The 144,179-nt window shown below is 36.0% G+C and overlaps 1 long non-coding RNA gene across 1 annotated transcript; it reads left to right on the plus strand.

Annotated features, from left to right (window-relative positions):
• Window positions 1-32,746: 32,746 nt before the first annotated feature.
• On the plus strand, window positions 32,747-33,409 carry LOC131072261 (uncharacterized). Its single transcript, XR_009112678.2, has 2 exons — window positions 32,747-33,010; window positions 33,154-33,409. It is a non-coding gene; the product is annotated as an uncharacterized LOC131072261 (long non-coding RNA).
• Window positions 33,410-144,179: the final 110,770 nt, after the last annotated feature.

Genomic DNA, 144,179 nt, shown 5'->3' on the forward strand with positions numbered 1-144,179 from the left:
GCCCTTTCTACCCAACCCTTCTCACTGAGCTGTGACAAAATCGAGTGCTGTAGATATTGTTTGTGGTCACCAAAATAATGTGGAGCTGTGTCGCCCTTAGCAACTGTACCAATCCTATCTGTTTCAAGGAAGCTGCATCACAGTATTTTTGCCCTCTAACGGCAAGATCACCATGCCGAGCCAAGAGTGATTGGGGTTTTCGTCCCTACGAGTTTGCTATTCCAGGGGTTTCATCCCAGAGAGAGAAGCCTTTGACGGAAAATATTCATTCACGATGATGTTAATTTTTTTAACATCGGTCGTGCCATTTCATTCCGATGGATTAATCTGTTTGCATATTAAGATATACACTATAGATTAAACCGTTAGTATATACATTAATGAGTAATAAATAAAACAAGATTAAAGTTTTACATTTAACCAACGGTCATACCGTTCTTGCTATCGGGTTGATTAGCGATTCTATAACAATTGCTCTCCTTCGGATCGGGTAAATTGATAGTAGTTAATGTGCTGTGGATGAGGGGTTATGTAGGGAAGAGATGTGTCTTCCCACGTGGGAAGACACATCTCTTCACTACGTAACCCCTCATCCACTTATATAACAAGCATACATTGAGAAGGATGTAGACATCGAAATCGATAAGTGTAGTGCATCTTTCGAATCACACTTTAGCAGATAAAATACAACCTTCAGATCATATCTGTGGGAAGACACATCTCTTCCCTACGTAACCCCTCATCCACTTATATAACAAGCATACATTGAGAAGGATGCAGACATCGAAATCGATAAGTGTAGTGCATCTTTCGAATCACACTTTAGCAGATAAAATACAACCTTCAGATCATATCTGATATTACAGATCGTATATTGCAGATAGTGCCATATAAACATATTGCATATCGTGGCACAGTCATACAACAGATTGGTGACATATACTACAAGTAGTTTGAATTAGTCAAATCTGATCAGAACTTAACATGGTATTAGAGCGAAGTTAAGGAAGATCATATTAAAATTCTGTAACAATCTCATAGACTTTCACCCAGCTCATACTAGTTCACATTCCTATAATCCTAATGGCAACCGGAGTTAGGTTTGAAAACCGATTAGATGGAGCATCAAATTTTGTATCTTGGAAATTCAGGATCATGCTTGTTTTGAAAGAAAATAAAATTGACTCCCATGTCAAAAAGTGAAATTCCTGAACCCTCTGATGATACAAAGAAAATTTAGTGGAGCAAGGACAATGAGAAAGCTCTTAAGATAATTGTGGATTCACTGAGAGACCACATTGTGCCAGTGATCTCTAAATATGAGACGGCCTTTTAGATGTTCAAAGCACTAACTGACATTTATGAAATCAACAACAATAGCAGGGCTCTCACCCTAAAGAATCAACTACACCATATAAAGATGATTAAAGGAGAAACAGTTACATCCTATTTCTTGAGGATCACTGAGCTTAGGGATCAACTATCCACTATTGGACATCTAGTAGACAACAAAGAACTTGCTATGATCGCCCTAAATGGACTACCTACCTCATGGGAATCGTTCATTCAAGGAATCAGTGCTCGTTCTAAATTTCCTAAGTTTGATAGATTGAAAACTGATTGCATTCAAGAGGAATCTCGGCTTGTCACAAGAGGAATAAAACAAAACAATGGTTATGAAGACATTCAAGTTCTAAACTCTAATTCCCACAAGAAAGGAAAGAAAAGAACTTTAAGAGAAAGAGGGATAACAACTCAAATGGAAAGAGGTCTTCAAAGAAGAAGAGAGACATCTCTGAAGTACAATTGAAGTACAATGTTTTAGATGTGACCAATATGGGTACTATGCAATGAAGTGCCCAGACAGGATCAAGCAACAAGCTTCAATGGCAGAAATTAAGAAAGGGAGTGATTCCGAGAAGTTAGTTTTTTATTCAGCCCTCTCTAGTCAAGTCACCTCTAGTTCCAACACATGGGTGATTGACAACGGAGCATCTCGACACATCACTGGAGTTTGTGAGCACCTAGATACACTTGTGGAAAAGTCAAATGAAGAAGTTACAATTGGTGATGACTCAAATTATCCAGTTATGCGAATAGGAACCTACAATATCAACCTAAAGTCAGGCATGTCCCTACAGTTGACTGGAGTTCTGTTTGTACTTGGTATAAAGAGAAACCATGTGTGTTTGTGGTTTTTGTTGTTTGTCACCTCGAAAGTCCGGAACCCCAGACTCCCGAGATCATGTTTAAGGTAATTGTATGGACGTCTTATCTTATTACATGTGCATTTTTATTAAAAGATGAATACTTGTAATTTCTTTTAAATTTCTCCTTTATTGTTTTTATTATTTTTGTTGTTTTAGGGATTTTTTGGTTAAGTTACAAGTAAACTTATTTACAAGTATACCAAATAATCTAGAATGATCAATCTGAGGATGCCTTATCTCTAATCTCAATCTGAGGATGCCTTATCTCTAATCCATCCTAAACTTATTTATTGGGAAAATGAAAGACATATTGTCATTGATACCTTTCCTAATGACCATGCCATATCCTTATATCTTAATGCAATCGAACCCGCAACAACTTTCACCAGGGAAAACCCTAAACCCTAAACCCTAAACCCTATCTGCACTTGAAGATAAGGGCTACAGATTAACCTTTATGGAAGGAAAGCCACTTGCTTGACCAAAGAACTCCACCATCAAGAAAGCCCACACCATTGGAGTAAGATAGGGGAGCCTCTACAAATTTTGCACCACTACACCTCTAGCCTTGATTCATGAGACTCCAGGTTTGAATGAACTCTAGCACAGAAGATTAGGGCACCTTCATTTCCATGCCCTACCTAAGATAGAGAAGATGGTGATTGGCTTACCCAATCTAAGTCATAATTTTGAAGGAGCTTGCAAAGGGTGTGCCTTGGGAAAGAATACTAAAGGGTCTTTTAATTCTAGCAACAATAAATACAAAAATGTATTAGAATTAGTTCATTCTGATTTATGTGGACCCATGTCTGTACCCTCCTTAGGGGGATTTCTATATTATGTAATATTTGTAGATGATTATTCTAGGAAGATTTGGATATATTTTCTGAGGTACAAAGAGTCTGAATAAATCCTTTCTAAATTTAAGGAATTCAAAGCTCTTGCAGAAAATATGACAGGTAAGAAAATCATAACCTTAAGAACAGACAATGGGGGGGAATACACTTCTGATATGTTTAAAGATTATTGTATAAATGCTGGGATTAAGAGGGAGTTAACTGTACCTTATAACCCACAACAAAATGGGGTAGCTGAAAGAAAGAATAGGAATATAGTAGAAGCTGCTAGGGCTATGTTGTTTGACCAAAATATAGAAACCTAAGCTGAAGCATCTAGGACAGCTGTGTACATTCAAAATAGATGTCCTCATTCTCTTCTTGATAATAAAACCCCTGAAGAAGCCTTTATTGGTAACAAACCTGACATAAGTCATCTCCGGATCTTTGGGTGTGCACTCTATATTCATGTCCCCAAAGAAAAGAGGTCAAAGTTAGAACCTTCTGGAAAGAAAGGAATATTTGTTGGGTACAGTGAAACCTCTAAAGCTTACAGAGTATACATACCTGGTCAAAGGCAAATTGAACTAAGCAGAGATGTCATCTTTGAGGAAGACGTAGCATTCAGGAGATCCAAAAGCTCTAATGAATTACAACACCAAGATCCTCCTACAAGCTTGGATGAGGATTCCACCCCTGAGATTCAAAGGGAGACCCCTGAAAACGTTGAACATGAAGTTCAAAGCTTACCCTTAGAAGAACATTATCTCGAAACGAGGAAGAGACCATTTTGGGCTAAAAAGATGCTTCAAGAAGCTGAAAATTATGCTGCTCCAAAAGGGACTTTCAGAGAAAGTAAGAGACCTAATCTATTTTCTACTTATATTGCCTTGATGAGTGAGATCATTGATGCAAAACCTTCCTGTGTTGGAGATGCGCTCAAGCATCAATTTTGGAAAGATGCTATGTCTGAAGAGTATCGGTCAATTCTGAAAAATGATATCTGGGATATTGTGCCTAGGCCTAAAGGCAAATCTGTGGTATCTTCTAAATGGCTCTTCAAAATCAAACATGTAGCAGATGGCAGCATTGAGAAGCACAAAGCAAGATTTGTTGCCAGAGGTTTCTCTTAGAAAGAAGGTATTGACTATGAAGAGACATTTGCTCCTGTTGCCAGATACACTTCTGTCCGAGCAGTTTTGGCTATTGCAGCATCTAAAGGATGGAAAGTCCATCAAATGGACGTTAAGATTGCTTTTCTGAATGGTAAGATTGAAGAAGTTTATTTGGAGCAACCCGAAGGTTTTGTGATTTACAAGGCTGAATCACATGTCTGCAAATTAAAGAAAGCTCTATATGGATTGAAATAGGCCCCCAGAGCATGGTATGAAAGAATTGATCACTATATCTTGAAATTAGGGTTTTCCAAGAATGAAGCAGATCCAAATCTCTACTACAAGGTAATCAATGGTGAATTATTAATCCTTATTCTTTATGTTGATGATCTACTAATCACAGGAGAGGATAATTGTATTTCTCAATGTAAGAAAGAATTAGCCTCTGAGTTTGATATGCAAGATTTAGGAATTCTTCATTACTTTCTTAGATTGGAAGTTTGGCAGTAGGCAGATGGTATAATCCTCAGTCAAGGAAAATACACCATTGATATACTCAAGAGATTTAGAATGATGGATTGTAGATCCATGACCACACCTATGGAGACAAATCTGCACAAGTTAAAGGAAATAGTTGCATAATCAGAGTTTGCATATCCTACCCTCTACAGACAAATTATTGGATCTCTGATGTATTTGGTAGACACAAGGCTTGATATATGCTATGCTGTTTATGCACTAAGTCAATTCTCGTGTGAACCTAGGGAAATACATCTTCTTGCTGCAAAGCATATTTTGAGATATCTTCGAGGAAGTATTGGTTTTGGTCTGAAATATAAACATGTAGACCTTGACCTACATGGATTCACTGATTCTAATTGGGCTGGAAGCATAGTTGACAGGAAAAGCACATCAAGATGTTGCTTCAGTTTAGGATCAGGAATGATCTCATGGATATGTCGAAAACAGTCTTCAGTTGCTTAGAGTTCTACAGAAGCTGAATACATCGTAGACTCCATGGGAGGAAGATAAGCTGTATGGCTCCGGAAATTGCTTGTAGGACTGTTTGGTCAGCCCTTGAATCCTACTGTCATCTATTGTGACAATCAGAGTTGCATCAAGCTTTCAATGAATCTAGTATTTCATGACAGGTCTAAACACATTGAGATTCCTTATCACTATGTTCAAGATATGGTGGAAAGGAATGTCATCCGACTGAATTATATTAGTACAGGTGATCAGATTGCAGACATTCTTACCAAGCCTCTTTCCAGGATCAAGATCGAACAATTTAGAGATAAACTTGGTATGGTTGAAAATGTTATTTAATTTTGAGATCAAGTCTTATTTATTCTGATATACTAATATATTTAAAGATGTTTAATGTGTAAACTCTTTTATTTGTCATGTGTGTGACTCCATGACTTCATGGGCCTTCTGTGAACATTATTGAAGGGTGACAACTTTTCAATAATGAACACTTGTTTCAAATTGATATTGTAAGGTGACGATTTTACAAATATCAACTTATCTATCTTGATGGATATCATGTGACTTGATATCTGTGGACATGTCATGATAGTATTTATATCTCTGAGACATTATGGTAGATATCTATTGGATGATATCATTAAATAAACCATAATTATGATAGAGATCTTCATGGTGAATATTATGGACATAATATTCGTGGACATGCCATGAAATCATTATCAGTATGGTAGGCATCATGTGACTTGATGCCAGTGCACATACCTTACTTGATAACTATGAGTTATGGTGAGTATCATTAGACTTGATATTCATTGTTAAACCATATCTCTGAATATCACTATGGTGTGATATCTCTACTCTTCACAATCAATGGATGAATTGTGATTTTTCTAACATGAAATGTATCCTCCCTAGTTAAGAGGGAGTGTTAATTTTTGTAACATCAGTCGTGCCATTTCATTCCGATGCATTAATTTGTTTGCATATTAACATATACACTAATAGATTAAACCGTTAGTATATACGTTAATGAGTAATAAATAAAACAAGATTAAAGTGTTACATTTAACCAACGGTCATACCGTTCTTGCTATCGGGTTGATTAGCGATTGCATAACAATTGCTCTCCTTCCCATCGGGTAAATTGATAGTAGTTAATGCGCTGTGGTGAAGAGGTACGTAGGGAAGAGATGTGTCTTCCCACGTGGGAAGACATATCTCTTCACTATGTAACCCCTCATCCACTTATATAACTAGCATACATTGAGAAGGATGCAGACACCGAAATCGATACGTGTAGTGCATCTTTCAAATCACACTTTAGCAGATAAAATATAAACCTTCAAATCATATATGATATTACAGATCGTATATTGTAAATAGTGCCTTATAAACATATTGCATATCGTGGCACACTCATACAACAAATTGGTGACATATACTACGAGTAGTTTGAATTATTTAAATCTGATCAGAACTTAACAGACAATGCCCAAAAATGAGCTCCGAAAATTATAAAGTTGCGATAGCTCTAAATTTTTTATAAAGGCCAAACTCAAAATTTGATAAGGGAAAAATATCATTCGATCGCCCAAACCAAAGGCAGGGGCAAAAATCTCAATAATTTGACTTTAGCGAATTACCCCTTCACTTATAATATAGACTTTGTTTTATAAAGTTAGTTTATAAAGTTTGGGCTTAGTAAATAAAGTGACTTATAAAATTAAGTTATCCATAGACAATTAAAAATAATCTTCAAAATATCCACTCGAGCCAAAAAAACATATTCCCTAATGACACATAACCCACGTGAATGTGGAAATGGGTTAATCTCGCCCGTCAAGTCATCACGAAAGAGAAGGGGACATTACACTCCTCCCTTCTTGGAATTGCTTGCCTTCAAGCAATTGCAATGCTGGATGGTGCAAGATGTCCTCACCTTTCCAAGTGGCATCCTCTAAAGGTAAATCTTTCCAACGAATAAAGTATTCCTTGATCACACGACTTCTCAACTTCCTTTGTCTCACCTCCAAAACCTCTGCTGGAACCAACACGAGTTTCCCCTCCTCATCCAAGTGTGATAGACTGGGAGTAGGAACAACATGCTATCCAAATGCCTTCTTGAGCCAAGATACATGAAAAACATTGTGAATCTTGCTTTCTAGCGGCAACTCAAACTCATATGTCACCTCCCCAACTCTCCTCAGAATCCTATAGGGTCCATAGAACCTTGGCTCAAGTTTTTTTGCACCACTCTTTTTCAATGAGCTTTGCCTATATGGCTGAAGACATAAAAAAACCATATTATTAACCTCAAAAGTTCTCTTTGTCCTGTGGCGGTCAGCATATAACTTTTGCTGATTTTGTGCATGTTGGATATTATCTCTGAGAGTCTTGAGAATATCTTGATGATCTTTGTAACCAATGTTGGGCTCGGGGGTGTCCTTGCTATCATCGAAAGCTAGATCAATGGAAGACAAAGGATCATGACCATAGAAAGCCGAAAATGGTGACATTCCATTGGACATATGGTATGTGGTATTGTAGCAATGCTCTTCAAGATATAACCATTTGACTCATGCCTTTTGTTGGCCCGCAACATAATTGCCAAGATAACCCTCCACCCACTTATTTATGACTTCCGTTTAACAATCCGTCTGCGAATGATAGCTAGTGGTGGGTGTTAGCTCCGTACCTACAAGTTTAAATAGTTCTTGCTAGAAAATGCTAAAAAATTTATTGTCCCAGTCACTGATAATGGTTTTGGGTAGACCATGTAATCTAAATACCTCTCTACAAAATAATTCTGCCACCTAGGAGGCTGTTCAATCAGTTGTGATGGCATAAAAGTGAGCATATTTAGTCAACCGATCAACCACCACAAATATACTGTCCTTACACAAGACTCTCGGAAGACCTGTGATGAAATGCATAGATACACTTGTTATCAATAAAGCCTGCACCCTCTGCTGAAGCTGTGAACTTCAGCTGCCTATTGAAACATGGGAACACTTCGAGGTTGTGGGTAACCTGAAGACTGAAGTGGACCTCCAAAGTAAGTTGGTTCTTGGGGCAATTTTACTAGCCTGTATAAGACTGTTCTCAGCTCTAATGGCTATAGAATATGCCTGGGGTAAAGAAATGCCTCCCATCGATTGCACCATTACTGAAATATTGCTATTCAAAGCTCTTAAATAATACAAGAAAGCATGGTCAGCAATAGGTCTTACTGTTTGTGGGATTCTATCCCAAGTCTTTTGAAAACGGTGGCTGAAATTTGACATGACTTCATGAGGAGCTCTCTTTCTTGTAGACAGCTGCTCCATTAGAGACAAGTGGTCTGATTTGTCTTCAAAGAACTTGCATAGCTCTTCCCCCAAACGATCCCAAGTGTCAATGGAGTTAACTGCAAGGCTCTTGAACCACTGCAAAGCCTTCCCTTTGAGGGAAGCTGCCAAGAGTCTGATCGCCACATTTTCCTCTGTCACATGGTTGATAGCACACAAATTCGCCACATCTTTTATATGCTCCACTGGAGTGGTTTGATCCTCACCGTTAAAATATGGCAAACTCTTCAAAGCAGCAACAACAATAGGATCGTGCTGAGTTAAATTAAGTGGGCTACCTTGGTTAAATGCCACGAATGGCTGATTTCTTGCAGGAATCATCGCTGATGGGACTCTTGGAGCAGTATGAACTCCAACGGTAGGTGGAGTAGATTTGGCTCTCCTGGAATAAACACGATTTTCTTTCCGTTTTGCAGCTACTACTCCTCTTCTTCTAGGTGGGGATAACTGTAAATATTCAAAATCTGAGGAACTGCTTCTGGTTTGAATCCTTCTCATGCGCAAAATCTACTGGTTTTTCTAAACCAGAGCTCAGAGTCGCCAGGTATGTTGTAGAGATGTCTTCAAAAACCGAAAATTACTGCTGCACACACTAGAACAACAACATAAAACATCTGATAAAGACTGAATATTACACTTCCAGTCCCATCGAGCGTGCCAAAAACTGTTATCAATAAAGCCTGCACCCTCTGCTGAAGCTATGAACTTCAGCTGCCTTTTGAAACATGGGAACACTTCGAGGTTGTGGGTAACTTGAAGACTGCAGTGGACCTCCAGAGTAAGCTGGTTCTTTTCAAATTCTTCAACTAAACTAACAATTTCTTCAGGGAAAAGAGTGAGGAGGAAGACATATGAAATTAAAATTTAACCCTAAGGTGATGCACCAAAAAGATAATCTGATATTCACAGCCAATAACACACAATAAGGCCAGCAATGAAAGACTCTCCTACACAACCCAATAATTATAATCTTTGCATCAACAATTCATAAGAAGGTTAAAATTTACAGTCTCAAGAGGAAAAAACACTCTTTCTCACAACCTAAGACTGCTATTTCAGACACAAAGCTTATAACCTGCAAAATTATACTTCTGCATGAGATCCCCACATAAAAACACAGTTTTAAGGACAAAGAATGTCACAAAGAGCCTGTACTAACATTAAGGACACAATACCAGAAGAAATTGGGAAGGTATGAACTGATTATTACTGTAAAAAGGTGTTACAACGCTGTCAAACTCTCTAAAACTGAGTTACAAACTCCTTCCTTTCCGCAGAGAGAATTCTAAAATTACAGTCTGCAAGAAGCAAAAGGTAAGAACCCTTGAAAAAAAAAGTCCTACAATATATATGCTTTTACAAAAGGTAGTCAAAAGGACTCCACCTCCTCCTTGGGTCGAGCAGGCTCAAAAAGCCTACTTTTTAGGGGTCTAAACATGTCTAGAAGGGGATGGGTTTGAGCGAAAAGTCAAGCCAGCCCATGTCTTGCAATAAAAGCTATTAAATGCATCATAAATGACTCTGAAATATCCCTGACAGGCCTACAAGCCTTCATAAATGCAAAAATATCCCCTTGACCTCTAAAAAATAAAAATACGTCTCATAAAGTGACCTTTTAAAATTTATTATTTAATTAGATATTTTGTTTTATTTTATTTTTATTTTTTAAAGGCAAAATGCTAATAAATGAAATAGTGATAAAAATATTAACAAAGTGACCAATTTCACTTTAATAACATTTTATTACTATTTTATTTGTTAGTAGTTTGATTTTAATTATAAAAATAAAGTAAAATAAATTATTTAATTAATATAATAAATTTTTTTGAAAATCACTATAATTAAATGTATTGAATTTTAATGCTTATAGAAGTCATTATAAAAGACATACTTATTAAGTGATTTATAATATCACTTAATAAGATATTTAGATTGAAATAAAATATTAAGTGATATTATAAATCACTTAATAAGTATTAACAATGCAAATATTACATTTAATCGACCCCCTTAGGCATTTCACGGGGAGAAAGAGAGGGGAAATAAAATAGAACAAAGGCAAAAAATGCCAATGTAATGATCGATGGATATTTTTTAGGAAAAGAAGAATAACCCTAACACCTCTTTATTTCGCTCCTCATTTCTCACGATACTTTTACTTTACCGGAAGCTTCACCTGGAAGCTCTGTTGCTAGAAAACTTTGTCGAGAGGGTTTGGAGGAGCCGCCATGAGAGTCTCCTCTCCTTTGCCGGTTCTGGGCACATACTGGGCTATTGTGGCTTGATTTTTGCATACCTTTTTCCGAAAAATAACAAGCTGGGCACTATTCTTTTGGGTTCTCTTGCCGTTGGATGCCATCAAGGGTTTTATGGAAGGCATTTTGAGAGATTTCCATCTTTGCTGTAGTGTGATTTTTCTCTGGCTGGGCGTGACTTTTTGCTGGCCGCCATGGGATTTTAGAAGAAATTGCAGGAATTCCTCGCCATTAATGACTGCTTCAGGCTACTCTCTGCTTTTATTTTCACTTACTCTCCCTTCTTCTTTAACTTGTATTTGAGGGTTTGGGTGAAACTTCTAAAAGCCATCTGGTTTGAAACAGACATCATAGCGTGATATGTAAATTGGTCCAATTTGAGTTCCAAGCCTTGCAATAAATCGCTCCAATCTGCCACTCGCTAGATCTAACAGTTGGTTACTTAATTTCCAAAGACCAACGTTGTCTAATGCCTTTTCACACAAATCTATTTTTGTACAATGGATCATTGACTCCCTTTCAGGAAAAGGCCTTTGCTCTCCTTATCTGAAAGTTGTTTTTCTAAAAAAAAAGTTATCTGTTATGACTGAAATGTATTCTGATTTTCTGCATGCCATAATTCTGAAATCATTCTATAGCTGTATTTGGCCTTCATTTGTATACTGCTGTTCATAATTTTTTGTAAATTGCCTGACCGCCATGCAAAATGCATATCTGCTGTTGTTGACTGTCAAATTGACTGCTGTAGCTTTAATTTCTTTTGGTAATACTGCTCTTTTTGCTCAATTTGTAATAACCTCTATGACTAATGAGGCAAGGTAAAACAAAAGTCTGATTCTTCAGGCATATATTGCTATATCTTTGACACTGACATGTAATTTCATAGTGAACCTGTGAAATACACTTGGTCTTTGCTGCTGCTACTTTTGCTTTGAATATAACAGCAACTTGCTCATTTACTGTTCTTCTGCATCCTGAAGTCTTTAACATGAGATTAGAAAAATGTACACTTCCTTGTGATGCTTGTGATGCTTTCATGATAGCCATAATGTTATGTGATGGCTGAGATGTTCCTTTCTGTTACTTATATTGCAAGACATTCTTTTCACGATTGTAAAATGACTATGACTATGCACTTGTGGTTTATAAAAAAAATCTGACCTTGCGCATTGTAGTATTTGCCAGACTTCTGACAGTATAATCTCCACTATGTTTTACTGAAATATTCATTCCTTTGAAGGCATGACAACACTCCTCATGCGTGAAAGCATTGTCATCATGTTGTGCTACACTACTCTGCTCTATTCACTACATAATGGAGATTACTCTGACATGTATACATCCTTGCATACATCTTCTAAGACACGTGACATGTGGCGTGAATGATTGTTGTCCATACTGATTTTGATTCTTGTCTGTATCATTTTCTAAAATATGATTGCATGCCTTTGAAAATTGATCACTGTGATTGTATCTTTGATTATATGCATCCCTTCTATAATTGTGTTTAATGGTATACTGCATTGTGTTAGAAATTGTCTTCGTTATGATTCTAAAAATGCATTATGTTCCTTACTATTTGTTGCCCACTGAGTCTGAAAAACTGAATGTTGCATTTTCTATACTTAGTGTACAACTTTATGTATGCACTGCATATCTCATTAGTATGCATAAATACCTTGTCCACGTCCTTTAGAAAAGGCAGCCTTATCATGTGATCGCCTACTTGCGTTTTGTTACTCTTTCTCTATCATCAGTTCTGATATAACTTAATTGTATGAGACCTCGTTATTGTGGTTCATACGAGCTGAGCTCAACCCTTGTGGGAGCCTCATTTACCCCCACTCATTTGTGAAGCTTATGACCAGCTAGCTGTTCTTTTCCTAATCTTGCACATGAAGCAAACATGTTAGCAATAATATGCATATGTATGATGATTTCTCTTGATTCTGATAGTTGCTTTTCTGAGACCCCTCTGTGATGCTAGTTATATGCATCTGATGCATGTGGGGATTATATATATATGCATGCATTAGTACACATGTTAGGAATGTAGTCAGCCATTGCTTAGAATGAAATGTTCTAACGCATTGCATATTTTAACTCTTTTGCAGATACTAGAAGGAAAGCAGATACAGACCAGGATGAAGCAGCAAGACAAAGGCAACATCGAGTCTACTCCAACCATTCCAGTAATTCAGGCAATGACTGGTTCCACTCTTAACATGCTCTCTTCATTTTTTGTACTTATGTATACATGTCTGTGTATTTCCTTTCTACACCTGATGCATGTAGCTAGTCCCATGGCTCTTTGTGTGGGACACATGTTTGAATATTAATAAAAATACTTCTCTTTTTGATGAGATGTCTCTCTCTTTTGCAGTTACAAACTAGAAGTATTTAAAAATACAATCTTTAGTTCATTTTTTAGTGCAGTTGGAACACCAAAATAGCAAAAGTAGTACACACTTGTTTCATTTTGTAAAAACAAGCATATCTTAACCTATTTTTCAGCTAGAAGTGAAAAATAGGTAACAACACTCTCCCATTTTTGCTCAGGAATAGGTAAGGGCTGCAATAATCCAGCAAGAAGCACATGCTCTGACTTGTTTAACTGACAAGTCAAACACTCCCGGACATGCTAAAGGACATCATCCTTAAGTCCCTTCCAAGAGAATCTCTCTCTGATTTGCCTGTAGGTTTGAAAGTACCCTGGATGTCTTGCTAATGGCATATCATGAACAACTCTCATGATCTTGTCCTTAAGTCTAGATTTAGGCACCAAATAAATCTTGTTCTTATAATAAATCACATCATCAATCACCTTATACCTCTTATCTTGGACTGTAATGTCCCCTTGTCATTAGTCTGCAGACATTCACACGATTGGCCTATCACTTGACCCTCGTAGGCCAAGAGGATTGATTAGGGGGTCGATTTGCAGTGGTTTACGACTTCACATTTCATATCTACTTGATTTTATGGCGAAATAAGGAGATTACATGTATTGTGAGACGTGTGCACTTTAATTATAATATAATAATATTTTATTATGTAATAAAATAATAAAGTGTACCAACAGGATAAGAAGACAATCTTATAGAAGGAATCACATGATTGGATATGAAAAGAATAAATAGAGGAAGGTGGTTCATTGTTGATCATCAGTTGTTGTGAATATCTTTGTTCTTGTGTAGACTTGTGGAGCCAAGGGTTTCTGCAAACAATCATTTGGGAATGAAAATTTCCCGATGGTTAGCATAACTGAGGAGTTGAGAGATCCTCCGAGGGGTTGTTGTTGAGAGAGAGAGACAAATCAGTCTTCCTAACTGTGCTTATTGAGTTTGTCACATTTCCATGGTGGATGGGTTCATGATATTATCAGATTTTCAGACTGAAGTCCGTAGCATAACGATTTTGTTTGGAGTAGTGAGGAGATTTCTATTGGAGGACATTTTTGAAGAAGATTTGTGAGTTGTTGTAGTAAATTTGCAAGTTTGAGACAAGTTTCGAATTTCACCTCATAACCCACGATTTGGATCAGATCTCCTCGACAAGGCATCAAATCTTCCTACAAAGGACAGTGATATTTTTGGAGGGATTAGGCGATTCATCTTGAGGCAATTTGGATGTGTTTTTGTAGAGGATTCAGTGATATATCAGACTGGCAAAATTGTGGCAGTCAGCCTAAAACCTTCGATTTTGTTCATATCTCACCCTTTCGGCATCAACCACATTAAGGAAGATAGTGCTATAATTGTGAAGGGAAGGCAAACATTTTGGAGAAGAGCATTGAAGACTTGCAGCTGATCCTTCATTCATATTCAGACTTCCATGAACAACAGGGGCGATTTTTGGGAACACTTCAATATGATGATAATGTGGGCTCAACAAATAGGATATTGATTGCTTCTTCATCCTTGCATCAAGGCGTCTCTACTAGGTTCATTTTGGTGTTGTCTTTGAATGAGTATTTGTTGATATTTATGTATGCAATCATGGCTGTCTTTGTACTCAGAAAATTATGAGTCAATAATAAGTTGAGTTTGGGACATTATGTTATCATTGTATGGATTTATTAGAACATCCTTTTCACTGAAAGAAAAGAAATAAGGTTGCATTCATATTACACTTGGGTTTGAGGTCTCACTCCAATTGTTTGTCAAAATAACAGCAAGCTGTTGGTGTATGCAATTGTGTCTAAAGTAGCATAGAACACTATATTTTGGTAGCAAATGCATCTTTTGTGATTGTCCAATTCATTAGGAGTCATTCATTGTTGATTACTCATGAGAAGTAAGTATTTGAAGACTTACATATCAACCTGAAAATTCTGACACACTCTGTCAGCATAACAGGCAAATCCTAAAACAGCATAACACGCAGTTTAGACAGTTAAATATTCCTTGTTTTCAGTCATTTCAGTACAGGGGATCATGGACTTTGCCATCTATGAGCTCACAAGCAAAGGCATTCTTGGAATACTCAACTAAGAGTTGACTCTTCGAATCAGCTGAAATCTCGGACATGGAACATAATGTAGAAGTAGGAGGTCTCCTGGAAAGTGCATCAGCCACAATGTCTCTTTTGCATTTGACATACTCGATGTCAAAGTCATATGCTTGTATTTTGCTGACCCACCTTTGTTGCCGCACATTTAATTCCTTCTGCTCTAGAAAGTACCTGAAACTATTGTGATCTGTTCTCACAAGAAATTTCCCACCTACCAAATGTTGTCTAAACTTTGCCAATGCATGCATAATAGCAAGCATCTCCTTATCATAGGTGGATTATAGTCTCTCGTTATTCCTCAACTTTTTGCTCTCATAAGTGATGGGATGTTTGTTCTGCGTAAGTACTGCACTGATTCCCTCACCTGATGCATCACATTCTAACACAAACGACTGAGAGAAATCAAGAAGAGCTAGCACTGGACAAGTTCTAATGACCTCCTTGAGCCTATCAAATGTGCCATGTGCATCATCTCACCAACTGAATGCACCCTTTCGTGTGAGGTCTGTAAGTGGAGGTGCAAGCTGAGAGAATCCCTTGATGAACCTCCTGTAATAAGAACAAAACTCAAGGAAACCTCTCAAGTTTGAAACATTCCTAGGTGGGGGCCAATCAACTATTGCCTGAATCTTTTCCTGATGCACCTTAACTCCATTAGCCCCTATCACATGTCGTAGATATACAATTTCCGTCTTTCCAAACTCACACTTGGATGCCCTAGCGAACAATGATTGTGCCTCCATGATACCCAAGATCTCATCAAGATGCCGAATGTGCTCCTCCCATGTTCTGCTATATATTAGAATGTTATTATAGAACACCAACACAAATTTCCACAACTGCCTATTGAAGATATGATTCATACACGACTGGAAAGTAGGAGGTGCATTAGTAAGAGCAAAAGGCATCACTAAGAATTCATAGTGTCCGTAATGACATTTGAATGCAGTCTTGTGAATATCCTCCTCACGAACCCATATTTGATGGGATCCTGATCGAAGATCAATCTTTGAAAAGTAAACTGCCCCAAGTAACTCATCAAGCAACTTGTCAATGTGGGGAATGGGATACCCATTTTTTATGGTTCTTTTGTTCAAGGAACGATAATCGATACACGTCCGTAATGTACCATCCTTCTTCTTCACTAAGACCATTGAAGAAGCAAATGGGCTGGAACTCGGTCTAATATGTCCCATGGGAAGTAATTCCTTAATTGTCTTTTCAATCTCTTCCTTGAAGTGCCTCAGATGATGATATGGTGTAGTAATGACGGGCTTTGCGCCCTCTTCTAGCTCTATAACATGCTCAAATCCTTGGTTAGGAGGTCTACCTGGTGGAATGTCTCCAAAAACCCCATTATGCTTGTCAAGCACTGCCTGAATATCTACATGCTGCTGCTGTCCTTACCCTGAAGCCAAATTTGTAGTCACCAAAGATTCAGCTGTGCATGCTAAATAATCATGCCTGAGGATGGTCTCCATCCGGTGGGCTGAAACTACTGTAGGTGCTCCATTTGTCAAGGCCTTCAACTCAACCTTCCATTCTCCACATTCAAATTGCATCTTGTGGTGGTCTAGCGTGTACTTGCCAAGAGACTGTAACCATTGCATGCCTAGAATCACATCAAGCCCCTCTAACTTAACCATATAGAAATCATTGGTCAAAACGTGATCACCCATCCGTATACTAAGCTGGGGAATTATTCCCGTGCAGCTCAAAGTATCACCACCCACAACTTTAACCCCAAAACCCAGAATCTCTTCAGCCTGCAAACCACTCTTCACAACCGTTTGCACATCAATAAAGTTGTGTGTGGCACCAGTATCTAGTAAACAAATAACTTGCTGCCCCTTAAGTACTTCCTTTAATCGAAATGGATGACATATGGGAACTCCTGATAGTGAAGTGTTTGCCACATTAATTTGATCATCTGCCTTATCCTCAATTAACACCTGTGTGGGCTGCTCCTGATGCTCATGATGATCATCATTATTGCTGTCCTCTGAGCTGCTGTCATCAATCTGCTCCTCCTCAACATCTGGAGTGACCTCTATATAATGAATTTTGCCCTTTCCAAGGCATCTATGGTTTGGAGTCCAAGGTTCTTTGCAGGTGAAGCATAACTTCGTCCTCCTCAACTCATTCCTAGACTCAGAGTCTAACCTGTGTGGTATGTTTTTGGTCTGATTAGAAGATTTCAGATTTGGTTTTGAACCTTTGAAGCTCCTTTTGGGCGGTTGATAGGAAGTAGATGCGGTATCAAGATCCAATGCCATTTTAATTGTATCTTGGGGTGAATTAGGCTTGAGCACTTTTACAAGTCCCTTAATCTTATCATTCAGCCCTTCAATAAGCAGCATAATATTTGTATTTTCAGACATATCTGGGACCATAACAGCAATTCTTTGAAATTCATTAGTCTAAGCATCCAAGAATCCAACTTGCCTTAATTGAGCCAACTCTCTGTAATATGCTTCCACATCTTTCTAGTCAAAACGTGCAATCAACTTAGTACTGAACTCTTCATAAGAATGGATTAATCCATGGTCTTGCATCACTAACCCATGGTGCCACCAATTGTAAGCTGCCCCTTCTAAATGCATAGTTGCAAACTTGATTGCATCTATCTCCATCATTGGCTTGAGAGTCAGGAAGGTGTCCAGTTTGTGAATCCAAGCCCTTGCACCTGTCCTTCCACTTCCATCAAATGTGGGTAGAGTTAGTTTATTAGAAGCGTGCTTAAGGTCCTTAGTTTGTTGCCACGGTCTCCATTCTTGTCTTGTCCTACCACTTTCCCTTAGCTGTCCCATGTACTGGATGAAGGTCAAGTCTGATTTGACATGCTGTGGCAGAGTACTTCACTCATCATGCATGGTCATCACATTATCTGGAAAAGTAATGCTCCCATTAGCCTTGTTCACCACCTCTTCTTCTTCATTACCAGTTAGAAACATGGGCATTAAAGGCCTATCCGTAGAATGTGTAGGAGCTCTTTCACCACGAGGGGATCCAATTGTATTGCCACCATCTGCTTGGCTGAGGGGGTCTCTGGGTTGCAGCATTTAACTGCTGGATGGCAATAGTAAGCTGCTGCAACACATTGGCGACCCGCTCTTGCCCCTCTTGAATTCCTCTCATAATGTCTCTTGCTTCCCTGTCTTCAGTATTTTGCGATGTACTATCATTACTCTTGTCCCCCATACTCTCTACAAGATTGGAGGATGACCCCAGTTTGACCCCTAAGATCTCTGATACTGTTTTACCTTCAGGTTTTTAAGGGGTTTCCAAATTCATTTCTTTTTGCCCTCTGATAATACTTCCTTTCACGGTCACTTGGTTGCATGAACCAATTGAACTGAACCCAGAGGATGGCATGATCGGGGGTCTGATACCACTGTAAAGATCCCTTCAAAATCTGTCCTTGAAATTTCAAATTTGTTTCATAGGCATTTTGTCAAACGGTTGGTGTGTAAATTCAGATTTGGTTATTTCTGATGTTTTGTCTGAGATTTGAGTGCTATGTTTTGTAAGCCGAAGATGGTGAAGCATACAAAATGCAAGAATAATGATGCATAAACATACATTACAGCATTTAACGATGATAGTCCATTTCATTGCTTCATATAAAGTTTAATTACATTCATTTTTGTGTCTGATGTAAGCATTTCAGACTTGAAATATCAAAAAGATATTCATTACATGATCAACAATCGAACCTGAGCCATTTTTAACATACCCAGATGGAATGGTGCCCATGTATGATGACCCAGAAGGCTTGTAGAGGATGAATCTCAGGTCTGCCCCTGCTGTAGCATTCTGAACAGCACTGTACCACTATCATTGAGTTATGGAATAATAGAAATTCTTGTTTTGGCGTGTGCACCATTCTTAGCTGGCCACGACTCCAACCCAAGGCATGGCGTGTTCTTTCCTTCTTTTTTTTATATCTTACCTAGACATCTCTACAGTGCGAGCCCAATACTTGTGCGTTGAGGAGACCAAAGCTGCAATTACAAGCAAATTCAAAATTTTTGAAGTAATTCTGTCGATGGCCTATCTATGGCCTTTCTTCTTCTACAGGTATTACTCCCTTTCTACACAAGCCTTCTCATTGAGATTTGACAAAATCGAGTGCTGTAGATATTGTTTGTGGTTGCCAAAATAATGTGGAGTTGTCTTGCCTTTAGTGACTGTACCTACCCTATCTGTTTTGAGGAAGCTGCATCACAAAATTTTTGCCCTCTAATGGCGATATCACCATGCCAAGCCAAGAGTGATTGGGTATTTTGTCCCAACTATTTCGCTATTCTAGGGGTTTCGTCCCAGAGACGAAAATTTTTCATTCACGATAATGCCCAAAAATGAACTGCTTAGAAAATTATAAAGTTGCGATAGCTCTAATTTTTTATAAAGTCCAAACGCAAAATTTGATAAGTGAAAAATATTATTGGATCCCCCAAACCAAAGGCAGGGGCAAAAATCTCAACGATTTGACTTCAGCGAATTCCCCTTTCACTTATAATATAGACTTTGTTTTATAGTGTCACTTTATAAAGTTCGGGCTTAGTAAATAAAGTGACTTATAAAACTAAGTAGTTATCCATAGACAATTGAAAATAATCTTCAAAAAGTCCACTTGAGCCAAAAAAACACGTTTCTTAACGACACATAACCCATAACCCATGGGAATGTGGAAATGGGTTAATCTCGCCCCTCGAGTGATCATGAAAAAGAAGGGGACATTAGAACATGAATACACTGAAGGCATGAATCAGACACTTGAATACATGTAATGCGTGTGAAAGGTCTCATGGAGTAAACATGCTGAAGACACATCAATGGCAAGGTGAACACATAAATACATTTAAGTCACATGGTATACATATAAAACACATATGCTGAAAACATATCAGACCTGAAGCAACACAAGTCATACATGAGAGAAGCATGCATATAAAATACACATGGAGTAAGAGTGCTATTAGACACATAGAAATGCATTGTTGTCATTAGGAGAATGATTGTCAAGGTAGGTTTACACCACAGGCTCACAGAATCATGCTCTGATACGATTTGTGATGCCCCCTAATTGGGAATGCCCTAAATTTGCCATAATTCTCAATTTCCTTATAAATAAGCAGGGTTAGAAAATACCTTTCACTTGATTGAAACCCTGCAAATAGATTAGAAACCATTTACAACAATGATCTCAATAAGCAGATTATCACAATTTATTAAATTCACGGCAGAATTTTCAATTCAATCATAAAGCATTAAATATATTTGGAAGGCTCAACCATAAGAGAGAATGGGCTTCAATGGGGTGTCTTGGATCCTCTACGCTAGGCCCAAGAGTGGATATAACATCCCTCTTGGCATCAAGTAGCCCATGCCATCCATATGAGGTGGTCTACTTGTTGTGACATTTTCACACATTGCCCCATTGTAGAAGGGGACTGCCACTTTTCGCTTTTTTGCTTAGTCATTTTCTTAGTTTGCTTATCTTGGCGGTAGTTCCCAGTCGTTAACCCTTGCTTGTGAGAGGAGGTTGGTTTCATTAGATTGAGTTTGAGAACAAATTGCTGGAGATTGTAGAAAATTGTCAAATTTGTCATGTTGCGAGGTTGTCAAGAAGAGGTCATGGTGAGCGAAAATTTGGAAATTTCCTTATAGGGTTCGATTTTTCACCCGTGGAGAACAAATGGTAAGTGAGAGATTTGAGATTTCCTTATGGAGATCAACTCTCTACTCTTGAGGAAAATTTAAGGGGTCAATTTTGAAGGAAAAAGAATCTTCCCTGTAAATCGAGGACATAGAGTCTCCCTTGTGCATTTTAATTTTCACCCTTTAGAGAGAGCAAAAGTTTAAGGCAATGGAATTAGGTGAACTTCCTTGTAAAACAAGGAAAATTTAAGCATACCTTGAACGAATATGATATTCTTCCTTGAAAATCAAGCAAATTTAAGCTTTCCATATTTTGTGCGCTCCTAATATTAGCAATTTGAAGAACAATTTTGAAGGGTTAAGTTTGGATGAAATCAAGGCTTCTTTATAAAACAAGGAATTTTGATCACTGCTCCTCAAAAAATAAGGAACTTTTTAATTTTTTTGTTAGAGCTTCTTCAAAAAAAAAAAAGAACATTAAAATTCCAACTCATTATCGACTAAGTGTTAAGTAAATCTTCATTAAAAAAGATGGAAGATTTTAAGCATCAACGATCAAAAACTTCCTCAAAAAACAAGGAAGGTTATTTACCTTGCAAATCTTCCTCCACAAACGTGGAAGTCAAAATCTACCTCGAAAAATGTGAAAGTCTTCCTAAAAAAAAGGAACTCTAAGTTGCCTTAATCAATCTTCGTAAAAAAAAAACAGGAAGTGGATATCACAAAAGCAAAAAAGCATGGAATTCTTTTTTGAGCGCACCACATTACACTCTAATTTGATTACAAACTGCATGATGAAGGTTGGCGACTTGATGAAGGAGAGGAGTGCGGAGTTTAATTAATTTCAAGCAAAATATTTAGGGCAAGGTCAGCCAAGAGATGTGAAGGAATAATGCAATATTACCCTCTCAAGTCTGCCATACATAGAACCCATTTTAATGCGCTTCAAGATATGGAAGACAAGGAAGTTCAAAAATGAGGTTGCCTTGATGATGCTGTGCAAGCAATCCTTATAATCCCGCCATGCAAAATGCTGATTCTAATGCTCTCAAGGAAGTTAAAGTTGACATCAAGTCGGCTATGGTGAGATGACAATGAATAAAATGTTTTGTTATATAAGGAGGCTGGCTTGCCTTCCAATCTATGCAACCTTACCTTAGATGTTTGTATGTGAAATATCCCCTTACTTTTTTTTTCATTTATTTCTAGTTACAAACATTACAAGAACCCGTTAGGATTCAGAAAATGATAATCAAAATACAACTGAAAGGTAACCCTTCCACTTTCTGATCACCCAGAGCCCAATGTGGGAAGGTGAGAGCATACGGTGGCAAGAGGATTGTTAGCTTCAATAATCAACTGAAAATTACAATGCTGTGTGGCACGCCAACCCCTTCTCTTTGCCCAACGGGTAATAGAAATTTAACAACAGTTTGGCGGTATGACCAACCAATTACAACGCCAATGAAATTGAAGTAAATAGCAATCACTCAATTGCTTATTTAGTGGGAACACTGAGAATGAAATAACAATCTACTCAACTGCTTATTCAGCGGGAGGATAGTATTACAATAAGATAAGATAGGCGGTGAAGCTAGCCTCTTTCACTTATTCAGTGGGTCATGTGTTACAATCCAGAAAGAAATAGCTGTTAGTACTACTAATCAGCTTTACAATATATAGCATGTTATTTCAGAATAAGAACATCATTGGCCATCACTGCAAATGATAAGATATGCACTCCAAAACCACCAAAGACTAACCATTCCAAAAACACACTACTCACGATCAATCTTCAAAATCTGATATGCAAAGAGCATGCTGGAAATACGCAGACCAGCAACCCCAAAACTCACAAAAATGCTCACAAAGCTAGGAGATAGGCGATTAAGCAAGAACCAAGAAAACACAATAAAAAGACCCAAAACTATTTGTTGGCGGCAATATTGTACACGGAAATAAAACTAGTTAATTAAGTTGTAATTGTGTTGGTTAGTTGGCAACCGAGGGGTGGCAGTTGCGGTTTGATGGTTGGCGCTCGCACCCCCTCGGTATCTTTATATACTTTCGAATGTAACTTGGGAAGAACAATGATTATTAATGGAATAACATCTCTTATATTTGACCCGATATCTATGGAACTATTATTCTGCATTACATGCTTTATCTGTGTACTTTAAGTTATTCACCCGAGAGGGCAAACATTTGGCGCCGTTGTTGGGGATCGAACCTGGGTCACCCGCGTGACAGGTGGGAATACTCACCACTATACTACAATGAAAATAAGTTAATGCCACACCAAAACAAGCAACTGGAACACACAGACACAACACTCCAAAATAAAAAAAACTCGAACACACACTTTGCAATAAATCCATCCATCCTTCTGAGTGAAGAACAGTCCCAAATCTCAACTAGTCGCTATGTTTCAAGCGAGAAGCTAAGCATATAGTCTAGGAGGTAAGCATTTCTCAAAGCATTCTAACATCTTTTCGGCAGTACTTCGTTAAAATATTCATGGATACCCAAAATGAGAGCCCAAGCCCTTTATTTATAATCTTCTCTCCAAATCGAACCTCCTTTCCCTCCAATATGGGATTAAACACTGACATTCAAATTTCTTTTAATTTGCCTTTCATTTCATTTCATTCCATCTCTTTCCCAAATCGCCCAAGTGCATAGATGAGTCACTTTATTAAAATTGCCAATAATATAATAAGTGAGCGCTTAACATGAACTTAGGGAAATGACTTTTAAATATTTTATTTATCAGCAATGTATTTCTCCCTTAAGCAAATATCAAATGTATTGTTAAGTCATAATCCCTTTTAATGAAAAATACCTCCATGGGTGTCTAGACTTAGGCTATAAGTTGATAAATTAAATATCAAATCGACCCCCTTTATGTCATACACCATTTATGCCTAGGCCAAGGGGAAAATAATCTGAACGCTGGAATCCTGAAAAACTGCACTTGCACTGCCTGCCATAGCTTCTGAACTGGACCACAACAACCTGCCAAAAAGATTACTTACTATAAATAACACACTGCTAAAATAGAATGTGTTTCCAAAGTGATTTTTACCACATTCTGAGTAGTCGTTGCAACTTACTAAAATAGTAAGTCCAGAAAAGTCTTTTGATTCATTTGCATGTTACACCATCACAAAGCTCTCTGAAAACCTAGAGAAATAAGTTGCTCTTGCCCCCACTTACTAAAAATAGTAAGTTTGCCAAACTCCGTTGCTTGCTATGCATGTATCATCATTGCGAAGCTTTTCAAAAACCCGGAAGGAATCCAAAACCCAAACTGACAAACTCCAATATGTAGGCCACCAAAAATGCCGAAACATCCTCCCAGAAAAAAAGAAACCCTGATTCTGCCTCCGACTGACCAATGGGTCTCAGAATTGGCCAATAGACCTTGAAACAAAATAGAGCAGAAAATGGGACATTACAGTATGAAGGGGAGGTTCACTATCATTTAAACAACAATTTGAATTGCAAGCAGATAAGACAGAGTGAACTCAGACTTTGGGAGTAGATCTTAGCAATCAACAAGTTGTCCTTGGTGCAAATTTTGGTAGATCTCATTCAATGTTTTAAGGAGTCGTAATCTCCAGCACTTGATTATGTAAACCAGACATGTTTCCAGCCATAACAACGAGCAAATCTACCTAATTAGTGTGAAATTGGTCCAACTTCATCAACTTTTGCACAACTTCATCAGATTTCATGTCATAGAACTTATTTCCAGCCTAGAAAAGCTTTTTTTAGAAGTATAAGTTTTGTGAAATATTATTTTTGGTGTTTTGATTCCTATTAGGTTTGACGGAAGGTGACATGATAAATCAAGCATAGGAAGAAACTCAAGGACGAGGTTGAAGACATACAAGAGGGTGGAAAGGATGGAGTATTGCTCAAGGATCGCTCTATAAGCATCAAGGTCTTCAACATGAGGAGATGTAGTTCGTTTCATAAAGATTCATGAATTGACGAGATGCAACATCAAAGTGATCAACTTTGAGACAAGTACTCAAGCATCATGGAGATAATTCTTCACAAAGCAAGAGATCAAATCATCCAAGAAAGTTGGTATAGTGATCTAGCACCAATCAAAGAATGAAGTTTCCAAGAAAGAATTTCTTCCTAATGCCCAAGGGAAGGGCAAATTTGTGACTTGGGCATGATAGAAAAATCGAGGACTATCAAGAGGAAGGAGTCAAAATATCCAAGTAAAAGGCAAAACATCATAAGGAATTTCAAATCTGAAGAAGGCATCAAAGAAGGAAATATTTCAAGTTTCCCAGCATGACGATGAAAACGTATCATGAAGAAGGATGAAATTCCCAAACAAGAAGATGAAATTGTGCTCAATCACAATGATCACAAGATGAAGAGCTAAGAAAAGTTGGGAAATTTCCTTGATTATAGTTAGATGATACAATTTGAGAATATGCCCCATCAACATCACATCAGTCAGGTAATAGGAAATGCTGAGTATTAAGAAATATTGCTCAAGATGGAAGACTTCTCGGGATAATCTACAAGGCAGATTGAGGTGGATTTCTATTCACTTTTGAACCATTCGTGTTGTGACAAGTTAGCACATCCTTGTGTATTGAACTTGATTCATCTAGACATGGAGATAGTGACGCATAGCATTACATTGGAGTTTGTCTCATATAACTAACCTTTGTTCTAATTGGTTAGAACTCAAGAGGGACACATGTTGTATATTATGTAGTGATTTCATGGCCAGAGTAGAGTTTGTTGTAACAAACTTGTTGCTTGGTATTTTGTGATGACTCCAACATAGAATAAAGTTTCTAACGGCCACCTTATCCTCTCTTGATCAATATCAGTTGTATGCTAAGATTGTAGGAAGGTCATACATTGACTTCAAGCTTAAAACTACGTACTAGCAACTTTACTTTGGATATAGACTCGTTTGGTTGATGTTGTTGGTAATGCAGGGGGACTTACGCACACTTAAAGAAGGCTTAGACAAATTTATAACTTTCAAGGAGATTCTTGTGAATGATTTGGCAATAAAATAACTCTTTTTTGGGTCTTATCGATTAGATAATGGGGAAAATAAAATAGGGAGGCTTTAGGAAAGCTATTCTAAGTCTAAGAACTCAATAGATAACAATGATTTAGATGAGATCAACCACACTTCACCACTAGTAGCCAACTACATAAAGAGGGTGCAATCTTTAGAGGTTGTGTTTTTAGATTTTAAACCATTGATGAACACCATCAAAGAACAATGTTCATCCAACAATTTAGATCAAGCACACATACAAGAGCTCAATCCAACCTTGCACTATGGATAGAAATCATCTATTAACCAGAGGTATGAGCAAGCGATCTCAGCATAAAACATTGCAATCAACTTCATTCATCTAAATGCTTGAAACAAATCTAAACTGAGAGGTGAAACCATGCAAGTTTTGAAAATAACTTAAGTGAACACCAAAAGCCAATGTTTCACTATTATCACTTCAAAAAATTATCGCAACAATGTAATGCAATCTCCCTCCCTTTACAAATGAAGGGGTGAACCCCTTTTATAGGTCTCCAGGAGGAAAATTGACAACCTAGATTACAAAAGAATCAATGGCTAAGATTGACATGCAAAACCCTAGTTAGGGTTTGACCAATAAATTCCCAAATATATGGCACTAAGTAGTGGGAAGAGTCTCGTCCACTTTACATTAATTATCATTTGCTCAAAATGGCATGCATAATCCATTAATTAACCACTACATCCAAACTCACCCATCATGCAATAAATAAACCACTATCTCCTCAAGTATAATGGCTACCATGCATTGAATCAAATGCCAGTTGGTCAAACATTCCTAGCAATAAATGCACCATCATGCCATCATACAGTCAAAAGATTCTCGTCGAAAACTGGACAAGCATTATCCTGTTCGTTTATGGCAAATGCAATGAAATTGGCAATGACGATCTCCAACCCTCCTACTGAGACACTTGGCACCATTTCCATTTTGAATTTTAGCAACGGAATATCTTCTTCACACTTGGAGAAAATCTTCTCCCAACTTGGTGTCGCTTCTTTTATCCTTCTCATTGTGTTAGAGAATAAGGAAACATTTTGTATATGTTCCTTAGAGAAGGATTCCACGAAGAAGAACTCGTGCAACCAGTGCTTTAGGAGGTCAATTGTTAGCTCTTCATTAGTAAACCTTCTTGCAAATAATGCCTCAATTGTATTATGGACTTCTTCCTGAACCTTCTTGACTGATTCTTTCAACGATGCCGACTCGTTGTTGAATCTTTCAAATAATTCCTTCCTAGTGCATACGGTTAAAACCACCAAGGGAAGTCATAAATTTCATTCTCTTGGACAACCTTCCCATCAATCAAAGTCTGCCTTGGAATTCTCATTAGTGCTCTTAAGCGGGGAATTGTCAAGTTATGAAAGATAGGCACATCTTCCCATGAACTATTTGTAGTCTCAAGCCTGTTCAAGATAGCAAGAATTCTGCATTGGAAGTGAGCTAAGTCTTCAATGAATTTTCCAACTGAAGCGAAGACATCCTCATCCTATTCCTTAGAACATTGAGCTCTTCTCCTCATTTCTTCAATGCTATCAATGGATTCCTTGGGAAGAGAAGGGGAAAAAGAAAAGGATGGATCTTCCTCTTTGAGTGGATCCTTCAAGAGCTGCAGATATTCACACAATGCCTTGTTTTCCCTCTTCAGCTTCCTATTCTTCTCATTCATTTTTTTTATTTGCTCTTTCAATGTTAAGGAAGATTCATCAAAGTCTTCCACCACCTGTGCTGTGGAAGCATGTCCTAAGTTGATCTCTCTAATTTCATATTCATTAGATGTGATTTCATTCCTATCCTTGTCCACTCTGGGCACAAATAAGTGTAATGTCTTGGATCCTGATTCCTCTCTTGTGATCTTGGAAAACTTCCTAGTTGCTTTCTTCTATGCTGGCTTATCTTATATACTTTCTGCATTTTGGTTTCTGGTATTGATCTCTATTTTGGGAGATTGTTGGTTTTTGTTTGTTTTTGCATTTTGCTTTGGCACTTAGATGTTTTTCCACCTAGTGTTGCCATCAATGCCAAAGGGGGAGATTGTTGGTATTATGGATGTGTTGCATTAGTTTTGTCATTGATGTCAACACTTATCCTTCTGGAGATCTATGGTTATGTTGAACCGACACATTGTGTTCACCGACAAGGTTAGTGACTTATGCATAGTCACCGATATATGCTCACCAGCAGGTTATATGGTTCACCAACACTGATGAAGACTTGTTATCATCTGGAGATCACTTGATTATGTCGAAGACATGGTTTGGATACTTGGTTTTAGTGTTTTGGTTATTGATCTAATCGGGTTGACATATTTGCTGTTACTGACAGATAGGTCTAGGCTATGGACAGGTACACATTATCTATTTCAGATCAGCACATCACGTTATGGAGATGATTTATTGTATTGAAGCCGACATCTTGTATTGCATCAAGATTTATTTTGTAATTGATTTGAATGTAATATTCTTAGTGAGCCGACCTACACATTTGGTCTTTGGTTTTGTATAAATGTAAGATCTCATTTATGTGATGAATGTAACATGTAAGAATATGGTATGATATTTTGGTATGAGTGAATATTGAAGATCATATGAGCATATCATAGAGAAAATCAAGTAGACATCATTTGAAGGTTAGAGGAAGGTTTGAAGGTGTTTATCAGAGCTTAAACCGGTACTGAATCCAGCATTGGAGATGCTATTTTGAGTAGTACATTATTCTAGGATTTAACCATCATACTGTAGTCATTGCGACTCCCATTTGAGCAGTGTGCTCTAGGCGGTTGGCCTTTCTGCATGTGCAAACCCCATTTGTATACACATACTATCTGCAATAGTATCATCTGATTGTGGGTAAGGTTTCCCACCATGGTTTTTTCCCCTTACAAGGTTTCCACGTCAAAAATCTCCGTGTTATGTGTTGTGGATGTTGTTTCTCTTTTTGTTTCATGCATTAAGTTTCATCGGTATTGATATTCACTGTTAATCTGTTTAACCAGCATTAAGATTGGTTTATTGGTATTAAGTATAAAGTTGAAGTAATTTATATTTGGGTTGAAATTCATTGACAATTGATTCACCCCCCACCCCCCTCTCAGTTGTCCTTCCGGTTCCTAACATCCTACAAGGTGGTACCTTGATAGATCAATTTTGGAAAAATAAATTGCTCCGCAAAGTTCATCCAACAACTCATCTATTTGGGGTATGAGATATTTATTCTTTATAGATTTCTTATTTAAGGCACAATAATTGATGCACATCCTCATCTTGCCATCATTCTCCACTAAGACCACCAAAGATGCAAAAGGAGTGGAATTGGGCCTTATGTGTTCCATCTCTGTCTAATAGTTCTTTAATTCTTTTTACAATTTCATCCTTGAATCTTTTTGGATGACAGAATGGAATTGTAATGCCCAGTTTAGTGCTCTCCTCCAACTTCATCACATGCTCACATCCATGTTCTGGAGGTTTGCGTTGTGGAATATCTCCGAACACAATTCTATGTTTATCGAGAACTGATTGTAGATCCACCAGGTAACACCTTCGTCTTTGGGAGAAGACTTGGAAGGCACAAAACATTTCGCTGCCCATGCAACCTCGTGTTGAAACAATGCCTCCATACATGTAGGTAAAATTACTTTGGGTGCTCCTTCTTCCCATTTGACATGAACTCCAATTCCATTCTTTGAAAATCTTGACTGTACCTATCAAGTGAATGTAACTACTGAACCCCTAGAACCACATCAATGTCACCAATTCCAACTATGTAGAAATCATTTGTAATTGTATTATTCCCCATAAGGATGCTCATTTGTGAAATCTTCTTAGTGAAATTCATATTGAATCCATCAGATACCATGACACCAAAACTAATAAAATCCTCAACTTGTAATCCCCTCTTCGCTATAAGACCCTCTTCAATAAAATTATGGGTGGCCTCACTGTCAACCAAGCAAGTAACTCGCCTAACTTTAAAAGGGCGGTATTTAGGAATTCTTGATAAGGAAGCACTAGCACTTTGTTTAGCATCTCTTGTAGCACCATGCTCATGCTCTACTTGTTGTACTTTAGGTTCACTCTTAGAACTGGTATCCGTTACCTCCTCAATATTAGAAGTGACCTCAATATAATGTGCTTTGCCTTTCCCAAGGCATCTGTGTCCAAGTTCCCATGGTTCCTTGTAGGAGAAACATAATTTTTTCCTGCACAATTCATTCCTTGTTTTAAGTCCATTAGGTAGGGGATGTGCACTTAGGCTGAGTAAAAGTCCTATTGAATGGTTTATTGTTTTTTAAACTCCTCTTTTAGGGTTCTGGACTTGGATGTGAAGTCTCAAGGTCTAATGCCATTTGAATAGCATCCTGTAGAGTATTAGGCTTGAGAGCCTTTGCCAATCATCTCAAATTATGATTCAACCAGGCTTCTATGAACAACATTACAGCTCTCCTCTGTAATATATCAGGAACCATAATTGCCACTTTCTAAAATTCATTGATGTAACTATCCACGTCCCCATGCTGTTTGATCAAGCCCAACTTACAGCAATACTCCTCTATATCTTTCCTGTCAAATGGAGCAGTCAGGTTTGCTGCTGAACTTCTTATAGGACTGAATTGATGCAGGATTTTGTATCCAATTTAGGAAACTTAATTGGTTTTCAGCATTGGTTTCAGATTCAGGGAAGTATCCAATTTATGTATCTCGACTCGAGTTGCACCTTTACCACTACCATCAAAATTAGGAAGAGTGAGTTTTTCCAAAGCATGCTAATATTTCCTTTGTGGGCCACGTGATCTATGTTCCTCTTGTGAACTTCTTTTGTCCCTACGTTGATTCATCATCTAGTTAATTTTTTCAGTTAGGTAGGAAGTTATTACAGCGGCGGGAAAATAGTGGTTCTGTTAAGTATAAGAACCCTGACAGTCTTATGCCAAAATTTTTCCTTATCCAACTACTCAGCTTGACCACATATTGTCCAACAGTTGTATATATGCATATGAAGTTATTTATTTACTGCCTGTATTGGCTTTTTGAGATGTTTGTTGGCAGGTTTGAAAATACACTTTCAGAATTGCAGAGGTTTTGGTGTTTGTTAAGAATGCTGGAAAAGATAACAATTGAAAGAGATATAGAGACCTTATTTAAACTATAACTCATTACAGAAAACGCATTGTAAACTGAATATTGAGAGTACTTGTATTAAACAGCTTATACACACTATTATTAATGCATCAAGCTCAGAAAATATTACAATTTAGTTCACAACAGGCAAAGAAATTGATAATAAGAGAACTTGGTATGATAGTAGCAGCAGTGCGCAGCATGGAGTGGAGGAATAACTTCCCACGCAGTCAGTATGTCCTTGCTAACTGCCAGTGATATGTTGGCTACCAGTTACACGAGAAATCAGGTCTCCTTGCAACGACACAGTCAACCATAATAATGCTTGAACTGTCTTGGATACATTAAGCTTACACTTTTAGAATTAAAAGGGTTAAACACTCAGAGTTGACTGATATTTTCTAGGCTTAATATGTTGTTTAATGTGTGTGGTCACACTAAGAATACATTTCTAGGCTTGAAAATGTTAAACACTCAGAATTGACTAACATTCTCTAGACTTAATATGTTGTTTAATTAATGCTGGCCCCTTGTATATCCTTGCTAGTTTCAAAAAAATCTCATGTTGTTGAGTGTATGTATGCAATTGCTAAAAATACTTCTATCCCAAATATGACTCCCGTCCCAGCCACGTCTTGCAAGTTTATGCTGTTGGCAGTTGTTTGCGCCAGCAAATAAACCATATCCAAGTTTTACTACCTTTTCATTTGATTCTCCTCATACTATTAATCGTCCTGGTTTAATGCTTGATGGCTCGATTAAAGAATTTCCACATATTGATGTCAGGCCACGGGAAGACCTCTGAAGTCTTATGTCACTTTAACCTGGCAAGAAGGCAGCTTTCGATGGTATTTGAAGATTCCAGCAAACCAGATAAGAAGCCACGAATAGTCTCTTCCAAATAATATAAATAATATATGTCCCTAAATCGCAAGGTTTCCTTTTTCTAGGTGACGGCAAAGGCAATTCACATTCCCTTATTTTCAATGTCACAATTACTGGATCGGCTTGCAAATAATCAACCACCCCTCAATGATATTAATACTCTCAGAAATTAGTATTTTATCTCCCAGCATCCACATTACTCAATAATCTGAAAATAAACCTTATTTGCAGATTTGATAAAATAAATACAAACAATCACTGTGACAACTTCCGGAAATTTGTCTAAGTAATGACTTAATAAATTTCAAAAATCAATAACCTGTTCAATGACAACCATTGCAAACGCTGAGACGAATCCGCCTCATGTTGAGTTGAGTTTTCGTCCTACTCACCAACTTGAGGGTTTCCGTCCCCTCCGAATAAATCCTTTTCTCCTCTCCGCTACCTTTTTATATTTCACCACCTTTCTTGTAACTTAATAAAATATTATAATTAGTACGTGACTTTAATAATTAATTAATTAAATATCCAAAAAGAATATCAAGACAATTTAATGTTTAATTAATTAATTAAATTATCTCAAGGCTGACTATATGGAAATAGGGGGCATTAATAAAAAGCTAATGTAATTGATGCCGAATTACTAATAAATTTTCTGTTTATTTTCATTATCTGCAATGTAAACTTTAATATTGCTTTCTGTTTTTATTATTGAACAGTTGCAATCATTCAGGGATCCATGGATCCTCACACGTAGAAGAAGAAACCGAGGATCATTTTCTTGAGTAATCACGGAAACAATGATGATAAGGACCATGTTTATTCGGTAAATAGATTGACGCGGATTGAATCAAGAGTGGTACTTAATACCGTCATGTTTGAAAGACATCCTACAATTCATATTTTGCAGACAATGGCAGTATCTGGGAATGATTTTTTTTCACATTTGGAATGAGATGCAGTTGCAATGAAGATTTGAAAATTTGGTGAGTATAGTGCAGCCTGACGTTACCTCTTTAATGAGATTAGATACTTAGTTTCTTGCTTAAGTATTTGGCAAACTTCCCCATGTTCAATTTTGGCTCCTTACCAAGGATTTTGTTCTTTGTTTTGTTTGCTCTACTAATAGCATAGTACCAGTACTTAGATTTTTTATGGGATGCAAGTGATAGGGGATCAAAACATGGATCCTTCTGCCATGTTTCATGGATGCCAGGAGCCTTTCCATAGTCTTTAGTGCAATACGACTTTCTTCAAGGAAAGTACCTGACAGTGATGAATTGAAACGCTTTATTTTGTCAAGGGATCAAACATGCAACCTTCTACCAGGATTCATGGAATGTTGGTAGCCTTTCAATTCAAGTTTATTCAAGTTAAAACGTTCAGAGATTTCTTTTTTCCTTCTTTTACTAATATAGCCTTAACAACCTCATTAATCAATCTTGGATTAGCCTTTAAATCTATTTTGGGTAGTTTATAACTTTATACAGTTATAAATCCATATATTCTCTTTTGTGAAAATGTTATTCCTCTTTTGGGGGTGTGTTAAAGCTTTGTTGATTGTGGTCTGAAAGATCATTTATATTAGTTAATATTTATTCAAGAGCGCTCTATATCAAGAGGGAGTCAAATTCGGTAGTATGGAAGTCTTTCAAGATTTTGGAGAGCTAAATTACTAGGCAATACTCAGGTTTGTAATAATTAGAAGGGACATACAGCGGACGTATTATTGCTCACAATTTTTATTTATTTTTTGTTCATTTTGGGAAGACAGTTTTGAGGATCAATATTTATTTGTAAGTTAAAAATGCATTTGTCAATATTATTTGTTCAGGTTTGATTTAAGAAATGGGATCCATTTCAAGCTAGAACCACATGACCGTGATCTTGCTTATTTGATTGTAACAATGCAAACCTTCCCTGTGAGAAATTTCAAATATTTTTGGATTTAACACTTTCATATACATAATAATTGATTTGGTATTGCCTTATAATCTATTCCTTGATAATTAATATACTGATTGGAGTAATTAATGTATCACAATGATCCGAGTCATGCTCAATAACAATTGCAATCCGTGCGTTGACAATATCGGAACCTTGGATGCCAATGAACTACATGTTGAAATATACCTTCAGTGTTGTGAACACTACACCCATAACATGTATGAAAATGAGAGATATAAAATCTATAGAGACCATCGCATTGGATCCTTAACGTGTCAATTTCATACGTTAAACAATATTGATGTGATATGAACAAATACTTTCCACCTGGCAAGAAATTTAAAATCAACCAATACTTGAGTGATGCCAATATTGTTGAGAAAACAGAGTAGAAATCAGAGTAATAAAATCACAGCCAACAAAACATTGCATAGAGACCATCAACTATGTGGTTTATCAAAGTTGGCTACATTCAAAAGAAATCCGATTTTATTATGTTTCAATTATTGCAACATTACATCAATCTTCATCAATGACAATTTTATGTTTTATAATGTTTATCAAATTCAACATTGAAAAATGAAGAGTCACAATGATGTGAAATGTGAAAAGTTGGAGGAGCTGAAAGGTTATATCAATTAGACTTCACAACCAATCTCCAACTTGAAGTCCAACCCATGTTGCAAGTAACTAAACTCAGAAAAGTCATCCTCTTTTCTAGGTTTAATATCACATTTTAACCAAACCAAGAGAAGCTCTGTAGAACTCCAGCTTCTCTTTTACAACAACCTTTGTCTATGCATTCGTAAGATTCAAAACAAGTATGAATCTTCTCCAATTTCAGCTTACCTTCTTTAACCACACTTGTGATAAAATTATATTCAATTTTTAAGTTTTGTTCATGAATGAAATGCCGGATTTTTCTCCAGATCAATTACACTTCTGCTGTCACTATATAAAGTGAGATATTGTTGTTTATTTCCCAATTCAAGCAATAGTTGTTGCAACATAAACATTTTCTGAACTCCTTTAGTAAGTCCAATGTATTTTGCTTTCGTAGTGGAAAGAGCAACCGCCTTCTCCAACCTAGAAACCCATATGATTGTTGTCTCTACAAAAGTGAACACATTTCTAGCAGCTGATTATCTTTTATCCAAATCACCAACCATGCCGAAGTCAACAAAACCTTTTAGTTGTGCATTTTTGTAGATGTGACCTTCAAGTATCTTAAAATCCATTTTACAACCTGCCCGTGGAATTTTCCTAGATTACTCATATATCAGCTAATGACTCCCACTACTTGAGCAATGTTGGATCTTGTGCGAACCATTGCATACATAAAACTCCCAACATAAGAGTAAGGCACTCTCTCCATGTGCTCTTTTTCATTTGGTGTCTTCGCACACATCTTAGAAGATAATTTAAGGTGACCAACCAGAGGTGTGCTCACTGCCTTTGCATTTTGCATACTAAACCGATTCAGCAGTTTTTTAACATATTTCTCATGAGATAATATAATTTCCCTTTTTTTCAATTTCTGATTATTTTCGTTCCCAAGATTTGTTTCGCAGCCCCAATCCTTCATTGAAATTTTTTTAATCATTTGTTTTTTAAATTGACTAACTATAACCATGCTAGTTCCTTTCACTATCATACAGTAAGAACAAAACAAATTCACCATTCTCCAAAGTTTTTATAACACACAATGATATGATTTGCATCTATTAAAATTTAGCTTAGACATAAAGATTAAATTTTTAAATAGCATTGTGGAAGAGCTTGTTTTAGCCTACACAAGCTTCGATTGAATTTTCAAACGAAATCTTCTTTACCTTCTTTCTCAAATCCTTCAGATTGTTTTATGTACAATTCTTCTTCTAAAGCATTGTGTAAAAAGTCTCTCTTTGACATCGAGCTGCTCCAATTCAAGATCATACACAACTGCCATTTACAATTCCAACACTGCTCTGATAAAAGTCATTTTCACTAGTGAGAAAATATTTTAAATAAATCAACGCCCTTCTGTTAATGAAATCGTTTAACCACCAATCGGTCCCGATTTCATTTTTTCGCACCTTCTTCCTTCAGCCTGCATCTCCATCTATTTTTTAATCCTTTTCTATTAGGAAGAAGAGACACTAAATCCCATGTTTTATTCATCAGTAAGGACCACCCCATCTCATCTCTCATGGCCTCGATCCATTGTTTACTGTCTTTCTCATAACAAGATTCTCGAAATGTGACTAGTTCAACTACATTCAAAAATAATAAATATAAAATTTTGCAAGAGGCCTACGCTCTCTAGTGGATCTCTTAAACTGAGGAATTCTTTCATGTGAGGTGCCTTGCCCATCATCATCATTATTTTGAGATTGGCAGCAGAGTTGATGGGGGTGATAGAATTCGTCAGTCTTAAATTACACATATTAATACATTAAGTTTAGAAACTGACAGTCAATGCTGAGTGTTGAACACTTTTAAGTTTAAAAAAAAAAATTTAATGTGTGAAATTTAAGTCATCACATAAAACTCTATTAAACAACTAAATTATAATAATAGAACGACAAATTTAATGTTTGGAAAGGTTGCCCAATGTTAGCCATGAAAATAGTATTTGCATCCCCCACAGCTCGTGGCAAACAAGGAGATTTTAGCGCATTGTTTGAAGTCATTTGGGGCGGTGTGGCAGTGCTGGAACGTTGGACAATGTTGGAAGTGCAAAGGAGACGTGATTTCAGAGGTATCTTTAATGCGTTGCGTTTGAATCCCCCTGTACATAGAAGTTGAAGTGCCCTGTGATTTGAACGACATCACTTCTAGTGGCACATACTCATTTACAAGCATTCTCTCACCTTTTCATTAAAAATTACATTTTTGTTGCAAGTGACTTGTTTCAAAATGAGATCCCCCAATCTGTGACCATATTTCTCACCTACATCATTTCATTATGCAAATTATGTTTAATTCTTTTGGGGTTTTGATCTAAAGATTTTCAGAACTTTTTTATTTTTTATTTTTTATTATCATGATTTTATTGAAGTGACATTAAAAGAATATTTGAACACTCAACTTTAATACCATATTAGAGATTTGGGTAGAAATTATAAAAGTTAAATATTAATTTTTTTCTCATATAATATTATTATGTTTCTATATTTTTTTCAATAAATTTACATATTTATAGAAATTGTATATCCTATATTGAAGGAAGCCTCCTATAACAACCCCTCGACACAAATAATTATGAATAACAAATAAGATAAGTTCTAAACATTTGAATTAAAACAACTCAAAATATGAACAAACACTTCTCAATGAATAATTATTGACACAATAACAATCGACTGAAAATGATGTAATATTATAATATAAATTGTTTCATTCTCTATCATATTTGCAATCCCATGAATAAAGCATAGGGTTTGCATGTCTCTAAAAGTTTTGCATAGGACCTAGAAATATATTAGCATAAATTTCATGAGTGGACTCCCTATGAAAAATATCATAATGATTCTATGTTTTGTTTTATTTATGTTTTATTTTTTTAGTAGTGGATAGGTTTTCAACGGTGTCCATCATGGTTATTCACAAGAAAATATTATAATTAAAGACACCAAGTGTTTGTTCTTCATCATGTTTTGGTCTATTTTGTGCTACATCCATTATGTCTAATCATGGCCCTGTTGGCATTATGGATGAATTGATTATGTTTTGCATTGATGTCAACACTAGTTGTTATCGACAGACAGATCTACAGTGGCTATTATGGATGGATATTGACAGATAGGTTACCGGTATAAGATATAGTGTTATTGGCAAAAGAGAGCATCTGTTTGCACTTCCGACATGATTGGATCAGTGAAGTATATTGGATTTCATGTGTTATATGCTCCATGAGCCTGTTTTGGTCAGTTGGTATTGGATTGGTAATTGGATGTTATCGTACACTCTGGTAAACCCTTACTGACACTGGTTTAAGGCTTTACCAACTGTAAAGCGGAAAAATCGAACCCTAGTCGTTCTCCCCTCCCCAACTCCAAGGAGAGAGAAGGGAGAGTCACTAGGGTTGATGGTTTTCACTTGGGAGAGACTTTACATTCAAAAGAGGGGTTGAAACCCACAAGATCCAATCCCATGCAATGCAAGATTGGATTCTAAATGAGTTTCAAGGGTTAAGACATCAAGGATACCCTCTTTTGTAAAGAAATGTAGATAGAATGATTGAACTAGGAATGCATGTAAAGTAGGAAAGATTCGCTTATAAACAGAGATAGGGATATGGGATGAAGCTGCGGACCTGGAATTAGCAGTAAACTGTCGAGACGGTGCTGTTCTGCAAATTTGAGCGAAAGTTGACGGGATGATGGCGCCCGGCGTGCACACGGTCCTCCGAAAAATCCGCGAAACGAAGGTGGATTGTTTTTCTCTGCACAAGGATTCCAGATCTTCAATTACAGCCGCGTACCTGCAACCTACACACAGAAAAGAGAGGACGATTGGGGGGTTAGGGATGAGGGGTTTGCCTTTAGGTCAAACCTCGGTTTTGGAATTAACCAAGAAATGAGAATGCTGTAAATGTAAATGTTTGTAATGTAAACAAGTACTGATACCTTGTTGTAAGAATGTTTGTATTCTTACATGCGAAGGTGTAATGTATGTAGCATGTAATGTGTTGTAAGTGATCTCCTCTTCAATGGTTGAATCCTTGTCTTGAATGCAACACTTGGCCTTGAATGGAGACTTAGAATGATGAATTGCTTGAAGGAATGCTTGAATGCTTGAATGTTTGAATGCTTGAATATCGTTTCCCGCCTTTTTTTTCATCTACCAAAATGGGAGAGGAATTGTAGTTTATATACTTGTCAATTAGGGCTGATAGACTAATTTTCTCGACCTTAGGCCGACCAGGAAATGTTATTTTCCAATTTGCAAACATAAAGACCCGAGACCCAAAAGAGACCGGGCCCAAAATAGGGCTAGGGACCAGGGCGCTGGGCGCCATGGTCCCACCTCCAGGGACAGCGGGGTGCAAGGAGAATCAGGCCAGGGTGCTGAAAAATGCAGTTTTTGGTGTCATGAACAAGTTTCGGGGTCTCCATTCAGGTTCCGTGTTGCATTGCGATCGTGAAGACCCAAATGCAGTCGAAATTGCAAGTGTCCCAATTTTAGGACGCTACACCAAGAAAGCTTTCAATGAGGAATTATGACAGGATGCATAAGTGGTGTTGATGTAGCTTCTTGATGAATTTCAGGATGCTGAAGATGTTTGTTTATCATGCTTCAATTGCTTGAAGATGTTGCTTTGGTGTGGTGGACCCAAAACAGGTTCGGTACTTATCTAGGTTATGGACCAATGTCATGTTAGCGTGTACTCTACACGTTCCCTGGATGTTTCGAGATGTCTTATGGATTTGCTATTATTGTTTTGATTTTAAGCCGATATGGCATATCATTGTAAAAAGGAATTATGTAATGATCTTATTTTAATATCTTTAGGTGGCCGACCTAATTGATTTAAGCCTTAGGGTTTGTATAAATAAGAGGTAGAAACTCTTTGTAAAGTATCATGGTTATTAAAAAGTCATGGTCGAGGAATGTATTGTGCAAATATTTTAATATCACCCCGGCAGAGGAGTTGATCGATCATTGGTGATCGGATTGGATTCGGAAGAGGATTTAGTCCTCTGGCATAGAGCTTAAATTGGATTGTAATCAGGCATGGTATATGCTATTTCTAGCAGTTCACTCTATTGAATTGTTGTCCATTTATCTTGAGAAGGTTGTAGCCTCTTTGTAGTCATTGAGACTCTTTTGTAATGTGCAGTACACTTTAGGCAATGTACCTTCTTGCAATTGTAGGCCCCTCATTGTAACACATACTTTTTGCAGAAGTATCATCTGACTGTGGGTAGGTTTCCCACTGCGGTTTTTCCCTTTCCGGGTTTTCCACGTACAAATCATGGTGTTAGGTGAAATGGTTGCTTTACATTGATTATCTTTTATTGTTTATCGGTATCTATTCCTACCGACATCTGTGTGTGCTTTACAGGTACTTGATCTGTTTAAGGTTATATTGTTGATTAAAAGTTATAATCTGTTCACAACTGATTCACACCCCCCCCCGGGCTCTTAGTTGTTCATCGGTTATCCTAACAATTGGTATCAAAGCTTTAGTCCTCTTTTGCAGAAGCTTAACTGCTTGAGGTAGATCTAATGGGAACTAACACAACTAATCCAACGACAACTATTTTCAGAAGAGAAATCCCTAAGCTTGATGGAACAAATTATGGGATATATGAAAAATTCGAATGGAGACTCATCTTAGATCTCTTGGTAAGGATATTTGGGAGATCATTGAGAAACAGTTACACCGACACAGTCAAAACATTCAACTGTGATTGATGATCAGAGTGTTGAACCTGAAGTTCAAAAGACACCAAGGTATGTAAGATTAAATCATTCTGAAGATCAAATTATTGGAGATAGAAACAAGGGACTTATGACAAGAAGGAAACTGACAAATGAAGAGGTATGTCTTATTTCTCAAGTTGACCCGACAATTGTTATTGAAGCCTGTAAGGATAAACATTGGTTAAAGGCTATGGAAGATGAATTCGATCAGATAAAAAAAAATGAAACTTGGTCTTTAGTTCCCCGACCTAAAAATAGGAATGTTATTGGAACTAAATGGGTTTTTAGGAATAAATTGAATGAGGATGGTCAAGTTATAAGAAACAAGGCTAGATTGGTTTGTAAAGGATATTCTCAAATGGAAGGAATTGATTATGGTGAAACATTTGCACTTGTAGCTAAAATTGAAGTTGTTAGACTATTGCTTGCCTATGTAGCTTATAAGAACTAAAAGGTTTATCAACTAGATGTTAAATGTGCATTTATGAATGGTGAGCTTGAGGAAGAAGTTTACACTCAACAACCTGATGGATTTTCAATGACACATGATAAAGTTATGGTTTGCAGATTGAAGAAAGCTTTATATGGTTTGAAACAGGCTCCTAGAGCTTGGTATGCAAGGTTGGATAAATATCTTTTAAAGCTTGGTTTTACTAAAGGCAGTGCTGATAGTAATCTATACTATAAGATCACTGATAATGATATTCTGCTTATTGAAGTTTTTGTCGATGATATCATTTTTGGAGGAGAAGATAAACTATGCATGAAATTTGCTAACAACATGAAAAATGAATTTGAAATGTCAATGATTGGTGAGATGAAATTTTTCTTAGGTTTGCAGATCATTCAAACTGACAAAGGGATTTTTATCTGTCAAACTAAGTATCTGAGAGAATTTTTGAAGAAGTTTTGTATGGAGAATTCCAAACCGGTAAGTACTCCTATGGCTACAAATGAGAAATTATCTATCAAGGATACTTCTACATTGATAAATCCAACAAGGTATAAATCTATGATTGGTGGTCTATTATATATAACTCAGAGTAGACCTGATATTATGAATGCAGTAAGTACTGTTTCAAGATATCAAAGTAATCCTAAAGAAAATCACGAGTGTGCAGTAAAAAGAATATTCCGGTATTTGCAAGGAACAACAAAATATGGTTTATGGTATTCTGGAGATGATGATTTCACTTTATGTATATATACTGATTCAGATTGGGCAGGTGATACTGATGACAGGAAGAGCACCTCTGGTAGAGCTTTCTTTCTTGGAAAGAAAATGGTTTCATGGATAAGCAAAAAATAGTGATGCATTTCTTTATCTACTGCAGAAGCTGAGTATGTTGGAAGAACAACTAATTGCACTCAAGTTTTGTCGAAGAAGCAAATGTTGAAGGATATCAAAGCAAATTGTAGTGAACCGGTAGTTATCTATTGTGATAACTCTGCAACTATTTATGTGTCTAAGAATCCGATATTTCACTCTAAGATTAAACATATTTCAATAAAGTATAACTTTCTGAAGGACAAGGTAGACGCAAAGGAAGTCAAATTGGTTTATGTGAACACTAAAGAACAAATTGTAGACATATTCACTAAACCGTTGTCTAATGAATCATTTCAATACTTGAGAGACAGGTTAGGGGTTTCTGCCTCTTTGGCAAGGGCTTGATTGCTGAAGTTTGTCATGAATTCGGTATGCATTATCAGGAACATTATTCATTCCGGCACTGATGAATGGTGCTACTACTCAGGGGGAGTAGTCAACTTTGAGATTCAGAAGTTTATATCATAGCTTTGATATTTTTGTCAGGTTTTTGGCACTGATGTTAAAGGGGGAGATATATTGATCTGAAAATTAAAAAAATGTTGTATACATTGGGGAGAGAGATTTGTTCAAAACCTTATAGGGATATCATTATCGGGGGGAGATTTGTTTTGGCACTTCTTGGGGTGATATCAATGCCAAAGGGGGAGATTGTTGGCATTATGGATGAATTGATTATGTGTTACATTGATGTTTTGCCATTGATGTCAACACTAGCTGTTACTGATAGACAAATTTACACTGGCTATTATAGATGGTTACTGACAGATAGGTTATCGGTATAAGTTTCTGTGTTATCGGCATAAGAGAGTATCTGTTGGCACTTCTAACATGATTGGATCAGTGAAGTATATTAGATTTCATGTGTTAATTTGCTCCATGAGCATGTTTTGGTCAGTTGGTATTGGCTTGGTAATTGGAGGTTATCATACACTCTGGTAAACCCTTACCGACGCTGGTTTAAGGCTTTACCGACAGAGCTTTCAATGATGAATTATGAAAGGATGCATAAGTGGTGTGGATGCAGCTTCTTGATGAATTTCAGGATGCTGAAGATGTTTGTTGATCATGCTTCAATTGCTTGAAGATGCTGCTTTGGTGTGGTGGACCCAAAATAGGTCAGGTACCTATCTAGGTTACGGAACAGTATCATGCTAGCGTGTACTCTATGTCATGCCCAAAATTTAGGGCAAGAACGAGATAAATTTTTTTTTAGATCACAACTTAAAACATTAAATTAGCAAAAATGAAATGCTCTAGCATATTTTGTTTTAACTATGTTTGAGTTAACTTAAACACTAACTCAAGTAGAAGAGAATAATTTAGAATTAAATGCGGATTACTAAAAGATTTAATTTATTATCTCATCAACTTTACTCAATAAACTAACTTAATCGATTAATTGACGCAGATAAAATTAATCTCCAATAGCCAATAATTTATTTTAAGAACTAATTAAATTAGTTCTGACACTTAGTTTATAAAAGTCTATGTTTTATTTTAACGTTAATTAAAGTGTTTTAAACCAAAACGTCTAAGAGCTCAATTAAACTCATAATGGAATCTGTCTCATAAGTTAAATCTCAAAATCTATATTTAGGTTAAATTCCAAATTAATAGTAAAATCTAAGACCCCCCTTTTTTATATAACCTTATGTTTGTAAAGAAAACATATTTAAAACAAAATTAAACCACTAGTAAAACAATAGACCTACAACTTGCCATTAATCAACATTATTAATAAATGTTTAAACTAAAATAACATTAATTTAAATAATTAATTATGGAACTCTTTAATATATATAATTAAAAAAAAAATATATATATATATTCTCCTTAAACAGTATTATTATCAAATTACCCAATTTTGTATATGTTATTATAGTTCTCTCTATGTTCACACACACACACACACATAATTATATAAGTATATATATACATAATTTTCCATTTAAAAAGTCCATGAAACCTTAATTTTGTTTATATACAAATAGAGCCCCTTTTTATTTTATTCATTCTATTGTCCACATTTTACCCTAGCCCTAACAAGGCTAGGGTTCTATTCTTCATTTTTTTTTTGTTTCTTTTTCTTCCTTGCACAGGGCCGAATAGGGTCGGGCGGCGGCCATGGCAAAAGGGCGGGGGCAGAGGTTGTGAAGGCTACAGGCGGCGACCTTGGGGAGGCTCCCCTCACTGTGGGTTACCACAGTGGCAACGACCACTGCGGTCGCCCATAGTGGTGGCGCTCGGGCCGTTCACTGTGGACGACTGCAGTGGGGGCGCCCACTGTGGTCGCACACAGTTGCCGCCGTTGGGCCGTCTACTGTGGACGCCCACAGTGACGTCGGCCAAGGTCGCCCATTGTGCCATGCACCGTGTTCGGCCCTTGCAGTACACTGTGCATTGCACAGTGGTTTGGCTCGAGCCGACCCCACCCTATAATGGTTTTTTTAAAAAAAAATTTGTTCTCTTTAATTTTTTTTTTTTTTTGTTGGTTTATTTAAATGGAATAAATTATATATATATATATATATATTTTAAACAAGAAGTCTATTTATTTAACTTTAAGAAATGCATTCATTTATGCATATATGCATGCATATAAAAATTAGTTGAATGTATATATATATATTGAATCTAGGGTAATTTTCTTTACATGCAATTATTTTTATTCTCAACAAATAAAGTAGATTAGCTATTTTTTGCAAATTTGATCGTTTTAATTATTTCCTTTTTAATAATATCCTAGTTGCCAAGTAGAAATAGTTAGGCTATCTAAATATGGCTTTTCTTTCTGCAAAAATAAAGTAATTAATCGAATTAAACAAACTTAACACAACACCTATTTAAATCTAGAAATCTAAAATTTATCTTTAGAGATGACTATAATAAACCTTAGATTTTTTTTTTTCTGCAGGTTAATAAAATGACGGATTAAAAATAAAATTCCAACAACACTTTATTTAACTAGAATCCTTTAACTTTGACCATGCAATTAGGAATTAAACTGAAACATTTATATTCAAAGCAACATGCATGCAATCATTAAATCATTTCTTTATTTCCTTGATTTATTTCATATGCATAAAGGGATAAAATAAATTTAATGCTTTTCCAAAATTTTATATACTCAACAAATATTAAATTCAGAAAAAACTTTAGGAACTAAATCCAGATTTAATCATTTAATTTTTTTCAATATAGCAAATAAAATATTACCTTTCTTTAAATTACATTTAAAATACACTATCGTCATTTTACAAATAAGTCTCTCATTATTGATAATGAGGACTTTTAAAACCAAATATTAAAAGTATTTCCAAACAGATTTTTGCAACAATTAATTCCTTGAATTTTCCACTTGTCCTAATCCTTTCCTTCCAACAACCTGCAAATAAAATCAAGGATATGACCATGGAGTGCTCACCTCCCAGCCTAGGGTAACCAGTAGCCACCCCCGAGCTTGGAGAACTAAACCCTAGACAGGTAACACACATGCAAACACAAAAGACAAGGGAAAAACAATCTCAAACACAATCCCAACCCAGGCTACACTGCACCACACATTGTGATGTTTTTCAAGGGTGGTAGTGGACCAAGTACCCTGAGGAGACTGCCAGTATGGTAAAACATATAGCCACCTCATGGCAACCAAAATACCTCATAAGTATAACAATCCCACATCCTTACGCCCCCCAAGGCATTCATGCCTTATTTCCCTCCTTATGACCCCGAAATGCATAAACAAGCCATGCAGCAAGGGTCACATAAAATCCCTTGTGATCACTCTCATAACGAGAGCCTCTCACTCGAGGGCTGTCACTTTTACCACCCACAAGACCATCCTCTCTCCCAAGAGTAGGAGGCCTTGATTACTCCCAAAGCACATAAAATGCATACAAAAAGTAAAACATAGAACACAATAATTTTCCAAGGAGAAGTATGCAAGAAACTAGCCTTTTTACACAAGCAACCCCTTTCAACAGAACGTGCAAAATAAAACAATACAAGGAGAAAATATGACCAACCTTCAACTGCCCAAAGGTATGCTAGATTGGTTGAAGATGAGCAACCCAATTCCACAAACCGTTGCCTCTCTACACCTAGTGAAATTTTCTAAAACCAAATATGTCTTTCTTTCAAAATCTTGTCTCCAAAAATGGAGAGTGGGTGATTACCCCAAAAATCTCACATTCTACCTTAAGAAGACCCTAGTGAGAGTTCTCACAAGTTTCTAAAACTGAAAGGGAAAGGTAGGAGAGAATGGGAAAGGAATCTCACATTCAAAAGGAAAGTTTACAACTCAGATGATCCTTCTAATATCAATTTTCGCACAATTTAGAAAAGTCACTTTTTAGGGTGTCTAAATGGTCATATGAGTGTTGGTACATGCCTAAAATTACTCCTAACCCCTACGTATACCTAATGGGCTTTAGGAAACACTTTTAAACTACCCCTAGGTGTCCATTTAACCCCTTTTAAACCCATCTAAAGTAAATTTTCGGGTCAAACTTAAGTTGACCATCCCAAAGATTCTTTGCCCTGAAAAAATATAGAGCCATATTAGATTAATTGAAAAAGCTATGGTTAACAACTCCCTCCAAGAGACAATAAAAAAAAACCAAAACATAAATCGATGACATGTGTCAAGCGACACCATAAAAATACTTTTGCCAAATTACCCTTGAAATTTGTCTCTTGTCGGATTTACACCATTTAACAAAATTCGATTTAACATTCATGCAACAATCACTTTCACGAATAAAATACGATACAAACGGGGTGTTGTCTCTCCAAATAGACAAACCCTGGTTTTACGAACGCACATAGGTCTAGGTTTGGTTCTCCATAATATTTCCATGGTCACATGGATAATTTTCCTGCGCATCTCAAGTACACATTAGTAATTTCAAATAACCTCCTATAACATTTAAACACATGAATATGAATAGACGTCAAACACTCTGCATACCATATACATTTAAACAAGTCAATACATCTCACATCCAAATAAATCCACATACGTAGTTATCATAATTATCATAATTTTATTCATTCATAAGATATGCATCATATTTCCAACATCATAATAAAGTTCTACAAATCTAGATATAGCTGACATACGTTAGTTAAAGATTATCCAATCAGTGGATCATTTAGCATTTCAAATTCATAACGCATGAAAATATACACCTCAAGGTGAAATAACTCTATTACTTGGTGTAAAGCGGAAAAATCGAACCCTAGTGGTTCTCCCCTCCCCAACTCCAAGGAGAGAGAAGGGAGAGTCACTAGGGTTGATGGTTTTCACTTAGGAGGGACTTTACATTCAAAAGAGGGGTTGAAACCCACAAGATCCAATCCCACGCAATGCAAGATTGGATTCTATATGAATTTCAAGGGTTAAGACATCAAGGATACCCTCTTTTGTAAAGAAATGTAGATAGAATGATTGAACTAGGAATGCATGTAAAGTAGTAAAGATTCGCTTATAAATAGAGATAGGGATATGGGATGAAGCTGCAGACCTGGAATTAGCAGTAAAATGCCGAGACGGTGCTGTTCTGCAAATTTGAGCGAAAGTTGACGGGACGATGGCGCCCGACGTGCACATGGTCCTTCGAAAAATCCACGAAACGAAGGTGGATCTGTTCGTCTCTGCACAAGGATTCCAGATCTTCAATTACAGCCGCGTACCTGCAACCTACACACAGAAAAGAGAGGACGATTGGGGGGTTAGGGATGAGGGGTTTGCCTTTAGGTCAAACCCCAGTTTTGGAATTAACCAAGAAATGAGAATGTTGTAAATGTAAATGTTTGTAATGTAAACAAGTACTGATACCTTGTTGTAAGAATGTTTGTATTCTTACATGCGAAGGTGTAATGTATGTAGTATGTATTGTGTTGTAAGTGATCTCCTCTTCAATGGTTGAATCCTTGTCTTGAATGCAACACTTAGCCTTGAATGGAGACTTAGAATGATCAATTGCTTGAAGGAATGCTTGAATGCTTGAATGTTTGAATGCTTGAATATCGTTTCCGCCTCTTTTTTCATCCCTTCCCAAAATGGGAGAGGAAATGTAGTTTATATACTTGTCAATTAGGGCTGATAGACTGATTTTCCCGACCTTAGGCCGACCAGGAAATGTTATTTTCCAATTTGCAAACATAAAGACCCGAGACCCAAAAGAGACCGGGCCCAAAAATAGGGCCAGGGACCAGGGCGCTGGGTGCCATGGTCCCACCTCCAGGGACAGCGGGGTGCAAGGAGGATCAGGCCAGGGTGCTGAAAAATGCAGTTTTTGATGTCATGAACAAGTTTTGGGGTCTCCATTCAGGTTTCGTGTTGCATCGCCATCGTGAAGACCCAAATGCAGTCGAAATTGCAAGTGTCGCAATTTTAGGACGCTACATTTAGCCCCCACTTTAGCGGGAGTATAAGCGTACGCTTATACTTCCGGTAAAGTACAAGGAAACAACATTGAAAAAAACTTTCACCACGTCAAGGAGGCAAGATACACCAAGCCCCCAGTGGACTAAGGATCTTACGACTTCGATTGACAAAGTAAAAGGGAAGATCACGAGGGAGAACCATGACTGTCAGTAGTAAGGTTCCCTCACTATGAGTCATGCAAGAAAGATATCAAAAATTTTCAAGGCAAAGCTAAATTTGTCAAGAAATTTTCAAGTATCTTGAAAAGATATAGACGGGATGTATGCCCCCTTACGTTAAAGCGATCACACACGCCTCACCGGGGGTGATTGCTTTAAGGTAGTGATACATATAATAACTGAGAAAGGAAAGGAGCACGTTATCACAAGGATTTAGCCCCCAAGTGTGAGATAAGCCCAAGGATAATAGACACAAAACACAAAGCACAAGGTGACTTCACTTTCCTCGAGGTCAGTATGCTGTATGATAATTCATGTATATCATATGTATGTATGCATAATTGTTCTTCATTCCCCAATCAAGGAAGGTCACCTAGAAGAAGGGAACACATGTGTCTTTTGAGTCAACATAAGAGAGACCAAAAGAGATCTCAATGTTTTGCATCGTCCTCAAGTAGACAACACTAAGGACAACAAATAGAAGAATGAGAATAACACATAGAAGAAGTAACGAAAGAGAGGAGGAGAGAATCTGCTATGCTAATGAAACTAGTCTAGCACGTCATCTACCCCCCAATCTTGCTGATCAATATTTCGGGAAGGTAGGAAACACGCTAGAGGAGGAACATCCAACACAGCAGATGGAACTATCACAAGATCCAAACAAGGGCTATGTTCATATCCCATATTCCTCCAATCTTGGATGTTCCTCCTCTAGCGGTGTTCTTGTCTAGGAGCTAGGATAATTGCTTTAGAAAATGCGTTAGATAAATGGTTATCAACATCAACATATTCATATTCACTATCAGAATGAACAGGAGTAAGATTTTCATCATGAATAACATTTTCATCTATATCATCATCAAGATTTATAAAAATAGGATCTTTAACTCGCACAGGATCAAGACCATCATGCATCTTATGTTTAGGAGATTTCGGCTCAATCGTCGGCTGAGGAGAAAATGGAATAATATTAGTTGAAGGTGTTTTTGGGGATTGCAAAGTTTGAGAAGCTGTTGCCTGAGCTCTAAGACGACGCTTTCGTCGGCGTTCACGTGCAGAACGATTTCGTCTAGTCTTAGTAGGAAGTTGAGAAGATTGAGGAGGACGAATGTTCTCATCCTTATCACTTGAGTGTTTAGGTTGTGGTCTCTTAGGTTGAACAATAGGAGAAGAGGAAGGTCTCTTCTCTCCATAAGAGGAAGGAGGAGGAACTGCTCCATATAAGGGAGGAATATTTGGTTTAGGAAGGAGACCAAGTCCATCATGACGAGGAGGGATAGGTCTACCTTTAGGAAGTTTATTAGATATAGGCATAGTCACATCCATAGGGATGAGTTGGGAATCTTCTTGAGGAAAGGCATTAGTTTTATCTTTCAAAGGAAGAACTTCCTTCTCAAGAACGATAGGAATGTCAAGTTTGGGTGTTCTAGGTTCACTTAGAGATAGGATCATATCTTTTTTCCACTTTTGATAAGATTTAAAAAGATGATCACTTCGCGGAGGAAGAGATTGGAATTGTTTAGGCCAAAAGTAATCAATAGGAATGCTAGAAGTTCTTTCAGCTGGTTTAAAGAGACTATGATTGATAGTAACAACTTCACCATTATGGGGAAATTTCAAACACTTGTGAATAGGAGAAGCAATAGCTTTCATGGAAGACAACCAAGGATAGCCTAGCTTCACACGAAATTGTTTAGATGATGGAATAATAGCAAAGTCCACATCAAGGGATTTGTTATGGACCTCAATAGGTAATGTAATAGAACCAATTGCAGGAGAAGAAAATGCATCAAATAGTTTCACAACCACATTTGTTTCGTCATAGATCACTTGATTCAATTGCAAAGTAAAAAGGAATTCTTCAGTAATGACATTAATCATGCAAGAAGGATCAATAAGCACTCCACGACAAGGTGTATTCTTGACTTTTGCAACTATATATAAAGGACCATCAGGTGCCCTGATAGTTTCACTGGAATCAAATGTGATGGAAGGTTCTTTAGGGATTTTCTGCTGCTCCACAAAGTTAATCACATTAGGAGTCATAGACACAAGAGCATCAGGTGAGACAGAGGAATCAGTTGTATCAATCGCATTAGAGGTATGAGAAGGTAATGGATCAGTAAAAATCTGAAGATTGTGGTTAGGAGGAGCTACAGATGTGTTGCCTTTATCATTCACACCAGAAACAGAGATATTATTATTATCAATCAAATCTTGAATTTTACCCTTTAAAGCAAAACATTTTTCAGTATCATGCCCAGGATGACGATGAAATTGACAAAAAGATTTGTTATCGAAATAGGGTGAATTAATCTTTGCAGGATCTATTTGCCTTATAGGAGGAAGAGTAAGCACATTTTGTTCCAATAACTTATTCATAATACTATGCAATGATTCATTCAAAGGAGTAAACTTTCTTTCTTTCTTGAAAAATTTAGAAATAGGAGGCACACCTGATGCTGCATTCACATTGTTGTTGATGATGTTTTCATTGAATTTAATGTACTCTCTGTTCGGTTTAAACTTCCCAAATGGTTGTTGACTACTATCACCCTTATCACTCGGAGCCATAGGATTTGCTTGTTCCATTTGACTCACAGTCAGTTGATAATGGTGAAGAGTTGCGCACAACTGTTGGAAAGAAGTAAACTCAGAAAACAGGAGTTTTTCTCTAATATCTTTTTGTAAATTAGAAATAAAGATTCTTTGAATATCATTGTCAGGCACTAGAAAAGAAATTTGAGCATACAAATGCTTATATCTACCAATGAAATCAGTCACTTTTTCTTTAACACCTTGTTTGCAATGCATTAAATCAATCAAAGTAACTTTAGGACTTATATTGTTTTGAAATTGTTGAATGAAAGCATTTGCAAGTTGTTCGAAAGAAGAAATAGAATAGGAAGGCAACGAGCAATACCATTGTAGGGCTTTGTCTCTTAATGTTCTAGTGAACAGTTTTGCAAGCAACCTTTGGTCATAAGCAAAATCAGTACATATTGTTTGAAAAGTCTTAACATGTGTTAGAGGATCACCCTTACCATTCTAAAGCTCCAAATGCGGAATTTCAACATGTTTAGGGGGGATAGCTCGAACAATGTCAAGAGAAAGTGGGCTCGCAACATCAAATGTGGGCACACTAAACTTAGATTGATTCATAGAAGCAATTTGTTGTTGTAAAGAAGAGACAGTTTGTGCAAGATTGTTAATGGTCGCTTCAGTCGAAGAGTTCATATTAGACGTGTTAGATTGTGATGGAGGTGTTATGTTATTGAAAGAAGGTAGAGAGTAAGGTGGTGGGACACTATGATAGTTAGTCATAGGAGATGATTGGACAGGGGGAACACTACAAGGAGGAATGGAAAACAAATTGCCCCCTTGCGTCATGTTCATTTGTGGTGATATAATAGGAACACTTATTGAAGGAATGAATGAAGGAAGAGGGTTGATTGAAGAAGAGGGATTGCCCCCATGACTAGTGATCATAGGAGGAATGTCTTGTGTTGAAGTAGTCATTATGTTTGATGTAAAAGTAGGTATACTAGCAATAGGAGTCGTCAAAGGAATAGAATGATTGACTTGAGTAGGAGGTTGTGTATAACCTAAGGTTTCGGCACAACTCTTCATAGGCATCACATTCGAATCCACAATGTGTGCAATACCACGCAAAATATCAATTCCATTCTTATCACTTTGAACCAGACATTTTAGACCCTCAATTAATGAAAGAGCTTGACTATCAAGGTATTCTTGAGACATCCATTGTCGAAAATCATCAAATTGGTTATCCAATTTCGAAAGTTGTTCTACAGAAACCTCATGGAGAGCTTCTTCATCATTAAGAGGATTAGAGGAATTACCCATGTCCTCGTTAAAAAGGCCATTCAAATTAGGTTCCATCTCCTCGGTAATTACACCTTGGAAGGACTTAATTCTAAGGCTTCGTCTAACGGGAATAGTGTAAGTAGGGCTTATCGTTGTAAAACTCATGCACTAAAGAAAGAGAGAAGATTTTGAATTTTAGAGGTAGCAAATTTCAATAAAATCAGCCAATCTCCTAGATTTAAGCTGTTAAATGCAATCAGGACAATCTCCCGAAATTTCAGAAAAAATGTCCGGGACCGTGGCGAACGGAGTGCACACGGTCCTCGCAACTTTTTTCAAAATTTTCAGGGATGAAAGTTATGATGATTTTAAAGCTAATCTGAAAAAATTGAGTGATTTTACGATCTGTAGATAGGCCAAATTAAAGTTGCAATCTCAAAATTGAACCCTACCAAGATTGTTGAAAAATGTAAAATTTGAATTTTGAAAAAGAGGGGGAAATTGAAATTTTGAATTTTATGATTTTAGAGGGAATCCTAAAAGCAATGCAATTTTTGAAATTTAAAAGTTGACTCGATTTCATGCAAAATTTGAATTTGGAAAGTGGAAATCAAAGTTGTTGCAATTAAACACTTAATTTCAAAAGTCACAAACTGCAAAAATTTGAATAAAGCACTGAAATTTCGAATGAATGCCAACACACTTTTCAAATTTAGGACAGTAAGAAACACAATTTCGACAGGAATTTTAATTTCAATGATTTTTGAATGATTAGAAGCCTCAATCCAAGCAATCGCTAAACCAACTTTAATTGTAATTTTGAAAGTGTTAAAATTGATAGAATCGGCCAAAATTCTGGATTTTAGCAAAAAAATACAGTAAGATCTAGCTCCCGAAATTTCGAAAAAAATGTCGGGGACGATGGCGCTCGGGGTGCACACGGTCCTCGCAACTTTTTTCCAAATTTTCAGGGATGAAAGATATTGTGATTTTATTGCGGAATCCAAAGTTACAGCCGATTTGGAGGTGTTTTGATTAGTGAAATTATCAGTCAAAGGTTGAATCAAGAATGTCTTAAAAATTAGGGTTTTGATATTTAACCACTTAATTTTCAGAATTAAAGCACAAATATGAATTGACAATTCGCAATAGAAGGGTAGATCTGAAACAAGCATTAACAATTAAACATTTCACAAGTTTAATTACTAAAAAGAAAATTTTAGGGTTTTTTGTGCAATTAGCCTCTAAAATTTGCAAAAGATCAAACATGGAAATGTAATTAAGGAAACAAAATTTTCAAATCTAACCATGAATAATCAGAATGAGGATGTTCACATCGGGTTCACCAAAATGTAAAGTGGAAAAATCAAACCCTAGTCGTTCTCCCCTCCCCAACTCCAAGGAGAGAGAAGGGAGAGTCACTAGGGTTGATGGTTTTCACTTAGGAGGGACTTTACATTCAAAAGAGGGGTTGAAACCCACAAGATCCAATCCCACGCAATGCAAGATTGGATTCTATATGAATTTCAAGGGTTAAGACATCAAGGATACCCTCTTTTGTAAAGAAATGTAGATAGAATGATTGAACTAGGAATGCATGTAAAGTAGTAAAGATTCGCTTATAAACAGAGATAGGGATATGGGATGAAGCTGCGGACCTGGAATTAGCAGTAAATGCCGAGACGGTGCTGTTCTGCAAATTTGAGCGAAAGTTGACGGGACGATGGCGCCCGGCGTGCACACGGTCCTCGGAAAAATCCACGAAACGAAGGTGGATCTGTTCGTCTCTGCACAAGGATTCCAGATCTTCAATTACAGCTGCGTACCTGCAACCTACACACAGAAAAGAGAGGACGATTGGGGGGTTAGGGATGAGGGGTTTGCCTTTAGGTCACCCCGGTTTTGGAATTAACCAAGAAATGAGAATGCTATAAATGTAAATGTTTGTAATGTAAACAAGTACTGATACCTTGTTGTAAGAATGTTTGTATTCTTACATGCGAAGGTGTAATGTATGAACCAAGGATTTGCCCCCAAAATGCCCCCCACAGGCACCTGAATGTGCCTCTTCAAGAGCAACAGGGATTTCCGACTTGTTAAGACAACGAAGGAGAAGACCATCATAACCCCTCCGGTATAGGACATTAGAAAGAATGATATACCTAGCAGACAGCTTGCGGATTCTAGCCCTAGTGTTCCTATTAGCGGAATCAGGAAAGGTACCATCAGTCAAATATCTTACGATATGCGAGTACCATTCGTCTGAGTCTACAAAGTCACAACATGTTACCAGGCTAGAATCATCTAGAATAGCTGGAGAAATAAGATTGTGAATAACAAATTTAAGATCGACCACAGGGTCCTCTAAAGATACCAGAGAAGCCACACATGCCATTGCATCCGCATGTCGATTATCTTTTCGAGGAACAGGTTCCATAGTATAAGAATCAAAATTTTGTAATAAAGAGACAACAAGGTCTTTATATTGTGATAATTTGTCTTGTTTTGCTTGATATATTCTGGTTACTTGTCTTATAATCAATTGCGAATCTCCATAGATATGTATGTGTTTTATATTCAGAGCTAAGGCTGCTTTTATTCCCTCTATAAGAGCCTCATACTCAGCAATGTTATTGGTACACAGGAAATTTATACGATATGATAAAGGAATGGACTTCTTTGTAGGAGAAATCAGAACAACACCTGCCCCCGATCCCGTACGACACTTAGAGCCATCAAAGTATAACTCCCAAGTTTCATCTTTCTCTATAGAAAGAATGAAGTCGTCAGGAAAGGACTCAGGGTTAGGGAAGGAGAAAGGTGAAGGGGCCTCAACTAAGTGATCGGTCAGCGCTTGTCCTTTAATTGCTCTTTGTGAAACAAATTTAAGGTCAAATTCAGTTAACATCATAACCCACTTAGCTAGACGTCCTGATAAATCAGTTTTAGAGAAAAGATGCTTCAAAGGATCAAACTTTACCATGACATGGACTTCTGAATTCAAAAGATAATGTCTCAATTTCTGAGTCGCAAATACCAAGGCCAAGCATTTTCTTTCTATCGCAGAATATCGGGTCTCATAATCGAGTAAGGTACGACTTATGTAATAAACCGGACATTCCTTACCATCTTTATCATGTTGTGCCAACAATGTTGCGAGAGCATGAGAGGAAGTAGCTATATACAGAAGGAAGGGTTTAGAAGGTTCGGCAGGTTGAAGAATAGGAGGACTAGCCAAATACACTTTTAAATCTTCAAATGCTTGTTGACAATCCTCATTCCATTGAAAAGTGATATCCTTTTTAAGAAGTTGAGTAAAAGGAAAGGTACGATCCGCAAGCTGAGACACGAACCTACGAATAGCTTGAATTCTTCCTTGTAAGCTTTTAAGTTGAGACACATTTCTAGGAGGTGGCATGTTGACAATAGCATCTATTTTCTTAGTATCCACCTCAATCCCACGATGCGAAACTATGAACCCTAATAGTTTTCCACTATCCACACCAAAAACACATTTTCGGGGATTCAAGCGCATGTGATATTTACGAATTCTTTCAAAGATTTGACGAAGGACTTTAACATGATCCATGCGAAGAAAGGATTTGGCCAAAATATCATCAACATAATCCTCTAAAATCTTATGCATATAATCATGAAAGATAAGGGTCATCGCTCGTTGATAAGTCGCACCGGCGTTTTTAAGTCCAAAAGGCATCATTATCCAACAAAACGTACCCCAAGGAGTGGTGAAAGTAGTTTTGAATTGATCTTGATGGTTAATAAAAATTTGATTGTAACTTGAAAAACCATCCATGAAGGATAACAAGGCATGTCCTACCGTAGAATCAACTATCATGTCAATGTTTGGAAGAGGGAAATCATCTTTCAAGGAAGCTTTATTCAAATCTCGAAAGTCAGTACACATTCTTATTTTGTTATCTGGTTTAGCCACAGCGACAATATTTGAAATCCATGGGGAATAGTCAATAGGGTGGATAAATCCAGCCTCCAATAATTTTTCAATCTCAGCCTTAACAAGCAGAGCCACCTTAGGATTCATTTTTCGAATCTTTTGTTTCACGGGCTTAGCATCAGGAACTAAGACAATATTATGAGTAACAATCTTAGGATCTATACCAGGCATGTCAGAATATGTCCAAGCAAAGATCTCAGGGAATTCATGCAATAGTTCTTCATATTGTTTCTGTTCCTCTTCATCCAAACATTTTCCAATTTTAATAACTTTCTCTTTATTGCAAAGGTCTATCTTAACATCAGTGGTATCACTTATGAGAAGATTACTTTGTTGAGGAGTGTCCTTTAACTGAGGGAATTCTTTCACAATCTCATCATTATCAATCTCTTTTCCAAAATAGGCTTCAGTGTTCAAACAATAAGGGAGTCCCCTATTGTGATGATAACGAGGAAGAGTGTCATAGGCTCCCAAGAACTCAGCTAAAGCATCATCGGTAGGGAAGATATCCAAAGCACAGTCACCCGAAGGATCCCCATCAATATACTCAGGGTGCTGCATTGATAGAGATGTAGAAATAGCATTAACACTAATGCATGGTCTTTTAAAAGCTTTAGTACGTCTGCAGGGATTATTGCCAAGTCCAAAGGCATAATTGTGAAAATTAGTCTCTAGAGGAACTCTTATCCCTTGTTCATGAGCACCACAACCTTTTCCATGATACCCATGCTTAGCAAAAATGCGAAAACCACGACCATAACGATCAACCATTTCAGGAAGAGAAGGTGGTTTTTCATAAGACAAAGAATCAAACTCTTCATAATTAGAGGTGTGAGGAGAAGAAGTTTGAGAGGCGGCCACAAAATTATTACTCATAGATTCAGGTAAGGTTGATTGATTTTTAACTTCTTCTTTCTTTTCAACTTTATGATTTTCAGCTTCTTCCTTCTTTTCAATTTTAATTTCTCTAGAAGGAACCTTATATTCACCTACAAAGGTAGGGTTAAAATCAAGAGATCCCCAATCATCCTCTGCGAGAACCTTCTCAGGATCAAAAGCCTTTTTATGTGTAGTTTCAAGTCGAGAAGGATCCTCTTCAGGAGCTCCAGACTCATCCAAAGAATTCAGATCATCGGAGAGCGAGGATTCATCGATAGGTTTCTTGTTTAAAGAGTCATCACTAGATGAGGATGGCTTAGAAGAACTCCCTTTGGAAGTAGATGTTTGTAGACAAGCTTGAAAATTATTATCACCCATCAAAGTGTATGTCTTATTGTTATAAACAAATTTAACTTGTCTATGCAATGTAGAGGGGACAACTTGCATGCTGTGAATCCAAGGCCTCCCTAATAACAAGTTATATGTTAAATTTCCTGGCATAACATGGATAGGAGTAGGCAAAGTAACAGGTCCTACTGTGAGAGGTAAGGTGATGATACCTAATGAAGTCCTAGCCACATTGTCAAAGCCACGAATGGGACGAGAGTCAGGCTCCATAAGAGACGTATCGACATTCATCTTATGCAATAAATGAATGCTACACACATTAAGGCCAAAGCCATTATCTACTAGTGTTCGTCTTATAGCAGTGTCTTTCATGATAACCACAATCATCAAGGGATCATATTGTTGTTGAATTTCACTAGTAGGCAACTCATCTTGGGAAAACACAATTTGAGCTTTAGGATTCATCACAGAGTTAACAAAAGATGCTATATTACTAGATGTATTCGGTGGAGGAACATTCAAATCTTTCAAGGCATCTTATAACATTCCATGATAAGCAGAAGAAGTTTGAATCAAATCCCAAAGGGATATCTTAGTAGGGGTAGCTTTAAGTTGTTCTATGAGATCATATTCCTTACCCATAACTTGCGAAATACGGGGAGCTTGAGGAAGAATTGGTTGAGGATTAGGAAGGGAAACTGGAATAACAGGAGGAGGATTAGGTTGCCTATTATTTCTAGTATGATAAGTATGGGCAACCGCATGATAACTCTCTCTAGTTATTTGTTTAGCATAACTGTAAGGACTTACAGGTTTTCTTCCTTGCACGGTGATGATTGGTTTATTCGGGGTACGAAAGGAATCATGATCATACCTTCCTTGGACAGTAAGGAGAGGTGATTTAAGAACTTGAAAGGTGGGAGAAGGATAAGCACCTTGGACTTCAAAGAGAGGCTTATTATGTTCATTCAAGTTTATCATGTTAACCAATTTAGAGGCCTTGTTCTTGTTTAAAGATTTCGATAAAGCCACAAAGTCATCAAGAGCATCATCCAACAAAGCATGATCATATCGGTTAAAAGGTTTGTCATTTGATTCAAAAGGAGACATCTCCTCATAGAGGGGATTATTGAAAACAACCATGTTACTAGATTCAGGGGAAGAGTTGATAGGAATGTATCCTTGAGAGGAATCATTCGACTTATCTTTCTCATCACACCTAAATGGCATAGTAACAAGGTTTATGAGTTTTTGGTAAAATGAAGGTTTGGCATCTTTAGGGTTTAAAAACTCATCTAAAGCTTCATCTAATTCATCTTGGCTATACTCATAATAATCATCAAAAGCATGAACATTTTGCAAATAAAAATCTAACATTTTGAAAAGATTGCATAAAATTTAAACACACAATGCAAAGAAACACACTTTTTTTTTTTTTTGAAAGTGAAATAAAAACACACTAAATCTAGATCTAGATCTAACAAATGTAATGCAAGAGGAAGCAATGATAGATTCACGTCGGGTTCACCAAAATGTGTGGGGGAAAAAGCGAGACTAGGTTAATCATGCCCTAATCCTACCTTTGACACACATTACGGAATACGAAAGAGCCTAGAGATATCGCACAATTGGCTACTTCTTTTGGTGAAAGAGAGAGTCACGGGATATCTATTAGGATTTCTATTCCCTTGTTGAAATTGTAAGATCAAGTAATGCAAGTTCAAACCCTAATCCCAAAATGCAAGTATGAACTAATAACCAGATTGCAGAATTGAGATTAAACAATGAACAGTTGTAAATACAAGGATGAAATAAGAATGCAGATGTGTACCCGGAGTCAAAATCAGATTGGAAATGTTCGGGACGGGGGCGCGGGCGCCACTGTCCTGAAAACTGCACCGAAAACTGCTGTTCTGCACTCTGTAACACTGTTGGAAAACTGTCTGAAAGCTGTCTGTCCGAAGGACCAGGGCGCCCAGCGCCTCTGTCCCAGGGACCAGGGCGCCCAGCGCCCCTGTCCCAGTCTTCTGCTTTGCAATTTGATACAGAGTGCTGTCTCGACCTTCTTTCTTCAGATCTGTATCTTGCGGCGTCGTCCAAATCCCGAAACCTGCAATGATATCTGAAAAAGGGTGTATGGGCGGCTATATAGGGTTTTGCCTTAGTCAAACCCCCGCTTCGGTGATTTCCACCTCCACGAATAGCCAAGTTGTTTTGTAAAATGTATTGTGTGTGCAGACCTAGTGTGTGTGCAAGGTCCTAAAATGCAAGAAAGCAAACTAGAGCAACCTAGAAAGTAAACCCTAATTGCTTGTAAATGATAGTGTAAATGCTCTAAATCAAGATGCAATGTGATCTTAAGCATGAATAAATGATGTATTAAAGCTTATGTAAAGACATGAAAACAACATGAAATCATACCCAACCCTCAAGGGAGGAGTACAAGCCAATCTTCAGTTGGTAATCTCCTATTGTTCTTCAATGTCTTCCAAGCCCTAAGTGGATGAATGAATTTGATAGATGCTTGATAGAAGGATGTTGTAAGATGTTGAAGTCTTCAAAGATCTGCTCTTTCGCTGCATATGAAGTTCCTGGAAACAAAAATCCGATCCCTTCAAATGAGGAAAGAGAGCTTTTATGTATGAAACCCTAGGTCGTAAATTCGTATTTTGGCCGACCTAGAGATTGAATATCCAGCCAATTTCTTGGGGTTAAGCTTTATTTTATGATTGGATCGCGCTCCTAAAATTTCGGGAAAAATGTCCGGGACCATGTTGCACTCCGGGCGCCACGGTCCCGACAACTTTTCACCAAATTTTCAGGGCCGTCGGATATGATGATTTTAGAGAGAATCCTGAAGTTACAGGTGATTTCGAGATGTTTTGACCTCGAAACCAAGCCCCCAAGTTTGAAATAGGACTTAATTAGGGTTTTTGATTAAGTGGTGTATTGGAGGAATAAAATGTGAAGGGCGCACTTTAGTGAAAAGGGCCCAATTTTATGATGTAGAGATTGATGAAATAGGACCTTAGACCTAATTAATTTGATTAATTAAGTGCTCAAGGAGAAATGCAATGTAGAATGTAAAATGCACTAAGGCGGGTGTTAAACTAGGTGTGAAATTGTACCACCCTAGCAAGTGCGTACAATTTACGACGCTACAGAAACAAGCATTAACAATTAAACATTTCACAAGTTTAATTACTAAAAAAAAAATTTTAGGGTTTTTTGTGCAATTAGCCTCTAAAATTTGCAAAAGATCAAACATGGAAATGTAATTAAGGAAACAAAATTTTCAGATCTAACCATGAATAATCAGAATGAGGATGTTCACGTCGGGTTCACCAAAATGTAAAGCGGAAAAATCGAACCCTAGTCGTTCTCCCCTCCCCAACTCCAAGGAGAGAGAAGGGAGAGTCACTAGGGTTGATGGTTTTCACTTAGGAGGGACTTTACATTCAAAAGAGGGGTTGAAACCCACAAGATCCAATCCCACGCCATGCAAGATTGGATTCTATATGAATTTCAAGGGTTAAGACATCAAGGATACCCTCTTTTGTAAAGAAATGTAGATAGAATGATTGAACTAGGAATGCATGTAAAGTAGTAAAGATTCGCTTATAAACAGAGATAGGGAAATGGGATGAAGCTGCGGACCTGGAATTAGCAGTAAAATGCCGAGACGGTGCTGTTCTGCAAATTTGAGCGAAAGTTGACGGGATGATGGCGCCTGGCGTGCACACGGTCCTCGGAAAAATCCACGAAACGAAGGTGGATCTGTTCGTCTCTGCACAAGGATTCCAGATCTTCAATTACAGCTGCGTACCTGCAACCTACACACAGAAAATAGAGGACGATTGGGGGGTTAGGGATAAGGGGTTTGCCTTTAGGTCAAACCCCGGTTTTGGAATTAACCAAGAAATGAGAATGCTGTAAATGTAAATGTTTGTAATGTAAACAAGTACTGATACCTTGTTGTAAGAATGTTTGTATTCGTACATGCGAAGGTGTAATGTATGTAGTATGTAATGTTGTTTAAGTGATCTCCTCTTCAATGGTTGAATCCTTGTCTTGAATGCAACACTTAGCCTTGAATGGAGACTTAGAATGATCAACTGCTTGAAGGAATGCTTGAATGCTTGAATATCGTTTCTGCCTCTTTTTTCATCCCTTCCCAAAATGGGAGAGGAAATGTAGTTTATATACTTGTCAATTAGGGCTGATAGACTGATTTTCCCAACCTTAGGCCGACCAGGAAATGTTATTTTCCAATTTGCAAACATAAAGACCCGAGACCCAAAAGAGACCGGGCCCAAAAATAGGGCCAGGGACCAGGGCGCTGGGCGCCATGGTCCCACCTCCAGGGACAGCGGGGTGCAAGGAGGATCAGGCCAGGGTGCTGAAAAATGCAGTTTTTGATGTCATGAACAAGTTTCGGGGTCTCCATTCAGGTTCCGTGTTGCATCGCCATCGTGAAGACCCAAATGCTGTTGAAATTGCAAGTGTCGCAATTTTAGGACACTACACTTGGTTCAATTACTTTTCTCACGAATCTATCTATCGAACACAGTCCATTCTATTGAATTATATAGCGTTTATTAATAGGGTCAAACATGGTCAACTAAGTTAATCAAAGCTTGGTTTTGGGAAGGCCTTACATCCTCCTCCCCTGGAGTTCGACTTACTCCTGGAAGTCGCATGAGTAGAATTACAAAGTAGGGACATAACATTTCCCACAATTTCAAAGAGTTACTCAAAATCTTATCTTGCCTACTAGAAGGTTGAAATACCAAAATCAACTTATTTTTGTAATTAATTTACTATCTGCATAAGGTTAAATTCTTAGTATTTTTATTACATTTCCCTTAAATCTTAGGTAGGTGTTTACAAAGTTCTATCTTGCAACAACTTACATTAATGCGCGATCCAAATTATATCAATAACACACATCAATTCCACAATCAAGGTTACACATATTGAATTTCTAGGGGTCCTACTTTGTTTAGGATTTGTTTAAAAGCATGTTTATCCTATTGTATTCTCGTCCAAGCATGTTACTTAAGAAAATGGTCATCACACTCAGCCCAAACGATTCTATTTATTCTTTATCAAGGCACGTCATTAGGGTGTTAATAAAATATTTGCTAACCCGTCCTAGGTGCATAATTTCTTCCATCTTTTCTTTTTAGATAACAAGGCATAATCAAATTTAGGTCCTTCAAATCTGCCCCTATATAGGGTAGTTTTCTACCTCTAAGGATCAAAATGTTTTTATATTTCTAGGCACCAAGGTTCAAGTTTCATAGTGTACATTATTCGCAATTCCCAAATATTATGGTACATAACAATCCCATTCTAAGGGAGTGATGATATTATTAATACTGATTTTTGATATCATCCACGCAATCATCTGTTAGGGTTTCAAGCAGATCCAAAGCAAATATGAACTAACAATTATATGCAGATTTAAATACAAAAGATAAAGGGATAAAATAGGACACAGATAACACAAAGATTTAACGTGGTTCACCCAGAATGGGTTATGTCCACCACACAGAGCCGTCCAATCTTTCTTATTATCCAGCAAAAACAGTACATGAACCTTACAATGCCTTAAGCATCCCAACCACTTATAACATGCATTTTTAGGACAACAAACAAAGTCGGCCTTTTTAGGGTTTAGGGTGTTGTCGCCCCCGAACCCCTGCCCGGGGCTCGGCCTGGCCCCGGACCTGGGCGAGGATACGTGCTGAGTGTACAGTACTTTGCTGATCAGTCGCCACATTTCAACAATCTCCCACTTGGAGACTGATCAGGCTCCACACCGAACAATCTCCCACTTGGAGACTGATACTACACAACACCATTGTACATGCAGCATCCGCTGGATAAAACACTAGGACTCGATTGGTATAAATTCCACAATTATCAATCAAGAAGACCAACAGAAACTGATGAAGAAATCAGATTCTCCCGTGGAATTGCCTTCGTGAACATATCGGCAGGATTCTCACTTGTGTGAATCTTCTAAAGCCATAACTGACCCTCCTCCAAAACAGTCCGGATGAAGTGGTACCTGAGCTAAAAGTGCTTTGTCCTTGAATGAAAAGCAGAGTTCTTCGCAAGATGAATGGCACTCTGGCTATCAGTATACAATGGGCTATCCTCTTGTGTCTGACCCAATTCCTCTAGAAAACATTGCAACCAAATCATCTCTTTGCTAGGTTCTGTAGTAGCAACATACTTAGCTTTTGTGGTTGAAAGTGCAACAACCTTTTGCAACCTAGAAATCCAACTGACTGCAGTTCCCCCTATAGTAAAAACATACCTTGTAGTACTCTTCCGTGAATCAATATCACCCGCTAGATCAGAGTCAACAAATCCACTCAGAGCAGCATTAGATCCTTTGGAACATAATGCCTTCGTAGTAGTTCCTTTCAAATACCGAAGAATCCATTTCACAACATTCCAATGTTGCATACCCGGATTACTCATAAACCCGCTCACAACTCCCACTGCATGTGCAATATCTGGCATTGTGCATACCATTGCATACATCAGACTGCCAACAGCTGATGAATACAGAATGTTAGACATTTTATTAACCTCTTCCTGTGCCTTTGGGCACATCTCCTTAGTCAATTTGAAATGACTAGCCAAAGGTTTATTAACTGCTTTTGCATCCTGCATGTTAAATCTTTTCAACACCTTCTTTATATACTCATTTTGGGACAAATTCAAGGTTCTATTTTTCCTGTCCCGTGTAATCCTCATACCGAGAATTTTCTTGGCTGCACCCAAATCCTTCATAGCAAATGACCTGGCTAATTTCTGTTTAAGATCATTTATATGTTGTGTCATGCCCAAAATTTAGGGCAAAAAGGGAACGATTTAAAAAAAAAAAAACTATTTAATTAACAAGTTCGCTCACACGACAAGCGTTAATAAAATTGCCATAATTATATTCGAGCTAATTCTGAAACGAACCAAGTATCGATTATTCTTTAATTATATTTGCAGAAATCTATCTGGTCTAATTTTATCTCCACGAGATACCTAGTCATTAAATTTTATTAAAACAATCACGTTAAAGAAATTAGGAGAGGAAAATTAATTCAATCCCCAATATGACTATATACTCTAAACATCCCTTTTTAAAAATTTTTTTAATGCTCTAATTAAATTAACTAGGGCATAATTATGTATTTATTACATTAAATACATTTAAAATTATAAAGGCTAGGCTTTCTTCGTAAAATTTATATATTTCACTTTCCTTTTTACTTCCTATGAGTAATCATACGGAGGAATTTAAATATTTAAAACTCTATTTAATACTTTCTTCAATTTATAACCAGAATATATATATATATATATCCATTAAAATTATCTTCCCAAGATAATAGTCACTTTGCCTTCCAACCCTAATTAGGGTTTTAGTTTTTTATTTATTTATATATATTAATAACTTCTAAACTATCATATTAATTTATTTCATTTACCCTAGCCCTACCCGGGCTAGGGTTTAATCCCTTATTTTTGTTTACCACTGCATTTTTTTTATAGGGCCGAAACCCCAAGGCGACGGTACTCATTTTGGGACAAATTCAAGGTTCTATTTTTCCTGTCCCATGTAATCCTCATACCGAGAATTTTCTTGGCTGCACCCAAATCCTTCATAGCAAACGACCTGGCTAATTTCTGTTTAAGATCATTTATATGTTGCATGTTAGACCCAGCAAGAAGCATGTCATCAACATAAAGCAACAAAATAATATAACTGCAATTATCAAATCTCTTAAAATATACACAATGATCAGAATGACATCTATGATAACCGTGTTCAGCCATGAAACTATCAAATTTTAAATACCATTGTCATTGTGCTTACTTTAGGCCATACAGACTTTTCTTGAACCTGCACACCAAGTTCTCCTTGCCTTTGACCTCATATCCCCATGGTTGCAACATGCAAATTTCCTCCTCCAAATCTCCATGGAGAAAAGTTGTTTTGACATCTAATTGTTCAAGATGTAAATCATCTGCAGCCACAAGACTAAGTACAGTTCTAATTGAAGTCATTTTTACAATTGGAGAAAATATTTCATCATAATCTATACCCTTTTTCTATGCAAAACCTTTTACCACAAGTCTGGCCTTATATCTTTTCTGACCTCCTTCCTCCTCCTTTAACTGATAAACCAATTTGTTAGGCAAGATTTTTTTTCTGCAGGTAAAGGGACTAAGTCCCAAGTCTTATTTTTTATCAAGGAGTCCATCTCCTCTTTCATGCCTAGCTCCCACTGTTGTTTGACATCTACCTGCATTGCTTCTTCATATTCTTCTGGTTCACCAGAATCCATTAATAAAATAAAATACAAAGAAGGAGAAAATCTTTCAGAGGATCGAGTTGTCCTCATAGAACGTCTAACACTTACAGGAGTTTGTGGGACAATCTGTTGTTGTTGAGCATCAGGTACCTGTGGCATTTCATTTTCAAGAATCTCATCCAACACCACATATTCTTGTTTGTCCCGTTCATGCTTCTTTTCTTGCATCTATTTTTTATACATAACCTTCTCATTGAATATGTAAAGCGGAAAATCGCGATCGGACCCTAGTTGTTCTCCCCTCTTCCAACTCCGAGGAGAGAGAAGGGAGGTTCGCTAGGATTCGATGGTTTTTACTTAGGGGAGAGACTTTACATTCAAAAGAGGGGTTGAAACCCACTAGATCCAATCCCACGCAATGCAAGATTGGATGCTAAATGTGTTTCAAGGGTTAGGAAAGCAAGGCTACCCTCTTTTGTAAAGAATGTTGTTAAGGAAATTAAGCTAGGAATGCATAGAAAGTCATAAAGATTCGCTTATAAACTGAGTTCGGGTAATAGGATGAAGCTGCGGACCTGGAATTAGCAGTAAAATGTTGATACGGCGCTGTCCTGCAAATTTGAGCAAAAGTTGTCGGGACGATGGCGCCCGGCGCCACGGTCCTCCGAAAAATCCACGAAACGAAGGGGGATCTGTTCGTCTCTGCACAAGGATTCCAGATCTTCAATTTCAGCGGCGTACCTACAACCTACACACAGAAAAGCGAAGACGATTGGGGGGTTAGGGATTAGGGGTTTGCCTTTAGGTCAAACCCCGGTTTTGGAATTAACCAAGAAATGAGCAAGAGCTGTAAATGTAAATGACTGTAAAACAAGTACTAATACCTTGTTCTAAGGATGTGTGTATCCTTATGTGCGAAGGTTTAGATGTTGTATGTTGTATGTTGTAGCATGTAGTATGTGATATGTGATCTCCTCTTTAATGGTTGAATCCTTGTCTTGAATGCAACACTTAGCCTTGAATGGAGACTTGAAATGATCAATTGCTTGAAGGAATGCTTGAATGCTTGAATGCTTGAGTATAGTTTCCATGCCTTTTCCATCATATCGAATGAAAGAGGAAAATGTAGTTTATATACTTGTCATTTAGGGCTGATAGACTGATTTTCCCGACCTTAGGCTGACCAGGGAAAGTTAATTTCCAAATTGCAAACAAAAAGACCCGAGCCCCTTAGGAGACCGGGCCCAAAATAGGACCCAGGGACCAGGGCGCTGGGCGCTCTGGTCCCACCTCCCGGGACAACAGGGTGCAAGGAGGTTCAGGCCAGGGTGCTTGAAAAATGCAGTTTTCAGTGTCGTGAGCAAGTTTCAGGGTCTCCATTCAGGTTGCGTGTTGCGTCGCCATCGTGAAGACCAAAATGCAATCGAAATTGCAAGTGTCACAATTTTAGGACGCTACAGAATATAACATCTCTACTTCTAATTATTTTCTTATTTTCAAAATCTCATAACCGATAGCCATATTCATCTATCCCATATCCAATGAAGGTAAATTTTTGAGATTTAGTATCAAGCTTGGTTATGTTTTCTTTATCAACATGGACAAAAGCTTTGCAACCAAAAGTGTTTAGAAAAGAATAATTTACCTTTTTACCAGTCCATGCCTCCTCTGGAATACCACCATCCAAAGGGGTTGAAGGTCCTCTATTTATCAAATAGACAACAGTATGTACAACATCCGCCTAAAAATGTAAGGGCAATCGAACATGCAATCTCATGCTCCTCGTGCATTCCATGATAGTCCTATTCATTCTCTCTGACACACCATTTTCCTGTGGAGTTCCTGGAACTGTCTTCTGGTTTCAAATTCCATTTAAGGAGCAGTAATCTTCAAATGCTTTGCTGGAATACTCACCTCCATTATCCGATCTGAGACACTTCAACTTTTTTCCTGTCTCATTCTCAACCAAAGCTTTCCATTTCTCAAAGGTTTCAAAAACATCTGATTTTTGTTTTAGGAAATATACCCATGTTTTTCTGGTTGAGTCATCAATAAAAATAACATAATAACAAGAGCCACCAAGAGATGATACCTGAGCCGGTCCCCATACATCTGAATGTACAAGCACTAACTTCTCACTCTTCTTCTCTTTCCCAACCTTGAGAAATCTGACTCTTTTCTGTTTACCATAAACACAGTTTTCACAGAACTCTAAATCAATCTTCTTTAGTTCTGGCAATAGATTTTTGGAGTGAAAGGTTTTCATCCCTTTCTCACTCATGTGCCCAAGCCTATGGTGCCACATTATCAAATCTGTTCTTGCAACATTTATTGTTGTTGTCCCTGCAGTAACTTTATCTGTAGCAGCTAGGGTAGAGTAAGTGTTACCTGTACACAGATATAATGTGCCTACCTTTGCACCTTTAGCTATTACTAATGATCCTTTAGCGACCTTCCACATATTGTCTGAGAGGGTAACTATGCAACCTTCACTACTTAGTTGCTCTGCAGAAATTAAATTTCTTCTTAAATTAGGAACATGTCTTACCTCCTGCAGAAACCAGTCATTTCCATTCTGCAACTTGATCTTTATCTTTCCTTTTCCAACAATTTGACAGTGCTCATCATCACCGAAATATACCTGTCCAAAATCACCTTGAACATAATCTAGAAAATATTTTCTATGGGGTGTAGCATGGAATGAAGCCCTAGAATCTATTACCCAGGAATCATTAACATTATCCAAACATAAGATTAAGGCATCTTGTAAAGTATTACCTGCAATATTAGCTTCCTTACTGTCATTTTCATTTTTGTCTCCTCCTTTGTTTTTCCGAGACCGACAGTCTTTCTTTAGATGACCAGGCTTTCCGCAGTACCAGCAATCTTTCTTTCCTCTAGATTGAGAGCATCCTTTTCTTTGACTTCCCTCGTGACTTCTCATTCCCAGGGCCTTTTCCTCTTTCCTTTGATCTTCCTCTATTCTCCACATTCAAAACACTACCCGATGATGTTGGAGTCTCACCTGTGCTTTTCCTTCGCATTTCCTCGCTTAGGATAACACCAACAATATCATCAAATATCAAAGTATTTTTACCAGAGACACAGTTACTTACAGCCATAACTGAGCTATTCCAACTTTCTGGCAAAGAACATGAAATCAAGAGAGCCCTAACCTCTTCTGCAAAAGTAATTTTTACCGAAGACAAGTGATTGGTAATTGTATTAAATTCATTTAAGTGCTCCGCTACAGATCCTCCCTCACTCATTTTCAAATTAAACAGACGCTTCATAAGAAATACCTTATTCAAAGCCGAGGGTTTCTCATACAACTCAACCAATGTCGCTATCAAATCTACAGTCGTTTTTGCTTCTGTTATATTGAATGCTACAGACGATGCAAGGCACAATCGAATGGGTCCCAGTGCCTTTCTATCTAAAATGTCCCACTCTTCATCTGACATTGTGGTCGCTTTCTTTGCCTTTCCTTCGAATGGCCACCACAAATCCTTTTGATACAGGTAATCCTCCATCTGGATTTTCCATAACTGATAATTCTGGTCGTTAAACTTTTCGACCTTGAATTTGGAATCCTCCATTGCTCCCACTCAAATCTGAAAGTCCTGCCAATTTACAGTAAACCTCGCTCTGATACCAATTGTTAGGGTTTCAAGCAGATTTGAAGCAAATATGAACTAACAATTATATGCAGATTTAAATACAAAAGATAAAGAAATAAAACAGGACACAAATAACACAAAGATTTAACGTTGTTCACCCAGAATGGGTTACGTCCACCATACATAGCCGTCCAATCTTTCTTATTATCCAGCAATAACAGTACATCAACCTTACGATGCCTTAAGCATCCTAGCCGCTTATAACATGCATTTTTAGGGCAACAAACAAAGTCGACCTTTTTAGGGTTTTATTACAATGTCGGTTTTCATCAACAAAAAATGGCAAATTTTTTTTTCTCGGGGGCTCCCTCCCCCGAACCCCTGTTCGGGGCTCTCGGCCGGGCCCAAAACCCCTGTGAGGATACGTGCTGAGTGTACAATACTTTTCTGATCAGTCGCCACATTTCAACATCATCTCCATACACATGCTAAATTTATCAGTCGACAATCATTACTTTCGCAATTCATTAGGTCTAGATCACACTATTGTTATAAATTTTCTTCTTTCAGGTTATTCTCAATTAATTTTATTTAGGAGGATCTTCCTTCCTTTATCTTGATTTTATAAAATATATGTTTTGTTAATTCTTTGTGCCTAATTTCACTCCTTGCGGTAACCTCCCTTGACACACTATCAGTGGTTCGACGAACATGATAAATATTATACAAATCACATCACTAGGGCTAGCTATATTAACCATCAAAATGACCACTTGACACTTTAAAAGGTCAAAATAAAAAAAAAGGTACTTTTACCAAGTCCCCTCAAAAGAAGAAAGAATGCCGGCAATTGAAAGATATTAAAACTAGAAACATGGCAAGTGCCATCGTTCCAATAAAAAGAAACATAAATTTAGTGGTCCTCTCTTCATATAAAAAAAAAATTAAAAAAATAAAAGAAAGTACTAGCCCCTAGGTCACAATATACTTTTCAAAGAAAGTTGAAAATACTGACGAATCAAAACTCGAAACAAGACGACCATACTGGTCATACCTTAGGGAGTAACCGCAACACCTCACCCCAGATCACATGTCCTGAGTGTGTTAGGAAGTGATTGTTAGACTTTTAAGGTTCTTAGATTCTTTATAATCCTTTATTGATTTATGAAATAAATTCTTATACGCAAGAGATCTCATTCGTTTTTATAAATCATGTTCCATTTTAAGCTTCATGTGCTTACTATTTCAAGTGACACTTTCCGATATAATCCACTATCTATTTAGGGTTATTAACATCCTTAATTATATTCTAACAGGTACTTGCACTAACTCTACCATTCTCCGTCCATTCCTCTTGCACTAATTTTTTTTTTTGAACACTTAATTACACATAATCTATGCTTAATTAGAGGTTAAAGCTTAACAAGCTGATCCAACGAAACCTTCGGTCTCGATAAAACTCCTAGGCGATAGGATTAAGAAAATTACTAACATAACAATTACGATAACTCCTATTATCAAGCGGATTGAATAAATTTTATAAGGGCAATAATAATTTCACTGAAAAGTCCCTTTCATTACAGTTGCGTTTAATAGTACTTAATTAGATCATCTTCTTCTAAATAGACATTTATAAAGTTACTTGGTTCAATATCAATTATTAATAAATATCCAGTTTCCTTCGTCCTGTTAATACATCCTACCTTATTAACTTAATTAATATGGCTTCTATTAATTATCTTAATATGCTTAACCTTGATTCAATGTTACGTGTTAGCTCGAGTATCGACACTTGCATGTCTGACACACACAGTTGATAGTTCAGTATAAAATTGACGCTTGTTTACTTAGAACCACTTAGGATTTGTATAATGTAATCATATAATTTTACTAGGGACATCATTTGTTTTCTTAGCACCTTATGCTAGCTCCTTATATTTTCACCTCTAACATTCACTTGCCTTCATTAGGTAGGAGCTTGTTGTCAAATTACTAACACATTTGGGGTGGAATTATTGTCAAGTAAGATCGATAACGGTTGACAACAATTCCTACCCACACATTTCATGACCTATTTCAAACAACTCGGAGAGTGGACTTATTCTCTCTTACTTCGTTTATGCAACTATGAAATCAAGGGGGTGTGCGCTCGAAAAGTGACCAACACCCATCCTTTTAATTAAAATTTAGTAAAAGAGAAGTTATCTCGTTCCGTATTACTTATTTATATTTACTTACTAGCCCATTTCCGGCATATCACAACCTTCGATTTCCTTCAATCCACAAAAAACCACCTTATCATCATAACATCTTGTTACCTAATTACGATATAACTTAAAAGTGGTCCAATAATTACCAATGTCTTAAGACTCCCATAACTTTCCAAGTTCTCCCTTGGCTAACCACAAAATTCGGCTCCTTACCAATGTTCTCATAAAATATTTTACACTGCCAACTAATTCTCATTAAAACTTTGGTATTATATTATTGTTATACTATATTTCCATAAGCCATTTCCATCCCCATGACGCTTCATCCATACTTAATGTTTTTCGCATACTTTTACATTTGAGTGCCATAATTTGCAAAACTTCTCCAATTGTGCCTAGTAGTTAAATTGTGTTACATACTGTTTTGTACATGTACATAGCGACTAACCATGATTGGGTTGCACTTTTCTTCTTAGTTTTCTGAATGAGTATTGGTTACTCATCCCTAGATTATAAGATCCTAATTCTTTTACAGTCCTTGCACTTCAATGGGGATTTTTGTACAATTCCCAAATCAACTCTACTCTCCCTTCTATTATTTAATTTCTCCAAGATTATCTTCTCGTAAAGGAATTAGTTGAGGTTTTACTTGCTTGTTTCCCCAATTATATAACCACAAATGAACTTAGAGTTTATTGTAATTACGTGTTTTCACGCAAGAAGTTCATGCCTCCTTTCTCCATATTTTACTCACCTATAGTATCACTAGGGTTTTCTGATCAAGGGGATTTCCATTCATCATTTTAGTTCTTATCTTCAGGGTTATCCAACTCTAGCTCCACTATATTGCTACAAACATTGTCTAACAAATGCTCTTAATAAGAAATCTAACATGACCACATTCTTAAGGTACCTAGTCATTAGGATAGGTTAATGCTTCTTTCTGAGATTTGCAAGAGTTCCCTTTAACTCTTGTTTATTTATGTCTTCTATGACGGGCTTGATCTTTTTAACCCTCATAATTTCACATTCCTTAAAAACTTAACTTGAACCCTCTCGATCTTATTTATCTTGTTTATGGTGCCTTCATCTAAGGTCTAACTATCTTGCTTGACTTGCCATGTTAAGAACATATCCGATGGATGGCATTCTTTTGGTTACCATCAGAGGTATTTTATTGAAGAATTAACTCCTCATACGTGATTTGATTAGGACAATTATTGCATTTGGGTTCCAATTGAATGGTAACCTTATAAGTACTAATGATTTGAATTTCATTTATTAAATACCGAGAATACTTCATATAAATAAAAAAAATTGAAAATTTTGCAGCCTTTTGGGGTTTTATTTAAGCCATAAATATTATGACTAATAAGTTCCAATTTCAGGGCTTTCAGTGATCCTTGGAACCCCTTGAATTGATATATGTAGATCTATTGATTTACAAGAATTTTCACTTATGTTTCACTTTGTTATTTCATAAGTTTTCCACCTAGGTGTTATACTTCAAGCCATAGTTTGTTTTCAACTAAGTTATGAATGTAGCCCATGTTCACCAGTGTTTGAACCTAGGGCTCTGATACCAAAATGTCATGCCCAAAATTTAGGGCAAGAACGGGATAATTTTTTTTTTAGATCACAACTTAAAACATTAAATTAGCAAAAATGAAATGCTCTAGCATATTTTGTTTTAACTATGTTTGAGTTAACTTAAACACTAACTCAAGTATACGAGAATAATTTAGAAATAAATGCGGATTACTAAAGGATTTGATTTATTATCTCATCGACTTTACTCAATAAACTAACTTAATCAATTAATTGACGCAGATAAAATTAATCTCCAATAACCAATAATTTATTTTAAGAACTAATTAAATTAGTTCTGACACTTAGTTTATAAAAGTCTATGTTTTATTTTAACGTTAATTAAAGTGTTTTAAACCAAAACGTCTAAGAGGTCAATTAAACTCATAATGGAATCTGTATCATAAGTTAAATCTCAAAATCTATATTTAGGTTAAATTCCAAATTAATAGTAAAATCTAAGACCCCTTTTTTTTATATAACCTTATGTTTGTAAAGAAAACATATTTAAAACAAAATTAAACCACTAGTAAAATAATTGACCTACCACTTGCCATTAATCAACATTATTAATAAATGTTTAAACTAAAATAACATTAATTTAAATAATTAATTATGGAACTTTTTAATATATATAATTAAAATATATATATTCTCCTTAAACAGTATTATTATCAAATTACCCAATTTTGTTTATGTTATTTTAGCTCTCTCTCTCTCTCTCTCTCTCTCTCTCTCTCTCTCTCTCTCTCTCTCTCTCTCTCTCTCTTTATATATATATATATATAATTTTCCATTTAAAAAGTCCATGGAACTCTAATTTTATTTATATACAAATAGAGTCCCTTTTTATTTTATTCATTCTATTGTCCACATTTTACCCTAGCCCTAATCGGGCTAGGGTTCTATTCTTCATTTTTTTTTTGTTTCTTTTTCTTCCCTGCACAGAGCCGAACAGGGTCGGGCGGCAACCATGGCAAAAGGGCAGGGGCGGAGGTTGTGAAGGTTGCAGGCGACAACCCCGGGGTGGCTCCGTTCACTGTGGGTTACCATAGTGGCGGCGACCACTGCGGTCGCCCACAGTGGTGGCCATTGAGACGTTCATTGTGGATGGCCGCAGTGGCGGCTCCGACTGTGGTTGCCCACAGTGGTGGCCCTCGGGCTGTTCATTGTGGATGGTCGCATTGGCGGTGCCCACTGTGGTCGCCCACAGTGGCGGCCCTTGGGCCGTCTACTGTGGATGCCCACAGTGGCGCTGACCAAGGCCGCCCATTGTGCCATGCACCGTGTTCGGCCCCCGCCGTCCACTATGCATTGCACAGTGGTTCGGCCCGATCTGACTCCCCCCTATAATGTTTTTTTTTTAAATTTGTTTTATTTAAATTTTTTTTTTTTTTGTTGGTTTATTTAAATGGAATAAATTATATATATATAAGTATTTGTATATATACATTTTAAACAAGTTTATTTATTTAACTTTAAGAAATGAATTCATTTATGCATTTATGCATGCATATAAAAATTAGTTGAATATATATATATATATATATATATATATATATATCTGTGTGTGTGTGTGTGTGTGTGTGTATGTACATGTACATGTACATATACATATACATATACATATACATATACATACACACACACACACACACACACACACACACACACACACACACACACACACACACACACACACACATATATAATGTAGGGCAATTTTCTTTTCATGCAATTATTTTTATTCTGAACAAATAAAACAGATTAGCTATTTTTTGTAATTTGATCATTTTAATTATTTCCTTTTTAATAATATCCTAGTTGCTAAGTAGAAATAGTTAGGCTATCTAAATATGTGTTTTCTTTCTGCAAAAATAAAGTAATTAATTGAATTAAACAAACTTAACACGACACCTATTTAAATCTAGAAATCTAAAATTTATCTTTAGAGACGACTATAATAAACGTTAGATTTTTATTTTCTGCAAGTTAATAAAATGACAGATTAAAAATAAAATTCTAACAACACTTTATTTATCTAGAATCCTTTAACTTTAACCATGCAATTAGGAATTAAACTGAAACATTTATATTCAAAGCAACATGCATGCAATCATTAAATCATTTCTTTATTTCCTTGATTTATTTCATATGCATAAAGGGATAAAATAAATTTATTGCTTTTCCAAAATATTATATACTCAATAAATATTAAATTCAGAAAAAACTTTAGGAACTATATCCAGATGTAATCATTTCATTTTTTTCAATATAGCAAATAAAATATTACCTTTCTTTAAATTACATTTAAAAGACACTATCGTCATTTTACAAATAGGTCTCTCATTATTAATAATGAGGACTTTTAAAACCAAATAATAAAAGTATTTCCAAATAAATTTCTGCAACAATTAACTCCATTGAATTTTCCACTTGTCCTAATCCTTTCCTTCCAACAACCTGCAAATAAAATCAAGGATATGACCATGGAGTGCTCACCTCCCAACCTAGGCTAACTAGTAGCCACCTCGAGCTTGGAGAACCAAGCCCTAGACAGGTAACACACATGCAAACACAAAAGACAAGGGAAAAACAATCTCAAACACAATCCCAACCCAGGCTACACTGCACCACACATTGTGATGTCTTTTCAAGGGTGGTAGTGGACCAAGTACCCCGAGGAGACTGCAAGTATGGTAAAACATATAGCCACCTCATGGCAACCCAAATACCTCATAAGTATAACAACCCCACATGCTTATGCCCCCCAAGACATTCATGCCTTATTTCCCTCCTTATGACCCCCAAATGCATAAACAAGCCATGCAACAAGGGTCACATAAAATCCCTTGTGATCACTCTCATAACGAGAGCCTCTCACTCGAGGGCTGTCACTTCTACCACCCACAAGACCATCCTCTCTCCCAAGAGTAGGAGGCCTTGATTACTCCCAAAGCACATAAAATGCATACAAAAAGTAAAACATAGAACACAATAATTTTCCAAAGAGAAACATGCAAGAAACTAGCCTTTTTACACAAGCAACCCCTTTCAACACAACATGCAAAATAAAACAATACAAGGAGAAAATATGACCAACCTTCAATTGCCAAAAGGTATGCTAGATTGGTTGAAGATGAGGAGCCCAATTCCACAAACCCTTGCCTCTCTACACATAGTGAAATTTTCTAAAACCAAATCTGTGTTTCTTTCAAAATCTTGTCTCCAAAAATGGAGAGTGGGTGATTACCCCCAAAATCTCTCATTCTTGCCTAAGAAGACCCTAGTGAGAGTTCTCACAAGTTTTTCTAAAACTGAAAGGGAAAGGTAGGAGAGAATGGGAAAGGAATCTCACATCCAAAAGGAAAGTTTACAACTCAAATGATCCTTCTAATATCAATTTTCACACAATTTAGAAAAGTAACTTTTTTAGGGTGTCTAAATGGTCACATGAGAGTTGGTACATGCCTAAAATTACTCCTAACCCTTACGTATATCTTATGGGATTTAGGAAACACTTTTAAACTATCCCTAGGTGTCCATTTAACCCCTTTTAAAGCCATCTGAAGTAAATTTTCGGGTCAAACCTAAGTTGACCATCCCAAAGATTCTTTACCTTAGAAAAATATAGAGCCATATTAAATTAATTGAAAAAGCTATGGTTAACAACTCCCTCCAAGAGACAATTAAAAAAAACCAAAACATAAATCGATCACATGTGTCAAGCGACACCATAAAAATACTTTTACCAAATTACCCTTGAAATTTGTCTCTTGTCGGATTTACACCATTTAACAAAATTCGATTGAACATTCATGCAACAATCACTTTCACGAATAAAATACGATACAAACGGGGTGTTGTCTCTCCAAATAGACAAACCCTCGTTTTACGAACGCACATAGGTCTAGGTTTGGTTCTCCATAATATTTCCATGGATACCTCATATAACATTTAAACACATGAATAAGAATACACGTCAAACACTCTGCATAACATATACATTTAAACAAATCATTACATCTTACATCCAAATAAATCCACATACACAGTTATCATAATCCTCATAATTTTATTCATTCATAAGATATGCATCATATTTCAAACATCATTATAAAGTTCTGCAAATCCAGATATAGCTGACATACGTTAGTTCAAGATTATCCAATCAGTGGATCTTTTAGGATTTCAAATTCATAACGCATCAAAATGTACACCTCAAGGTGAAATAACTCTATAACTTGGTTCAATTACTTTTCTCACGAATCTATCTATCGAACACAGTCCATTCTATTGAATTATATAGCATTTATTAATAGGGTCAAACATGGTCAACTAAGTTAATCAAAGCTTGGTTTGGGGAAGGCCTTACACTCTACATGTTACCTGGATGTTTCAAGATGTCTTATGGATTTGCTATTATTGTTTTGATCTTAAGCCGACATGGCATATCATTGTAAAAGGGAATTATGTAATGATTTTATTTTAATATCTTTATGTGGCCGACCTTATTGCTTTAGGCCTTAGGGTTTGTATAAAAAAGATGTAGAAACTCTTTGTAAAGTATCATGGTTATTAAAAAGTCATGGTCGAGGAATGTATTGTGTGAATATTGTAATATCACTTTGGCAGAGAAGTTGATCGATCATTGGTGATCAGATTGGATTGAGAAGAGGATTTAGTCCTCCGACATAGAGCTTAACCGGGACTATAATCAGGCATGGTAGATGCTATTTCTAGTAGTTCAATCTATTGAATTGTTGTCCATTTATCTTGAGAAGGTTGTAGCCTCTCTATAGTCAGTGAGACTCTTTTGTAATGAGCAGTATGCTCTAGGCAGTGTGCCTTCTTGCAAGTGTAGGCCCCTCGTTGTAACACATACTTTCTGCAGAAGTATCATCTGACTGTGGGTACGTTTCCTATCGTGGTTTTTCCCTTTTCGGGTTTTCCACGTACAAATCATGGTGTTATGTGGTATGGTTGCTTTACATTGATTATTTTGTATTGTTTACCGATATCTATTCCTACCGGCATCTGTGTGCGCTTTACCGGTACTTGATATGTTTAAGGTTCTATTGTGGATTAAAAGTTATAATCTTTTAACAACTGAGTCACTCCCCCCCTCTTAGTTGTTTATCGGTTATCCTAACAGGACCAAGATTATTAGTATGTTTTTGTTTTTGATTAAAAAAACAACGTTAACTAGGGTGTTGACCCTTAACAAAAAGCAGCATCAAGAGAGATGATGTTGGAAGAGAACCACAACCCAAAGGCGGAAAGGAACAAACACAATAACCTTACCTACTAGGGAACAAACCCCACTCAAGGGCGGGACGAGCCAACCAAACCCCCACGAGGGGGGGTATGGGGCAGGGAGAAGATTTCCCCTTACGCTTGCGAGCAACCATAGACTAGGCAATGCTAAGATCCACCAGAAGGGCCCTCGCAGGGTCAACAACACGTTTTTGTGAATCCTCGTAGGAGAGAGATAACTAGATAGAGGTGGTCAAATACATACTTTTATGTATATATTTTTTAACATTTTGACACTTGGAGTTAAAATTGATTCTATATTTAACATGCTTGTACAATAGAGATCTTTATAAATCCATAGGATATAGTAATTTATAGAATGTATTGGGTTCTAACTTGTGACACCTTTGGATGTATCCCACCACACCCCACCTAATATAGAGTTACATGACATGAATATGAACCAAATAAAGTAAAAAAATTGTAAACACATTTAGAATGTTCACAATATGTTCAATTGATTCTCTCATGTAATAATAATTGATGTGCAAAGAGTACCATAATGCACATTATGCAACTCGCTGTTTCAAGGGTTTTGATAGAGTCTAGTTGCATCTTCCAAAGAGGTCATTTTGGATTCCACAATAAAACGTGAATCATTTGCACTATGTTCTATAAACCATTCTATGTGTAACTAGTGAGGATGCCTTTATTTTTGATCTCATATAATATCCTAGTTATTTTATCTAGTATTTAGTGTATAGTTCCTTATGCCATGCAATCCTCTTCTTAATTCAACATCAAATCACGATCCTTCAAACATGGATCCTAAGAACTTGCATATAATCACAATAGATGATATTATAGATATAATTAGAATGTGCACTTGCTAAGTTTCACATCATTTGTTCAAAGTGGCTATGGTAGGGTTTTGTGTAGATTAGGCAAACTGGTATAATCTTCAACAACTCATTTAAGATGCTACCAAGGCCATCACTTCTCAATAAAGGGTGAATAATGCATACACAATCATGTAAGAATCAAGGAAACTTGTGTGCACTTTAATTTCCTTTTATGCTTACATGCACTTTTTAATAAAAAATGTGCCTTGTAAAGGTCATTGGGTTATCTTTATTTACCAATATAAACTCATGTAGGTGTTTTTTTTTTCATCACACACTATAGCATATGACTCAACATGTCTTTAGACATCGCTTGACACACTTAAGAATTAGTTACATGTTCTTCAACAAAGTACTTCGATTGTGGAAATGAAATACCAACCATCAATAATTGTAATTATTGAACTATTGAAAGGTTAAGTGATTTAGGAAGATGAATTGTTTCAACATCTTATCTTATCTTGTAACAATATTGTACATATATTTACTCAATCCTTCACAATATTGTACACATATTTTCTCATTCCTTCACATTTATTAATTTGTTGCATGATTAACCTTATTTGATGATAAGAATCTTCATTCATTGCCTTGTTATTTGTATCATCTTACGTATGCTATTTATTTATTCATTTGTATAGAAGTATCAAATTATTTCTACAATACTTTTGCATGTTTAATTGTGAATTGGTTTCTTGTGCATAATCTAGAACCTTAATTCTTCTTTAGGATAAGGTTGTCCCCTAAACATCCTAGAATTTAGATCAAATATATAAAACAATTACATGAATATTGATGCATGATATCAAAATATTTAGACAAAATGGTATGTCTTTTATTAAAGCAAAAACAGGTTTTGAAGGGACTCGGAACCCTTTACAAAAGGAGACAAGGTTGGACTTAACAAGACATTAAGCCAAAATAGACCACAATAACAAAACAAGCCCATAGCTAAAGATATTCAAGAATAACCACTAAACAAAGCTAAACTAAGGCGAGACGAAACAAAACCAAGAAAGGGGATCGAAATAGACTGACCCCTCCAAAATGAGCAACTGCCTTACAAATAAAAACATATGCATGGAAAATCTGCAGGCAGTCCGAGATCCAAAAGGAGATACATCGAGTAGTAAAAAAGAAAAGGCAAAATAAAGTTCCAACTACTCTAAGGGGTTTTAACAACAGGCACCCCCAACTTGGAGGAAACAACCATCATTAGGATTTCCCTTTGGATCCCTTCTTTTGGGATTTAAGGGTCATGTCAAAAGAAAGCGAAGACCTTTTAGAATGTTTGCTTTTAACCAAAATCCAACCTTCTTCAACCTTAGCAGCCTCAACTTGCCAATCCAACAAATCCAAGGTAGGAAACCCAATGCCCAAGGAGAGGCCAACAAACATCGAAGAACCAACATGACCAACAGAGCCAGGGCCATGCACATCCCTGGAAGAAGAAACAAACAATGGGACAACTCCAGTAGACACATCCGATGCAGAAACAGGTATAGGGGCAACTCCAATAGACATACCATCCAGAATCCTGACACATCCAGTAGCAGCAATAGGTAATATATTAGGGCCACAAGATGACTCAGAAGGAGTCAAAGAAGGAACACCATTTGAAACATCAATAGAATGGACAACAACATCCACTGAAGGAGTATCAAATCCCGTCCCAAGGAACAAGAGGGCAGATCCAATAAAATCTACCACAAGTACTTTAGAGCTCTTGAAAATTGTATAATGTTGAGAATAGGCACCTTTCCACCATGAAGAGGGCTTCTTCACTTTAACTTTCTCTAAATCACATTTAGCCGCGACATGCCTAGTCTTGAAGCATCTTCTACATCTGAAGGGAATCCCTTCATAATCCAAAGGTTGAATCCAAAAACCCTTCAGGGTCGAAGGTTTGATATCTGTTGGCAGTCCCTTAGAAGCATCAATATATACCAAAATACGAGCATAGGTGGAATGGAGGATATCAGAGGACTCCACATCCACCATAAGAAAATCTCCCAACGCCTCACCCACTTCCTCAAGGAGCTGGTCCACCCAAAGATGAAGTGGGAGGTTGGGGAGTCTAACCCAAATTGGCATTTTACAGAAGGATTCAGATGAGGGATTAAAATTCTCATGCCGGGGTTTAATCATCAAAGGGAAACAATTCTCCCAAGTTAAAAAATGGTCACATAGAATGATCTTTCTATCTACCACTTTATCAAACTTGGCAATAAAAAAACCTTTGGCCAAAGGGAAAATCTGAATCAAATCCAAAATGAGGGGTTCCCAATGCTTAGAGACCCAATCATGGAGTCCCGGGAGACTGGGCCAAAAACCACTAAAATGACATATAACCATAGAAGACGAAAGATCAGAGGCAACCTAATCAATCTCTTTAACCATCTCTTCTTCCAGATTAATAGCAATAGACTTACAAACATGAAAAGGCTTAGTCTTAGCATGAGAAGGTCCGTTACCCCCACCAAAAGCTAGACGATCCGCATAAGATCCCCTAGAGACCCCAAAAGTTGAGCAATCCACACGATCCTTCCCTGCACCTCCTATGGCAGATCCATCCGCAGCAGTGGGAGTAGAAGCAGACCCCTCATCGTTCAAAGCAGCTGCAATAGGGGCGATCTTGTCCACTCGAGCTGGAGACCTGTAGGACCTGCATTTCAAATTCTAAGACAACAGGTGAGAGTTTTTAGGTTCCTTTTTATGAATTCGTTTTACATGCCACCAACAACAAAAACTAAGATAAACCTACAACAACAAAAAAATAGTTAGATATATATAATTAGGAAGTAGGGGGGTGAAAAGTTAATTAGGACATGGCTTAAGGGGGAATTAAGGGGACATGTCTTAGGGGGATGAAAAGTTAATTAATGAAATTGGTATGTTGATTTCTTAGTATTGCTTAAAATTTTAAGGAGATTTTTCAGAGGTTGACAATTTTTTTTTTGTTCTTATTTTAAATATTACCATATCGTGATATTATAGTAAATACTAATTTGATAAAGTAGAATTTAAAAGAAAATTTTGAAAGGTTGGAAAAATAAAACATTTGTGAGCAAGATAAAAATGTGATTAAGTAGTAACACATAATAGTAACCCCTTCTCTATTTTCAACTCAACTTCCAAATTCTAGACTATGATTATCCCCAAAAATACTTAAACTACCTAACGATTTAAAAATTAAATATATATTTTTTCCATAAAAGTGGACATGCCACTAAACTATTTTTATTAATATATTCAATTTTTGTTTACAACAGGTTCAAAGGGCATACTGGCAAGAAAGAACCTGCAAGAAAACCTCCGGTTGTGGCACGAAAAAGCAAAAAACTTTTATAACCCAAATATCCCATTTACAAAATCAGTCTAAAACCGACCACCCATTACATAGCTATAGAAATATACATATCATGTGTCCAGATGCCATCCAAAAAATGGAGATAACCACAAAGCCCCATAAGGCCAAGATACCACTGAATTTGAAACTGCAGAAGCAACCTCATAGCGAATAACTAGGCCGCATCAAAACCTCTCAAGATCACAAAAAATTTGAACAATTCCTGAGATATAATCCTGCATCAAAAAGAGATATAAACCAAGAAGATAACTGCATAATGTAATCAAGTTAAAAACCAAGAGCTTGAGCTCTCATTAGGAGGTTCCCTGTCCTCTCTCAAAGGAGGGACAATCTGCAAGGGGAATTCCAACCTTAGAGGCGTTGAAGCCAAAAAACCAAGAGAGAGCAGCGAATGTAACACCATAAGCAAAACCAAAGCCTTATCCACAAACTGAGGTGAAACCCAATCTAATAAGTATTCAAATGAGTTCAAAGTATCCCCCAATCTATTAATACTTACATTAGAACATGATATAATTGGAAATCTCCACATACATTAATAAAGCCAGAACAATATATTTTAACAAAATATTTCGAGCCTTTTCGAAAAAGTTAGCTAGCCCCTTCCACAATAACCATTATATTAGCATACATAAACATTTTGAATAATATTTTTATTGCTTGATATTATTTAGTTAAAATATAATTTGATTACATAAAAGATTTATAATGATTGATTGATATACATGATACATAAAAAAAAATATACATAAATAAATAATTAAAAACAATCATTCACTAATTTACTAATCTAAAGCAATCACATTAGAAAGACAATTTATGATTATTTTTTTTAATGGGATTAGCCCACTTAGAAGGCTCCAAAATGAAAGATTAAAAGCCAACTCTCATCCTAAATAGTTTTAATCATAAGAATTATAGATACTCCCTACTCAAGTAGTAAATATCATCTTGAAGTGAAATCAGCCATTAAAAGAGTCAAACTCCACTTAGAAGAGAAAAACAAAAAACAAAAAAACAAAAAGCACACTATATTTTCAATTAAAATTTTAATTCATAATACAAAAGTGCACTAGCCAAAAATCCTATTTGAAAGTGTCCTTGGAATGCTATAAGATATTGCTTGCAACGCAACTAAGTTTTCATTATTCTTTCACTCATAGGTAGAATTGAAGGCAATGATGACATATTCTTTTTATGATAACGAGCATGGAGGCAACCTTCAAAAATCATAATCACAAGGCATCTACCTCACAATCATAAATGAGAAAGAATCATATTTTCTTGAGGTGATGTGAGAGCAAGAATAAAGTGCAATTGCTGTGGTATTTTTTTATTAATTATGAATTGCTAGGGTCATCCATGAGATGGACATTTGATTTGCAAACTTTCTATTGTTGGGGAAAATGTTAACATATCATGTGAAACTGGCATTAGATGGGGCCATCACGTTTATCCAAAAAATCAAAACAAAAACCAATTGGATTCCTAACATAGCTAGATGACATACTATACTTTAGCCCTTGCAAGGATGATGACCCACAACTCATTGTAGACAATTTTCAGCACTCTTTCTTACCATAAGGATGATGCATACTTTTGTTTGTTTCATTCACATAAGATATATATATATATATATATATATATATATATATATATATATATATATATATATATATATATATATATATATATATATATATGATACATAAGCATTACTACCTTTGATAAGAACTAATCATATTACATATCCTTTGATAAGAACTAATCATATTACATATATAAATAAATAATATTATATATATATATATATATATATATATATATATATATATATATATATATATATATATATATATATATATATATATATATATATATATATATATATATATATATATTATTTATATATGTAATATGATTAGTTCTTATCAAAGGTAGTAATGCTTATGTATCATATGCATTCTATTTCTTTTATTAATTTATCAAAACAAAAATAATATGATTTTCTAAATAACTAGAAGATATATTATATTTTAATTTTAGAGTTCAGTGGTGAGAATATATATGTATGGAACATACATTATTTTTTTATATATACAATATTATTAATTCTTATCAAAGGTAGTAATACTTATGTATAGATGCATTCTATTTTTTTTTACTAATTTTTTCAACGAACACATAGAATTAAATTTTTTAAGCAAGAATCATAGAGTTTGTATTTAATTTAATATTTTAGATATTTTGAATCATGAAATTTTCATAGTCCATAATATACACTAATATTTTTTTGGATTTAATTGTGTAGCTTTTTTAACTTACCAACAGTTTGGGTCAAACTCTATTATCCATCATTAGGGCAAGAAAGTATAGAGTTTGATCTAAAACATTGGCACTAAAAAATCTACATAGTTGAATCCATATAAATCTAAGTGTATTTTAGATAATTGTTAAAATGTCATTTATTTGTCTTCATATTAATTGATGTTGGAAATAGTTAGTACAAAAATCATTTTTTTTGTAAATTATATGTCTTCATGCATCTAATTCATTGAATCAAATGTCAACTTTATTAATTGCTTGAATGACATGAGACTAGTTCATATGTCATATATTTTGGTCTTATTATGTAATATTTGATTGATTGATTGATTTTAGAAGCAACCATTGCAAAAATAAATTGTTCAATTTTTTTATTTTATTTTTTCCCCTTACGCATTAATTTTTTTTGGTAACTTGTCAATCCTATTAATGTATTAAATACAATGGATACTATTATAAATATGATAATAATTTGAGGTGGCAAATTAATCAATTTGAATGGATTTCCACCTACAATGAAATATTTGCAATTATTTTGTCAATTTTATTTCTTCAACCTTTTTAAAATAGGGTGTATAAATATTTTCATTGTATTTATAATACATTAATTTTTTGTGGTTGAATTTTAATCATATTAATGTCTTTAATGACATTGAATACTATTGTATGTGTCATCATATTGAAAACACATATAACAAAAAAATGTGTAAATATATGAGTTGAGATATGTTGCCCAACAAATTCAATCAATATTCATTTCATTAGAAGATATATAGAATCTTATCTTAAACAAAATCTAGAAAAATCCTATAAGGGAGCTTCTCAAACAACCTAATAATTGTTTTTAAATAATATGAAGCAATTCTTTGTTTGTAGTGTTTGGTGTAAAGCAAATTTTTGAGAGGCAAAATTGATTTAGTTGCGGACTTCTCTATCTAATAATAACTATAGGCAAGAATTTGGTGCAATGTCTCTCTTATTTATTATTTTTTCATATTTTAAGAACTTGATATTTAATTTAAATATAAATTAGATTTGGGTTTTTCTTTTTTAATGATCTAGATTTAATCTTTAATTTTATTGTTTTTATTTTAGGATCAAGCTTTTTAAGATTCTAATACATATATTATTTATGAATATGTGTTGCATATATCTAATGCTTTAAACCTAACTTTAATGGGCATATATAGGGTTTATGATTCACATGACTATGTTATTATACTTAGTAATGAGAGTGTTCCTTTGTTATATTGTAGATTTCCATTTTTATAATTTTTAATAAAAAAATATATTTGAAATTTAATTAGTAATCTTCACTAAACTATGTCTAAACAACAACAATTAATGACACTTCAACAAAACAAAAACATAGGAAAATTGTACAGATGAATTTGAAACTTTCAAAACTCTTAAATTGATGCAATTTTGATTTCCACAACAAATAAGATTGTTATGACAATCATTATAATATTAGCAAACAACAACTATGAATTTACGACAATGATGTACTCACTGTCAAATTGCTCCAATGCACTCCATGAGTGAGATTTTCCTCAAGAATCAAATGGTTTTCATTATCTAATTCTATTATCCTTTGGGTCTTAATCCAAAGAAGGTTGCTAGAACACCAAATGGCAAGAAGATAAAATAAAATAACATAGATGATTACAATTAAAATGTTTTTCTAGTTTTTTATGCTACTCCAAAAAGATCAAATTAGTTGGCCTAAACCCAAGTTGGCACCAAGATCCTAATTTAAATTTAGATGCTACATAATGTCAACCTTACGGAACCTTTGTACATTACATTGGATGTTGGCCTACAATCCTTACACAATTTTCTTTAGAAGATATATATTTTCTCATTCTTTTTAACATTGCGTGGGTAAGGTACTATCTTTGACCCTTGATTTTCAACAAACTCAATCATAGAAATCTAAAAAATCTTAGGCATGAGTCAAGTTGAAATCCCAATCCTTTTTCTTTGATGTCCCATTAGCATGATTTAAGTGACAATCTCAACCTCAATCTTCAACATCTCATTGTCATTCGCATGCATCAAGAAGCAACCTTAATTTCGATACTTAAATTGTTTTTGCCATGCATCTTGAAACAAATCTAATTTTTTATCTTTCAAAATTGTTGACCATGATTTAAGATGCAATCCCATCTTTGATCTCTAACATCTCCTTGGCATGAGTTAGGTGGTAGTTCCAACCCTCAATCTCCAACATCTTCTTGAGCAAGAAGTCTTTCATTTGAGTATTGGAGAGGGAATATGATAAATCCTCCCATGCCAAGAATTCTTTTTCTCACAAAATAAAAATTAGGATGCTCAAGTATCTCGATGCTAATGATTTAAATCGTGATTTAATATTCATAGAGCCTAGATCCTATACATCTTAGATGATGGATCTTTCGCAACTGAATCCTTTGCAAACTTGAATATTGAAGTGTCTCCACACCAATGTCATGAATATAACTGTAAAGCCCATGTAATCTGCATCTCAATCACCTTTTTGTATTTGACTTGGATCAAGTAGTGAAGACAAAAAACTTATCATGTGCTGGTGATCCACAAACTCCCATAAGAGAAAATACTACTCAATGTATTTGATAATATGTTTCTATTGTGTCCCTCAATATTCCAAATGATTATGATGATAGCTCCCTTGGGTTCCAATGGATCCTACCGTCATACTATACGTTGGGACCCTTATGGTTTGCACCACTCAACTTTAATACAAGGTGTAATTAAGTCGCAACAACCAAATTTTATCTCAAACCTCATCTGAAATACTAGTGTAATAGTTGAAATAATTAATTTCTATAACTCAATTATCCTTAATTTGGAAAAATTGGGGTAATCATACAAATTTTTAACCTATTTATAGCTTATATGCTCTATGCACACTTTTTGAAGTAATTTTTCACTTTCCATGCATGATTTTTCATCTTAGAACCTTCATTTGAAATTTCTTGGCCTTTTGTGCATCTTGTAAATTCTAAGTGTTTAAGTGTAATTCAAGTTTACAAACTTGAATTACACCATTTAGTCTTCCTAGTGCAAATTGGGTTTGCAAACCCAAATCGCACCTCCTTGCATTTACTCAACACCTTTTGGTGTTGTTCGGGTTGGTAGACCCAAACCACAACATGTTATGGGTGTTGTTTGGGCCTACAAACCCGAACATCGCCATATCTCCCTTTCCATCCTTGTGTGGATGGTGCGTGGTGGGGCCATAGGCTCGCCATACACCGAAAAGTTTACTTGGTACATGGCAGCTCTGCGACTCCGCCCTACACCTCACCAATCTTACTTGCCATGTCTTAAGTGTATGGTGGGTTTGTGAACTTTCCTTACACCATCTTTGGATGCCATTGTGTATGGCGGGTTTACAAACCCGCCTTACACCGTGATTTGAGATCTACCCTTTTAAATTGCATGGCAGATTTATAAATGCAACATACACTTTGATCCTTCAACTTAGGTGTAGATCAGACATGTAGGTTTGACTTACACCTAGTTTTGATATCCACCGAATTAGGTGTAGTCCAAACCTATAGGTTCAATTTACACCGATTACATGTTTCTCCCCAAGGTGCAGTTCGGTTCTATAGGCCTGAACTACAACTAGCCTTTTTCACCAAGTGTAGTTCGGGTCTATGAACCCAAACTACACCTTTGAGACACACTTTGTCTTAAGTGTAAATTGGGTATACGAACTCGAATTACACCAATTGCACACACATGTAAATAGGGTTTGAAGGCTCGATTTACACTTGTTCTACCATGATATAATGAGGGTTTTTGTAACCTTAATGGTGCCAAATTCAGCACATGGATGATCCCCTTCAGTATAAATGATCAATATGGTTGACAAATTGTTCCTTACAAGTACTGATGTTTTCACCAATGCTACAATATTATTCAGATGACAAAACCCTCTCCAAGGTAAAGACAATGAAGTTCAAGAAGGACTCCTATCTACTCTTCTTCTCATCTTTAGTGGCATCAAAGATTTCAAACACTAGATGATTCTGAAATATAGGCTACATGGCAACAATACAAAAATTTTCTGAATAAGGATGACCGTAATAAAGATGTGTCTTTGAATGCTTAGTCATTTTTATGCTTCTCTAGTGCAGTGACATTTTGTAGTTCTAATCAACACCTCAATTGTCATTTTATGTATGGACTAGTACACATGTAGGACTGCATGTGTCCTAAGTCAAATAGTTCTTTACCTTCGACTTGGTCAGAAATTAGTTGTAACTTTGCTAGTTTCATGTCGCATTTCTCCTTTCTATATATGAGGATGCTCATTGTAATAAGGATCTTTTTGAATCTTTTGATCTTTGGATGAATCTTTTGGCAATGCAACAAAACTCTACTGGTTTGAGAAGCACTCTAAAATGATGTTTTTTGATGTAACTCAAATTGCAATCAATAAAGAGATAAAGTTCTTTCACTCTTTGTGTTGGAGCAAGTTGTAATGTGACAACATTATTCAGAGCTAATTGTGAGTATTGTGGTGTTATTTGAAAGAGATTTAAACCCAATATTGTAGTCTTTGAGCTGCTTATTGTGTTTATAATTAATGATATATTATCAAACTTGATCTTGTAGTCTTTGAGTCACTTATCATGTTTGAAGCTAATGTTTCATGCTCAAGCAAAGAGGTTATTTGCAACCTTTGTGCTATTTTTACCTCCTACATTTGTGCATTTAAGGTGAAGTGTATGTTGAAGTCTTTGAGCTACACAGATTTCATCTTTGTTCTTGAAGCTTTACAGGAGGTTATTGAAAGTCTTTGAGCTTTGATGAACTTCTTGATTAATTATGCTAATTGTTATTTTGAAAGAATTGTTAGAAAATGAGTCATTTGTAAAGGTTGATAGGATAGTAATAAAAAGAAAACTTTGAGCTTTATTATTACTTTCCTATCCCAAAGTTATTTTCAGAAAAAGGGAGCAACGAGAGGCTTTGTACTCTTATAGACACTTTGCTTCTAAAGTTAGTATAGATTTTATACCACTGCAAATAAGAAGTGTTTTCATCCTTATGAAAGAAAATCCATTCTAAATAGAGTATTGGGTTAATACTTTTAAAAAAGAGAGTAAAGTAATTGTATCATCTTGGATTATTGTAAAGTTAGCAGATAGGAAATAGTTTGCAATACACAGGGGTAGCCTTCCCTTATAAGTAGGAGGGACCATATCTTGCCTTCTATGAGATATTCTCTCATGTACTATGGTGAAATCCACATTTTGTAAGCTCTCTCAAGTTGACAAAATTTTCAGCCAACAAATTCCAATGGTTGATTATTTCTCAAAAAACATGGTTCATCAAAGTTTTCCAAATATATGTATTTTGGCAGTTGAATATGTTTGATGATAATAGATTAAAATAAAAAAAAACCTAAAAAAATAGCAATATTAGAGTGGTATAATAGTTGTAGTGTTAAAAATATCTTTTCTTATTTTTTTAGTAAGCGCTTTTGACTCGAGCTATGAACTAGTGAGATCACAAGGGAGGACCTCATCTCCGTATCAAGAGCCAAGACATCCTAAATGAAACATCTATACAGCTTGAGAGCACCAAGCATAAGTTCCATGGCCTACGAGTAGAGGACAAGCCGTCGAGCGAGCAACTGGCAATGAACATCGACACCATATACCTTGCTTACCTCACCCTACGCCTGTGTTGAGCCATCCTCACGGTTTGTGCTACCCTTAGTATGTCAAAAACAATTGGCGGATGAACATGGGTTGGAGCTTTCGGGCAACAAACTACATCAATGTCAACAAGGAGGACCATTGAACATGGGAAAGGAGTCCAAGCAGTCAACCATGGGTCAAGCTGGCAGTCGACAATGTAAGGAAGTTAAGTAGTGAAACAACTTCCTACACTAACCTTGAGAGGCGGGTAATGAAAAAACTTTTACAAATTGTCACAACAGTTACAAAAACTTAACAAAAATACTCATAAATAACATTCACACCACAACCAGTGATTTACGTGGGCCCTTTCGGGAGAAAAACCCCACACTCCAAAATCCGCCCAATATATTATTCAACAATCAAAACATATTATAATATACTTGCAGAGAAAGCTCTTCACAGGAGTACCACTAATTAGAGATTCAGGGGTAACTCAATAGCCATAAGACTCTTACACACAACCTCTATCTCACACACATCATATATAGGAGATACAATACAAGAAACTGTCAAATGGTATTACAAAACCATGGAGTAAAGCCACCCAATAAGGTATAGCCCTATGATGCATCCCTCTCTTTTTACAACTCATTTATGTGTTTGATGTATTTTATATTTCCTATTTCAGGAGTACAAACTTCCAAATGCCATAACTTGTGAATCGTGTGCCCGATTGATGAACTGTTTGAAGTGTCGGAAAGCTCGCAAAGTGCTCTATTTCCTTGTAAACTTCTATGTCATTTCCACCCACTTTTTAGAGCATTTAAGGGCCTCTAAAGTCCTCAAAATGGAATTTAAACCTTTCATTGGACCCCTCCAAAACGGAAAATTTAATATCTTTAAAAGTAGTTGTGATCTTGCGATGTAACTTTATCAGAATGCTTATCTAGCCAACTAGAAGCTTAGGGGAGAATTTCGCACCATTTTATGCCCAAATGAAAACTTACTATAAATAGTAACCTTATGTAAATGCAAGGTTGTGACACCATTTTCCCAATAGGCAGCAGGGCTGGAACTCAAGACCGCTTGTATAACAAGGTTAGCGGCTATCGCCGCACTCCGAGGTGATCCCTGAGTGATAAAAATATCTTACAACTAGTAGTGCACACTTTTCTATGCAACAAAATATCGATAGGTTCACATTTTCAAATGCCAAATAAAAAATTAAGTTGTAAATTTAATGTTTTGGCATGAAAGTCAAATATCTTGTTTTTTCTCTATGTTTTATTCAATAATACATTTTTACAATTGAAACATTTAATCGGAGGATCACAAATTTAAATATGTTTTCCTTTTCTAATAAAATTGTAACTCATGCATTTTCAAGAGGCATATGAATCACGCCCTTCCATTGTCAAAAATGCTTCTCAATGGGGCATCTTGCTTCCGACTGTTCTCTTCCTCGCCACAAGGGTGTTGCTACTTGGTGGAAAGATGCCACTATTGATTATTTGACTATCATTGCGTTGGATTCTACTTGCTCCTCTCATGAGGATGATGTTTCCTCCTGCAATGAAGAGCCTCTCATTGTTGTTGAACCTTCTACTGATCCTCTCATTGTTGTTCAACAACCTTGTTCTACTACTGTTGAGCTTGCTTCTGCTGCTGCACTGCTTCGACAACCTTTTTCTACTCCCCTGCATCAATCTGCGACTGTTTCTTAGCTTCCTATTACGGTTCTACAACAACACTCTGCAGCTACTTCTGATCACAACTATGTTGAATCACTTCCACGGGATCTCTCTCTTGGTCCTAATGATTGTATCGCCTAGACTATGGTTCGTCGTAGGCTTTCTCCCTTGGTTTGTTTTATCTTCTTGATAGTCTCTGACTATGTTAAGGATCGGTGCCCTAGTTAACACTACTTTTAAAATAAAAAATAGGCATATGAATCACAACACACTCACAACATTATAAAACCCTTAACTAACAATGCAATAGAATTGCAAGACAAAGCTATTTCCATAATGAGATCCAACATTTTAAATTGAAACAACGAACCAAATTTAGACTAAAAAATGTGGGATACAAGTCTAATATAGACATTCATTAGGTTTATATCCCTAAAATCAAGAACAATTTGTGGAATAGATGAATGAGATAATTGAAAAACATACAATTCAATTTTAACAAGAAAAAATCATTATTATCTTATATTTAAATATTATAAATCAATATTGATTTTTTAAAAATTAGATACATTGTAAATTACAAAAAGTTGCACATAAAACATAAATCTTAAATTTATAAATGGATATTATATAATATTTAAGATAATCTTCAAAATATTCTGAAAAGAAAAAAATCATTTATAATCTCAAATATAATACTCAAGATATTTATATTCTAAAACAAAAATCTTAAATTTGTAAATTGATATTACAAAATATTCAAGGTAACCTTCAAAATATGCTAAAAATAATTTTTTTAAAATCATTTATAATATTTGTGAGATTTTGCCAAGATCTAGAGGCAATAGAAAGCACAAATAAGAGAGAACAAAATGTATGATAAGAATAAACTGTATTCTATCAAGATGAAAATACGGATCAACTGGATCAGCAATCGTTACATATAATGAATATGAGCCTGCTTATATAGGCAAGGCTATATGGATATGTGAGCACACAAACATGACATGTGGCTCAATAAGAAATAAGGGTAGGTAGGAAATAGGTGTGGTAGGTAGGAGAAACAATAAAATATTCCTCATGAGGTGGATCACCCACCGAAGGTGGAATGTAACAACAAGACCACACAAGGTGGAAATTCTCCTACACACACTATCTCAATGTGGCACAAACACCCAAGTGTCTCATACCCAAACTAGTATGATATGCATGTATTGAAGTAAACTTAGGTAAAGTGTAATTATATCCAAGATGAATAATTAATTACACCAACATTCCCCCTTAACTTTAAATTAGGGGAATGCACTTGAGTCTAAAATGCAACTAAGCAATGCAAGATGGGTCTTGACTACAAGGCCATGTTAGGTACCCATGTACAAATGCAAATGCATGCAAACCAATGCAATGAGATCTCTCGCAAAGCGGGGAAAGAGAGAAAAACCCTATGGGAAAAAACCCTCCCCCAAAAGAGAGATGAAAACTATACAAAAGAACTCTCATAGAAGTATGTGAGGAACAAAATCCGATGTGGGGAAAAGGTCCCCCCTGATATGAGAGAAGAAGAGAAGCTAGGTAGCCTCCCCTCAATGTAGAATCAACACCAATAGTAGAAGATCGAAGATGAATGAAGACACTGCTCCACGAATGTCGAACAACGTTCCTCCCCTTGGGAAGAAACAAAACCAAAGTTGTATCCATGAACTCTCCCCCAATCATGAAGGGAAGATATAGGAAAAAAAATCACGATGAATGGAATCTCTGAAAACTACTCAAGTGTCCCCATGTCGATGTTGAAAGTTACTCCCTCCAAAGGTGGTGAACTGGTCCACACTGCTGAAAAAGGCACTCCAAGATCTATTGGAGAAGAAAGTAGAACAATATACAAAGACTCACATGTCTCCTCTAAGAATAAAGAGACCTCCTCCAATTGTTGCACAAAAGTATCCACAATCATATCAACCTCGTAAGAATGATCATGTAGAGAATGCATAAGAGGGTCAGAGTGTTCCCTCACAACAATCGAAGAAGGATCATCTTCATCAAAGAGAATATGAATGTCATTGATAATGTCTCCCAAATTTGCAATGTAGGACTCAACAAACAAACCTGCAATGTCTGTCAAGTAGGCATCCCATGAAACTGAAGTTGGAAGACATGAAATATCCTACTGCACTGAATCACATGAAGGCAAAACTTTCGCACTCTTCGCATCATTAGTGTAATAGGTGGTGTGATATCAAGAGGAGGAGATTAAATGCAAGGCTCTAGAACGGAGTCACATTTGAGAATCCCCAAGTTCAAGTACCCAATGTTATCCTCAAAATATGAATCATCAACATAGGAAGAATCAACCTCATCAATAAGACCAAAATGTGAAAAAGAGTACAGTCGAGATGCATGATCAACCATCCCAGTCACAATGATAGCTCCAGTCTCCAAGTCTCTAATGATAACTGAATCAGGTATGAACTCCACAGTTTTCCTAGTTGCCCTATGTGTGATTTGATAGATGGAAAATGTAGTCACATAAATCTGTCCACTTAATTAAATGAATACTTAGTATTTATTTGATTATTTAACCATCAATTAATAATTAATTAAATTAATATTTAATTAATTCATCTTAACCCTCTTCTCCTATTAATTAAATAAATTATTCAATTTATTTGATCTAATTCACTTAACCAAATTCAGAGCATTAATTAAATAAATAAATCATATTTATTTAATTAAATATTCTCTCAAATTTAAATAAATTAATATTTATTTAAATGCCCCAAAATCCCACCTCTCACATTTAAATAAATTAACATTTATTTAAATCACCTTTATCCTCTACCCACTTGCATTTTCCTACAAATGCAAGTTGCACAATTATTTTAAATAAATAATTTATTTAAAACACCTTTATCCTCCACCCACTTGTATTTTCCTACAAAAGCAAGTTGCACAACTATTTTAAATAAATTATTTATTTAAAATCCTATTTATCCTCACCCACTTGAAACCTTTAATGGTTTCCCTTAAAGTATTCAAACTTGAAGGCTTTAAAGTCTTCAAACTTGATGGCTTCCTTCTATAGTCTTCTTAAGCCTTTAATGGTTTCCCTTAAAGTCTTCAAACTTGATGGCTTTAAAGTCTTCAAATTTAATGGTTTTCCTTAAATTCTTCAAGCCTTTAATGGTTTCCCTCAAAGTCTTCAAGCATTTTAATGCTTTATCTTCATTTTTCTCATTTAAATAAATTAATATTTATTTGAATATTTATCCAAATGCAAATTACACCATTTAATTGAAATAAATGATTTTATTTTAATTGAAAATACCAAAATTTCTCCCACTTGCATTTTCCTACAAAATCCACTTGCATGCCTAAACCCCTTCTAGAATTTTCTAATCACTTCTAAATAACCTAACCCCTTCTCTAAACTTTGTCACATTCCTAAGCAAAAGGGAAGTCACTTCTCAAACCCTCAAAGTCTTTGATAACCATTAAAGGCTTTCAACCTTCAACCACTAAATGGCTCAAAGTCTTTGATAACCATTGAAGGCTTTCAACCTTCAACCACTTAATCCCCAAAGTCTCCAATAACCATTAATGGTTACCTCAAACCCTCCCACATGGTTAAAATATTTGTTTTGACTCAACCTCTACCCAACCCAAAGGTCTCATCAGGCCATTAATGCTTTGACCATGATTATCTCTTAAACATTTGCACAAAGGTTTATCCTTGGATTAACTCTTAATCCAGTGGGTAATCTTAATTTGGACTTGACCCTTAGCCTCTAGATAACCATGAGGTCTTCTCAGGCCTTTAATGCCTCCAACCTCTTCTCTCAACCCAATCCTATGTTGACACTTGTCACCATTTTATTGGTGCCAATTGTGCACATGGATCCCCAACTTTCAAACTTGGCCCTTGATTAAACCATTCAATCTTAACCCTTCATTTCCCCATTTCTTCTATAAATAGAACCCTTCTCCTCAAGCAAAAGGAGGAAGCATTAGAGTATTGTTGTTATACTGGCTTTAGCATAGAGCTTTTTCATAGCATCACTATCTACTCTTGCATAGTATTTGCTTATCATATTCAACCATCTTGAATCTCCATATGGCATCCATGGCTAGTGCTAAAAGCTAAGAGCTACACTCATTTGGGACTTGGAGAGGAGAGGAACAAGGGAGGAGCAACTATGAGCATCTTGATTAGCTATTTTATTCTATGTTTATATGCTTTCTATTTCATGCTTAATATCTCTCTTGATATGCCTGTTTAGGATAATCTTTTGTTGCTAACACTAACGTTTGTTTCTTGTGCTCTTGTGTGTGTTGCCATCAAACAGATTTTCTAATCTTTTTTGCAGAGCATCAGAAAGAATATTGTTTGTCAAGTGGGGTACACACAACACATCATTAAAGGAGTTATCCCCAATGGCAATAGATCTTTTCCCAATCACATCCATGTATGTATGATTGCCCATCAAAATCTATGGCAATAGGCAAGGCTCAAATTTAGAAAATATAGACTGTGAAGATGCCATATGATGAGATGCCCCTGAATCTAGAAGCCATCTCCCTGAATCATGACTTATGGTAGCACAAAGAGCTTGTCCCTTTCCTTTATCTGTCCCAAAAGAGTGATCCTTTCCTTTATCCTTATCCTTGGAAGAAGCTGATGTATACATTCTAGATCGTAGGTTGATTTTGTTCTTCTCAAGAAGATTCTTCAAGTCAAAAATATCCTTCTTGTAACAATGATGTTCATCATGTCCTGACTTCTTGCAATATGCACAAAAAAGATTGTCCTTATATGATTTCCTCTTCGGTGAGAATGTAGAATCACCTTGTTGTGGAGAGGATGATTGTGCTCCATCTTGTTGTGGTTTTGACTTAGGTTGCTTTTGAATCTTGCCTTTTCCTTGATTGTGTTTGATTCCGTTTGTTAGCCACCAAAGCTTGTGACTTTAAATATTTGAGAATCCCCATTTTGGTCAACTTAGATTGCTCAAGTATCAACATCTCCGTGAATGAATTAAATGAGGGAGAAGTGTATGAGGAACCTTGAGCTAACCTATGGGTGTGAAAGCTAGATACAAAGGTTGCATACTCTGAAGGAGGCTTGTCCAACGAGTTATAAACAAATTGAGCATTCTTTTTGTCAATGCCACAATCCTTTAGCTTTGCTCTTATCTCAATTGATTTTGTGACATTATCTTGGATTGTATCAAAATCCTTGGGATCCAAAGTTGTGAGTTCACTATCAAGTTTGTAGCCCTTAATCTCATCAACTTGACCATACAATTTCTCAAAAATATCCCAAGCCTCTTTAATTGTTGTAGGATCAGGTGGTGTTGTAATAGTTCCATTTACATAATAAATGAGTCGTTTTCCATTAGTTTCCTCCAAGACTTAATCTTCCATGAAGCATAATTATGAGGAGTTAAAAGTGGAAATTTAGGAGAACCCATAACATCAAAATGAAAAAAAAAACAAGATAGAGAGAGGCACAATTACACAAGACACCCCCCCAAAATACTCAATCAAGAACCCCCCCCACCCTAAAAAAATAAAAAAATGGCGATGTGGCACTTTATACTTAGTGTGTATACAATGGGCCACTTGCAAAACAAGGAAAAATGGACTTCTAATTTCAAGTTACAATTTCTCAAAATGAGATACAAGAGACTTCAACAAATACTGCTAGTGATCTAAACTAAGATCCAAGCAAAATACAAGTAGGAAATAGGCAAAAAATGACCAAATACTGAAAGTACAATTTCTACGCAAAATAACTACAAACTAATGGTAGATTATGAAAATAGATGAAAACATTATGCACTTTCAAAAAAATAACACCTGAAAAGGAGTCCATATGAGCTCGAATGGAGCCTCCAAAGTTGTAAAAATCGGGATTTCACGATTTCAGACAACTTTTTGGGAGGTTGACAATTTGAGCCAAGTTGCATGCAAAACACAAAGTATTCATTTTTGTATGACTACTGATTTAATTTTTTGTCAACAAGGCTGACAATTTTCTGGGAGGCTGATAGTTGTCTAGCTTAAAAACCTCTGAGTTAAAGCCTACCAGCTAAAAATAAGCAACATAGCTGTGGAAAACAACCATGCAATTCTTGAAAAAAATCCGATAATAGCATTAAACTGAAGATTGCTCAACCTATGATTGAATGCATCTGTATGGACTCTTTTTTCCTGAACTTTATCTTTGTAATGTATCTTTTAAGGAAAAGTGACCAATGCCTGTAAAATATGATGTTCACCTCTTCCAAATTAATGTTATAAGGTTTACTATGGACTGTAAAGACTCTTACTATGATGTCCCAATATTTAGCACTTGAAAGATGAATTAGATTCTATTTGCATATAGGTTGGAAGGTGGCTCTGACAAACACATTTGACATGAAATAATACCTTCAAATAGTTATATATTAGTTAGCACTTAATATTTCCAAGAGATGGAACTTTTTAGATATTGCATGAGGCAAAAAGATCTTTCCAAAAACATCCCTTTAATAGTACATTTATTGACTCAAAATAAAAAAAATGTTATGGTTAGCAACCACACTATACTAGTTGTAAAAAGATTAGTAATGATAGTGTTTGGGAATTCCACCATATGACTAGAAGTTCATCTTGGGATTCTTAGAAAGTGTGGGATTGCTAGAGATGTTAAGGGTATTAGATATAAATTTTGGAACGTTAATTAGAATGTCCCATGGATTGTATATATTGCAACTAATACCCATCTCGGCTATGTCATTGACATTCTTGAACAAAAAAAATATATTTAACATTTACCCCCTTTAGTGGCCAACTTAGAAGTGTAATATTGAGCATGACCAAAATATAATGAATAAAATTAGGGTAAAGCACCTTACCCTTGGAAGAGATTCTTACTAACACAAAATGATCTTTCATACATAGAAGCATGGACAATCTAGGACCTCGCTCTTTGGTGTTTGCAATCTCTACCACTTATCCCTTGAGTTTTAAATTCATAATGAACTGTCCCATGACATATAAATTGTTGCATTTCGCGTATCCATTTACTACGTTGGAAATTTTTTGTAGCCACTTTTTGTCCCTTATTAGAGCTATGATTTTCCTCCATAATAGAGCCTATACAAAGTCAACTATTTGATCATTGTAGAAATGATTAATAGCCATAGATAAACTCATAACTCCCCATTGAAAGTCATTAAATATAAATTGCTCTTATCCATAGCTAGGAAATGCTTGTCAAACTAGTTGTGTGAATGCTAATGAAGTATTGTGGTGACTATTGACAATGCTAATCATAGTGTTAGAACTAGAAATTAGGTCCATCATTGTCTTGAGAATGTTTACCCTATGATATATGAATATTGCCTTATTAACTCAACGACCTTTTTTCTTTCTAGAGATTAATTATTCTATCCTTTCCATATTTTGCCACACTAACATACATTAGAACTTATTCAATGGCAACACATACCTCCTCAAATCATGACGATACCCTCGACTCATTGGTAATCATTCATCTAGCATAAAAATTGCTAGGGTGAACATACCCATTTGATCTTCAAGTGTAGTGGAGTGACAACTTAGTGAAAGTGTCCATTGGCTTCCGTATCCATGTTCGCCTCTCTTATATTTGTTATGTGAAAAAAAAATATTGCCTTTTCATGACTATAAGCTAACCATCAACGAGACCATTGATCTTGGAGAGAAGGAGTTTGAATTTTTCCTAATCCATGTCTATGTAGTTAGTGTGTATTGTCATGGTGTTTTCATCCCTCGTATTAGGCATTTCCAAAAAGGAAAAAAAATAGAAATTGTGTATTTTATTTTTGGAAACTCTCTATCATGTTGTAGATATTCATCAAGAATTTGATAAAGCTAAGATGTTTCATCAGGTGGATGATTCAACATGTTAGTCTTAAAATATAATTCATTGCATACCACACTTTTTCTTATGATCAAGCTTAATTATTGTTTTGCCAATGTGTAAGGGATGTAAAATCTATATCTGATCATGTGAGTAGCTCCATCAAAGACATGGTCTCTTGGTATCTTAGATCCCACATATTGCATGTGAATTTCCTTAATTGTAAGGAGAGGGAACTCCATGATTTGATCTATAAGGTATAACCTTCATCTCTCTAATATCATTAGGGTTTTAGTTATTAACTTGCAATTCCTCTTCATGGGAGTCAATCAAAGTCAAAATCATTCTTCATAATAACATAACTAATGTGTTATGAATCATCATTGCATGGTCCAATCATCCCATGAATTAAAAATAATCATTACAAGGTGCAATTACTTCTATACCAAAAAAATAGGTGAATGTTTCTTAGACATCTTTTTCAATTATTGACACATCTTTAATACACAATCCTAACTCTTCATCATGGATGATACTATGTTGATTTTGGACCACACTACCTTCTATCATTTAGGTGTCCTTTTTTTCTTCAGCTATGACATCTAATGACTCTGATTTTTTTCGTTTTGCACTATAACTTCTTTCCTGGCCTTCTCTTGTTATTTTGGCTTTGTTGTATTCTTCACTACTTTGGATTACATCATCTTGGGCTCTCCCTCTTTCAATAATTATTATTTTGGATAATGATACTTAATACTCTCCTTAGCCTCTCCTAAATATCCATCTTCTTTTATCTTTCATCTTATGTGGTGTAGAAACTTAAAATCAACCAGTACATTATTCATTTATCTTTGCTATCTTCGTTAATTAAATAATTTATTATTATTAAATAGATTATCCTATTCTTTTATTTTCCTTTCCTATCCCATAAGGTAGTTAATTCAATTAATTTACCTTACCTTTACCCATTTCATCTATTAAATTAAATGAATCTTTTAATTTATTAATTTAATTAAAAAATCCCCTTTCTCTCTAAAATAAATTTCTTGAATTTATCTAACTCCATTTTATCTCACCCGAATCATATCCTCCAACTCTTCCCACTTTCCCTATAATCCTAATCCTAACCCCCTTATAAACATTTGCACATTCCTAATCGATTGGATTAGAGAGGGGTCAATTATTTGCCATAAATTGCTACTCTCCTAGTCTTCTCAACCTCAAATGCTTTATACATTTGTGAGGGAATTCTACATGGGTCATCTTCTAAAAGGTTACATAAAAGGAACTAAAAATTCTTTTGTTCCTCTCATCCCTTAGCTTTGGATTGTGAAGATAAGAAGTGTCTTTATGGTAAGATCTTGTCCATGCTCCAATGGTATCATCTTATTTTAAAGCTCTGCATGTTTCCACTTGGTAACATCTCATGGCTTGAGAGAACCAAATCTCTCCTAATCCTTGATCTCCATATTTTTATCCTAGCCATCCATTTCATCTCCCTTTATTCATATCAACCAACATTTATCCATTTTCAAACATCTTGCATCCAAACCAATTGAGTGTTGTTATGCTATCAAAATTTCATTAGAACACATTGCAATTGAACAACTTGAGAAAATATACATGATGAGGATACCAACTCATTCTAGCCTAATTAGATTGTTACTATGTTTTGTGATTTTGAATCATTTTAATTGCTAATTTGGTTCTTTTTTAAATCATATTTTATTGCACACATTCTCACATGCTCATTGGGACCCACATAAAGCGTCAAATCTAACATTTTTGATAGTTTTTAGATATTTGATCTCTACATGTTATGGTTGACCAAATACTTCTCGGTTCAGGGAGACTTAGGCAAGCAGGGGAAAATTTGTGACATGAAAGGGCATATTTGAGGATAAAGTGGAAGGCTTGTTTGTACATAGGCTGATTTGTATGGGATAAAATTTAACTTGAATTAATTTTGAAACTATATAGAATCACCCTATGCAAGGGAAAATTTGTATCCATTTGGATGACTTTCCTAATTTCATCCATTATCATTCTTGACCTAATTTTTGAGTTTGTTGGGAAAACTTGCTCATATTGAACTGTTTTCACTTGTGAGAAGCTTAAGCAAATTTGATAAACAAAAGGACAAATTTGAAAATTTTGGTCCACTTTGTGACTCAACAAGCATCGTCTAGAAGGGTAAACTTGAATATGCACAGGTGAATTCGACCTATACATAGGTGAACTTGCAAGGTATAAAGCTAATTTTAATTTTTTGTGTTTCCATCAATTTTATTTCTTTTGGTACTAACACACTGACTTTCATTCCTTGTAATCAAGCTAACTAATTCGTGTAGCCTACACTTATCCAATATTGGTGAATTAAACCTTCTAATGTAATTTCGTACACATTCATGAGAAAAGATCTACTTGTTTACCACTAATCTAGGCACACTTTATTTATTCTTAAAGGTGTGCTTGACTCTATTTGTTGAATTCTTGATTTTCATGTTTTATGTATGCTCTCGTATCGCATTGAAATATGAGCTGAGGAATTATAAATTTCACATAAATTTGTCTTATTTTGTATTTCGAGGGTGTTAGTTTTGCACAAATGCTCTATCTTTGCACTATGTTTAAGCTTGGATACTAGAAATGGGTAGCATTACCTTCCCATTAGAAGGCCTACTTGGTCATTCATCACCCCAAGGCACAACCTCAACCACCATAACAAGTAGGTTATATTAATGGGTAAGTATAAACGTTGTAGGGCAATCCAATCATGTCATGCTTAGAAAACCATGATGATTGGGTGATACCAAGATAGGGGTGTAGGGTTGGTTTGAATGGTTTTACTGACATTCCTAACCCACACTTGTGATAAGCTAGTGTTCATAGATTTTTCTCATGTACCCTCATAATTTTTAGAGGATGAACTATATCACTTGTTATGGCCTAGTTTAAGACCATTTGGTTTTGAGTTAGTATGGTGTAGGGGATGTGTGTTGTACCTTGAAGTTGCTCACTATGTACCTTTAAGTATTAAGATAAAGGTTACTTAGGCATTACTCATCAACTGTCATTCATAAGAGATGCTTCATCCTTATGGGTTGTGATTTCTAGCTATCCGATAACTAGTAGATGGTGTTCATGTTTTCATTGTGGACCCACACTAGTTGTCAATACTAAATGGATAATACAGGCTTGTGCAATTTGGCATGTCTTCTTGTTGATCATACTAGTACATACACTCAATTCGAGTCATTCTCTTTTCTTAATTGCTTGTTTGCATTTTGAGATCATTTTCCATTTTTAGTCAATCAATAAATTTGGCCAAATATACCCTATTCTCGGGAAAATTTGTTAGTAGTTGAGTTAATATGTGCTATCCATGGTGAGCTCACCTAAGTGTTAGTCATAAATTGACTTAAACCCTATCTTTACAATTTCATTGTATCTTTGGGTGAATACGCTTTGGTTTGGTAATTTTTCTTAAAAATTGTCTTCAATCAATTCAAATCCCCTTTGGGTGAACTCACTCTATCATTGGGTGAGATATCTACTAGTTAAGAAAATAAGCCCTATCAACAGGCAAAATCACTAGTAAGTCACATCTGCTAGTTTAGACATATTCATGTTTGAGCAGACTCACCCTATCATTGTGTGAATTTGACCCTAGTTGAGAAAGCATGCTTTGTTGTTGAGTAGATGTACTAAACCAATTTAATAAATCAAAGATGTGATGCCATCTTAAATAGTAAAAAAAATAGTTTATTGACTTGAAAAGTGTTTTGTGTAATTTCTTTATTTACTTTGCGTTCAGGTGAAATTTCTTTATACATTTTTAAAAAAGAAATAACTTTCAACCATAGGTTTCCACTATTGTCCTAAGCCTACTTTTGCATAAAAATAATTTTTTTGTTCACTCTCCATTGAGCTACAATTAATTTAGTCCCATCACCTAGTGTAAAATAGTTAGAAATCCGTCCTATTAGAGAAATAACTTCACTAAATGCATTGACAAAATATTCCAATAATCTACACCAAAATCTAACCTCAAATCATTTGAACAAGAAACTAAATCCCCCCCCAAAATCCCATCATAGTACTTTCTTAGGAACTTTGCTTATCCTATGTTTGTCAATATATCATTTAGGTCATATCACCTCAAGCGATAGATCTGGATTGCTTCAAAATCACCCTTTCTTGATAAATTAGCCCATCTTAAGTGAAATCCAACAAGAAAACACAACACAGGGTCTCAATCCTAGTTTGAGTGTTAGATAAATTAGGCATCCATCCATCAACAATCACACATTTAGTTTGGTCCTTGAATATAGAGTAGTCATCAACCATCCAAAGAAAATTATCCAACCTTCATACCTATTCTTATCCATTTGTAAAAGTAGTTAATGGAAAAACAACCACCACCCTATTTCACCACTAGTTTTCCTAGATATGAAGAGACCCAACATCTAAACTCCAAAATAAACATGTAGTTTGAATTTTTTACCCATCCTAATCCTTGTGAACATGCACCTGTTGAAGATGTCATGTTGTGTCAACCTAAGTACGCTACTTAGATATAGGATTTCTTGAATGATCTTGAGAATTTCAAAATCATTAATTTTCTCGTAGACACTCCTACAAATTCAATTAAAGATAATCTCCTCATGCATGGCGTAAAACTCCTACTAGGATTTGACACCTCACAATTAACTAACACAACTAGACCATCCACCCCTTAAGCTTCTATTAAGATTCTGCAATTTCCTTTGTTGGAGCTTAGTAATAGTGTGTCTATCCAAATATGACAATCACCCCTCTACATTCATACCATTTCCAATTTTAGACAACCCTCAATGTCCTCTATACAACTCTCCATCTTGATGCCACAAAACATCCAATATTGCATTTGATGCAGGATCACCGATGCAGTTATTATCGGTTAAGCAGTTAGCAATGGAATTGCTTGGAGATCATGGCATTTCTTCATGTTTGAGAGTTTAGCATTGTGGATTTGGATTTATTCCCTCGAGTTCGTTGTCTTTGTCGTGTTCGAGTTTTATGGAATTTGGATATGATTCCGGTATTGGCCTGGTTGATATGTTCTTACAGGTTAGTCTTGTAGTGTGTTGAGAGAAGTTGGATCAGGTTGCGGTTGATTATCGTGACTTGCGTATCATTGATTTATGTTTCTTGTGTCTTTTCTGATGTTCCCAAAGAACCGTGTGATGTTTTGTGCATTGGAAGTTGTTCTTAACGATTTGAGCCAGCTTTCTATTGTTTAAATGTTTCATGAACCGGTTGGTCTTTGGATCAACTTGATCAAGTTATTATTATTTGTGCCTGGTATAAATAGAAGTTTGTGAATCATTTAAGTAAATAGAAGATAGAAGATAGAAGAAAGAGTTTAGAGATCAAGAGAAGATGTAGAACCAACGAGATTCTGGTCCGATGGACTAAAGCCGGAAGTGATGAGGTCCGGATTAGGATTGAACTAATAGACTTTTTTCAGAGGCCGATTTGATATGTGGATGATCTTGAGATCTTATACTTGTGTTGTAAGCATTGTTTGTATCCTGGATTGTGATCAAACATGTAGCATATTTAATTCTTCAATTTGTTATAAAAATTGTTCATATTATTTATCGGTTATGTATTCTATGATGTTATTGGTTGTTCTTTATGCTTTATCTAGTGTCGTGTTATCGGTTACCGGTATATCTTGCATGGTGTTTGTGTTAGGCTGCAAGGATGGGATGTCCTTCATTGGATCTCCCTACCTTGACTACATCAAATGGTATCAGAGCTGGTTTATGAACCTAATGTTGGAGGAAGACCTGCTTATACACCAGTTGGTTAGAAAGAAAAATGAGGAAACCTATGGACCTGTTCAGATCATCGAACGTGAGGTAGAGAAAGGGTTGTAGGTAGACCGCCGATCCTAGAGCTTGAGCTTGAGGCAGTTAGTGGGTGGAGACTTGAACAGATTGTCAATTGAGACAGGTTGTAGAGTAGACTTGTAGATCGCTGAGGAGAGGCAACTTAAAGCTGTAGTCAAATCGTCGAACCCTTGAGGCAGTTGCAAGTACCTACTAACAGATCGCCAAACTAGATCAAGTGATGGGAATCACTTTTCAATTAACCCCAAGAGTCTGATGCAGGAGCACCGGTGTAGTTCTTACTGATTGAGGCAGTAAGCAGTCAAATTGCTTGGAGATCGTGGCATTTCTTCTTTTTTGAGAGTTTAGCATTGTGGATTTGGATTGATTTCCTTGTGTTCATGATATTTATTATGTTCGAGTTTCATGGCATTTGTCTTTGATTCCGGTGAGATATCGATTTCGGTATTGGCCCGGTTGATACGTTCTTACCGGTTAGTCTGGCAGTGTGTTGAGAGAAGTTGGATCAGGTTGCGGTTGATTTTCATGACTTGCAGATCGTTGGAGATGTTGTTTTGGGCCTTGGCCGGTATTTCCGGAGGTTCACGCATCGTTTTATGCTTTTTGTGATGTTCTTAGTGATTTGAGCCGACTTGTTATTGCTTGCACATTTCATGAACCGGTTGGTCTTTGGGCCAACTTGATCAAGTTATTATTATTTGCGGATGGTATAAATAGAGGGTTGTGAATCATTTGAGAGGATATAAGACAAAAGATAGAAGATAGAAGACGGAAGTTCAAGATCAAACAAAGATGTAGAATTGATGAGATTCTAGTTCGATGGACTGAAGAAGGAAGGGTTGAGGTCCGTATTAGGGTAGAACTGATAGACTACTTCCGGAGGCCGATTTGATATATGGATGATCTGCGGATCTTATATTTGTGTTGTAAGAATTGTTTGTATCCTGGACTGCGATCCAACATGTGTCATATGTAATTCTTCAAACTGTTATAAGACTTGTTTATACAGTTTACCAGTTATGTATTTTGTGTTGTTACCTCTTGTTCTTTCTTCTCTATCTGTTGTTGTATTACTGGTTACCAGTATATATTGCATGGTGTTTGTGTTAGGTTGGAAGGATGGGTTGTCTTTCATTCGATCTCCCTACCTTGACTACATCAAATGGTATCAGAGCTGGTTTGTGAACCTGTTGTTGGAGGAAGACCCAGTTATGCACCGGTTGGTAGGAGTGGAAGATGAGGAAACTTGTGGACTTATTCAGATAGCTGAACATGAGGAAGAGAAAGGTTTGCAGGTAGACCACCAATCCTAGAGCTTGAGCTTGAGGCACTTAGTGGGTGGAGACTTGAATAGGTCGCCGATTGAGGCAGGCTATAGAGTGTACTGGTAGATCACCAAGGAGAGGAAACCAAAAGTTGTAGTGAAATCGCCAAACCCCTGAGGCAGTTGCAAGTACCTACTGACTGATTTCTGAACTAGATCAAGTGATGGGGCTCACTTCTTAATTAACCCCGAGAGTCTGATGCAGGAGCACTGATGTAGTTCTTACCAGTTGAGCAGTTAGCAGTGGAATTGCTTGGAGATCATGGCATTTCTTCAAGTTTGAGAGTTTAGCATCGTGGATGTGGATTTATTCCCTTGAGATCATTTTCTTTGCCATGTTCAAATTTCATGGCATTTGGATTTGATTTTGGTGAGATATCGATTTTGGTATTGGCCCAGTTGATATGTTCTTACCGGTTAGTCTTGTAGTGTGTTGAGAGAAGTTGGATCGGGTTGCGATTTATTCATGTGAATTGTAAATCATTGATTTATGTTTCTTTTGTCTTTTCCTATGTTCCTGAAGAACCGCATAATGTTTTGTGCAATGGAAGTTGTTCTTAATGATTTGAGCTGACTTGTTTTGTTTACACATCTCATGAATCGGTTGGTCTTTGGGCCGACTTGATCAAGTTATTATTATATGTGGGTGGTATAAATAGAAGTTTGTGAGTCATTTGAGAAAACATAAGATAGAAGATAGAGTTTAGAGATCGAGCGAAGATATAGAACCGCTGAGATTCTAGTCCAATGGACTGAAGCAGAAATTGCTGAGGTCTAGATTAGGGTTGAATCGACCTACTATTTTCGGAGGCCGATTTGATACGTGGATGATTTGCGGATCTTATACTTGTGTTGTAAGCATTGTTTGTATCTTGGACTACGATCCAACATGTGTCATATGTAATTATTCAATCTGTTATAAGAATTGTTAATATTGTTTATTGGTTATGAATTCTGTGATGTTACTGGTTCTTCTTTCTTCTTTATTTGGTATTGTGTTATCGGTTACCAGTATATATTGCATGGTGTTTGTGTTAGGCTGCGAGGATGGGATGTCCTTCATTGGATCTCCTTACCTTGACTGCATCAACATTCCCTAAAATTAGTCCACACCATCTCTCAAGGTAACACTTTTACTTTCCAATCACACACTCTATCCTCCACATCATACCACATGTTCATGTTTTAATTTCACTACATTTGGTCTAGCTAATATATTATACCACTCATACCTCTATACCACAATCCACCTACATTATACAATCAACCTACATCCCTCAATCCACATATATCCTTCAATCTATCATTATCCCTCAATATACATATACTCCCCTACATTGTATAGTCATCCTACTTATCACAATCCACTTATATTCCTCAAACCCAAAATTCACATGCTTCGACCATCTCACATTATGCAAGCTATCTCTCACAACCATGTGTGTCCTCATATCTCAACCAATCCACTTACATCCCACAAAATCCTTCACATCCCAATCCTCAACACAATCAATCATTCTTCAATATCCCACAAAACTCCATGTTTTACCGAATACAAACCATAATTCGACTTCCAATAAATTCAAAACCAATCATATCTACGTCCACCTCCTCAAAATCAATACTTTAATCAACTAGGATCTAACATATGAGCTTGACAACCATGTCCACCCCCTCTTGACCAAGAGTGGAAGGCCATGAATACGACATTGAAAGGCTTACAAGCAAGCAACTCAAAGAAATTTATCAAGTTTGAAAAATCATGCCCTATCCCATTTGATAGATCTAGTGTCATGGATCTCTTTCCTCAACATTTTAAAATTATTAAATTTTACAAATAAAAAGGGAAGGGTGACCCTCATAATCATGTCAAATAATTCTTCATGGCTTGCTAAGAAGTTGCATATAGTAACAACTACCTCATTGAATTATTTGCTTCTAGTCTAGGCAGTCAAGCCTTACAGTGGTTTCTACATCTTCCTCAGGGCTCTATCACTCCGTTTGTAGACTATCATATATATTTTTTTCTCATTTTTCCTATAATCTAGGAAAATAGGTCATCATGCTTGAAATTTGCAACAATAGAAAGCTCAAATAGAGAATTTTTTGCCAATCAGATTTACAATAGTGGAGGGATCTTGCTAGCCACCTCCCATGGCCTTCACCATAAAAAAATTAGTGAAATATTTTTTAACAAAATATAAACCAAGAGATGGCCTTCCATCTCCAAATCTATTGTGAATATAACTTTGATGAGATTATTGAGAAATGTGTCACTATTAAGAAGGCTCACATAGCCAAAAGTTTGCTTAAGATTTAAAAAGAAAAGAATGAGAAACCTACCAGTGTGTAGCATCATAAATTGTCATCAATCCAATTTACACCTCATGTTTGTGCCCCTACTTTAGCGCGTCTCTCTCATCTCCAATCTCGGTCCATTTCGTGTCTTAACTCCAACTTTAATACTTTATATAATACCAAATGATCCCTTGGGGCTATGTCCTCCTCCTTGGACCCTAATTTTGGTCCCTAATTGAGGAGGACTAGGGCACTAGCATCCTTGTCCCCCTCAATGGGGCTCATTTTTCAAGGGAGAGGTGTGACCTATCTCTATAGTGGGAAATAAATTTGGTGGCTCAATATGACTATTTGAGGTCGGCCTAATTGGGTAAATTGACCTAGATCATCATATATAAAGACACTAAATCAATGCTAAGAATTCTAAGTCTTCACATTCAATAAATCAAGCATTCAAGCGTTGAAGTGTTCATCATCAAGCATTTCCTGAGGTCTTCAAGGTTGCATATTATTCAATCAATCATTGTGGAGCAAGTTACATAATTCATATGGAAGCATATGTTTGTGATTAGGGTTTTATCATGTCGATGCCATTTCATACAACATATGTGATTACATTCAAGAAGCAAAATCATTATCAGTCATTGCAGATCTAGTGTATATTCTTTCATTATTTATTTCAGTATTTGCAATATTTCATGAAGAACACAAATGGACACTGAGAGGGGGGGGAGGTTAATCAGTGTATCTTAAAACTTCTAAATATGTGTGCAAGTATTGAATCTACAAATTAAATTAAGAACACACACACACAAATTAAACCAAAACACATAATATAAGAGGGAAACCCACCATGGGGAAAAACCTCGGTGATAAATGTTGTTGGAGTATACTGCAACAATCCAGCCTCACAGTGAATAACAAATTACAAAGTTTAGGGCACCAACCAAAGGAGCACCAACCCCTAAAACTTTAGGGCACCAACCTAAGGAGCACTAACTCCTGATCAGAAACCGATAGTTAAACTGGAACAAGAAGTTGCAGTAGACAAAAGGAAAGAAGACAAACCGGTTTGGATTGAGAAAGAAAAGGAAAAAGCAGAATCAAGTTTGATTGTGCAGACTACTCTACATGTAGAAAGAAGAAACTTGTGGGTTGTAGATAGTGGTTGTTCCAACCACATGACCAATGATAAAAATAAATTTATCAAGCTTGAAGTTTGGAATGGAGGCTGAGTAAGGTTTGGAGATAATTCCTCCATCAAGATAAAAGGCAAAGGTACTCTGAATATAGATAGAAAATTGAAGGCACATAATGTATATTATGTGGAAGGCCTGAAGCACAATTTGTTCAGTGTGAGTCAGATGTGTGACAAAGATTATAAATTCACCTTTGACTCTACTAATTATACCTATTGCTGAAATATTGTGCATAATGGGAAAGATAAAGGCATTGGGCGCGTTGGTCCTTATGCTGACAAAAAACTAGATTTTTTAATCTGAGGTCTTGAGGGTTTGGGATGCAGATATGACACAAGAAACTGCAAAACCCTGGGGACCAGGGCACCATTCCCCTGTCTCTATGATCTGAGATCAAATTATGGCACTAAGACTATCTTTGTGTCTTTTGTTAGCCCTAAAATTCGTGTGTCCACCATATTTCTATACCTGCACCTGCAACTTGGAAAAGTGTGTCTAGGTGGCTATAGAGGGTTTTACCTTAGTCAAACCCATTGCTTTGGTGATTTCCAGCTCCACAAATAGCCAATAATGTACTGAAAATGTATGTACAAGAATCTTGTGTGTATGTAAGATCCTAAATGAGAGAAATAAAGAATCTAGAGTTCTACCCTACACTTTGGAGAGCAAACCCTAAATGATTGTAAATGTAAATGAAAATTCTTCAAATCTCAAACGAACTAGATATCTAAAGAATGAATTCAAATTTGGAAATTAAGCTCATACAAAGGCATGAAAACAACATGAAACCATACCAAACCCTAGGGGAGAGGTACAAGTCAATCTTCAGTCGGTGATCTCCTATTATTCTTCAATATCTTCAAATCTCCTAAGAGATGTTGAAAATGCTTGATGTAGACTTGGTGAATTAATAATTTGTTGTTGTAGACTTCATAAAACCTGTACTTTCACTTCATAAGAGGCTCCTTCAATCGCTAGATCTTAGATCCTTCAAATGAGGAAAGGAAGGCCTTAAGTAGGAGACCCTAACTTTGTTTTGAGTCATAGGCCGACCTAGGAATAATATTTTTTGCCAATGTTTTGAATTTAAATATTAAAATACTGCCAAAACATGCTCCTGAAATTTGGGGAGAAAAAGTTGGGACCAAGTAGGTACCAACTTGGTCCGAACACACGGTCCAACGAACTTTTCGCCAAATTTTTGGGGAAGTAAAATATTGTGATTTTAGAGCAGATTCTAAGAGTATGTGGGAATTTGAGATGTCTAGATATGCAAAATCGGGCCTTGAAGGTCGAAATAATACATAATTAGGGTATTTGATGAAATGATTTATTGAAAGAATGAAATAAAAAGGGGCACACTTAGGGTAAAGGGCCCAATTTTATGATGTGTAGCAGGATAAAAGAAGACTTTAGATTTTATTTAATTAATTAATTAAATGATTAAAGGGAATTCAAAAAGCAAAATGCAAACACACTAAAGCAGGTGCTAACCTAAGCGTGGGATTGTATTACCCAAATACGGGTGTACAATTTACGTCACTACACTTTGAAATCCATAAAATGAATGGGGTATACTTAGGCTAATCTCAAGTTTCAAGTGATTATTATAAAAACATATGACAATCCGTAAAGAAATATAGAAGGAATTGTTGGCAATATAACATTATAACAGACAATGAAGGATTGTTGACATTTCAATAAGGATATTGAGAAGGTTGTTGATGATTATGGATATAACTGATTAAGGATGTTTACTGTCTTGATATGATTATTTTGTCATTGATGTCAAGAAATTGATTTTCTATTTCAGTATGATGTTGCCATATCTTGAGAAGTATGATTTGAAGAATATAAAGATGTTGGTAAAAGACATAGGAAATATTATGATGAATAAGAGGATGAATAAGGTATTCAATGGGCAACTATTACCGAGTCAGACAATGATGAGATCATGATGTTTAGATTGTTTTAACATCATACATATGTTGTAAATTGTAAGGATAATACTATAATATGTTACCAAGCAAAGAACCTAGTTGGTAAACCCTAAGGAACCTAGTCGGTAAACCCTAAGGTTATCGCTATCGGTTAATGAAGGTAGAATGTCTACCGAGTGAAATTTAGCATTTATCGAGTTGTAACCGAGCTATAACATAATGCATTAAATGGTTACATGCGTTATTTAATGAAGGAAGTTGATGAGCTGGAACTGAATAAATGATTGGTATGCCGTAAATATAGTTTGTTAAAGAATCTATGGCAAAGGAAAGTCAACATGAAGATCTACAACGCAGATTGAACCACAATAGCCTGGCACAAGTTCCAAGAAATATGTGCAAGTTCCTAGGCAGGGTAAAACGTTTTCAGATCGAAAGATGCATTGAACCTGGAAAAGATTGAAGATCTGATGGCTATGATTGATCATGGGAAATGTGATCAAGGAGATTAAGCGGTTAGCTAATTGTTTATAAATAGGAAACTGTTGATAAACAATGTATGCGGGCAAGTGTATGCATAGGGATGCTACATAGTGATTACCGAGCACAAAAGCTTGAAGACCTGTTTGAATAACAGAGTATAGAAGCCCAGCAGATGGACAAGATTAGTTCTATGTCTAGATTGTATTGAGCAAATAAGAATCTGCTTTAGCATTTTAGATGTGAAGTTGCAGATAGATATTTATTACTGTTATTTTGTGAAAGTGACAGAAAATCTCTTAACCGAGTGGACTTAACAGTCTTATTTGTAAAACCCTCTAGCAAGGTGACATTCTAATTGAGTGTTTGAAATCTTTAACAAGGTCACTTCTAACAAGGTGAAGATCCTAACAGATCTAAGGGAAATCCCTTAACCGGGTCACATATAGCAATGTGTTTGTAATCTTTAACAGGATTTGCTTTTACCTGAGCATACTTTAGAAGAGTATATTTCTTAGTGGGTCCGAAATCCCACAGTGGTTTTTTCCCTATTTGGGTTTCCACGTTAAATCTGGTGTTATGAGGTTTATGATGTTTATATGCTTTTGAGTTTGCATGTTTAACAATTTTGGTTATATTACTAAAGTATATGTTACCGAGGTTGAATCTGATGTTTTTATGGAAGATTAAGTTTGTATGATTCACCCCCCCTCTCATCTTGTTGGCTATTGGATCTATACTTACATTTAGTATCAAAACTATCAATTGGTATTAGAGCCTTGGACTCTAGAAGAAAAGTTTAAAAGCACTTGAGTTAAAGATCCAAAGATGTATAAGAGGGATGCACCGAAGCTGAACAAGTCAAGTTTCTCTACATGGCAGAAAAGGATGAAGCTGCATCTCCAGGAGTTGGAGAATATGTTGTATACTATCTGGAGAATGATTTTGTTACACCGAGCACCTATCCATTGACTATGGAAGAGATAAAGGCAAAGCAAGAACATATTCAAGCAATGATTGAAATAACATCTGCATTGACCGATTCAGAGTTTAATGATCTAGAAGGTTGCAATGATGCAAAGGCAATGTGGGATAAGCTCATATCAGTGTATGGAGGAGATGAACATGTTCAAAGAGAAAAAGTAGATAGTATAAGAGGACAACTTGAATCTATGAGGATGAATGAAGGTGAGAACATAACTTAGTACAGTACAAGACTAAAGGAGATTGTCAATCAAATCAAAGGAGCAGGTGGAACTATTGAAGAAAAAGATATAACAAGTAAGTTGTTGAGAACCCTTCTGCCGGCTTATGCAATCCGAGTCTCTACAATCAATGAATTGAGGTCTGTACCTAATATGCCAATTTCTTTAGATGCTACTATTGGTAAGCTACATGCATTTGAGTTAAGTAACTTTGATAACAGTGGATCTTCGGTAAATAAAGTTGAATCTGCATTTAGTTCTTTTCATCTTGATCAATCTAATGATTACAATGAAAGAAAGTATAAGGACTCTGAAGGAGATCACAGTGGAGCAAGTGAAAGATTTCATAAGAACATGGAGGAAGTACACAAACTGTATGAGGAAATCAGAAAGCAAGAAGAGTTTGAAGCACTATTAGCCAAAAGGTTACCGAGAGGCAAAGGTAAGTATAAAGGAAAACTACCTTTGAAATGTTTCAATTGTGATAAGATAGGACATATAGCTTCTAACTATCCTGACAAAGATTCTACTGAAAAGAAAGATTACAGAGATGACAGACAGAAAGATAATCTTTACAGAGGACACCGAGACTTCAGAAGAAGAGATAGAAAGACATGTTTAATAGCCGATGAGGAATCCAATGATGATAAATCAGATGAAACTGATACAGAGGAAGTAGTTTATGTGGCTATCAAAGATGGATCAGATGAAGAAAGGTATGAAGAAAAATCCCTAATATCTCACATAAACACTAATGATTCTTGGATCATAGATAGTGGATGCTCACATCATATGATAGGAGATAAACACGAGTTTGGTATATTAGAAGATTATGATGGAGGCTATGTTAGATTTGGTAATGATGCACCATGTCCGGTGAAAGGTAAAGGATCTATAACACTTCTTGACAATGCAAGATGCAATGATGTTTATTGGGTTGAAGGTTTGAAATACGATTTGTTGAGCGTAGCACAGTTAAACAACACAGGTTACCGAATAGAATTTCAGAAAGGAATGGTCAAAGTTCATGACAAGAATGGAAAGTTAGCTGCTACCGGGACACAAACAAAAGGTAACACATTTTTACCTTGACTCAAATCGTAACAAGTGTTTGTATGCAAAGATAGATGATACCTGGTTATGGCATAAAAGGTTTTGTCATGTAAATTTTGATAATCTGATCAAAATAAGTAAGAAGCACCGAGTAAGAGGTCTACCGAGTCTTGAAAAACCTGAGAATGCTATGTGCCGAGGATGCCAGATGGGTAAGATGACAAGATCAAGCTTTACAAGTAAGTCTTACACTTCTAAGGGAATTTTAGATCTAGTGCACACTGATCTTTGTGGTCCTATGAAAGTTCAAAGTTATTATGGTGATAAATATTTCATATTATTTGTGGATGACTATTCAAGGATGATGTCAATAATGTTTTTAAAAGATAAATCAGAAGCTTTTCAAATGTTTAAATGGTACAAGGCAAGAGTTGAAAATGAAATAGGAAGACAATTGAAATGTCTTAGATCAGATAGAGGAGGAGAGTTCACATCTGATGAATTCAGCTTATTCTGCAATGATCATGGTATTAAAAGACAAGTCTCTGCACCGAGAACTCCACAACAGAATGGAATAGCTGAGAGAAGAAACAAATCTATTGTGGATTGTGCTAGAACACTAATGATTGAAAACAAGGTGCCACAAACATTTTGGAGAGAAGCAATAAGCACAATAGTTTACACCCTGAACCGAGTACAATTGAAGAAAGGTACTTTGAAGACACCATATGAAATCTGGTATGATAAGAAACCTAATGTAAGTTATTTTAAAATCTTTGGGAGTAGATGCTATGTACACAAAGATGATAGAAATGGCAAGTTTGATCAGAAGAGTGAAGAAGGAACATTTCTAGGTTATTCTTCTAGAAGCAAAGCATTTAAATGTCTGATCAAATCATCTAACAAAATAGTAGAAAGTGTAAATGTGAAAATTGATGAATTTGCAAAAAGAAATGATGAAAGAAATTCCAAGGAACTAGAAGACTATGATGAATTTGTCTATGTTCAACCAAGAAGTCTTATCGAGAAGACTGTTGAAGAAAATGAAGAGAATATCCAGTTATCGAGTGATGAAGAAGATCATATAGAGCCTACCGAGCCTGTATTAGCCAAGTATGTCAGAAGACATCATGCACCAAGTCAGATTATAGGAGATAAGAATGATCCAGTGATGACAAGGAACAAACTGAGACAGAACACATGTCTGATATCTGAAGTTGAACCGAGAATAGTGAAAGAGGCATTTAACAGTGAAGATTGGATAAATGCTATGATAGAAGAGATTGATCAAATCAAGAAGAATGACACATGGACACTAATCCCAAGACCGAAGGACAAAAATGTAATCGGTACAAAGTGGAATTTCAGAAACAAGCTAAATGAAAAAGGAGAGGTTATTCGAAACAAAGCAAGACTAGTTTGCAAAGGTTATGCTCAAGAAGAAGGAATTGATTATGGTGAAACTTTTGCACCTGTTGCTAGACTTGAAGGAGTAAGAACATTTTTGGCACATGCTGCTTTCAAAAATTTCAAGGTATATCAAATGAATGTCAAATCTGCATTTTTGAATGTAATATTAGAAGAAGAAGTTTTTATTGAACAACCTGAAGGATTTGTTGAAGACAATAATAAAGATCAGGCATGTAAATTGAACAAAGCTTTATATGGTTTGAAACAAGCACCTAGAGCATGGTATGAAAGATTGTACTCTTATTTGATTAAGATTGGTTTTATAAGGACAAGTGAGAACAACAATATGTACATGAAGAATGATGAAAATGGAATACTGATCTCAGCCATATTTGTTGATGATATTATATTTTGTGGAAATGACTCTTTATGCAAGAACTTTGGAAATGAGATGAGCAAGGAATTTGAGATGTCATTAATCGGTGATATAAAGTATTTTATAGTTTTACAGATACTGCAAATGAAAAATGAGATTTTCATTACTCAATCCAAGTATATAAAGGAAATCTTGAAGAAATTGGAATGGAGGATTCAAAACCATTAAGTACTCCTATTACTACCAACTGTAAATTATCAAAGAATGATGAATCTGCATCTGTTGATGAGACACTTTACCGATTCATGATTGGAAAGCTACAATATGTTGTTCACAACAGACCAGACATAGCACATGTAGTAAGTATAGTTGCAAGATTCTCTGCAGATCCTAAGGAAACACCTATGACAACAATCAAAAGAATTTTTAGATACTTGAAAGGCACAGAGGATTATGGCTTAGTATATTAGAAAGGAAATGATTTTGATTTAAAAGTTTATATTGATGCTGATTGGGCAGGCAACATTGATGACAGAAAAAGCACAAGTGGAAGAGCTTTCTTTTTAGGAGAAAGACTAGTGAGTTGGCTTAGCAAGAAACAAGGATGTGTTTCACAGTCAACACCATAAGCTAAATACGTTGCTGCAGCATTGAATTGTACCAACATTGCATGGATCAAACAACTGTTGGAAGGTATAAATGAGAAAGTTACCGAGCCAGTAACTATATTCTGTGACAATAATAGTGCCATTAACATTTCAAAGAATCCTGTTATGCACTCTAAGACAAAGCACATCTCTATCAAATATCATTATCTTAGAGAAGAAGCTCAAGAGAAGAAAGTGGTGTTGGAGTATGTTAGCACAAAGGAAAAAATAGCAGATATCTTCACCAAGCCACTACCAAGGGACACTTTTGAATATCTCAAAAGTAAGTTAGGGGTCCTACCCCTATCTTCTACTCATTGACCGAGTTCAGTGAAAGCATCAATCCAATGACTCTATCGAATATCTTTTGGGAGTTGATGTTGATTTACACACTTTAGGATGTTTTCTAAAGGTGTACAGGAAATATTATAGGAAACAATACAGGGAACAAGAATTGAAGACAAAATGCTCTGACCGAGACTGCATTGACACATTACAACAGGAAATCACTTCATACAGGAAGAAATTATGTTTTAGTTCTTTACTTTTTGGCATTGTTGTCAAAGGGGGAGAAGACTAATATAAGGGGGAGAAAACTGAGATGACAAATTGAGAAGACTGAAGAAAAGAGGAGAAGTCTAATGTATGGGGGAAAGCATTTCAGCATTTTAGAATCACAGCAATCCGAATCTTTTAAGGTCAAATCAGTTGGTTTTTCCATCAATGCCAAAGGGGGAGATTGTTGGCAATATAGCATTATAACAGACAATGAAGGATTGTTGACATTTCAATAAGGATATTGAGAAGGTTGTTGATGATTATGGATATAACTGATTAAGGATGTTTACTGTCTTGATATTATTATTTTGTCATTGATGTCAAGAAATTGATTTTCTAATTTAGTATGATGTTGCCATATCTTGAGAAGTATGATTTGAAGAATATAAAGTTGTCAGCAAAAGACACAGTTAAGATTATGATGAATAAGAGGATGAATAAGGTATTCAATGGGAAACTATTACTGAGTCAAACAATGATGAGATCATGATGTTTATATTGTTTTAACATCATACATATGTTGTAAATTGTAAGGATAATACTATACTATGTTACCAAGCAAAGAACCTAGTTGGTAAACCCTAAGGAACCTAGTCGGTAAACCCTAAGGTTATCGCTATTGGTTAATGAAGGCGGAATGTCTACCGAGTGAGGTTTAGTATTTACCGAGTTGTAACCAAGCTATAACGGAATGCATTAAATGGTTACATGCGTTATTTAATGAAGGAAGCTGATGAGCTGGAACTGAATAAATGATTGGTATGCCGTAAATATAGTTTGTTAATGAATCTATGGCAAAGGAAAGTCGGTATGAAGATCTACAATGCAGATTGAACCACAATACCCTGGCACAAGTTCCAAGAAATATGTGCAAGTTCCTAGGCGGGGTAAAACGTTTTCAGATCGAAAGATGCATTGAACCTGGACAAGATTGAAGATCTGATGGCTATGATTGATCATGGGAAATGTGATCAAGGAGATTAAGCGGTTAGCTAATTGTTTATAAATAGGAAACTGTTGATAAACAATGTATGCGGGCAAGTGTATGCACAGGGATGGTACATAGTGATTACCGAGCACAAAAGCTTGAAGACCTGTTTGAATAACAGAGTATAGAAGCCCAATAGATGGACAAGATTAGTTCTATGTCTAGATTGTATTGAGAAAAGAGGAATCTGCTTTAGCATTTTAGATGTGAAGTTGCAGATAGATTTTTATTACTGTTATTTTGTGAAAGTGACAGAAAATCTCTTAACCGAGTGGACTTAACAGTCTTATTTGTAAAACCCTCTAGCAAGGTGACATTCTAATTGAGTGTTTGAAATCCTTTAACAAGGTCACTTCTAACAAGGTGAAGATCCTAACAGATCTGAGGGAAATCCCTTAACCGGGTCACATATAGCAATGTGTTTGTAATCTTTAACAGGATTTGCTTTTAACTGAGCATACTTTAGAAGAGTATATTTCTTAGTGGGTCCGAAATCCCACAGTGGTTTTTTCCCTATTTGGGTTTCCACGTTAAATCTGGTGTTATGAGGTTTATGATGTTTATATGCTTTTGAGTTTGCATGTTTAACAATTTTGGTTATATTACTAAAGTATATGTTACCGAGGTTGAATCTGATGTTTTTATGGAAGATTAAGTTTGTATGATTCACCCCCCCCCCTCTCATCTTGTTGGCTATTGGATCTGTACTTACATTTAGTATCAAAATTATTAGGAACCATGTGTCTTCTCATCTAAATGGGTCCAACTATCCAATGTACTATATGTCATGTTGTTAATCTTCATCTACCCTACAAAATTCCCCTCATCACCCATTCATTCATGACATGAAAGATGTGCCCTCCACTTATCATCAATGCCTAAAATTTCCCCACAATGTCACATAGACTAGAATTTATGTTGATCCCTAGCCTTTTTAATATTATCCCACTCTTGGGGCTTTATTGCCTCCTTATCATCATTTCCTTGGAATAGAGATTGTGACTTCCAACACGAGATCTTCATCTTCCTATATATATCCAAACACATTATCCTTATTTTATGAAAAAAATATCACTCTTGATACCACTCTTTCCATGATCAATATCAATTATATGAAAAAGGTTGTGGAGGGTATAAGCTACATAATACTTTTAGTCTAGGTACCATGCCTCTAAATCCTCATACTTATAGGAAATTATTTCTTCAAAATAGTTGTGAGAACCAATCATTGTGAGCTTTGGGTACCTTTTATTCAAGATAAGGCTAAAGAAGAGATAAATAAATGGATCTATAGGGATGGACTTGAAAGTAAACATGCCCTTCTTGAGTATATTTAGGAGACTTATCTTGTTTCACACCTAATAGATCAAAACATGAATTATTAGGGTAAAGGTTTCTTTCACGCTAAAAAATAATTCCTATGGTGCATTGATCCTTTTGCTAACAAACACTAGAAAGGACTTGGATATAGATCTAAACAACATGAGGCATCTACATCATTAAGTTATTCCCAAAATATTGAGGTAGATTATAGTAATGTTGATGATATCCTAGAATAGGTCATTAAAGTTGTGTATGATGATATAGATATCTCTTCCTTGAATAATTCTATCTTAAACATAGACCTCCCCCTTCTCCACCTTGAAATATTTGTTTGGGACCAACATGGGACCACCCATCTCGATATCTTTCAAAGTCACAAAGCAATCCTAGAATTCATGGGCCTAATAAGAACATAACTCAAAATTAGTATAGATAAAGTTACACCTAAAAGATTTATCCTCGAGAATATTCTAGAGAAGATGAATCCCTTCACTGAAAATAAAAATAAAAATAAAAATAAAAATGAAGGATCTTCTAGTGAAAACCTCCTTGAGGCACTTTGACATCAAGTAAAACTAAAAACAAAGGGCCGATGTTGTGAAAACCTTGTTGAGGTTCTAGAAGATGAGGACATTTTTCTTCCCTCATGGGGACTTAGTGACAAAAAAGATCTACCATCCTAATAGAGGAAATCAAATAGATTAACTTGAGAACTAAATCAAGTACCAAGATCACATATATAGCATCTTCCTTGTCACAAAAGAAACATTTAGATTGTGTGTATCTTGTAAGAAGATCTTATGCATTTTTTAGAAGGGACACCATAAATAAAATAAATTCTCTTTGGAGAAGGACTAGTTGGAGTTGCATGAATGACTAATCTCTTAGGCCTAGTAGGGGCAACAAAGACTATGATCGCATTCACGAACTTCTTGTCATGCGAAGAAGAATATTATAACAAGGGAGTTTGTAAAATAAATTCTTGAGTAAAAGGAGATGCCTATAGGAAAACATCCATGGCATCATTTAACATATCAAAATCTTATTTTGCAAATGCATGTTATTAAATACATTAAAACTTTAATTGACAAGATCCAACATGTTCATGTCAAGTTCACCAAAACATGTAAAGGAGGGGATTCACCACTCTCAAGACAATGAGGTCACAATGAGAAAATAACCCTCGGTTACCTTAAATAATTTACTAAAAATATTAAGAGAACTAATTAAAAAATATATGTATTATTAGATTAAATTTACACTAAGTTTAAAAGGAAGGAGTAATTAAATTTGCTTAATATCATAAAAATAAAGTAAGATGAAAATGTCTAGACTATAGAAATAAAAAGAACATAAACCAAGGATTTTATAACCAAATATATTCACTCTTAGCCTTAGATGCCAATGTGCGCTGAGGACATTTATGGGGTCATGTTATTGTCTAGATAGGAAATAGTGAGTAAAATCCATCTCATTGAAATATTTCATCTCCACACAAGAAGATAAGAAAAATGTTGGGGGCTATATGGGGGTTTGCCTCAATCAAACCCCTGATTTGGTGTTTCTACCTCCATGGTTAAATAGACAATATTGGAATAGAAAAATAACATAAAATTGATAGACATGTGATAGAAAAAAACCACATTATGGACGAAAACCCCTATCACGAAAAATAGTAGTTAGGAGATGAGACTATTATGAAAAAAATACAAGTGTGTTATCAGTAGCTCATGGCTCCTCTTTTGAAATATTAGACATGATTATATTATAAGTGAGAGGATTCTTGATTTCTACGAGTATTTAAAACATGAGATAATTCCAATAAGGCTTTATTGTGTGCGAGGAGATAAAGAAGAGCTAAGAGAGTACTGAAAGTTGTGAAAATGAGGAAAGGGGGGGTATCTTAGGAAAATGGGAGGGAGGATCTGATACAAGTGTGTTTGGTCACTCTGACATGTATCAAGGACAAAGTGAATAGATTATTTCAATTTTAATTTTAGAAAGTATCAGGACAATAGCAACATGCTAATCCCTAATGGTTACTTTGGTACCATATCTTGTCCTAAACAATATGTGTGACCAATCAGAAGATAGGTAGCCATCTACCTTAGCAGTGAATTCTCTAGATAAACAAATGGAAAAATAAGCAAGGAGGTCAATTACTGAGATGTATTGCAACACACTACAACCCAAATATGCATGAAATGTTAGATTTTAATCTTTAATGACCCCTACAGTTTGAACTGATGTTCCATCAAGTTGTACCACCCCTCTTGTTATAGGCTCATATTTGATACCTAGACAGTCATCTATTCCCTTTGGCATAACTGAATTGCTAGCCCCACTATCTATAATGCAATTATGAACAAGTTTATCTCATATGATTAATGATAGATAAAAAGGAGGAGGCTTATTGATTTTCTTTGAATTCTTTGCCTCCAAAGGTTGCACCAAGCTTGTGGAAATTGAAGAGTTGAAACCTTGACTAGCTCCTTCTACAACATCAATCCCCTTTAGGGATTCCTTAAGTAGATCTCTTTGAGATAGAATATCAAGAGCATCCCACATAGATACATTGAGGTTGGCCTTATTCGTTTGTTCAACAATACTAAAGGGGATGACAGCCTTAGCAGGGATCTTGGTAACAACAAGGTCCAATTTTGATATGATAGGAGCCTTAGGTGAGTCCCCTTGCATGATCTTTTGAGTCAAATCCTGCTTTTTATTTGGAGCAGCCACCTTATCGGGGGTCTTTGGCATTGTAGTCTTCATGGAAGCCTATGGAGTTTGAGTTGTGGTGGTAGAAGAAGCACTAGGGTATATGACCCTCTTTTTAGATCTTGTGTTGTTGGCCACATTATCTCCACGTATCTGATTTATTCCACAAAATCAACCTCCTACCAATTTGTAAAAGTTGTATCTCCCCGTGGATTAATAGATCCATCACCAAATTGTTTCTATCTTGATGTTGTTGGATCATTTTCTGCCACTAAGGCCTAAGAGAATTCTCTATTCTGGCATGTGGCCCGATTATGTTGCTGATTGCATGGAGTACACCAATCTTGTTCCCAAGCAAGATTTTTCTGATTTGGCACTATAGCCTTTGAGGTACTTGCAGCTGAGGGATTTAAACTATTCAAGGGCCTAACATTACTCCATTGGTTATGTCATTGGAAATTGGATCTCTACTATTGATAATTTTGATTTTGGGGTTGATAAGGCCTACTGTTAGCCTACGACAACTGTCTCTTGATTGAAACTAGTTCATTTCCAAATCCTTGCATCCATTGGTCCATCATCTGATCCATTTTTCCCATTGAGGCCTACAATAAGGTTTGCATCTCCCTAATCTTAGAAGTTAATGGAGTTGGTGCAGGTGTGAGCAAATGGCTTACTAATGTTGTTGGTATTGGTGCTAAAATAAACTATTGGGTGGGAGCCTCTATAAATAAGGGTATTGGAGGCCTAGGAGACAACTTTCCTGCTTGGATTAAGCAATTTTCTGCCCTTGTGGCAATATCATATTCCCTTGGAAGATTATCTTCTCCCATAGATTGAATCATTGCAGCTATGTCATTATTCAAAGCCCTAAGGAAATAAAAGAAAGCATGGTTTGATGAAGGCTTTACCAATGATGGGATTCTATTCCATGTCTTTTGAAATTTATAGTTGAAGTCTCCCATGAACTCATGGGGTTCTCTCTTGATGGTGTTTAGCTACTCAACCAGTGACAAATGGTCACTTTTTTCCTCAAAGTGATTGCACAATTTCTCCCCTAGTTCATCCCAGTTATGGATTGAGCTAGAAGGAAAACTCTTATACCATTGTAGGGCCTTTGCCTTGAATGAGGAGGCAAGAAGAATCATTGCCACATTGTCCTTAGTAACATAAACCACAGTGCAGATGCTTGACACATCTTGGATGTGTTCCTTTGGGGAGGTAGATGTCTCTCCTATAAAATATGGAATATCCTTTAAGGATGCTACTGAAATATCATTTGTTTGGGTTAAAACTAAAGGGTTGCTACCATTAAAGGTGACAAATGTATATGCTCTTGGCACTTCCACAGCGAATAGGGGTCTATTGATATGAATGGAAAGGCCCCTTGGTTGTGCTAATTTTGTAAATGGAAGAGTATAAAGAGACCTTAGGGGTGTACATGCTTATGCTTGGGTTCCCCTAAAAAGTGACAAGGAAAGCCTACCTCCTCTTCTAGAATTTGAATATGAAAGTTCAAAGTATTAGAAATTACCTCTAGAAAATGCTCTGGTTTGTATTATTGGTATGTAAGTGGTAGCTTGTCCTCACTAAGAGTCTAAATTTTGTCCTCAGATTCGCCAAGTGCTTGATTAATTGCCTCCAAAGGTTGGATTGCTAAGAGCAACACTAAATCCTTAGCAAATATATTGAAAGTGAGTTCCACTGGGTGTACCAAAAACTGTTGTCACAAAAGTTCACCCACTTGATGAGCAATCCTGGTCATCAACCTTGTGAAATATTGAATCAACCTCAAAGTGTGGGACTTGCAGAAGTGAGGTTGAGTCTCCAGAAAAGGTCAACTTCCTTTCCAATCTAAGTGCAAGTGTTGGACTAACCCAACACTGAAATATGTATTCTACTGGTCTGACAGAGAAAAGGGAGAAGTAGGGGATGCTTGAAAGAAATTAAATGAGGTTCACACCCAGATTGAAAGTTTGATCCTCTTTGCCTATAATTGCACAAGACATCAATAAAAACACCTCAAGTCTACACAAGTTTCTATCTAAATCAACTTCCTAAGAATAAGTTAAGATTGGAATTTTGTTGGATGATAAGAGGAATTGAAGCTAGTTGACAATTAATCATCCACAAAGGGGTCAACACAGTTAGATAAACTGAAGAAAACATGAAGAGATGCATTCAAAGAAAGATATAGAATCCACTACACATATTATCTAAACTGAAAAGAGGCAAAAAAATAATTTTATTGATGCAAAAGCAAGACAACATTTATAGTTACAAAAAACATGAAATTTTTTAAGAGAGATGAAAAAAAGAACCCTGAAGAAGGGCTACAAAATTGCTTTTTAAGCTCAGGCATAATTCAGTTTGAGTTGGACTTAGGAAGCCCTAACCCTCCTAAGGTTAGGTTACAAAATAACAGAGAGGAGAAGAAGATCGGATTGACTGATTTGATCTGCATTCATTACAACCTCTTAGAATATCCTTCATAGCATGGGGAAAATAAAAATCCACATATGAGGGGAAAGCTCTATGCACAAGGCATCACTGTGGCATCTGCAGGCCAAAGAAGTCTCCATTTCGCATTGAATGAGAATGAAGGGTGGAGGAAAATGTATGCAAAACACCTGCAGATGCATGGGAATGACAATCATCTCCTGAAAATTAGGAGAAATCTACATTGGGATGGCGTCTAAAAAGGTCGTCAAACCCATAAGTCTTCACTGCAATGAATGAGTCGCAAGTGGCATCCAAAATCGACCATAGGGGGTCATGTCTGGAGTAATGGCATAGCCCCTGAGAGTGGGTGAATTGATTTTGGTTAGATCTAGTCGTCAACTGAATAAAATACGAGCCTCGACCGCTCAGTCACCAACTACCTTGCACAAGAATTTAAATGACAGTGGCCCCTAAAAGTTTAAAAATAGGTCATTGATCTGAGAGATTCGCGCAAAGATGGGTGCACGATATCTCTCCATGTAGGGCCCCAAAGGGCTCAATTGAGATTTAAAACATCATTATTGATCATCTGCTTAAGTGAGAATCAATAGTCATAGATGATCCATGTTGCAGGCCGAACGCACCAACATCATCTATGTTTCCCTATAGGCTTTCACTTTCTCTTTGCATTTTGTGGCTACGGGATAGCGAGGAGCAACTATCTCTTGTCGTTTTCTTAACTTGCAAGGCCCCCGTGATTTCCATTAACCTGTCGCAGGATAGCAAGGAGCCCCCCCAAAATTTCGCCAAGACATTCCCTTTCGGCTACACAAAATAACCCTTGCATAGCCCTGGAAAGCTATGTCAAAAAACTTCTACAAGATGATAGGAAGCTTGTCCCTTTTTTTGTTTCTATCCCACGAGCCACCCCTAGGCACAATGAAATGCCTGCAGGATGGCGGGGAAGCATATTGTTTACTTTTTCCTTATCCCACAAGGTCGTTGTGACCCCTTGGAATGGCATGGGAGATGGTGGGGAAGCCATCCACCCTTATCCTTGTTTACCCCAGAAGGTTCTTTGTGTGCCTTATCCTTCCTAGTGGGGTAGCGGAGAAGAGACTTCCTCAATGTTTCCTTGCTATCATAGGTCGGATCTACCATCCCGCTATCTCACGACATCATCTGTTGACCTTAGAAAATCTTGCAGGGTAGTGGGGGCCCTTAACCTGAGAGGAAACCATCATCGATCAGTAAGAGGAAATAAAGGGGAACCTACCCATGAACGAAAGGGAACCCTCCAGTCAGTAGCCTTAATAGAGTTGACCGCCCGAGCCGGTCAACTCAAAAATAGAATTTTGGAGCCTGAAAAAATTGGAAAGACTCCTTCCTAGCGCTACCAACAAAAAATGTGCACAACATGCAGGTTATCTAGGTACGCCAAAAAAAAAGCATTCAGATTGGATCTGCAGCTAAGTTGATAGAAAAGGGTCAACAATTACAAATATGGAATACAAAAGATATATGCAAACCTTTCAAACTCAAATTTCATCATTTGACTGTTTTAATCTTCTCGAAAAAACTCACATGTTTTATAAGATACACTTTTTAGTTCACACAATATATCACATATATACTCCTCTTTATCAAATACAACTTACATAACTTATGCCACTTCTACACAACAATAACCATACAATGGAATGGAAATAATTAGTATTATATATGTATTCTAATATTAATTAAATTTTCATGTTGGCCTAAAATATATTTACAATATCCATAAGTTAACGAAGGACACATTTCTTAAACTAAATGTGTAGTTAGTTCAGTCCTAAATCCAACATGTTACACCAAGAGTAAGATCGTGATATGCATTACTCAAAAAAAAAAACTCAACTGGTCTCAAAATACCTTCACACACTTCCTCCAACTGGCACATGTTACCTTTCTCTAGTGCATCTAACAAAACGTTTTGCATAGATAGTGAACTAGTACTATAAATACTATGTCATCTCTAACTTTCTAAATACAAGAGCATTACATTTGCAACTCTAGAATATTTGTCTTCATGTATAGCCTTACTTATCTTCCAAACCACAAGTCATAGTACTTCACTACATGCAGAATGCAAATCATAGGCATTAACTATACAATAAGATAGGTGTACAATTACTGAACAACAACCATAAAAAAATCACAATAAACACTTCTATGTCAATGAAAGTAGACAAAACATGCAAGAACAATTAATATCAATACTGTGATGGTGGATAATAAGTGTTCACAAGTTTGTGCAAACAAACTAGGAACAAACCCTATTTTCCAACATTACATTAAGAAGAGGGGTGAATCTGAAGGAACACAAATAGACCATTAAGAGGGTGGATGAATCAATGGGAATTAAGATTTTACTTTCTAATCAATCAAATACTAATAATTGAAATGCAGAGATATCAAAACACAAGCACAAGGAAAGCATTCAAACATACAACGTCAGATATATGAGGAAAACCCATAGTGGGGTAAACCTCAATGAGAAATGTTGCTAGAGTCTACTGCTCTAATCTGACCTTACAATGTAAATACTTTGGTAACAATTTTTATGGGCACCAACCCAAAGGAGCACCAACCCCTGATCTAAGCGCCCACTTAGATGAATTACAATAAATTTTAATTACAACTAAAGCACCTTATTACAAATGAGATTTTGTAACTAATGTATTTTTAGACCTTTGCCTCTACTACTCTCACTCTGTTATGATTTTCTTCTCTCTCTATTTTTCACTTCCTCTCTCTCTCTCTTTTTCACTTCTCTCTTTTCTTCTCTTCTTCTCTCTTCGTTATGTTCTTCTTCTCTCTTTTTGTGCACTCCTCCCTTTTTGTGCACACACACACTTGCTGCTCCATACCTTTTCTCAAATGTGCATTCAAAGCTCTGTGCAAGCTCTTCTCTATTCTTTTTCTATTTCCACTTCACAACTCTATATTTTTCAAATGAACTTCCATTACATGTTTTAATAGTTTCTTTTTTGTTGCACGAATCTCTCGCCATACTTGGATTAATTGGTCTTCTCGAGATACACAAATGATTTGATCTTTTACACCTACCATGCAGATTGTTGGTTTTCTTATTTTACTCAAGAAATTTCCTATCATAAATCTTAATTTTCTTTTCTCGAACTGCAAAAAGATTAGATCTTCTATCTACCTTGTAGATTGTTTGCCGCCAAAATTAAATGTACCACCCTTTCCATCTTGAGATATTATTCTTTGCATTTAGATTACTATCTATGGTAACTTTACCTACACATTAGCTCTAATTTCCTACATATTGAGGATTACAAATCTTCTTGAGCTACTAACATAATTGATCTTCCATCTACTTTCCAACTGTCAACATTAAATGCATTCTTTTTTCTTTTTCACATTCAAATCTTCAGCCATCAGATTTGATCTAGTGTCGATCTACCATTTTTGATATTCTCCTACAACTGCTCCCTGTTAGTATTAATTTACTCTTCCTTAGCTGGTCGAATAGACAAAAAAAATTACATCGACAAATAGCCTTTCTCTTTACATGATACGTCCATGGGTCCATTTTACTCAATAGTCCTATTTTACTATCTTGGAAACCTCAAGTGGTTTTCCCTGGAAACATGGTATTGGGTCACAACATCACAATCTAGCATCTTCTTATGTCACCAAATCCTACGAGGTTTCTCTTTTCTTCATTCCTTTTATCTTTGTCGGGTTTCTGGCATGACACAAGACGTGTTGCAATATCACAACCTTGACCTGATGACATAATCTCTCCATGCGATGGTACGACTTGAGTGACACGTAGAAGTCGACACATCATTACAAGTTGATCTTCCAATGTTATCTGCAAGCTACAAGCTTGTGGCATAGCATCTTCTATGACCATTGAAGGTTAGATTGCAAAGTCACAAGTCACACTAATGATTAACTTTGATCGCTGCAATCATGCACCTAACATTTCATGTTGGCAATGACGGTTCCATTGCAACTTCGCAACCTTCCCTGACGGTCCATTTTGACAGTTGCAATCTTACACCTAGCAATTTATGTCACCTCAATGCGTGCTCCAAGTCAGATGGAAAAAGTATGTGAGCCTTTGCTTACTTAAACTACATTCACCAAACTATATAAATACTTGATACTACCACTATACAGTTATTGTGGGATAATAGGTTAAAATAGTTACACACACAGGTTTGTCCATTTTAGCTTGATTTATCTATTCTTCCAACACAATTGCTTTCGTCTTCTTTTTGTTTGTTCGACTCCTTCCTTGCATTGACTGTATCAATCTTTATCTCTATGGCACTCATCTCTTCCATGTTGACATCAATGACAATCCAATGCCAACAAAATATTCTTGGCTCAATCACAAAACTAATTAAAAAAGATTGAGCACAAGAGAGATTCAAGTCTCCTTGTTTGAGTTGAAAATGAGCTATGGAAAGATGTAAGTTAAATGCAATATCTAGGGTTGAAGGTGTAAAATTGACATAAATTAACATAAATATGTAATTTCAGATGTGATATGTAGGCATAAAGATAGATTTAAATTCGAAGAGAAAAGTCGAACTTGTGTTTGGAATATGAGTCTGAAAGTGTGGGACAAGGATGTTTTGGGAAACTTTGTCCTCAAAATGTATAATGTTGGTGAAAGTTATCTGTTTGGGATCAAAATGTAGTCCTGAATATCCTCCTAAAGATTCATAAAAAATTGTCTAACATAGGTGTGTGGGGCGACCTTGTTCTCTACTTTTCACTCTTGCAAAACCTAGATCTAATTGTCTCTAATTGAAGTTGAAATTGAAATGTAATGGAAGTGTAAAGATACCTTTAGAGGGCAGAGGCTAGCTCTGAATTGAAATGTTGAAATTGGAATGTGATACCCTGATGAATCTTTCCTTGAAGTCTTCATGCAAAGGTTGATGTTGTCATATAGGAATCTAGGATGTAATGCCTGCCAAAATACCCTAGAGAAATATAGCTAAATACACACTAATTTAATTTTATATATATATAACAATACAACACATAACATCTCTTAAGCAATGCATCGAGCACACAAACAACTTTAAGTGTTATGAACATAGAATAATTCACTCAAGCTATTCAAACAATTACGTAAGCGGAATACAATAAATCATTTCTACTAACTCCCTAGGGTATCTCAACGCCATTACTTATTCTACCTACATAAGCAATAAACATTAACTTTCTTCCAGATCAATACCTCATAATCTTAATCATTATACCCACATAGGTACAACATAGCAATACCTAACACTCTTGGTTTGCAACCTACTTAATCTTTCATTTAATATAAGATTCTATCTTTCAATGCACACTTATTTCCCTTTTTCTCTTAGGTTCATTTTATACACCAAATCCAAATGTTTCTAATACCATTAACCAACCTTCGACTTATGAAAATCACCATTCACATACCAATATTAACCCTTACATTGCATTCACATAATTTCCATTTACAATTAATTTTCACATAATCATTTATGATTCTATGCTCCTATAATTCCTATTTCTTCACCATGATTCCCAAAGTACATAAGGAAATAATCACAAAGTCTCCTTAAACATTTAATCCATATCCCATTTAATTCTCATAAAAATTCTTACACTATATCAATTGACCAACAATCATCTTATTACAAATTAAGAAACTACACTAATTCATCTCAACACAAACTAAGATACAATATCCTAATTCCATAACAACTAGTAGCATCCACCCAATGAAGATATAATCTTAAGCCTTAACACATGATACATTCTAATCCTTTCCTAAAAGACAAGCATTCATTTTACTGTCCATCCATACACTTACTAGTATTTTCCATTAATAAGTTTAGTAATTCATTCATTAAGAACATCCATACAATATTTTCATAAGGAACATTCAACTACATCCTCAACATTATAAGATTTCAATCCTACTATTAGATCACTGTCTACGAAGTATAATTCTATAATTTCAAAATCTTTAATCATCAAACATAAACATATCCTAAGATATCTTCCAATATTACTCATACTCATATATCCTATTGAGGCATAACATTCCTTCTACTTAAAGAATTAGTTAAGAACATCATTTCAAGACTAATACTATTATCATAACATTTACACCATTTCCTTTAAACATGGCTCATCAAGAATACAAATTGCATCATTTAATTCTAAACCACAATACTTATCCACATCACATGCATCCATTTCATTTAATATAATTGTGTTACCATACAACTCAGTGTTCATCATTACAATCATCTACCATAACCAAATTTATCACTACAACTAGAACAACATAGTCATTTCTCATAAACATGATTTCTTTTACAACCATTACATAAGAATTTCATTACATAAATCACATCATCATTTACATTCTTTCTGCAATTATGATCCATGAACTATTTGAAGAAGCATCCTCATTCACACAAGAAGAATCCAAAGATAAGAACATCCCAATGGTTTAAAAGCACCAACCACCCGACCATGTGGAACCAAAGGAACCACCCCCCGTGCTAGGAGATGACACAAGGTCCCAACACACACTCTACATCTAGGCTGACACTTAAAAGCAAAGAGACTAAACACACAAGGACTCCCAAGCAAAAACTCACACAGGTCAACAAGAATGAACTCCTAGAGGCGTAAAACTCATCAAGACATAAATGCTCCAATAAGCATAATCATAAATCATAAAGGGGGAACACATGTAGGAGTGGAGTGTCTTCACATGCCATCCTCATAACATAATAACATAATAACACAAGACACTAGCCTGATGGACATGTGGAGCCATCTCAAGCTATGAGAGACCAAGGGAGATTAGATTACTGTCTTCACGGCCTTCTCATGCTTATCCTAAAACATCCTCCCTAGGACTAAGCCATGAGGCTCAAAACTATTCATTATCTTATTTAAATGAGTTATAATTACCCATCCCAATTAATTCGTTATCAATGTTATCACTTGTTTACAAATCATGGAAAACTCCATCGTGCGTTGGTGGTCTAGACTTCACGCATCCTTACAAGGAACCTCATGCAAGCCTATCTCTCGTGACCCCGGTCATCAGAAGGAAGCCCACTCCTCCTAACATGGCCCAACAATAAATCACAAGAGGCTCTTCCAACATAAATACATGAAAATAATACTCAATGCTACCAATAACTTCCACACATATTGTCACAACATATGCAAGGCTACAACAACATCAATATAGAAAAATGAGCCTCTTGGCTAGCAATAAACAAAGGCATATCAAGCCATCAAATGCTACCATCAAATAAAAGATAATATCTCAGCAAGGCCTACTCACTTTCTGGTCCAAAATAGCATAGTAATCACCTCAATCATCCATGGCCTATTCACATGGAAGAGAGTCTAAAATATCCAAGATGGTGTAGAGAAGCAAATATACATACACCCATGAAATACATCAAATTGATAAAAGCCAAATCTGGAAAATATTAACAGACCTCAAATAAAGCCTCTCGTACAAAAATCAATTTGGAAAAATACCTCAAAAATGACCAAAACTGAGAAAATACAAAACACAGATAGGTTAGTGCTTTTGCCCCATAAGACAGGGCTTATGCCAAAAAGAACATCGCTTCTGTCAAGAAGAACAACGCTTCTGTCCAGAAGAAGAACGCTTCTGCCAAGAATAACAATGCTTATGTTTCTAGAATTGCGCATATGTATCCTAAGACAATGCTTATGCAGTGCAGAACAACACAAATGCAACACAGAACAACACTTTTGCGCATTAAGACAACGCTTTTGCAGAAACAACGCATATGATAAATTTGACAGAGATACTTAGAAAACTTTCAGGTAAAATATTAAAATCTAGACTTCATCAAAGGGCTTGAAAAATACATGAAAAGAGACACCCAGAAACAAGGAATACATAGGTATAAACAAAATAAATCAACTCAGACTAAAAACCAAGATTAAATCAAATGTCTTCACAAGAGTTATCATAGAACTAGGTACGACATACAACAGGAAATACCAAATACATATTTTCCAATAGAACCAGGTACGACATACAACAGGAAATACCAAATACATATTTTCCAGCAACTATACAAAAACCCACATAACATAAAGTTTCTCCCCAAATATTTATTTCCAAAACTATATTAAGACTATAGAATATGCAATACATATTTCTTTCAATACAAGCCCAAAACACTTGCAGACACGATGCATACACAGAGAGGCCATTAAAATTAAAATACATAGGCTCAAGCTCCAACCTGCAACCTGAAGTAATGGAATGAAGCTGAAGAAGAGCTCCCACAAGCCAAACCAAAATCCAACCAAGCTCCAACCAAAACCAAGAGTGAAGAAATCCCAAAACCAAGCAAGAAAACTTGTTGGAGAAATTTCCAGAGAATAGCCACCCCCAAAAACTTCACGGAAATGAAAATAAAAAGCCAAACAATAACCAAAAACCCTAGCCTCCATCATAGACAATCAAAATATTTTATTCTATAATATATTTTACCAACCCCACATATAATATAATTTTACCTCCCTTTTCAATTTCAACCAATAAGAGAAGAGGGTAGGTAAGATAAATACAAATCATCCTTTTACAATTAGGTGGAAATGTTTTTATTATTTTATTTTAAAGTGTATTTATACAACCCACTCGAAATAAAAGTCTAACAAATAAATAAACATGAGCCACAATTTAAATAAATTAAATGGGAGAATTAAATTTGTCGTGCTTGTGAAGTGTGTACCTGTTATACCTGCAACTGCAACACAAAACACTCAATAAATCATTACAAGCAATTGTTAGAAAATTAATCAACTAAAGATATAACCATAGCTAATCGATCTATTGCCTCCTAGTAAATGCGAGTATGAATTTTGCTCTCAGATCTGGTTATGCAAATTTTAGTGACTTGACTACACTTAAATGGAGGATTTAAATGATGAAGATGCATAAGCTAGAAATGATAGCATGATTAAGATACATGATTTCATGATTATTCTAGAAAATAAGCTAGAATGAAGATGCAATTAAGCTAGAAATAAGCTAGATTTAAGCTAAAATTGATCATGATAACAATGCTAAAAATGATAAACTAAGAGCTATATGACTATAGTAACGATGCTTGAATGAAAATGAGATGGGATTCGGGATGGGATCCTTTGAACTCCAAAATGGGGTCTATTTATAGGATTTTCCAAGGCTAGGGGTGAGGTGGCAGGAATCAATGGTCAAGATTAAGTCTGAAGATATCAATGGTTAAATTGGAGGAGGTTGGCAAAGAGGTTGGATTAAAGGGGACAATGTCATCTCCATGGTGACAGGTGTTAAGAAGCTTCTAGAAGAGGTTGGATGAAAGGGAACACTTAGTGACAAGTGTCACAAAGCTTTGCTTATGAGAGAGAAAAGTGTTCAAGGAAAGGGGACATGGTGGTTAGGATGTGCAAGCTAGGATGGGGTTAATTAAACCTTGGGTTAGATGGAATGAGTTAGGTTTACAAGGGGTTAGGTTAGGTGGTTAGAAGTTAGGAGAATTTGAATTTAAAAATTCAAATAATAGGAAAATGCTAATTAATCTAAACAACTCATAAATTGATTTGTTTTAATTAATTAGGGGATTTAGAAGAAATGAATTTGATGGGGAAGAATTAATTAATCAAAGGGGATTATTGAAATGAACCTATTAAATAAATTAATAAGTAGATGAAAGGGGGAATTTAATCAAATTTCTTAGTGAATTCAATTAAATTAGGAAGGGGGATTAATTAAATAATTTCTTATTTAATTAATTATCTTCAGACCATTTTTAGGTGTATACATTTTTCCCCTCTTTGAAGCGAGGTGTGATGACAGGTTGATTCAAAGAGTAATCTCATTTTGATGATGATGTCGGTTCGATAGGATGCCCCAGCTCTTGATTGATAAATTGTAATATGATGATGCCCCCTCAGGAGATCAATTGAGATAATTGATCGTTGGAGTTTTTGAATTTTTGCGAAATTGATATCCCGATTAGAAATGATTTGATTTCTGCAACTGTGGTTGATGAAAATGTGAGTTCTACAATCACGGTGATGTGGTTCTCGATGATTGATAAAGTTTGATTGATTAGATTGATAAGATCGAGATTCAGTTTGGTTTCAGGAATGACACCTTCTATATAAGACAAAGATGATCAAAGCGTCTGGTTTCAGGAACAATATATCCTGTATAAGACATGATCAGAATGTCTGGTTTCACGAAAGATACATCCTGTATAAGACATGAGAGAATTGATTTAGATGTGATTGATTGATAGAATTGATAAGATTGATTGGATAAAGAACTGACAATTTGTTGATATCAAGTTACAGAAAGATTTGGATATGTTGATGTTGATTCTGTTGAGAGGGTAGCATAAAATTTTCGTTGGGTCGACAATATCTAGAGAGATATGAGTCATCAGTCTGATTGCATATATACTTGTGATGATACCTTGATGATTCTGTGATAGATTTAACCTTGGATAAAAGGAGCATGCGAGATCCCATGCAAGAATGAAATGCAAGCTAAAATGCAAAACTACGACTAGACCAGTCACTGGATTATTGCATTTTTGTCATCATTGAGCTTTGTAAATGTGGGAAGTGAGTGCAAACATAGATGGTATAATTAACCATGATGACCTGAGCACTACTTTCCTAAATTGTGATATGGCAAGTTAGCACAAGCATCGAGGTATAATTGAACTGATATGACCTGAGTGTTGCTTGCGTAAAACAAACAATATTAATCATTTCAATACACAAATCAGAAATGTCTTCGATGATACTCCGATGATCATGTCCCGAGACAAATTTGCACATATTAATGATCAATTTTCAGACAGCAGACAAGAAAAATATCATGTTTCTTCCTTGTTTCTCTAGTCAAAGACATCCTGGAGTCACTCAAATATCATGATAGCGAAAATCAATATAGAAAAGTTGACCAATCATGTTAAAATTATGATCCAAAAGATATCATCCATGCATTTAGACTGACTTTGTGATAGTTTGATGGTTGATAATTTGATCTCGTGTTCAATGTTGGATATGTTTCAGTTTTCACTTGTTAAAAGTTGTCTAACTGTTCGTTCTACCTGTTTAAGCTCAGAATTGATCCAAAGTTTTGCCCCCGGCTAAGTGCAGGATTTTGCCGCAAGCCTAGAAACAAATTCATTATGATATACCCAATGATCAAAACAATGGCAAGAAGCCACTTGGGATGTCTGTGTATGTACAAAGGCTTTATTATGCATATGAATAACGTTGATGGAAAATGAATGAATGGAAGCGGAAAGATGCATGAACTAATAGATGGAAGAGCTAGCGACAGATAGCACCTGTTTGCTAGGTTTTCACCATCTATTTTTATTGCACTTTTTCTCATATTTGAATTTTTTTTGGATTTTCTACTTTTTCAATGTTTTTGATTTTTTCTGATTTTTCACTGTTTTTGATTTTTCAGACATAGAACTTCTTCAGATGCATACTATTGATGGGTTCTTCAAGCTGATCTCCATCCTGTGTTGATAACTTATATGCTCCTGATCCAAATATTGTTGTGATCATAAATGGACCTAATCAGTTTGGTTCAAACTTTCCTTTCTTTTCTGGATCTGCCTGGTTGTGTGGATTTTCTTTTAGTACTAGTTCTCCTACTTGAAAGATTCATGGTTTGACCCTATGATTATAGCTCCGACACATTCTTTGTTAATATATCTTTAGATGATCAAAGGCATTTTGTCTTCGTTCATGGATCAGTTCTAGCTCTTGTAATCTAGATACTTGTTGTTCTTCGTCTGGGATGAGACCTTTTAATGATACACGTAGAGAAGGTATCTCTACTTCTATTGGCAATATTGCTTATGATCCATAAACAAGAGAGAAAGGTGTGGCACCTGTTGGTGTGCAGATACTGGTATGGTAGGCCCATAGAGTAGGGTTCAGTTGAATATGCCAATCTCTTCCAGCATCGTTTACTATCTTTTTGAGGATTTTCAGAATAGTTTTGTTGGATGCTTCTGCTTGCCCATTCCCTTGTGGATAGTAGGGTGTGGAGAATATGTGTTGGATCTTAAATTTTTTACATAGCTCTTGTACATCTTGATTCTTGAATGGTCGCCCATTATCAGTGATAATGGTCATTGGTATTCCATAGTGACAAATGATATAATTCAAGATAAATGCAGCAATTTGTTTTCCTGTGATATTTATGAGAGGTCCTGCTTCAATCCATTTTGTGAAATATTCTGTAGCTACAAGGATGAATTTGTGACCATTAGATGAAGAAGGATTTATTTTTCCTACTAGATCAAGACCCCATTGACAAAAAGGCCATGATGTTGCCAAAGCATGAAGTTCTTGTGCTGGTGCATGAATCAAATTCCCATGGATCTGACATTGTTTGCATGTTCTAGCTATCTGAAAAGAATCTCGTTCCATAGTCAACCAATAATAGCCCAAGCATATGAGTTTTTTTGAAAGGGTAAGACCACTTGAATAAGTGCCACAAATGCCATAATGGACTTCATGTAAGGCCTTCTCAGATTCTTCTTGTTCGAGACATCTTAAAAGAGTACCGTCTAGACCTTGTTTAAACAGGGTATCCACGACGAGAGTAAAATGGGAGGATTAGCAAATAAAGTTTCTATTTTGGTTCTTTGATAAGTCGGGGGGTAAGGTGTTATCTTTTAGGTATGTATAAGTTTGGCCATAGTGCGAGGAATCATGTCCAATAAGTTGACAAATGGTTTGGGAATCAGGACAATTATAGGTGGGGTAAAACAACTCTTCCACCAGGAATTCATAACGTTGTTGATTTTTCTGTGTCTAAAGGACAGAAGCAAGTGTAACCATGGCATCTGCTGCTTTGTTGTCATTTCTTGGAATCTGTTCAAAAGTTATTTCTACGAAGTATTTCTTGATATCATCAACCATCTTTTTATAAGGCATTAGCTTTTCATCCTTTGTTTGATAGTCATTGTTGATTTGATTAATGACGACCTGAGAGTCTCCAAAGACTTGAAGTTGTGTAACATTCCATTCTATAACCATTTTGATACCTGTAACCAAAGCTTCATACTCTGCTGTGTTATTGGTGCATGGAAAGATTAATTTGTATGCTTTTGGGATTGTATGACCTTGTGGTGTGATTAATAGAATGCCTGCTCCTGATCTGTGCTCTGTTCTTTTATTGATGTCTTCTCCCAGACTGATATTCAGGTGATTTATTGTAAGATATGGATCGAACCCTGGAATGTTTGTATATGACTAGGTAAAATTGATTTTCCATCTTTTGAAGGGTTCCAAATATTTCTGCCTTGCTAGTTCTGATAGAGAGATTGCTGGATGTAGATCAATTGTGTCAATGATAATTGCCTTTGTTGGTTCTATCAGGATAGATGACTTTTCTTGATAAAATTCAGGTAAGGTGTTACATCTCCCATCTTCCAGCGCCTCGAGGAGGTTTTCACTGTTAGATGTGTCCTTTGTTTTTACTTTTTCTCGATCTGATGTTTCCAATAAATGGTTTTCAACATTAGACCTGATATTGTTTTCTTTATTTTTATTTTTGCGACTAGGAGATTTAACACCCACTTGACTAGAAGATGCGTTGTAGAGATTCCTGGCGGAAGGTGTTACGAGTTTGATTTCATTAAGATATATGGATATAGCATGGTCATTAGGTAAGGTATTAATGGTGGTATGTCCTTCATTTTCCCAGTCCATAGGTTTAGGAGGGATTAAGGATAAAGGATCCTCATGTTGAATTATGTCAAGGATATTAGGGGTCATGGTAGAGATGTCAAGGCTTTCAATATGTATTTCCATGTCTATAACAATACTCTCGTCAGAATGACTTCGCATAAGAAACTCTTGATCATCCTTGGTTAAGTTCATGTTAGCCAAATGTGAATCTGATTCAAGTAGGCTAGTTCCTAACGTTTGGCCTGCATACACGTGAACTACATCGATATCTACATCTTCTTCTTTCCTTTCAATTTGAAGTTGCTCTTGTTTGTTTTTCCATGATAGCAAATATTCTCCAATCCCTCGATCTTTTAGCTGCATTTGTTTTTCCATGTTTGATAAAATTGATGCAAATGATTGTTCCTTGGATTGTGTGCTTGAAGATGCTGCATTTTTGTTATGTGAAACTACGACCTCTTGAGCTGATTTCAGATTATTACAACACTACACTGGATTTGAGTGTGTTGATATTGTTATTTCCTTGTCATTGTATGGAAACTTTAAGCACTGATGATATGTTGATGGAATAGCTTGTATGTCTAGTATCCAGGGTCTTCCCAAGAGTATGTTATATGGTAGGTCCAAGTCTAGAACTTGGCATGTTGTGTCTTTTTGCAAAGGTCCCACTCTGAAGGGTAATACCACAATTCCTTTAGAGTAATGTTCTTCTTCACCATATGCTTTGATTTTTATCCTTTTATGGGGATCAACTGCATCTTTAGGATAACCTAGAGCACAGACAAGACTCAAAGAGAAAATGTTCAAGCCAGCTCCCCCATCTATTAGGACACGTTTAACGAGTGTTCTATGAATGAGGACTTCAATTTGCAAGGAAGCGCTATGGGGATGTTGCAATGAATTGATGCTTGGATATGAAGGAGATGAGATTTGAATAGGATCCTTTGAAATAGGTGTGATGGGTATATTATTTGGTGAGGATGTTATGGAAGATTCTTGCAAGCTTTCAAGAGGTGTAGGAATAGATGCCTTTGGAGAGTCAATTTGCTTATGCAGGAATGAGCCTTTGCTAGACATAGGTGCACAATTTTGATCTTTCTCAGCCAAATCCTTTAGGGATATCTTTAAGAGTTGCATAAAAGAGCCACCTTTCTTTTGAGATGTATTTGAATCTTTGTGAGGTTTTAACATAGTTGGATTTTGATTTTGGACTTGTTTGATTGTTCTGATATGTTGGTTTGTTATGTCTTCTTCTTGTGTTTTCTTTGGTATGTCACATTGATATGATTTTCAACTATTGCAAATGTTTCTATTTCCGTTTTAGGGGTTTGATTGTCCAAAAGTTCTTTTGGTAAGTGATCAACTGTCAAGGTAAATGTGATAGGATGATATGATACAAAAAGATGGTTCAAGTGTTTAAAGGTTTGCAAGTTTTTCGATCTTCGGTTTTGGAGTGCAATGATGATGATTTGATAAGAACCAAGTCTAGTAGGAATGATATATCCTACGATGTGGGACAAGATTATCCTGACCAAATGTTTTAGTTTCATGATAGAGGATGATAGATCCTGATGAGAAACTATGTTTGAGTGATCAGTTTATCAAAGAGGGTGATAATGCACTTTGAGATGTTTAGATCTTGAACTTGTTGAGGGTGAGAACTTGAAAATCTTAAGGTGTTTATGTTCTAGAGTCTGATTTTGACGGATGATAACTTGATCAAGCAAACCAAGAAGACAATTTAAGCACCGAATGACAGATAACAAATGTTTATGAATACTGCAAATTGATCAAGCAGAATGACAGACCTGAAAAAGTCATGCAAAGTAACAGCTCTAGACTGATAAAAATAGAGACTCGTACGACAATGTTTCATGAACCATACGACAAAAGAGACATCTCGTATGACAAAGAATAGGACAATGAAAAATATGTTTATTTTTGCCGAATTTGATTAGTGAATTTTGGTGTTTTGCTTATGTTTTCTAGTTTTAGATGTTTTCTTTTTAAATTTAGGGATGAATACATAGCTAACACGTGATATGATAAGTGACTCCAATCAAGATAAACCCTACACAAGTTTGTTGAGAATGAAAATATTTGCTTGCTGACTTAGGTACACACCCAATAGCTAATCAGAATACGGCTGCTGAGTCTCATGCAATGGATTCTCAACGCCGTATTATCTGACTCCAAACGCTAATGGGGGCACGATATGGAAAGTAACTTGGGAGAGTTACTATCTCTCTTGCACAAAGATTATCACCCTTTCAGAGGTGAATCAGGTAGCTTCTAATTTAACCGGCACTAGTAAGGGATCCATTCGGTGCGTTGGGGTATAATACTCAATTAAGAGGTCTCCCAGCCTTGAAAACTAAGGTTTTCTATACCCGAAGATACGGAGGAGAGATATTCCTGAGCACTACCGTTGACTTGATTTTCATCAAATCACATTTATTTTATAGTGGGTTGGATTACTTGGCATTAGCCATTCCCACTTAGGTTGTTCTCCTCACACCGGCCTTAATGGCTTTAAGAGTTATTAGCTCCTCAAGGGCAGGCCTGCTAAAGAAATGCACTAATAAAAGAAAATGATGAGTCTAGCTTTCTGATCACCTAAAAAAGGTGAGAGCATACTCGCCTATCATCACAATCACATAAGACATGATGGTTCATTTCCTTTAGCAAAATGAAGTGTGCCTAGAAAACTTAAATGAATACACAAAGTTTAGTTGAATTCATAGACAACTTGCAAAATAAATTTGTTAGTAGTCATTGATTGGTTTTTTGAATTTAGTCTTTGGCAAGCGTATCTTTGATAATGTCCTGCAAAACTTGTTAGGTTGCCAAAAATCTCATAAACAGGTTAGGATTAGCATTAATAAAACTTGGATTAAAACCTGAAACCTTGAAAATGCAGTCTGTTAAAAGTCACACATACAAAGACTCGTACGACATGATTTAACCTCTGAAACAACAAAGATTTAGATTTAAGATAGAAGCCAAAATAGACTCGTACGACACAGGATTGAGCTAATACAAGTCAGGAATTTACCAGCCAGAAATTCGTACGACATGCATTTAGATCTCATGCGATAGAATAAAGATACTCATACGACACAGGATTATGTTTCATCCTAGCCTAAAAGGTAGTTTGTACGTGACACATAATGAACTCGTACGACACTCTGAATCAGACCCGGTAGAGATGAAGTCTTGTTGAAGCTTGAGAGGCCAAAAATGATAATTCTGACCCCACGGTGGGTGCCAAAAGATCGTGCCTATGAAGTGTGTACCTATTATACTGTAGCTGCAACACAAAACACTCAATAAATCATTACAAGAAATGGTTAGAAAATTAATCAATGAAAGATAAAACCATAGCTAATCGATCTATTGCCTCCTAGTAAATGCGAGTAAGAATTTTGCTCTCAGATCTGGTTATGCAAATTCCAGTTACTTGACTACACTTAAATAGAGGATTTAAATGATGAAGATGCATAAGCTAGCAATGATAGCATGATTAAGCTACATGATTTCATGATTATTCTAGAAAATAAGCTAGAATGAAGATGCAATTAAGCTAGAAAAAAGCTAGATTTAAGCTAAAATTGATCATGATAACAATGCTAAAAATGATAAACTAAGAGCTATATGACTATAGTAACAATGCTTGAATGCAAATGAGATGGGATTCGGGATGGGATTTGGGATGGGATCCTTTGAGCTCCAAAATGGGGTCTATTTATAGGATTTTCCAAGGCTAGGGGTAAGGTGGCAGGAATCAATGGTCAAGATTAAGTCTGAAGATATCAATGGTTAAATTGGAGGAGGTTGGCAAAGAGGTTGGATTAAAGGGGACAATGTCATCTCCATTGTGACAAGTGTCAAGAAGCTTATAGAAGAGGTTGGATGAAAGGGAACACTTAGTGACAAGTGTCACAAAGCTTTGCTTATGAGAGAGAAAAGTGTTCAAGGAAAGGGGACATGGTGGTTAGGATGTGCAAGCTAGGATGGGGTTAATTAAACCCAGGGTTAGATGGAATGAGTTAGGTTTAGAAGGGGTTAGGTTAGGTGGTTAGAAGTTAGGAGAATTTGAATTTAAAAATTCAAATAATAGGAAAATGCTAATTAATCTCAACAACTCACAGATTGATTTGTTTTAATTAATTAGGGGATTTAGAAGAAATGAATTTGATGGGGAAGAATTAATTAATTTGAATTAATTAATCAGAGGGGAACATTGAAATGAACCTATTAAATAAATCCTTAGATTTATTAATAAGTAGATGAAAGGGGGAATTTAATCAAATTGCTTAGT

The sequence above is a fragment of the Cryptomeria japonica genome, chromosome 10 (genome assembly GCF_030272615.1).
Source record: "Cryptomeria japonica chromosome 10, Sugi_1.0, whole genome shotgun sequence".
NCBI classification, from domain to species: Eukaryota; Viridiplantae; Streptophyta; class Pinopsida; order Cupressales; family Cupressaceae; genus Cryptomeria; species Cryptomeria japonica.